Genomic DNA, 144179 nt, shown 5'->3' on the forward strand with positions numbered 1-144179 from the left:
AGTGGCTTAGATTATACTATTTATTTTTCTAAATCAAAGCAACACTTTGTGGACACCTTCTTCCTTTTGTTTAGGAATATCACAAACTACAGACTTGAGTCTTACTATCAGCTTCAGCTGTTATGTCAGATGCACCTCTTCCTAGAGCTGGATGATCTAAAAATGGTAGTTGGTGTTGGACTTCTGCAATGCATAAAGTTACTTCTATACTAAGTTTGAAAACTTCTGTTCCACTCCTACAACTATATAAATATGCTTCATACTTGCGGCCTTAATATCACTCTGTACTGCATTTGAAGAAGTAGGTTTATATCCATGAAAGCTCATGTTGAAATAAAAACCAGTTAGTCTTAAAGATGCTGCATTTTTCTTCTCTCCTCACTTCCTCCTTTATAACCAAACATGTCTCCCTGGTCTAAACCCATCATCCTGATGAGTACATACATGGATTCCACTCTTCCTATATGCAGAAAGCAGAACACTGGGGAGAAATGAAGGGAGGGTTGAGAGTACCATACTCACTGGAAAAAACAACAATGCAAGGAAAGGTGGAGAGAAGCAGAAAGAGAGGAAGACCACATGCTAGATGGATGGATTCTATTAAGGAGGTCATGGGTATGAATTTGCAGGACCTGAGCAGAGCAGTGGAGCATAGGGAGTCTTGGAGAGGTCTCATCTACAGGGTCGCCATGGGTCGAGATCGACTCGAGGGTAGATAACAACAACAAAAATAATAAACAGCAGAAGAAAGTCAGTGGTGATGGCTGAACAACACACTCAGCTCATTCTTCAGCTTGTGTCACTGAGCAGTGGGATTAGGTAAAACAGGATTAGATAACAGCATTACACAGGAGATAATCTGGCCGGTTTGATCTTCACAAGAGTTCAGTGGTGTGTGAGAGGACTCCTGCTGTGCTTCTTTCCCTGCCCAAGATAAACTCTTATTGAGCTCTTGTGACTTCCATCCTATTCAGGCTTAACATTTTGCCTACCAAATACCTCCTCAGTCAGCAGTGATACCTATGCGCTATCGGAATATCCATTTTGACACATTCTCCTTGTATAGGATTGTATCTGTTTAAGGCCACATAGCTGGGAGCTTGGCGCCATACCCCTTTCTGTCATCCCAAGGCCTGGCTGTGATTGGGCAACTTGGTTCATTGAACAACAGTGATTGGTCGATGTCGGATCCAGACCCATGCATTTGGGTCAACCCTACCTGTGAGCTGTACTTAATAAAGTTGTGGCCTTTTCTCTTCCAAATGTGCGTCCTAGTGTTTCCTTCTGCGACATCTCCCCTTCCCCTGCAATTGGCTGTTAGTAGCTGGAAGAGTGAGAGCCATCATGGCATAGTGGTTTGAGTGTTGTACTGTGACTTTGGAGACCAGGGCTCGATTTCCAGTTTGATAATGAAACTCACTGGGTGATCATGTGCAAATCACATGCTCTCATCCTAAGGGGAAGGCAATGGTAAACCTTCTCTGAACAAATCTTGCCAAGAAAACCCCATGATAGTTTTGCCTTCAGGCTGCCATAAGTCAGAAATGACTTGAAGGCACACAGTAACAAAAACAACAAGATGGAAGAGTCCTTTTGACAGCAAACAGAGGTTTACTTTGGTATAATATGTAAAATTCCCCTCAGCCTAGATTTAATCTCTTTCACTTTTCTAAACATGGGTTAACAAAATCTTGTCATGTCCAAATGCTTCATTACTGGAATGTGCTAATCTCTGAGTTCTTCTGGAACTATTAAGTAAACAATGATGTAAATGGAAACTAGAACCCCGTACTATTATCATGACACCATAAACCACCACAGAGTATAACATTGGCTGATTATGCACACAAGAAAATAGTTGCAGCTGCTAGAGATTTTAGCATTCTAATGTTCTTTACATCACAATATTTTTCTTTTTCCTCCATGGGCCTTATTTATTGCAGATAAATCCTTTTGTGTAATAACAACAGCTTTCATAACAAAACCATGAAATGCATCCTGTACTTTTGGTATGAAAAGGTGTCTCCTTTCAGAATACCTCTGTAACTGGGACAATAGTTACTGATATGTTTTCAAGCCTTTCACCATTGTTAGTGAATTAAAATGGGTTGAATCAGGATAACCCATGTTGGCACCCCCAGGCTGCCTGGCACCCCCCTCCCCAACTAGGTCAATGGTCCCTCATGACTAGATTGGGCCACTGTGGAAAAGAAAGGCCAGCCTCCTTGACACAGATGGCTCATGAACCAGGGTACCTGAATAGACTGTCTCTGTCCTGGGCTGTTTTGTTCTACCTAATGTATTCACAAGTCTCAAAGCGAGTTGAACTACCTTCAGGAATCTGCATGCTCAAGGCCCCCAGAGAGAAGGTTGCCTCAGACTGATCCTATAGGGAGATATGCACAGGCATGCTTACTCTTTTGATGCCCGCACCAGGATCTGAAATGGTGGTAAGTAACGGAAGAGTGGAGGTGGAAGGTCCGGCTTCACAGTTACAGGGAAGTAGGATGGCATTTTTGGGCAGTCTCCTGGAGCCCTTTCTAGGGAAAGCTTGGATCCCTTCTGCAGCTCCGAATCACCAGGTCAATAGTCTATCATGAGTAGTCAATTGGACTGCTGAGGAAGAGAGGCCAGCCTTCTTGCTGCCGTCGCAGAGGGGGACTGGGACCCCCCAAAGGGACCATCCACATCTCATGTTCTTCCCAAAGAGGTCCAGGTACCATTTAGTCATGAAGAGTCCTCCAGGAGTTCACCATAGTGTGTCAACAACGTCCTGTCTGGCCTCCTTGATGCTTCCAGATGGGTGGACCTGGCCTTCCCAGGATCATCAGTCTGTAGGAGTCCTGGTCTACTTGCAGAGAAGGACAGCAGTACTCTCCACACCAGAAGTCAGCCCCTTCCCACCAGTGCATCAGATGACACCCCCTCTGAGTTGCCACCCAGCAGAGTCCACATCCCCCTAGTGTCACTCCTGTGCTGAATAGCATCACTGTTGTGCTGTTGCATTTTAGATATACTTGTTTGGGCTGCATATATTACATAGACCTGTTACAGACTGCCAAAATAAAGCTGCTTCTGGTCTCTTTGGAGGTATGCTATTTAAATGATGCATGGGTCCTAAGAGTCCGGAGGTCGTGCCAAAGCCACCCTCCTTCCTAAGCACTGGAGTGCAGCTCTGGTGCAGCTTCCGGATTCTTAGGATGCATGCATCATTTAAACAGCATACTTCCAAAGAGACCCGAAGCAGCTTTATTTTGGCAGTCTGTAACAGGCCATAGGTTAAGACAAATGCTACAGTACTTATGAAATGGTGGTGGCTGTCCTGTTTACTCAAGTGAGAGCTGAGGCTGTCAGTTAGAAAACATTGGCAAGTGTCTGTACTGACATGAACTAGGACATCAGATCTTTTGAGACCAGCAGCTCTTTTGAAGTCACTGAGGCTACTTTCACTGTGTAATGGACAGGTAGCTGCTTCAGCTTGCAGCCACGTTAATTAATAAAGTATTAATTGCTTGAAAACTGTGTGTTACAGCCATGTTGTTTATTAATGTAAAAGGACCCTTCCTTTACGTTTTATCTTTGGGCTCTGCATACAGACCACAGCATTTTTGTCTGTCTGCAGGATTGACTATATTTTACCTATCCCTCCCATTTTTTATCCCATTCTTCCAGTTTGCTTCCAAAAAAACATTTGCTATTTTATTTTTATCATTGCTCCTATTTTTCCCTAGACTTTTTTGTTCCGCCACTTTCAGTTTGGGTTTAGGGTCACATCTCTGTGTCTTCATCATCTTATCCATGGGTCATTACAAAATCCATGACTTTGACCCTGAAACCTTCCCTTGACGTATACATGAGTATATACAGTAATTGAATTAAGTATGGTCAGCTAAATCTGAAAGAATTCAAAAGAAAGTTGCTGACATCTAATACCCGTGAAACTGATTCAAATAGCCAAAAGTAAATCCTCACATTGTTGGAGACTGTGATTTCCTGGGCTCTTATTTCCCTGTCTTGTAGTCTTTCCCAGGATAAGGGCAATTTGGCTCGGAATACCAAATTATGTTGAATCACAAATCAAGCAGTCGTGCTGAACTATGCTTAATATAATGTTAAGTGTGTGATATTAAATATCTGTTAAATATCTTGCATGTCCAAATGAAAATCTAGTACACAAATATTTCATCTCCTTCTTTTTGCTGGCAGCGAGAGGTGTTTGGCAGTAACCGGAAGGAATGTGAGAACCTAAATCTGAATTTATGGGACTATAAAATCTGGAATTTAGTGTTATTAGAAGAATTAATAAGTCAGCTCAAACTCACAAATGGTCAAAGAGGCAGTGACACTTCTGCAGGTATTTGGTTGTCTTTTATCAGTGTTATGAATCATACAAAGGATGAGCAGGTTGCTCCACTGTCATCTCACAGGGACCTCTGGACAAGTCTGAGCGGATTAAATTCAAAGGTCTCTTGTGATTAACTTTATTCAGATTAAGATCTTCTGCTGATGTAAATTGTTTTCAGACGATGACACAGAGCCATGTTTATTGTTTGTAACTATTTTGCCACGATGCTCTGAATACTTAAAAAACAACATCAACAAATCCACCTAAGTTCCAACTCTATGATTCTATGATTAGTTTGTTGAGTAAGAGAACCTAACATGCATGTCATTGTTGGTTAGAATTGCCTGCCTGTGGAACAGAGCAAAGCCTGGGGCCTGCTTGTATGTTTTTATCAGTAGCATAGTGGAACAAAGAAGGCTTTTAATAGGATAGAGGAGAACAATTTCTAATGTATACACATTAAATGCTGATGAATAGTTGATACTGGAATCCAAAAAGTGTCTGGGGATCAAGATTTTCTTGCTTCTGTGGTTCTGTGTGTATGGACATGTAGAAGTGTCATGATGGAAGATTTTGCCATCAGATATGGCTGGGTGCCATTTTGATTTTGAAGGTGCCATGGTGTTAAAGATCATCCTGTATAGAGTGGGTGGCAGACAAACAAGCAAGCAATCAGATTGATAATCACGTATTTCCAGGCTATGTAAAGTTTAATGAAAATATATATTTATACTAGGATTAAGGGTAGCAACCCTCCCTGGCTACACTTTGGGAAATATAAGCCAAGAGAAGGAACGTATAAGAAAACATACAGCATTCCTTTCTTTTTTCAAACCCAGGAGGAAAGAAGGGCAGATCATTTCAAAAAGGCCAAGCAAAAAGTTTTATACACCACCTCTGGTTCTTTCTTCCATTGAATTCCATTGTAGAAAGAAAGCAAGAAGAAGAAAAAAAGATTATTCCTAGCCACTCAGTTCAGGACATTCTTTGCTCTCTGGCTCTCTGCCCAGATTTCTTGATGCAGCTCCTCCCATTGTATCCACACAGTTCAGGGAACTGGGACTTTCAGTTTCTTTGGCTGTGAATTTCTACTTTTCCTTCACTGGGGAAAAAAAAAGATTGCTCCAGGCTCTTTCTTGTTTATATCCCTTTGGAGATCATACAGCCCTCTTGACAATACTGTTTCCGCCACTAAATTGTGAAAGGTAAGCCTCGGTTTCCCTTTTATCCATTTAAACAATGTTGCTTTTGGAAAAGTGGTGTCTGTTCTCACCAGTAATTGGACAGATCTGCAGTTTTCGCCTAACTCTTGCTGCGTGAGTCTGTTGGCGCAAAGGCAACAGAAGAGTTACAGCCCTTTAACAAGTTTTGTTTGGCATACGCTTTCACAGGCCAAAGCTCACTTTGGCAGAGGCTTCTCCTATGATCCTGTTGAGGTTGGGGGCCAGCCCACAAAACGAATGATGCTTCAGGTTGAGGTCGGAGTCTGACATGAAATCTGGAACAAAATTCAAGCACAGGGGAAACTGGCATCTCTACTTAGCTTGAGCAGAAAATCTCTCAGCTACAGTTGAATCCCTGAAATCTTGATTATTTCTCGATGGATTGCTAGGGCTATGGATGTGAGCAGAGGCCTCTCGAAGATGGAGAAAAGAGGGACAGGACATTCTGAGCTGGCTCTGATGAGATGGTGGTAGTTTCTGTATGTGTGCATCTTTAAGAAGTTTGCTTCCTGGTTTTCTCGAATCTCTCTGGCTCTCATTCCTCTAGTGCAGACCGGCACAACTTGGCACTAGGTAGGGGCCAAAATTAAAGTAGGCTAAACTTCTTCGGGCCGCAGATAGGTTTTAATTAAATATTAATTAATTCATAATATTAATTAATATTAATTATAACTAATTAATATTAATTCCATCCTCCTTCTCCTCTGCCCAGCCCTTTCCTTAGGAGAAAGCCAAGTGGCAGAAGAGCCATGCCTGTCCTTCTCCTCCTCCGCCTGGACTTCTCCTTGGAAGAAGGCCAAGTGACGGAGAAAGCCAAGCAGTGGAGGAGCCTTGCAGGGCAAGTGTTTGCCTGTCTTTCTCCTCCTCCTGCGCATATCCATCTCTTCACGAGGAGGCCAAGCAGCAAAGCAGCCTTGCAGGGTGAGGATTTGCCCTTTCTTCTCCTCCTCCACGTGGCCCTCTCCTGAGGAGGAGACTGAGCAGTGGAGCAGCACTGACATCATTCTACATCTGTACAGACCACCCAAAATCCTTTGGGGGGTCCTTATGTTGTGCAGACCTGCTCTAGTGCTTCTAGAGAGAATACTTTCTGAACTATCATTTAGAATGGCAATGGACTTTCCACACATGGGCTCCATTAGGTTGTTTGTTTTGTTGATTTATTTATTTCATTTTGCTCACCTTGCTAGTGGTCTGAGAGATCGTTTTGCTAGTGATCTTAGATATAATTTTGTGGGTGAGGAAAAGAACGATTCCTTCTTTAGTTTAAACGTAACCACTCCCCCCTTTAAAAACAAGTACAAACAAATGACACCATAATACTAGCAGAAAAGCTCGCAGACCTGGCACAACTACTGAGGAAGATCAAGGAAGAAAGTGCAAAAGCAGGCTTGCGGTTGAATATAAAGAAAACAAAAATAATAACCACAGAGCATCTGCACAAATTCAACCTATATAATGAAAAATTAGAAATAGTAAAAGAGTTCACATACCTGGGATCTACACTGGTGGATAGAAATGGGGACTGCAGCCAGGTTAGAATCATACAAGCCATTGTATTCCCCATTACCATGTATGGATGTGAGTGCTGGACAGTGAAAAAATATAATGGAAGAAGATCAATTCATTTGAAATGTGCTGCTGGAGAAGAGTGCTGAGGATCCTGTGGACAGCGAAAAAGACAAATAAATGGGTCCTGGAGCAGAACAAGGCAGAAATCTCCCTGGAAGCCAAGATGACCAGACTGAGACTGTCGTACTTCACATGATGAGAAAGCACAACTCACTGGAAAAAACAATAATGCTAGGAAAGGTGGCGAAAGAGAGGAAGGCTGGATGCTAGATGGATGGACTCTAGTAAGGAAGTCACAGGTATGTACAAGAACTAAGCAGAGTAGTAGAGGACTGGAGATGTCTCATCCACAGGATTGTCATGGGTTGAGATCGACCCGAGGGCAGTTAACAACAGCAGCAACAACAAACAGACATGGGCAGCATAAGTTATTATGCATAAGCATAATAAAAGTATGCCTTTGTTGCACTGTAAAATTCAGTTTGACAAAAGGCATACTTTTATGACTGTCTCCCTTGAAAAGGAGAATGGAAGATGGCATGCTGAGAGGCATGTCAAACTGTGTGTGTAGAGGCACTCATAGAGGCAGTGCTGGACATTCCTAAAACAACAAAGCAAACAAAAAATAAAGGGAGCTTTCACATTCCACAATTATAAGACTACCGGTACTTTAATTGCAGCAGCAACATCCTATGGAATCTTGGAGATTGTAGTTTGGGAAGGCAGTAGAGCTTTCTGGCTGCAAATTCTAAGTAATCCCACCCCATAAACTACAAATTCCAGGATGCTAAGATGACATGGTGGGTGGAATCATAGAACTATAATTGTGTAATGTGAAAGGGTCATTGTTAAGAAATGGGTGGACAAGTAGAGGTAAAACTGATCACAGGATGTTAACCATGTCATGTACAACTGCCATGAAATCACAGGAACCAGTCCAGGGCCATTGTACAAGAAACACCTTACATAGAACCCTCCTACAACTTCATCAGTCAGCCTCACTGCATTCAGGCCTCCAGCTCCTCCCTAGTACCCTCTGAATTCCATCATTTAGCAACTACAGTCAGCCCTTTTTATCCACAAATTCAAGCATCCTTGGTTTGAAAATATTTTAAAAATATATAAATTCCAAAAAGCAAACACAGATTTTGCCATTTTATATAAGGGACATCATTTTATTGTGCCATTGTATTTATTGAGGTTTGAGCGTTGACAGATTTTGGTATCCATGGGGGATCCTGGAACCAAACCCGAGTGGATACCAAGGGCCCACTGTATAGCTTCTCTGTCTTCACCAGTGTCTTTCTCAGTTTCCTGGTTCTGTGTATATGAAGCATGCTAACTCCTGGTTCAGGTTCAATTGGGTTAATCTAACCAAATTTTCATTGTTTATGTCATATATTTGGAAATCTCACATATTTAGTAATAAAAGTCTATACAGTTGGACCTCCATTTTTGTGGGGGATCCATTCTAGACCTGCCCACAAGAAATTTCAGTAGGTGTTTCTTTCCAGGATGTTCATGGGATAAACTCCTGATCTCCTTCATATGATAAACTCCTATGAATGTTTACCTACATGTTCCTTAGTTGGCTTGGTGGTGGTGCAGGCCATGTATTTATTCTGGTGAATAGTACAAACCAGTCAAAGCACTGGATGGTATTCAGCTGTATCTGTAAAATATTTCTCTCTTATTCCAGCTGGCGTGGTGCAGCGCTTAAGTGTTGGACTATGTGATTCTGGAGACCAGGGTTGACTGTGTGTCCTTCGGCAAGTCAATTTTCTCAGCCTCAGCAGAAGGCAAAGACAAATTCCCTCTGAACATCTCTTGCTAAGAAATCTCTGATAGCTTTTCCTTAGGATCACCATAAATCAGAAATGACTTGAAGACACACAACATTAATATAATTAATAGTCTTGCAGGTAGCACTCATCTTCCTTCATTTTGCATTTCCCCCAAAGATGGCCACCCGAGAGAATTACCTTCGGCGAGACTGGCAGATGGTCCATGGTGTTCCGATGGTCTGCGCATTCTCCTTTGATTGGGACAGGATTGAGAATTTCCAGAGTAGGCCTGATGATATTGTGATATCCACATTTCCAAAATCTGGTGAGTTCTCAGTGTCAGGAACCAGTCAGTTTCCCTTTTAACGATGCCCCAAACCTGCTGTCTGAAGTGGTCATCTCACTTTATCTAACAGTGGGATCACCCCTGGTTAGGGATTACACTTCAGTTCTGCATTACAGGCCAAGACATGCACATTTGATTCAAATTCTTTATTCTTTTATACAGTCTATGGTTTGGAACTAGATATCAGTCACAGTTAAAATAAGTCATGTCGACTTTGATGGCTATACTCTTGCACTAAATTCTGTATTTCGCAGGAAAGCCGACATTTTGCAAGAGAAAAAAGGTCTTGAGAAAAGGCATATCAACAGCATTCATTTTGGCCATTCAAGTGCATTATAAAGAGCAAAACCAGAACTGCGCATCCAGAGCTTTCTGCAAGTACCTTTACTTGTGGGCTTAATGTCTCCTGGTTTTCTTAATTCCTTCCTGTTAACAGTTGCAAACTGCAGGTCTTTCCTCAGGAAGGATGGGAGCTGCAGAAACACCCACCAAGCAGTATTTTATTTTGATTTTAGCATTTCTGCTGTGCTGAAACCATTATAAGCAAGTTGGGTTTGTTAATCGTTTTATAACTTTTAAAAAAATTACAAACCAAAATGTTGTCTCAAAACAGGGAACAGAGAAGTGAAGGCCTGGGGGGGAGGTATTAAGGAAAACATTACCTCCCTCCCATTTTCTCAAACTCTGTTTTTTTAAAGAAAAATATATTTTAAAAAATGATTTTCTTTCATAATGATTAATAAAGTATTTAAGACAAGGTTTTCACATATTTACTATGACCATGCCATTTCTAAAAACAAGGTAACAGGATCAGGTAAGATTAGTTAAGATAACTAATATTTCTACAGAGCATCTCTTACTTGGACCTGCATGAGGCTAGAAGAGAGCCATTGTGGTTCAGTGGCTTGAGCGTTGGACTATCACTCTGGAGATCAGGGTTTGAATCCCTGCTCAGCCATGGAAACCCACTGGGAGACCTTGGGCAAGTCACATTCTCTCAGCTTCAGAGGAAGTCAAAAGCAAATTCTCTCTGAACAAATCTTGCCAAGAAAACCCTGAGATAGGTTCACCTTAGGGATGCCATAAGTCAGAAACGAAGGCAAACAACAACAAAGTAGCTAGAGATGCCAATGCAAAACACCCACTTCCTTCTCTCCTCTCACACCAGGCATGAGAAGAGAAAAAAGCCATTTCCACCCTTTATTTCTCTTTCTGGACTCTTTCTGGAAATCCGTCTCCCAAATCCATCTTGAAATGAGTTGTTTTTAATGACCAAATTCTGAGAAGAGGCAGGGATGTAGCCAGATTTTTGGGAAGGGGGGTCCAGACTAAGTGCCACCATTATAATGGGGTTTGGGTGCGGCAGTGCAGCAGCACACACCATTCATTTTATCTAACGGAAGAGGAGGGTCCGGACCCCAAACCCCCCCCCCCCTTGGCTACCTCCCTGGAAGAGGGATAAAAAAACTGCCCCAAGTGTGTGGATTATAGGATTGCTTGCCCACCTTCATATTTTCTGTTTGAAAAAACAACCCTCCCTTCTTTCTCTGTCTCCTTTTCTTGTTTTGGAAGAGGTACAGAGTTTCCAGCACACTCAGGTCAACTAAAGTGGATATTATTTGCTCTGAACTCCTGTTTTCTTTGCTCTTCTAAGCCACATAGCTGTATTTCTCGACAGGCCATGCCATCACTATTTGAGTTTCTAAATCCAGAAAAGAATGCAAGGAGAGCTGTGTTGACCATAAGACAAATTTCAAAGTCTGTCCTGTGGTCATACTGTTATTAGGCCAGCCAAAAAGGCACCTAAATCCCATTCTGCTGCTTTCCTTTGTTCATTCCTTATATGTTTTTTGGTACAATTTTTCAATTGCCTTTGTTATTAGGCCATTTTCTGACCAACGTCTAATCTGCATGGCAAAAATAATTAGTTTGACACTGCTTTAACTGTTACGGCTCCATCCTATGGAATCCTGAGATTTGCTGTTCAGTGTGGCACCAGAGCTCTCTGATAGAGAAGGAGAAATATCTCAAAATAAATAAACAAATACATACATACATACATACATAAAATATCAAAGTCCCGTAGCATTGAGCCCTGGCAGTTAAAGTGATGTCAAACTGCCCTAAGATACTGTCAGGGTACTTTCAGCCTCTTAGTAACCTTATCTCACATAATTTTCCTTGGGCCCTTTCACATTACACCATTATAGTGCTGTGCATCTCCTTTAACTACCGTGACAACATCCTATGAAATCTTGGGTCTGCAGTTTAGCTAGAGATATTTAGAATTCTCAGCCAGAGAGTTCTAGTGCCTCCCCAAACTACAAAGGCCAGGATTGCATAGGACAGTGATGGCGAACCTATGGCACACGTGCCAGAGGTGGCACTCAGAGCCCTCTCTGTGGGCACATGTGCCGTCGCCCCAGCACAGAGTTTGCCAGAGTTTGTTACTAGAAAGCCAGAGGGACACAGCACTTTGTAATAAATAAGTGGGTTTTGGGTTGTAGTTTGGCACTCGGCCTCCAAAAGGTTCACCATCACTGGCATAGGATGTAGCCATGACAATTAAAGTGGAATCAGAGTGCTATAATTGTGTCAAGTGTCTAGAAAAGTTACTTTTTGAACTATAACTCCAGGGATTCTGGGGCTGTAGTCCAAAAAGGAGCAGTTCTATGTTCTGCACCATCTTGCATTCTGGATCTCCCTGTTGCTCACTTTAAAACTATGCTCTCACCTCTTCCAAAAGCACTGCATTTGTTTCATCCCCTCCTTTCCCTAAACACTCTTGTAATTCCACAAAACCTGTTCCTTCACCATTCAAACCACCTCAGAGTTCCAGAGGTCACCACTCTAAAACAGCTCATCTGGATCCAGTTGAACATCTGGGATGTCTGGAAGGTTGTTGTTGTTGTTGTTGTTTTTAACCAACAAAGTTTGCTCTTTTCTTTGCAGGCACAACTTGGATGAGTGAAATAGTGGACATGATTTTGCATGATGGTGACCCTGACAAATGCAAACGAGATGCCATTTTCAATAAAGTGCCTATGCTAGAATTTGCCGCCCCAGGGAATATGCCAGCAGGTACAACTTAGATCTGTTATTGGTAAAACATGCATTTCAGAGATCAAGGGTGAGCTGATAATTATTAACATGGCCAGGCAGAGGAACAAGAGGCAGCATCGGGCTGATTTGATCCCTGGCAGAGTATCAAAGTTCTCTTTTTCTTACCTCCTCTTTCCTGTCTTAAGGGCCGAGGACATGAAAGCAAGGTCTCCCCCATCAACAAGTTTCTCCACTAAAGTCAGAAATTACAGGCATTCTTTCTAGAGCCTTCTGGTACCTAAAGCATGGGGGGGGGGGGAAGTAGAATCTTTAGTCCGGAGTCAAATATCCCATCCTGAAAAGATGTCATCCTACCCCAAGCCACTCAAGACACTATTTACATCAGATTGAGTTTATTCATCTGGCATATGGTCTTCCTCTCTTTCTAATACCCTTGACCTTTCCTAGCATTTCTGCCTTTTTTAATGAATTGTGCCTTCTCATGATGTGGCCAAAGTATGACAGCCTCAATTTGATAATCTTGACTTTCAAGGAAATTTCAGGCTTGATCTGATCAAGGACGCATTTGTTTTGTCTTTTTGGCTGTCCACAGTATCCTCAGCACTCTTCTCAAGCACTAAATCTCAAATGAGTTGATTTTCTTCTTATTAGAGTTTCACTTATGGTCACCATAAATTGAAAACAACTTGAAGACATACAACAGCAGAAGGCAACTGCCAGCTGGATAGTGTGTGAATATTTGAGATGGACAGACAGATAGAGAGGCTTATGAACAGGAACATCTGAGCTGCTCTGGCCTTATGGTAGAAGGTTGCTTTTCCTTGGGCGATGTTTCACAGACCCTGCAGTTCTGTTCTCTGGCCAGAGCGGAATAACAGAGCTGGATAGTGATAGCACACAGGAATGAGAATCACACCTTATCCTCCCCCAGTTCAAAACCAACTGTTCATGTGCTTACAATTATTTTTCCATGTTGGCTATATGCCTTATCTAGTAACCACCCTTTTGGCTCACCAGGTACAGAACAACTAGCTCAGATGCCATCTCCTCGAGTGGTGAAGACTCATCTCCCAGTCCAACTTCTTCCCAAGTCCTTCTGGGAAAATGGCTGTAAGGTAAACACTTTGGAAAGCATTAAAAAATGGTCAGCAAATAGTTTTGCTGCAGAGCCACTTTGACAAGGAAAGGGGGAGATTTGACGGATCTCAACTCCTCTAGCCATTCTGTTTTCAAAACCCATTATAACCCATTTGGGTAATCACATCCTTCTTTTCCTTCTGGAGTTGGCAAGTGAGGGACTAAGAGGAGCTACTCAGACTGTGTTGTAGTGGTTATTAATTGTTGACCCTTACAGTACACTAATATATAAAAGCCTCAGGATGTCTGGCTCTGACTAGCATGACTCATTGCCATGTTCTTGTTTTACCACAATGTTGTCCTGGAAGGAGCTATTTATGCTTTTTTGTCTGGTGATATCAATAACAAAACATTTAATTGGATGCAGGAGTACCTTTCTGGGCAGTGGGTGGGTGGAGGAAAGAAATCAACAGACTCCTCCATGAGTCCTCCCTAAGGACTTTTAATGACTGATGGAAAACAGGGACGTTGAAGCATCTGGCTATGTCTTTATAGCCAGAATCAGGACCTCCTAGGTGTCTTCCAGAGGTTCTAGAAGGTGATGCCATCATTCTGCATCTGGCTATAAGTGTAGACCAGATGCTCTTCTGATGCAACTCACTCTCCACCAGCCATTAAAGGCTTTGGAAGGGTGCTCCTGGAGGAAGAAGCTGATTTAGAGTGGGGAAGGTGGAGATGTATCATTGTTCTACAACACAGAACTTTGTGATATGTCTCCCAATGTAGGATCTTGGCCAACAGCATAGTATTCTCATGTACTGCTTGATTTGACAGTAAAAAGACATTTCCAAGAGAGATTTCCACAGACAAGGTCTCAAAATCTTCTTAATTTCTCTTAATTGCAATCCCACTTCAGCAGTTGGCTCTCAGTCCTTATCTTCTGTCTTTTAAAGATGATTTTGACTTTGGTTGTCATGCTGGCTTGAACATGGGAAAGAAGCCACCTTATAATGCCAGGCAAGAAATGACATTGCCATCTAATGTCATATTTGCAATAGCAATATAAAAGTTGTAAATAAAGTGTTAAAGATAAGGAACAGGTGAAGCTATCTGTTCTAACTTTTATCACACAGGCTGTGGAAGGACAATAGAACAGAAAAGAGTCAGTCAAGATCTTGTAAACTATAATAGCAGGGAATTTTATCAAATTGCTTTCATAGGTTTAGTGTGGCATTTAGGGATTTTCAGGGGTTCCAAAATCAGGAAGGGTTTATTGATTGTTAGCAAAATCATGAGTGCATCCTACTGTCAAAATATGAGCTAAATTTTTGCGTGTGTAGGTTAATCTAGAAAAACTAGCAGTACAATTTGGATAATCTTTTTTTCCATTCCTTCCACTGAAGATGATATACTTGGCTCGCAATGCAAAAGATGTTGCTGTATCTTTTTACCACTTTGACCTGATGAACAAGCTGCACCCAGAACCTGGCAGCTGGGATGATTATCTGAAGAAATTCATGGCAGGAAGAAGTAAGTTTGGCCATCTATTTGCTACTGCGGGCAATCTGAGGTTTCTGTTCTTTCAGGAAACATAAAGTGATGAGATTACAAGACCGTAGATGATTATTGTGGAGAAAGAGACAGCTTCCCAATTAAAATTGCAGGTAGTTTTCCCCCCTTTTATTCAGTAAATAAAGACGGTTTCTCTTTGCAGACTTAATAGGAAGCTATGTGTCTGGTTGATATCTGTTGAATCTCCCTTTTCCGGAATCCTGAAATCCGAAATGTTCCAAAAACAAAACATTTTTCATTTGTGGTTGAGCTAGTGACATCTTTGCTTTCTGATGGTTCAATATATTCAAACTTTGTTTCATGCACATAATTATTACAAATACTGTATACAGTTACCTTCAAGCTCTGTGTATAAGGTGTATATGAATTGAACATGAATATTTATCACATTTAAAGAGGTTGAAGGTAGACATACTGTTTTGGAGCAGTGAGGCTGAAGTGGAAATGGTCCACTGAGTTTAAATCCAAATGAATCTTTTCTTTCTCAGGTTAAGCTCTGAAGGAGAAAAAGTCTCCTAATTTCAGGCAAAGCTAGCTGTGCACAGGACTGGATGGCTAGCATTTATGATGTCACTGATGGCTAAATGACTTATTATATGGGGTGAAAAGGAAGTCCTGTCCCCGGGAAAAGAGCAGATTTGTAGGGGTAATCCAGGCTGGGACCAAATAGGGAGTTAAAGTCCTCTATACCTCATACAAAGGTCCTGATCTGGATCAGGCTGGCTGTTTGTGAGAGAAAAGTCTTGCATTAATGGCAAATCACATAGTTTATGCAACGTATTGTTTCATCCTAAGAAATGTTAGTTCCCACTTCCAGAAGCAGTTCTGCACTTAAAAATAATTACATTTTAATTCAGATGTTCTGTTTAGAAAATCTGCAGCACACAAAAAATATACAAAGAAGGGCAAGCCTGATGTCTCCATCACTAGATAAGGTTTTAAAAAAATCATTCTTTATTATATCAGAGATATATATTTGTTTGAAATATATAATTTGATGAAGACGAAGGATGCTCTGATTTTATATTACACCTGTCATGTAAATATTAATTATCTAGGTCCAGCCTGTGTGGATTACACATATTAATTCAGATGTAATTCAGAACTATTTAGATGTGATTTAGGGCCTGAACAGACAGACACAAATAAAGGTGCTTTGGGTCACTTTGGAGGTGTGCTGTTTAAATGATGCATGCATCCTAAGAGGCCGGAAGCCGCGACAAAGCCATGCTCCAGTCCTAAGGACTGGAGCACAGTTTTGGCGCAGCTTCTTGCCTCTTAAGATGCATTTAAACAGCATACCTCCAAAGTGACCCAAAGCAGCTTTATTTTGGCTTGTCTGTTTGGGCCCTTAGACCCACAGTTTTCATACAGCAACAAATAGTTATCCAAGAATTTGGTACTTTGTGAATAACCATTTCAACCTTTAGCAGCTCAAATTTTCACCCTGATTTCTGCAATGCTCTCCTCATCCACACTGCAGAAATAATCCGGTTCTACACCACTATAAATGCCTTGACTCTGTGCTATTTATTTATTTATTTAGGTATTTATATCCCGCCCTTCAGCCCTAATGGCTCTCAGGGCGGCTTACAATTATTTTTAATCAGACAGTTCCCTGCCCTCGGGCTTACAATCTAAAAGACACGAAACAAAAGGAGAAGGTAATGGTGGAGGGAAATCAATCAACTACCATTCCTAGAATTCCATAGCACAGAGTCAGGGCAGATAAAGTAGTGTCGAACCAGATTATTTCTGCAGTGCAGATGCAGCTGCTTTTAAAGGCTGAATTGGTCATGCACACTCTGACAGTATGCACAGAAATTAGCTCAGACTGATTTATGAATAAGCAGCTATTGCTGCTGTGCCAAATATTGATCTGGGGTGACTAGCTGATAGCAGTGCAGACTGCAGGTAATTCAGGCTCATAGAAAGCTAATGAAACAAATGTGAACTTTACAGCTATTTTTACCCAAAAATTTTCTACCATCCTTTCACTTCTGAGTATCTGTTTATCCCTCTCAAAATCTAGCCGCTTTTGGGTCCTGGTACAGTCATGTGAAAAGCTGGTGGAATAAGAGGAATGAGCACCCTTTGCTATATCTGTTTTATGAAGACATAAAAGAGGTAAGTGGCACCCTTGCAGGCATTTTGTGAATGAAACAACCAAGGAAAGAAATTTGACATGTGATAGGTGGATATGTGGTCTTTACATGGACTGTATCATGTGATGTTTTCTTGGATGAGACCAAAGGCTCATCTAGTCCAGCTCTTTAGAGGAAATGCCATTGACTCATGGAGTGTCTGAAGACTGTAGGAATACTGACACAATTTCCATATCGTGTTCCATAGGATCCAAAGCGTGAGATTAAGAAAGTCATACATTTCTTGGGAAAGGACCTGACAGAACAAGCTGTGGATCAGATTGTATACAACACCTCCTTTGACAAGATGAAGGACAATCCTGCTACAAATTATAAGATGGTTCCAACTGAAGTGATGGATCACAGAATCTCCCCATTCATGCGTAAAGGTAAAGATTTACATGAATCTCTGATAATTATTCCCCAGAATTGACTTAGACTCTTAAGAGATTTTTATCGATCCATTTCCTGTATTGCTATGTACTGTATATGTATTATCCTACTTGTGAGTATGTATTTTCCCTGGATAATGATTAACCTTCCATTTTGAAGCCAAGCCCTCTCTCCTGTCCATCTGCCTTGGTCCAGGCCTCGGAGGTAGAGAGGAACTGCTGGACCTCTTACCCTTTCCCGCCACCACTCCCTTCTCCTTCTGTGTCATGTCTTTTTAGATTGTAAGCCTGAGGGCAGGGAACTGTCTAACTAAAAAGATTGCATGTACAGCGCTGTGTAAATTTACAGCGCTTCATAAATAAAGGTTAATAATAATAATAATAATAATAATAATGAATCTTTATTAATTTATCACCTGCAAAAAATATCTGAATAGTAGTAAAACCTCCATACGGATGCATTTTTCAGAGTGTTAGAAAGGCTACTAGTCCTTTTCGTTCCCTCTTTCCTTTATAGATCACATCAAAATAATCAAAATGTAATGCCTCTAGTCTGATTAAAACTGGCTTTTGCCAATTACATTTTGTATTTGACTACTATCCAAATTGATATTCTTCTGTCTTCTAGGAACTGCTGGTGATTGGAAAAATTACTTTACTGTGGCTCAGAATGAGGCATTTGATGAAGATTATAAGATGCAAATGTCAGATACAACACTGCAATTCAGAACAGAAGTCTGAAGCTCCCTGTTGCTACGATAGAGTTGCCACTGTTCTCCAGTTTTAATACAGAGCCCATCATTTAGTAAAGACATTGGACTCTTGAGAGTCTCTGCTTTTAATTAGAGAGGGGAAAAAGTTCCTCATATGAATGATTGTGGAATACATGTATAAGACTGTAAAGCTCTCCCTTCCTCAGTACAAATGGTACAGTTATGTAGTACTAATTAAGATGATAAAACTGTATGTAATTTCGGGAATATTGTATGTACATAAAGTACAGATTTTGAAGTGAAGTATGCTGAGTTCCGATACCAGCTGCACAAAAACATACTGTCCACATCAAAACTTTTTAAGAAGACAGAAGCAATACGATCATCTGTTGTGTAAAAGGTTGTGCTGTTATTCTTCTTAAACACACCCAACTTTTCTGATTTTAAAAAAGACAATAAGGTCAAGGAAAACGCAAGGAGGCATAATGTTGGGGTGACAGAATCCACAGAGGTGCGTGAACCCAACACATAGCAACTGGTTGCTAAATGAAAATTACAGCATCACAGAATCATAAAGTTGGAAGAGACCACACATACCACCCTTTCCTAGAACACTTTCCTTTAAATAAATAGATTTTGACCAGTTTGGCAATACTTGAATTTCTGCCACCAGTTTGTCTACAACCCCCAAAATGTTCGGATGTGAGTTATAATCCCACTAATCTACCTTGAAATAATAACCTTTTTGGGTTGAAACTGGGACAGCTAGGACTGTTTTGTATAAATCATCGATTAGCAACAGATGAAAAAAATCTATTAACGCGGGAGGGCTTTTCTCTAATATATACATTTGCGGCTTTGACTTTTGTGGATTTGATTGTTCAAGGATTTTATTAATATGTTCCTGCTAGGAATATCTATGCCCTCCAGTGCAACTCTATGGCCAACTTTAATCAAAAGTTGCATTGAAGGACCTAGAGATTCCTAGAGAGAACACTCTGCTAGGCCTTGGTAGCTCCTCCAGCGCAATTCTATGGTCAATGTCTGGCGGATGTTGACCACAGAGTTATACCGGAGGACTTAGAGATTCCTAGAGAGGTGTTCTCTCAGGTTTTTGGTATTTGTGGTTATCCCACATTCACAGGGGTCCTGTGCCCCTAACCTCAGTGATGAAGTATAATGTCCCCAATACAGGAGGCCCTTGTTATCCGCTGGGGTTTGGTTCCAGGTTAACAAAATCTGTGGAGGCTGAAGCTCCAAAACACACTGCAGAAATCATCCAGTTTGAGACCGCTTTAACTGCCCTGGCTCAGTGATAGGGAATCCAGGGAATTGTAGTTTAGTGTGGCACCAGAGCTCTCTGGCAGAGAATGCTAAATGTCTCACAAAACTATAGTTCCCAGGATTTTCTAGCATTGAGCCAAGGCAGTTCACGCGGTCTCAAAGTGGATTAGTTCTGCAGTGTGTTTTGGACCCAAGTCCCATTAAATATGGCAGAGCAAAATGGCGTCCCTTACATCAAATGGGAAAAAAATCAAGCTTTGCTATTGGGAATTTAGACTTTTTTGGGGGGACTATTTTTAAGCCATGGCTGCTTGAATCCATGGATAAGGACTGTATAATATATAGCCCTGATAAAATAATACTGCTTGGCTTCAGTGTGACAGTGGTTCCCAAACTCCAGATGGTTTGGACTTCAGCTCCCAGAATCCCTGACTGTTGACCAAGCTGGCTGAGGGGGGGGGGGCTTCTGGGAGTTGCAGTCCAAAGACAAAAGACAAAAAGGGACCCCTTCCAAATGATTCTGGCAGCAAGCATGACAGAGGTTGCATCCACACTGTGGAAGTAATCCGGTTTCAGACTGCTTTAACTGCCTTGCCTCAATGCTACGGAATTCTGGGAATTGTAGTTTGTTGTGCACAACAAACTGCAATTCCCAGAATTCCATAGCATTGAAGCAAGGCAGTTAAAGCAGTCTGAAACTGGATTATTTCTCCAGTGTGGATGCAGTGCTTGCAGAGAGGTGAGGGAGAAGACTCCAAAGGAGCAACAAGGCGATGCCTCCCTCTTGCACCTCTCTCCCTGCCTCCGAGGCATGTACAGAATGCTGGCTGGGTGACGTCAAAAAGCCTCTCGGTGACGTCACGCCCCCTGAGGAGGCTGCCAGGATGCTGGAGGGAGGGGCTCAGTGTCAGGCTCAAGGGGAAGCCAGCAGCCAGCGCCCCCCGGCTGCTCCCTTATTACCAGCTACATGCGGGGCTTAACCGGGTTTGGAAACCATGGGGAAGAATAAAGGTGAGCCCAAGGGGCTGGCAGAGTGGCCTGGGGCTTGGCAGCCTCCAAGGGACCCCCCTTTTCCCTCCTTTGAGGGCTCTGGAGAGCCTCCACAGCCAGAGGCAGTCTAGCTGAATTGCAAAGAAGCCACTAGAGAAGTAGGGGAAAGTTTGGGCACAGGACCAAGGAGAGCCTTTGGTTCCAGGCTAAAGCCATGAAGCTTTACCCCGCCTTTCTCCCAAGTTGGGACCCAAGGCGGTTTACAACACACACACACACACACACACACACTTCTTGAAAATAATGCCCAAAGGATGGAGGAAACAGCCATTCTTCACTACTTTTGGTTCCCAAATTGTATGCATATATTAACACACACACACACACACACACAATATATATATATAGAGAGAGAGAGAGAGAGAGGGAGTAAAACAGCATTTTAAAAATCCAATCAAAACAAAAAGCTTTCAGGGGGACCTGGGGACTATATAGTTTCTTTAGGGGCATAGTGGGTTTGAATGCAGGGCTAGGACTCTGGAATTGTTGCTGCTGCTGTTGTTGTGTGCCTTCAGGTCATTTCCAGTTTATGGTGACCCTATCATGGGTTTTTTTGGCATATTTTCTTTTCTATGTTTTTTTTTTTTTTTTTTTTGCCCTTGCCATCCTCTGGGGCTGAGAGAGTGTGACTCGCCTAAGGTTCTTCAGTGGCCAAGCCAGGATTCGAACCAGAGCCACGGTGCAGCACTCAAACCATTCTGCCACTCTGGCTTTGGAGACCAGGGTTCGATTCCTGGTTTGGCCACAAAGCCCAATGTGGGACCGTGGGCAAGTCACACTCTCTCAGCTTCAGGGGAAGGCCATGGCAAACCTCCTCTGAGCAAATCTTTGCCAGGAAAACCCCATGATAGCCCATAGTGTTGGACTATGACTCTGGAGGCATGGATGGTGCCATTTTGGTGTCATAAAGAAGACTCATAAAACTGAGATTATTATTGGCATGTATAATGTTACTAGGATAATAGTAATATTCGTTTCAGCACGGGAGCCATCATGGTGTAGTGATTTGAATGCTGGACTAGGACTCTGGGAGTTCAGGGTTCAAATTCCCACTCAGCCATGGAAGCCTGGTGGGCAACTTTGGCCAAGTCCCAGTCTCTCTGCCTAAGAAGAGGGAAATGGCAAACCCCTTCGGAACAGATCTTGCCAAGAAAACCCCGTGAGAAGTTCACATCATGGTTGCCATAAGTCAGAAATGACTTGGAGGCATATGACAACAAGTAGGCACTTTAAACTGAACCTGTTGCAGTGTTTCATTGTGAAGTGCTCCTCTTCACCCATAGACTGTTCCAGGATATTCCATTGTGTTTCACCATCCATTCCAGTGTTAGTTTTTTGTTGAATTTCAGCATCAGAATAATGAAAGCCCAGCCATGGCAAAGGATAGAAAGGATCCAGAGTCCAACAGACGCAATTGGACTTCAGCTCCCATCCGTCTTAGACAGAAGAGCCAATGCTGAGGGATGATGGGAGCTGCAGTCCAACAGCACTGGGAGGACAATGTATTCCCTATACCTGTGGTAGGTGCAAAAATAATGCTTCTAATGAGAGATGTCTCTCTATGTAGGAAGTAACAGATAAGTGACATACAGATGGGAATTCCTCCTGAACAGAAGGTTTAAGTAGAATATGTCCTGGAAAAGGAGGCCTTGTTGAGATGCATGTTTCTTTGAGGCCTCAAGTTGTACACTCCAGTTGCACACTCTAATCCTGACATTCCAGTATATGTGTGCACAAACAAATACACAGGCCCTGTTCAAGGATTTGGTATTCATTTGTGCTCCACACATGAAGAAAGGAGTACGGTACATTAACACCACCAACCTTACCTCACACAAAAGCAACATGACTGAAGGGAGGACACTGTTTTACCTTTGGATGGTCTTTGTATGCGCCAGAAAGCATACAAAACAATAACCAGCTTGTGTGCAGAGCCTACACAGATACAGGCTGTCCTCTTCAGACACGTCACTTTCATATGAGGAGCATGAGAATGGAGGTTGTTGGCACTAGTGCACTCTCCTCCTTGCACATGAATATACATGCTTACCAAATTCTTCAGTAAGGGTACAAGCCCCATCATAAAATGAGATATGAAATGTAGGAAACAAAAGACAATCCTTTATGTAGATAGTCGCAAGCACAGGCATGTTTATCTTGCGTGGAGGAAGCCCATAAACCTTGAGCAGAAATGTTATTGTCTGTCAGAACACCATACAGTAAAATGAAGTTTAAATAAAATACTGACTCATCAGCACTGCTATTACATCCTTAACACCACCTGCACAGAAATGTTCAGAACCAAAGGCTAGCATACAGCTCATGGCCCAGATTTTCACTAGGGAAGGTAGCATGGAATGTGTGTGTGGGGCAAGATAAGGGCATTGCCCTCCCAGATAGGAATGCTTCCCCGCTTCCAAGCTTTTCCATTTCATTGTTGTGGTTACTTTCCCTCGAGTTGACCAACTCATGGCAGTCCTATGGATGAGACATCTCCAAGACTCCTTATCATCCTCTGTTCTGCTTAGTCCCTGCAAACCCATGCCTCTGGCTTCCCTGATTGAGTCCATCCATCTTGCTTGCAGTCTTTGCCTCCTACTCTCTAGCTTTCCTAACATTATTATTTTTTCTAGTGATCCATGCCTTCTCATTATGTGGTTAAAGTATGACGGCCTGAATTTGATCATCTTGGCTTCCAAGAGAATTCTGGTTTGATCTGTTCAAGGACCCAATTGTTTGTCTTTTTGGCTGCCCATGGTATCCTAAGTGCTCTTCTTCAGTACCAGATCTCGAATGCATTGATTTTTTCCCCTGTCTGCTTCCTTTATTGTCCAGCTGTCATATCCAGACATGACAATGGGAAATACAATGGCCAGGACGATTCTAACTTTAATAGTCAGTTGTATCTCTTTACTCCTCAGGATCATTTCTAATTCCTTCATAGCTGCCCTTCCTATTCCCAGTCTTCTTCTTAGTTCTTGACTGCAGTTACCACACTGGTCAATATTTGATCCTAGGTATGGGAATTCTCTGAGTATTTTGATTTCCTAATTGTCTATATTGAATTTATGTATTTCTTTGGTGGTCATTATTTTTGTTTTATGTTCAGCATTAATCCTGCTTTAAACTTTCATCATTGACCTTCCTCCGTAACTGTTCCTGTCTTCTGCCTGTATTATTGTGTCATCCACATACCTTAGGTTATTGATGTTCCTTCCTCCTGTCTTCATTCCTCCTTTTTCTCAGTCTAACTCTGCTTTTCTTATGATGTTTTCAGCATACAAGTTGAACAAATAGGGTGACGGGGCGCAGCCTTGCCTGACCCCTTTCTCTTTTGAGAACCATTCTGTTTCTCTGAATTCAATTATGACAGTGGCCTCTTCTCCTTGGTATAGATATCTCACCAGGACTATCAGATGTAGTGGCACCACCAATTCCTTGAGTGCGTTCCATAGCTTTTCATGATCTATACAGTCAATTGCTTTGCTATAGCCTATAAAACACATGTTGATTTTTTCCCCTGGAATTCAGTTGTGCACGCTATTAGCCACCTTATGTTTGCTTTGTGGCCTCTAGTGCCTCTTCCTTTTCTTAACCCCGTTTGGACTTCTGGAATGTTTTCTAGCATTCCAAAGAGTAAGGCTGCCTCCGCACTATAGAAATAATAAGGTTTGATACCACTTTAACTGCCATGGCTCAATGCTATGGAATTCTGGGAATTGTAGTTGGTTGTGGCATCATCTGTGGTGCCACAACCAACTACAATTCCCAGAATTCCATATGATTGAGCAGTTGCATCACTAGGGGTATTTGGGGTGTGTGGACCTCACCAGATGACACTAATTTTGGAGGGGGGGGGAACATCACTGTTCACATACCTACCGTTTGGCAGAAATGGGCCGTGGCATTCACCTGCTTCCCTTTAAAATGCTTTAAGAGATGGTGGGAGTGTGGCAAAGCTCAGTGGTCTTATGTTTTGATTTGTAATTTAGTAAGAGAAACAGCATAGTGTAGTGGTTTGAGTGCTGGACTATGATTCTGGAAACCAGGGTTTGATTCCCTTCTCAGTCATGAAACCCACTGTGTGACCTTGAGGAAATCACACTCTCTCAACTTCAGGGGAAGGCAATAGCAAACCTCCTCTTAACAAAATATTGCCAAGAAAATCTAATGATAGGTTTGCCTTATCACTATAAATCAGAAATATCTTGAAGACACACAATAGCAACAACAACAGTAACAACAACAACAACAACAAGGGACTAAAACTTTTTACCTCTAGTTGCCCTTCCCTAACTGCAAACCCCAGGATTCTGTAGGATGGAACTGTCACAGTTAAAAGTGGAATCATTGGAGATTTTCAGATGGGGGGAACATGCCGTGAGTAAAAGGCAAACTCCTGGCATAATCATACAATCATACTGAAGATATTCAGACAACATTGCACTCATCCAGGACTCAGTAAATATCCAGAAATGCTCCAGCAACAAACCACTCCTAGGACTTTCCTAGATAAGTCCTGGATGAGCACGACCACATGATTATGACGGGAGTATGCCTTTTATTCCCGGCTTTTCCCCTTCGTCTGAAAATCTCCATAGTTAAAGTGGAATTGTCTAGAGTGAAAAGGTAGTGTGAATGAAAAATACTTCCAATCTATTCAGGCTGCAGGTACATTTCTTGCTATGCTTCCTGTTCCTATGTTGAGACCACTACATTGTTCTTCAGCTGATAGTTCCTTCTCACCCACAACTGGATGGCAGCCAGATCAAAGCTGGAAGGCACCCAGGACAGCATTTGTACTGACTCTTCCCTTTAAAAGATTGCTAGGAAGAGAAAGATAATAAAATTAAAAATGGACCCCATGTGATAGGCTTGGGTTAACTAAAGGTCCTAGCTCTGCAAAGGCTGAAGAGAGTCAATGATCTATATTAGTCTGGACTAACTTAAGTTCCATTGATTACAGTGTGGGGATATGCTAAGTTTGACAAAGTCTGGGTCCAACCTTACGTCAATTGCATCTTCATTGGTAGGGCATCCCCTGTCCTGTGCTCTACATACATTTTGCATTATTGTTTCCTACTGTTAATTCATAAAGTTCAGGAACTTTGCACAGCTATCTGGTTGATACAGTGAAAACCTGCCAATGAGTAGGGAAGGGATAGGTTTATAGACCCTAGCTTGAGTCATGGTCTGATTGTGAAGATGCATCCTTTCCATTTGTTTTATAGGAAGCTGGAGAAAATTTTTCTGCTGTGCTGGCCCACCAGAAACTCAGTCTTCAACATGGTAAGCTGCCCCCTCTTTCCTAGTGAATTAAATGGAGCTTTATGCACCTTTTAGAACAGTGGTGAACAAACTGCAGATGTTGTTGGACCACGACTCCCATCAGCTCTAGGCATTGGACAGGAAGGCTTGGAGGTGCTTTTGAGCAACACCTGCATTAGATGATTGTTCCAAACCTGAAAATGTTTCAGTATTACAGATGAGGAATTATGTGAGTGCAGCACACAGTTTTCCAGCAAACTATTCGGCAAGTTGTTAATTCTCAACTGAGAAACAATAAACATCTAAAGATTTAAGCTCAGAATAACTATATGCTTATCCACCACAGATGTGGTAGTAAGGGAGCTTGTGAATCGCAGAGAAGTTTCTTGAATTATTTTTTAAGTCGCACAAATTTTGCAAGAACTATTTATTTAGAGCTAGCTCTTTTGAACTAAAAAAAATCCATGCTTAAAGGAGGATATTCTGCGTTCTTTATGGCAGCTATTGATTTGCTATTGTGGCAACTAATTGTGCAATCTGAAAATGCAGATCTGGCACTGCTGTACTAATTGGTGTGTGAGAAAGTATTAAACAATAGAATTAACAGTTGTTAACTTTCAGACTGTATTCCATACTGTAAATGAGTTCACAGATTTGTTTGATGCCACTTTTATTGTCATGACATTCCTCAAAGAATCCAAGGAACTGAGTTTTGGAGAGCAGGCTAACAATTATCTTTAGTCTCAGGAGCTTATCACATGGAACCTTACCGTGGGCAAAAGGTTCCTGGAGCGTTCCTGAAGTGTGAGGGTGTGATAGTGTGTCATGCGTCCAAAACGTCATTGAGGCATCCCGCTTCTCCCTGTCAACAAAGCGTTTTTGGAGCAGCCATTTCTTGCAGAACGGAAGATCCCATCATAAAAAAAATGGCTGCTCCGCAAATGCTTCATTGACGGGAGAGAAACGGCACACCTCAATGACGTTTTAGAAGTGCGACGTGCTATCACACCTTCACACTTTAGGAACACTCCAGGAACCTTTTGCCAATGTTTTACTGATTATAAGTGCCTCCGTGTGAAATGGCTATTAACCCAGATTAAATCTATTGTGTAGGTAAGTTCCCCTCTCTGCCATTGTTAACATGGAATATCGTAGAGATCTGAATAGTGCTAAGTTTAAACAAATGCATTAAGTTGAATTGTGGCTGAGTAGAGCTAAGAAAAATTACTTTTTAATAGTCCAGAAAGTAACTTTTCCAAGCTCCGACCTAATCATAGTTCCCATTTACCGTTAAAAACCCCCTCTAATTCATAAACTTCTAATACAATACATACCTATATGCTGGGCTTGGAATGGATCATCCCAGTCCACAGTACAAAGTCTTTCCAGGGACATTGGCACTGCCCTGTGTCCCCCTCTATATTTTCTGTGTGCCTCTTCAAGAAAACACGGGAAGAACACGGAGATGCACTGTTCCTTTTTAGTCTGATTCTTCCCATGGTGGGAAGATACCTGGGTATAGGGTGGCTGACTCAACTGTGCTCTAGTCTGCGGCTGAGAACCTTTAGGGCTGAAGGGTGGGGTATAAATACCATAAATAAATAAATAAATAAATAAATAAATAAAGGAGAGCGTTCTGCATCTAGAACACATTGACTGTAGTCTTGTAGGGTGGTGTTCTCTAAAGATTTATTTTTCATAGAAACAGCGGATGACATGGACAAACCTTTCCTTCGACCCTTTCATAGTATATAGTTATAGTACTACGATTCTATTTTAACTGCTATGGTTCCAGCCTATGGAATCCTGGGATTTGTAGTTTGGTGAGGCCCACATGTGGGACACTTGGCATGCAGAGTATACAGGAGTCTGTCTTTTAGTAGGATAAGAGGTTTTTCAGTGGTTATTCTCTGCCTAGTGAGATCTGTCAGTTCTGCTCAAGCTGGAGGTTTTAGGTAACTAACTGAAACCTCTTTTCCAACTAGGTTTCTTAAGTACTTTTTTAAAAAAATGTCTCCTTCAGAATATTCTATATAGAAATATATTTTATTGATAGGTTTTTATAGTGACTTGATATTTTAATTGATTGTTGGATGCTTCTGTCTAGGTAGAGGCAAGATAATTAAATCTCCCCTACCATTACAGAGTGGTCCCAATCCAGACTGGAGCTACATGTGCCTGTTGTTGTGAGGCTTCATGTTGTTTCTAACTTATGGTGACACTAAGGTGAACCTATTGCGGGGTTTTCTTGGCATGATTTGTCCAGAGGATTTTTTGTCTTTGCCCTAATCTGAGATTGAGAGAGTTTGACTTGCCCAGGGTCACCCGGTGAGTTTCCATGGCCCAGCGGGGATTTAAATCCTGGTCTCCAAAGTTGTAGTCCAATGCTCAAACCACTAAACCGTGTTGGCTCTGGTAAAAAAGGGAAAGAGTGAACTGCATTATGTGATTTAACATATCATGCAGCTTAGCCCTGATGGTCACTCCGATCTTGATGATACATAAAGAAATGGTTCCTGAATCCAGAACTTCATTCTGGCTGGCAGAGGGCTTCCTATTTTGTTATTTGTTGGATTTATAAATCTGGATTTATAAAATCAAATTAATATTGGATTAAATTGTTAAAACCTCAAAATGAAGTGAAATGCTTTAAATCTTACATGTAAATGGAAGTCTTGGTGACTCTCCTTGGTTACCTGTCAAGCTTTGACAATGTCTTCATTTATTTCAGCCTTAATATCAGTGAGTCTCATCCCTTCAAGCCTTTCTCAGAGCCAGACCCAGAAGAGGACCAGGTAAGTCATTGTCTGAAGGGGCAAGCCTTGAGTGAAAATGCCGTTGAAAGAGGGTAGATAGTGAACTTCCTCAGACACCTGATGGTAGCTGGAGAACTGAGATGTTACTGCTTGTAAGGTGTTCACTTACTTCACTTTCAGGAGTGTAGCTCTAGGGGATGGGCAAATGAAGGCATTGCCTTCCCAAATAAGAATTGTGTCCCCTCCAAATGAAATTTTCCCTCATCCCCAAATTTCTAGTATTGCAGGAACTTAAAACGTCAGCTGAGCATTTAGAAATACAGCTAAATAAGGGGCAGGCAAAGTACCAAATGCATATGAACACAGTAAAAATAAAGGTTCTAAGTATGAATGATTTTCAGTGTTTGGAGTGCTGAAAATGTGGGGACTTTTAGAATTTTAACTGTATCCTCTTTTATTGTTGTAATCTGCTTGGATTCCAAGTGATTAAGCAGAATATAAATAATAATAATAATAATAATAATAATAATTATTATTGACTGAAGGGTTATTTTATGGGGGTGGGTGGGACACAGAATTCTTATTTGGGAGGGCAATTCTCTTCTTTCTCCCCCATCCCCTACATCCCTACTTACTTTCACCTCTGGGAAAGAGATTTTGTGAGCTTTTGCCTTGTTTTGGAATGCTGCAAACCTGCAGAGGGATAAAAGAAATGGGTGTGTAGAGGGTGGGAAGAAATATCTCAGCACTGTTGTACCTCCCCAGTCTTTAATCCCACCTGTCCTGTATTAATGAATACTTATGTAACCCAGTGGCTTTGAAACTGAGTTCCAGTGAATACCTAGACTGCCAAAATAAAGCTGCTTCGGGTCTCTTTGGAGGTATGCTATTTAAATGATGCATGGGTCCTAACAGTCTGGAGGTCGCGCCAAAGCCACACTCCATTCCTAAGCACTGGAGCGTGGCTTTGGTGCAGCTTCCGGATTCTTCTGACGCATGTATCATTTAAACAGCATACCTCCAAAGAGACCCGAAGCAGCTTTATTTTGGCAGTCTGTAACAGGCCTTGGGTTCCACAGAAACCCATTAGGAGCTCTGCAGTTAGTAGATCAGTTGTCATGATAGACAAGCTGCCCTCAAAGAATGTCATTGCTCCAGTTGATCTGACACTGAAATGGACAGTTGCAAAGGAGGATTTGGTATATTCCCATGTATACATGCTGCATGTGTGGGGCAGTGATAAGGCTGTACACTTCATGAACTGACTGTGCATTTCAGAATGTGCGCCAAATCCACAGCAACATCCTGGAATGATTGGCTGTCAAGTTAAGGAAGGAAAGAAGGAAGGTAGAAATTAAAGAATTATTCCTCACACTTGGTGAATGTCACATGTGTTTTGTGCTCTGTCAGCCTACCCACCCCCACAGTTTTTGCCTTAATGCTCAGTTTTAAGAACTTGACTAACACAAGTGTAGATCCTCAACAATGTTTTTGGGCTACAGTTCTCAGTATCCTCAACCATCAATGGGGGTGGTCTCCCAGTGGATTCAGTGTGTTGTATTTGAAAAATATAACTTTTCTGAACTCTCAATATACTTTATGCCATTTGGAAGTATAGTATGTTCTGTTTCCAAACTTCCCACAATAGGACTCCACTCTGTAATATTTGGTTACAGTTCCTTTCCGGGGTGTACGTTAGAATCACTTTTATACATTCTGTACAATTGTTGGATAATTTGGTTACTCCTTATGTGCTCAGCAACAGGATTAAGTATAGTTGGCCCTTCATATCTAGATTCTTTATCCATGGATTTAACTATCCATGGTTTGAAAGTATTCCAAAAAGATATAAATTCCCAAAAGCAAACCTGGATTTTGCTATTTTATATAAGGGATACCATTTCACCATGCCATTGTATTTAATGGGACTTGAGCATCCACAGACTTTGGTATCCATGGGGGACGGGTGGGCGGATGAGTCCTGGAACTAAAACCCAGCAGATACTAAGGGTACACTGTACTATCATCACAACTACATGTTTCATCTCTTTGCGACCCTTCCACCAGGGTCACAGGCATTAGTTGGATAGGATGTTTTTCCCCTATCACATTCCAGTGGCTTTGGAGTCTTTTCCCATCCTCTTTCTCTCTTTTAAAGCTGTGACTCTGTACACACTAATCTTGTCTGAAGTTACATCTTCTGTTAAGGGGGAGAATGGCTCTGAAATCATGTGCCTGTGTAAATACATTTTGAGATGTTATGCAAGGAGATATCCGGTACTTCCTTGTGAAGCATTTCTCCCCAGGTTGTGTAATAGCAGCTGGATGGCACTAGGCTGCTGCTTAGCCCCTCCTTGGTCCAAGTAGCCACTGATTGGCTAGATGGGGGCATCAGGAGAGCCCCATTGTGTTGTCACCCTCTTTCCTACACTTTTGTATTCCTTCCTTCCAGGCCTCCTTTATGTTAAATAGGATTTTGGCCAGAGAGAGGAAGAGAAAAGGAGAGCCTCTTCTACCTAGCAGCAAGAATGATGGCAGTGCTTCCCTTCTTTTCAAGGAAATAGATGTAATTCTGTCTAGCCGCCATAAGTAAAGCTTATGAACTGACAGTCCTTCTGAAAGAGGAATAAAACAGTCCAGTATCCTTGCCATCTAACAAATCAAGTCTAAATGGTATCTGCTCAACATTCTTGATGTGATTTCATTTATCCCCAGTTGTTCACAACATCTCTTGGAGAAAAACAATGCAAGAGAATATTCTGGATGTTATGGCAACAAGTAAAACTTATGCTTGCATGTGATTTACTTAACACAGGTTGAGTATCCCTTATCTGAAATGCTTGGGACCAGACGTGTTTGGGATTTTGGATTTTTTTTTTCAATTTTGGAATATCTGCATATACACAATGAGATACCATGGAGATGGGACCCAAGTCTAAACATGAAATTCATTGTTTTTTGTATACACCTTATAGACAAAGGCTGAAGGTAATTTTATAGATAATACTTTAAATAATTTTTGTATGAAACAAAGTTTGTGTATACTGAACCACTGGAAAGCAAAGGTGTCACTATCTCAGCCACCTATGTGAACAATTTTGGATTTTGGAATATATTGGATTTTGGAATTCTGGATAAGGGATACTCAGCCTGTACATTCATTCTTCATTTTTTCAGTTGAAAAAGCTCTTGGTTAAAAAGACAATTAAAACAATGCCAGCTAAAATTTAGGCTGAAAAGCAACAGCAACAATAGTAGTAGAGGTCTTGAACTGTTGTGCAAAGATTTGCATTGATTGGTGCCACAACAGAAAATGACTTGCTAAACTCAAGAGGATACTTCTTAATCTGGAACAGAGATCTAGGTTTTCTGAGGTGATCCAAGGTTCAAATATATTCAGTTTCAAATTCATTGACTGAGAAATTCAGGGAACTGATACTTCCATAGCTTTTCGGTGTTATGAACATGTACACTTTTATATGCACTTGTATGCTTGTGTTTAGAACCCTGAGACTAATACCAGACAGCTATATTGTTCTTCAAAGCAACAAACTTCTGAATGGCATGTTGAGGTCCATAACGGTGTGTTTTTACATGTCTTGCTGTAGCAACTTTAAGGTTAGTAGATTTATTGCAGCCGAAGCTTAACCAAAACATTTTTTATCTGACACAGTGCATTCTAAAATGGGGCAGTTTATGCCACCATGAATCCATTTGTCTTTAAGGTGGTCCAAGACCCTCTCATGTTGTTTTTAGCTGTGTCAAACAGACAAGGTGCTGTGGGACAGTTATTCTTCCAGGCCGTGGTCAGATTATGTTAGCATTCTGTCACTTCAATTGACAAAACCTGCACTAAAGGATGCAAGGAATTGTAGTTTGGTGAGAAGCTGAGTGTTCCCTGGGCAGAGGGAATGTTATCTAACCAGGCTTAGTTTTATATTGTATATCTACCAAAGACTACAGCATTGCTTAACTAGTATTTATTTATTTATTTAATTTATATTCCACTTTTCTCCTGGTATGGGAGCCAACACAGCCAACAAAAATTTAAAAACAAAATGCAAAAAATCTTGTTGTTCTTGTTCACTGCTAGGAATTGAATTTGACTTATGGCACTCTGTGAATGAAAGACCTCCAAGTCACCCTGTGATCAACATCCCTGCTCAATTCGCAAACTGTGGCTTCCTTGGTTGAATCTATCCACTTTTCCCTACTGCCTTCTACTTTGCCTAGCATCATTGTCTTTTCTAGTGAGTCATATCTTCCATTGATATGTCCAAGTACAGCAGTCTCAGCTTAGTCATCTTGGTTTCTAGGGAGAGTTCAGGTTTGGTTTGCTGTAGGATCCATATGTTTGTCTTTTTGGCAGCCTGATATCTATAGAACTCTCCTCCAGCACTGCACTTCAAATTGAGTGGATTCTCTTCTTATCAGCTTTCTTCACTGTCCATGTTTCACCAACATACATAGAAATTGGTAATAGGATGGTATGGATAATGCTGACTTTAGTATTCAGTGATATGTCTTCACAATTCAATATCTTGTCTAGTTCCATTATGGCTGCCCTTCCAAGTCCTAGTTCCTTCTGATTTTTTGATTGAGTTCTGCATTCTGATTAATTACTGAGCCAAGGTATGGAAAATCTTGTCTTAATTCATCCAAAACACACTGCAAAAATAATCCAATTTGAGACCACTTTAACTGCTCTGGCTCAGTGCTAGGGAATCCTGGGAATTGTAGTTTATTGTGGAACCAGAGCTCTCTGACAGAGAAGGTTAAATGTCTGACAAAACTACAGTTCCCAAAATTCCCTAGCATTGAGCCAGGGCAGTTAAAGTAGTCTCAAATTGGATTATTTTGCAGTGGGTTTTGGACCATTGTCTACTTTAAAGTTATGCAAATCATCTATGAGAATTATTTTTGTTTTCATAATGTTCAACTGTAACCTTGCCTTTGCACTTTCTTCCTTGACTTTCTTCAATAGTTGTTCCAAGTACAGTGAGCCTGTGCCATACGCGGGCTCATTATAGGTGGCTTCCAGTTTATGTGGAAGCCACTAGGATGCTGCGTGGCATGCACGAGCCCCATTATATCTAATGAGACTCAAGCATACATGCTTTTTGTCATCCGGAACGGACCCTCCGCGTAAGGCAAGGGCAGACTGTATTTGCTATTTTCTGCTATCCGCATATTTAAAATTGTAGATATTCCTTCTTTCAATTTCCCCACTTCCTTCCTCCAAATCTAATCCATTTTTACTTATGATACAATCAGCATACAAGTTTAACAGCTAGGGTGATAAAATGCAGCCTTGCCTGACCGCATTGCCAATTGGAAAACATTCTGTTTCACCATATTCTGTCCTAATGGTGGCCTTTTGTTCTGAGCAAAGGTTACACATTGGGACAAGTAAATGTTGTGGCTCACCAATTTCTTTAAGAACAATTCATTTTTTTTTCATGATCTACTCAATCAAAGACATAGCTATAATTTATAAATACAGGCTAATTTTCTTCTGAAATTGTTTGGTGCACTGTAGTATCCAATATAGGTTTGCAATATGATTCTTAGTGCCTCCACGTTTTCTGAACCCATCTTACACATTTGGCATTTCTTGCTCCATATCTCTCTGGCTTTGCTTCGCGAACGAAGATTCAGGAAGGACTCATCCCGCGCTTTGTACAAGCGCGTTGGTGACTAAAAAGGCCAATTTGGGATAAACAGGTCCGGTTGCAGAAAGCACAGCAGAAAGTCTCCTTGGGTGATGTTTCCAGGTTGCGGTTCTTTCTGCGTTGTCGTTTCTCTTTGAGGCTCGTTCGGCGTGAGCTTTCGAAGAAGGCTGCAGTGTCATGGATAGTGCGTCTCCATGCCTCCCGATGCGAGGCCAGGGAGGACCATTGTTGGTGATCTATCTGGCCAAGCCTGAGATGTTGTTTCAGGGAGTCCTTGTATCTCTTCTTTGGGGCGCCCCTCTTACGCTGACCCGTGGCGAGTTCACCGTAGAATACTATTTTGGGGAGGCAATGGTCCTTCATCCTAGAAACATGTCCTGCCCAGCGCAGCTGCGTCCTCAATAGCATGGCCTCAATGCTGGTGATCCCTGCTTGCTCGAGGACAGCATATAGGAAAAAAGTAAATACCAAAGTTTAAACATTATTTAGAAATTAATTCTACTAAATCACAAAATTAAAACAGTTGAAAACATATTTAAAATTCAGTTAAAAAGTTAAAAACGTAACACATTGATTGCTGAATTAATAATCTAGTGCAACACAAATAGAATATTTATTAAGATTTATATTCCTCTCCTTCCAACCTATCCTTATGGCTTAATGTATTGTATCTACTTGAGAATGTCATGGCTGCCTATAAGAAAGAGGGCTTCCTTCCAACAGGTGAAGGCAACTCTTGCTTTGAACATAAGATGGAAGTGATCATATTTTCTCCCCCACACAGGAAGAAGAAGACCTTTATATTGAAAGTGAGGTACAGACTTCTAAAATGGAAATACCAGAAGGAAATAGATGGCGGTGGTCACGGTTGCACAGAGAAGTTGAGTTGCAAACCTCTGGAAGTGGGTTACCAACTCCTGAGATAGAGTCATCATCTGAAGCTGATGTTCAGGTTCAGACCTCTTTTTCGAGCATACCAAGGGAAATGGAGGCTCAGGCACAAACATCCTTTCTTTCTTTGCGGTGTCCAACTCCATTTGAAACAGATGCCCACATTCAAACCTCATTTACTGAATTACCAAGAGTACTAGTGGCTGAATCCCAGGTGCAAACATCCCTGCCTTCATTACCTGGTGAAAGGGAGGCCCAGGTGCAAACTTCACTGCCTTCATTACCCGGAGAAAGGGAGGCCCAGGTGCAAACTTCACTGCCTTCATTACCCGGAGAAAGGGAGGCCCAGGTGCAAACTTCACTGCCTTCATTACCTGGAGAAAGGGAGGCCCAGGTGCAAACTTCACTGCCTTCATTACCCGGAGAAAGGGAGGCCCAGGTGCAAACTTCACTGCCTTCATTACCCGGAGAAAGGGAGGCCCAGGTGCAAACATCACTGCCTTCATTACCTGGAGAAAGGGAGGTCCTGGTGCAAACATCCCTGCCTTCTTTGCCTGGAGAAAGAGTGGCTCAAGTGCAAACATCATTGCTTTCACTACCTAGTGAAAAGGAAGTTCAAGTGCAGACATCATTGCCTTCACTACCTGGTGATAGGGAAGTGCAGGTGCAGACATCGTTATCATCGTTACCTGGAGAAAGGGAAGTCCAGGTGCAGACATCACTGCCTTTGTTATCTGGAGAAAGGGAAGTCCAGGTGCAGACATCACTGCCTTTGTTACCTGGAGAAAGAGAGGCCTGGGTGCAAACCTCTCTGCTTTCATTGCCTGAGAACAAAGAAGCCCAGGCCCAGGCCCAGGCCCAGGCCCAGACTTCATTTAGTTCATTTCCAGGATGGAAGTCTTTGAGTAGTTCCCCCCAATCACAACCTTCCTGTCTTGAACTATTAGAGAAGATTGCTTCTTTGCCAATGTTAATTGAGACCCAGATGCAAACCTCAGCTGTTGACTTACCATTTTGTTCAGGAACAGACATGCAAGTGCAGACTTCGTTTTCTGACTATATGTCAGAAAGAGAGGAGACATCCTCCATTGGAACTGAGGCCCAAAATAAGCAGTCACCTTCTGAGTCATCATTAAACATATTATACCCTTTATATGTTGATACTGGGGTGCAAACTTTGCCTGTGGAGATACCACCTGGGAACGACTGGCGTGCTGCACGACTACAAGCTGAGGCCCAGGTACAGACCTCATTAACTTCAGTGACAGAGGAACCTGACACTGTCTTCCAGGGAGAGCTGCCAAAGCTTGAGTTAGAAAAAGAAGAAGCAGTGACAAGTGGACTGGGAGCCCATTTTGCCCTAGAAGAGACGTCTTTCCCACCTGAACTGATTGAAGCGGCTATACAAACATCTGACACTTTGCTTCGGGAATGGGATAAGTGGCACTTACTCCAATCACCACAAATTACTGCACAGGTCCAAACATCAACCCTTGAACTGCTAAAGAAGCTTTCTTTACTATCCCAGATTGAGTCCACTGAACCAAATTCCCATACTGAATTACTAAAGAAAGCTTCTTCTCTTTCAGTGACTGAACCTCTACTTCAGCCTTCAAGTGAATTAATGAGGAAAGCTTCTTCTTGGTCAGAGTGTGGGGCCAAGGGCCAGGCCTCAAATGACGAGCTACTGAAGAAACGTCCTTCTTCAGCACAGATAGTCACCACTTCGGCGCATGACTCTGCAGGAATGCTCTCTGCAGGAATGCCCACAACAAAAAGAACAATTCAGGTACAAACATCTGACCTAGAACTAATGAAGAAGCTTTCTTCTGTGTCACATATGGAAGCTCAGGAGAAGATTTCAGATACTGATTTCCGAAAGTATTCAAGATTGTCATTGGCTGAAGCTGGGGATGAAAATCAGGGTGCACTGAAAGAAAAAAAAGGGTCCCCTGTTACACCACAAGAAGTGGAAGATCAGATACGCAAACGGTATCATGAACTTCCAGAGGTTCAGACATCAGACCCTCAGGCTACAATCCAAGGAGAGTCTTTTTGGCCCTCAACAGTGGACAGTGGGGTACAAACTTCATATGTTCAAATACCATTTGGAAATAAGTGGCGGGCTTCACGCTTGCAAGCTGAAGCCGAGGTTCAGACTGTGGATCTTGAATCTTGTTCCCAATTGCAAAGTAATAAAGAGGCACAAGTGTCCTTGCTTGAAATATGGCAAGCAAGAGACTTGGCAGATACTCAGATGCAGACTTCCAACTTTGATATCACTGAAACTGATGCATTTGAAACAACAGAGTCCCCTCCACCATTAGTTGTGGATAATGAGGCACAGACTTCATTGTTTGATGTTTGGAAGACAAAAGAACCAACCAGTGTCCAAATACAGACTTCTCCAGTTGAGATGCCACCAAAAAGAATTCAGTCTCTACCAAAAGAACAAAACAACACTTTGGTGCAGACCTCCTTTTTTGACATATGGAAGGGAAAAGAACTAGACAATCTGGAAAAGCATACATCTGACAACCAGTTTTTGGAGCCAAAAATTGAGTCTTCTCCTCCATTACACACTGACTTGGAATTGCAAACATCTTTGACGGATGCACGGAGGAAAAAAGAACTAAGGGATACTCAAGCACAGACTTCTTTCCAGTTTCTGGAGCCAAAAATGGAATCTTCTCCTCCATTACACACTGACTTGGGATTGCAGACATCTTTGACGGATGCACGGAGGAAAAAAGAACTAAGGGATACTCAAGCACAGACTTCTTTCCAGTTTCTGGAGCCAAAAATGGAATCTTCTCCTCCATTACACACTGACTTGGGATTGCAGACATCTTTGACGGATGCACGGAGGAAAAAAGAACTAAGGGATACTCAAGCACAGACTTCTTTCCAGTTTCTGGAGCCAAAAATGGAATCTTCTCCTCCATTACACACTGACTTGGGATTGCAGACATCTTTGACGGATGTATGGAGGAAAAAAGAACTAAGGGATACTCAAGCACAGACTCCTTTCCAGTTTCTGGAGCCAAAAATAGAGTCTTCTCCTCCATTACAAACTAATTTGGAATTGCAGACATCGTTCACGGATATATGGAGGAAAAAAGAACTAAGAGATACTCAAGTACAGACTTCTTTAGAATTTCTGGAGCCAAAAATTGAGTCTTCTCCTCCATTACGAACTAATTTGGAATTGCAGACATCTTTGACAGATGTATGGAGGAAAAAAGAACTAAGAGATACTCAAGTACAGACTTCTTTTCAGTTTCTGGAACCAAAAATGGAGTCTTCTCCTCCATTACAAACTAATTTGGAATTGCAGACATCGTTCACGGATATATGGAGGAGAAAAGAAACAGTGGCTACTCAAGTACAGACTTCCTTGCCTGATTTACGAGCAGCAAAGGAAGAACCTCCTCTTGTGTCACAAATGGATGCTCAGGTGCAAACCTCTGAAACTGACATGCCTGTTGAGGATTCATGGCGATCATCACACCTGCAAGCTGATTTTCAACATCAGGCTTCATTGGATCTAGAAGAGAAGACAAACTTAGAGGCTCCTCCTCTGTTGCAAATGGACACACAAGCACAAACCTCCCTTCTTGACCTATGGAAAGCAAAAAAACTAAATCATGCTGAGATTCAAACTTCCTGGATAGATTTGCCAGCATCCACAGTACTTCCGCTCCAACCGCAATATGAAAACCTGGTTCATTCACCCATGCCTGAGAAGGTAGAGTCTCTTCCTGCATTCCAAATCGACTCCCATGTGCAAACTTCCTCTCTTGACATGTGGAAACCCAAAGAACTAACTGATGCTGAGATACAAACATCCCTGCACTATTTGCCACAAACCAGTGAAGTGCTTACAGTCCCAACTCAGGCTGAAATCCCAGTGCAACCACTCACCCTTGGTTTAGCAGATACAGCAGCTGAATTTTCCCTCCAAGATCAAAGTCACACAGAGCAGCAAATCTTGTCTGATGTGTCAAAGCCAATGTCTGTTCAAGGAGGAAGCTCTGAAACTGAATTACCAAAGTCTCCTTCACTATCACAAATCAAGGTCCAGAGCTCTCAGCTTGATATACAGGAAGCCAAAGAACAACCTGATGCCCAGATGCAATCTTCCCATACCACCCTACCAAGTGCCGTATTTGAGTCTCCTGTCTCATCATTCACAGCTGTGTCTCCTGTCACCTCAGGCATGGCCATATCAACTTTGACCTCAGCCATGTCACCTGTCCCCTCAGGCATGGCTGTGTCCCCTGTCCTCTCAAGCAAGGCTGTGTCACCCGTCCCTTCAGGCATGGCCATATCCTCTGTCTCCTCATGTATGGCCATGTCCCCTGTGCCCTCAGCCATGGCCGTGTCTCCTGTCCTCTCAGTCAAGGCTGTGTCCCCTGTCCTCTCAGGCATGGCTGTGTCATCTGCCTCACATATAACTACATCCCCCATTCCTTCATGTACAGCTGTATCTCCTGTTCCTTCCCGCACAGTTGCATCTCCCATCCCTTCACATGTGGCTGCTTCTCCAGTCCCGTCAGTCACAGCTATATCTCCCATTCCATCATATGCAGCATCAGGTACTGCCAGTCCAAAGCGACCACCCACACCTGCATCTCCATATTTAAAAGTGGACCCTGCCCATCTGGATGAGACTAATGCTCCAATACAAAAATCACTGCTTGAATTGTGGACCACAAGAGAGGAAACAGAGGTTCAAATGCAAACTGCGAAGCTTGGCCTTTCCTTTGAAGAAGAGTTCTGTTTATTCACAAAGCTAGAAGAGACCCACATGAAACTTACAGATGTTAAGATACCTGAAGGAAAGAAGTTGGATAAAGTTTCAAAGGTGAAATCAAAAACTCCTGCATTTACTGAAGCACAGGTTCAAACCTCATTTGTTGACATACCCCGGGGAAAGAAATGGCGTTCATCTCGCTTATGTACAGAGGCCCAGGTACAAACCTCGCATCATGATATTCATGTGAAAGATAGGACTCCAACTGTGCATGATCATGCAGTGACCAGAAGGTAAGGAGACTGTTGTGCTGTGAAACAATGTTGTTGAAAATGTTCCATTCTCATTTTGCATCAGAACTTCAAATCTAAAATAAATGAGTTTAAGTCCATCTAGAAATAGTTGCTGGATGGCACCATTTGAGACCATAGGTGGGGAGTATGAATATTTGACAGCTCCCTGTTTAAAATGCTCTCCACACTTGAATCTCAGGGAAAATATTTTAAATTAGCCTTCTCCCTAGCATGCTAAGCTTCAGTGTGCAGATATTTTCCTACTGTCTTCAAAAACTGCACAGTTTTAAAACCTATTCACAATTTACAATTTATTCTCCATAAAATTCACAGGTGGTTATTTTGTTCAGAAAACAATATTGTTATTTTCTGTACAACAAACAAACAAGCTTCATTTATATACCACTTCATACCGCCTAAGCAGTGTCTAAGCGGTTTACAACTGTAACCTAATTGCTGTTTCCTGTTCAGAAAATGCTGTTTTCTGTGCAAAACAATGTTATGCATATTTTGTGCAGAATAAGCCCTCAATTACAGCATCTTCTGTGTAGAAAACAACTTTTTGTGTGCAAGAAACAGTATTATCTGCTCAGAAAATAATATTTCTGTGCAGAATTTGAACAAATGAGTCTGGAACTGCAAAGATTCTGGACAGTCCAGGATTCCTCTCTTCAGGATTCCTCAGTGCTAAAACCCCTCTTTTTATGTGTGTTTGGGTATTTTTAAAGTATTCTTTCCATTCCTACTCTATGCTTTGAGGCTCAGCTGCAGGACAAAACCTTTATTTAGTCTGCCTCTCTGCTCCAAACTAAACCTCAGAGAGCAATAAAGCATTTCATTGCTTTATGGGCCTCTTTGAAGTGAAAACAGGGTCAGGGAGAACACCTACCCTTCCAGTCTGTCATCAGAGGATAAGAGATCTCCCCAGTAAATCACTGAGCATCTCTGAGGCTCAGAAAAGAGGCAGAACACTTGGTGCTTTTGTTAGCCTTTCTGAGCCTCAAGTGTGAGATTTGGGAGCACCCCTGCTAACTAACCATTCTCTAGGCTTTGGAGAAAACCAGGTGGTCAGAATTTGAAAATTCTAGGAAGATCATTCCAACATTGGTCCAAACCATGCTGCTGCAATAACCCAATCTGAGACTGGTTTAACTTGACCTCGCTCAGTGCTTGGGAATTATATTTTATTGTGGCACCAGAGCATTCTGACAGAAAAGGCTAAATGTCTCACAAAACTACACTTCCCAGTATTCCCTAGCATTGAGTCTCCTTGCCCACATAAAAAAACCCTGCCTCTTGCGAATTTGATTAGTTATTTTATGTTGACTTGAGAGATAGCAAAACTAATCTGAAAAAAATGGGAGAATTGTATGGAGGATGCTGGGATGTAATGGGTTGACAATGGCAGCCTGGCTTCTTTGTAAAAATAGAGTGAATAAATGAATCCATTCTAGTTAGGAAGCATTCCATGTGATGTTACAGGTAGCATTCTGTGGACCTGACCTAATAGATTCAACCTAATAGATTCAATCCAATTTATTCAGAGAGTTCATAGTAGTATGAAAGGGACACCCCTGTTCACTTGTCCGGTTTTTGCCTTTAAGAAACAACTTTGATGGGTTCATATGTTGTTCCACAATAAAAAACCTTGTTTGACTGGAAGCAAAAGATGGAAGAAAGTAATGCATATGTGAGCCATAGGAAGCAATGCTCTTCCATTTTCATGTATCTGCATCCTAAAATTGTAGTCTGCATCCTAAAATATGGAGGGATCAAAATCTTTCCTAACTTCTTATTTGATATTACAGGGTGCCAAAGGGACCAAGGAGAACAGCTCCGATGTCTGTGCACTTGCATGTAAAGATGTCTCCAAAGCGGCGAACTAGCAATGAAAGAAAATAGTGAATACTTGGATTTAAAGAAATAAAAGATTACAAAATACCATAAACATATTCAATGACTACTGTACAGTGGTGTTACCAGCTCCAGTGTCACCTTATGCAGAAGAGTGGCACAGCTGGGGGGAATAGCCAAAAAGGTGCATTCACCTCTTCCTTTCCCCTTGCAGTGGTGACCCCTTGCAGTGGGTTTTTCCCACAGGAAGCAGGGTTGGGCACCCTCTCCCCTCCCCACCAACAGGAGGGAAGAGGGCCAGATTGAAGGCTAACTCTCTTTTACGATGTCACCTAGTGTGGACCATACCACTACCCCCCCCCCCCCCCCATATTGATGCCACTGCTTCTATAGTTAATGTGCAGACATGGAAAGTTTTGGAGGTATGTAAAAGGTGATGGATCAGTTAAATGAAGTTGTGTTTAGAAAGTGGGATAAGAACCAATGACACACTCACAATAGTGAAACAAGGTCGATTCGAATAGGTTATAAGTACCAATGTTATCTGTAATTGTTTGCCTTAGAGCAGTGGTCCCTAAACTGTACCCTTTAAGAAATCTTGGACTTCAGCTCCTAGGAGCCTCAGCCGTGTTCTGGGAGCTGAAGTCCAAAATCTCTTAAGGAGTACAGTCTGGGGACCACTGCCTTAGAGGTAAGAAGGACATAACAATGTTTCCTTGGTGTGGCAGCATAATAGCTCAGGTTTTATTTACTGCAAACAGGCTTCTACAACCCAGTTCCAAAAGTCTGTGCTCTTTCAACCTTCCTCTACTATTTTCCCAGTGCCAAATCTGCTGAAAAACTTTTCGCTAGATAAGGAAAACAGGAGGGCTGTAGAGGGTAAAAAGCCTTTGTAAAAAAGAGCTTCAGTGCCAGAGGCTTAGTTAACTGAGGTATGCCTGTAGTTCCATCTGGTGTGGATTCAAGCCAAGCCACTCTGTTGGTTTTTGTCTCCATTCGTGCGTCCAGCTTCCCACCTTACATTCCTCAACCAGGCAGGACTTTTCCAAGTCAAGATACCAAGAGAAATGGCAATGAGGCTGCGTTCCTCTAAGAGCCCTTTACAGTTTGGAATCTGTACAGTGTCTCAGATTACAATCCTATATACACATATTTTGGAATAAACCTTGTTCTCCTTGTCCTGAATTCTCAGGATATGCCCTGTGTCCCAGGTTAAAGGGAGAAGCGTTGTCCGAGGACTGCTCTGCTGGTCATGTGGCCAGAATGACTACACCGAACGCTGTTACCTTTCCACTGAGAAGTACCTACTTGCATTTGCATTATTTTGAACTGCTAGTTTGGTAGAAGCTGGGACTAGCGACAGGAGCTCACCCCATTACGCAGCACCTGGACCTCGAACTGCCAACCTTCCGATCTTCTGATCATCAGAATTGGCGTCTTAACCACTAAGCCACTGCATTTCTTAGGGTCACCATAAGTAAAAAAAATGACTTGGGGGCACAGAGCAATCACCACCTCAAAGAGCACAACCTAGGATTCAAGACACAATATAAAATGGTGCATTTCATGGTGTAGCAGTTTGAGTGTTGAACTAGGACTATGGGAGACCAGGATTCAAATAATCACTCTAAGACTTAGAAGAAAGCAATAGCAAACCTCCTCTAATAGATCTTACCAAGAAAACCCGATGATAGAATTGCCGTAAATTGGAGTCAGTTTGAACGCACATAATGACAACTCATTCATGTTACTGTAGCTAAAAATGAAAGGTGTTTGCTTAGTGAAACAAAAGAAGAAAGTTTTAATCTCATGAGGTCTTCAGATGTACAATTCTAGGAGTCATATTATTTCCTCAGAATGTAGAATGTGGCAAAAGAAGTTAGCAACTGCCACATCGTTTTTGTAACAAGAAAGGGTGTCACAAGTTTGATGTACTATTTTAATTACAGTTTATTAGAGATAGAAATCCAAACCACATGCTTAAGTACTCCTCTCTCTCTCTCTCTCTCTGATAATCTAAAATGTAGCCTGGCTACATTTGGAATTCATTTGGAACAAGGAATAGCCATTAAACCAATTGATCCATAAAGCAAATGCCTCAGTTCTGGGGATTTTGACATTGACTACAGAAACTGCTTTTTCAAATTTTAACTACTTGGTCCCATTGCTGGGCAGCAATGTTCTTTTATCCAGTACAGCTTAGAATCATAGCTTATTTGAAATCAAACTGTACAGTACTGGTCTCACCCACTCTAAAAAAAGTAATATTGGTGGCTAAATCACTCGGCATAATGTGATCAAATATTCCACAGAACATGCCCCAGTGAATATCCTGTTTCCTTCATTCTCACATTTCTCTCTTTCCATTTAAGGCCTCTCTATTCAGAGCAAATCTTATTAAAGCTTCTTTTCCCCTTTACCTTGTGTAGAAGGACTGCTACATCTGGAAAAGACAAGGTGGGTCACAAAGGGAACAGTGTAGAGCTAGATTCTGTTGTCTGTTCTTTGTAAAAGAATTAACTGATCATCAAACAGTTTTAATCTATACTGTAAATTACCTTTGAAGCATTTCCAGTTTTAATGAAGATGTATGTTTGGCAGTTTTTATAATTTTGCATGTTGAAAGATTGCTAACTCGTAGGATAATTTCATGCTGGCCGATAGATGCAGTGGCATGGTGAATCTGCTCTGGATTGTAAAGGAGTTTTCCATGTTTGGGGGGAAAGGGTCAATACCTTGCATAAGTTCTTTAAAGTTTGGACTAAAACCCAAAGTGGATATACCACCCCCTTGACATGGAAGCCATAAGCTCCCCCTGGTAAAATAATTCTGGGTACATATTCCATCTTGCATTTTGTACAGGCACACTTGTTTTCTTCACAAAGGCATATACTTACCTGGATTCATAATAATAATTAATGTACTAATGTGCATTTACATTGTCCCTCAGAACCATAAGAATTAGAAACATGCTTATGTTTTATATTATATACATCACCTTTATGATTCAGGATCAAACTATATGTTAAGGGGAATGCATATCTCTGAGTTAATTTTGTTTTTCTTCCCATAATGGGATCTCCTTTGAGGGGCATATCTCCACAAGCAGGCTTGCAAATTAAACTCATGCTCACCTCCCAGTGATCAATCACATAACAAAGCATGCTAAGTAATGTAATAGAATAATAATTAGAACAAAGCAAAGCATGCTAAATAGAAAATATGAAAATGAAGAAGTGCATGTGTTACGACAAAAGACATCTTCACCACCTGAGGGAGCATCCTTTTTGAATATGTGTTGAACATACAGTCTAATCTGACTTGAAGAGGTGCTTCCTCTAGTGGTTAAAGACAGCTGTTTTGCATAGCACATTATTTCCTCCAACTATATATTTTGCATTTTGCATACTTTGGCCCCATACAGACTGCCAAAATAAAGCTGCTTCGGGTCACTTTGGAGGTATGCTGTTTAAATGATGCATGCATCCTAAGAGTCTGGAATCTGTGCCAAAGCTGCGCTCCAGTCCTTAGGACTGGGTTGTGGCTTTGGCACGGCTTCCGGCCTCTTAGGACTCATGCAGCATTTAAACAGCATACTTCCAGAGTGACCCAAAGCAGCTTTATTTTGGCCTGTCTGTATGGGACCTTTGTTTTGTGATTGATCAATGGAAGATAATCAGGAGTAATTTGGAAGTCTGATTTCTGTATCTATGGGGAAATTTTATTGGAGGGAAATGTGTCAATCACTGGAAACACACACGCGCGCGCACACACTTTAACATCTAAACTGAGCCTAAGGCTGTCTTGTATTCTTAAGACAAAAACGTGGTTCTAATATAGCAAGCAGTGCTACCCCAGCATTTGTAAGTATTCAGTGTGAGAAAGGCAAAAAGAAAGACCCCCCAGGCCCCCATCTGATTCGAATTATTTCCACTTCAAGATCTTATATTGGATTAAATCTGCAGACTTCATGTCTCACCTGTTTTGATTCCATTGGACAGGGAATGCTTCCCTTCCTTCATATCTACTTTAAGTACAGATTTTTCAGTACATAGGATGAGACAGCTCTGGGGCATTTAGAATTTCCTTAGAGCTACATTCTTATCCTACTAAGACTCAAAATAGAAATGGTTCCCCTTTTAGCAAGAAAGGGTATTTAGAGTTTATCTAAAAGGGTTTGTCATCTAAATTTTGTCCTACAAAGGAAATAATTATAGTTTAAATGTTATTTCTCATGGTTCCAGCTCCTGGCTTGCAGTATCCCCATCCCCATGTTGCTTTAACAATGCATATCTTGTTATTATGAGATGTTGCAGACAGTTAGTGGGTAACCAGTGGTGGGGGGGGGAACTTTGGGGCCATACAGACAGGCCAAAATAAAGCTGCTTTGGGTCACTTTGGAGGTATGCTATTTAAATGATGCATGCATCCTAAGAGGTCAGAAGCTGTGCCAAAGTTACACTGCATTCCTTAGGACTGGAAGAGCTCAGAGCCTTGGGGCCTGAGGCGTCTTCCCTGGTTCTTAGGATAATGGGGAGAAATCTCAGTGCAAGGGCACCATCTTGAAAAATATGTGTGTAGATATATTTTCTTCATTTGTTGCACAGTATTTCTTATTTTAATAGCATATCCTTTGCAACTGTACCTGAAGGACTCATGCTTAATGACATTACCAGGGGCTGCCCCTTATAACATCAGCAGCCACCCCCATCCTAGTGACATAACAAAGAATTTCCCTAGGTCTCTGGTTTTGGCCTTGAAATCTCAGATCATAGAATGGTCTTGACCTGGCATCTGTAGCCATTAGGGGACTAATGGGGTAGGGGTGCGTGCCATGTTATGATTTTGCATGTTGTGTGGTGTGGTGATGCTGGAGTTGTGTTCAAAACATGCCATCATTGTGACTTCACTGGCTTCTTCCATGTGCATTCAGCATTGGGGCATCATCTATTGCACAATTACCTCCCTGTTGGGCTTTGGTGGTGTTTCTGTGGATGCTGGGGATATGTCTCAGTAAGCAACACCATATTAGTCTAACTTGATAACCACTAATGGCCTTGATAGCACATATATAGGTCAGTTAAAATATATGTGAGTGATCTGGTATCACATGGGACAGTCACCATCAAGACAGCTACTTGTAATGTGTACGTTTGAAGTTAGCTTGCCAGGAATAATTTTTTAAGCCTCTTCTCTTGTGGATAGGATCATGTTCCATGTGTAATCTATGGTGGCATAGCCCAGGAGGAGCTATACCATATGGTATTTCTGCCTGAATATATAAACTGATATTCAAAGAATGGGTTGAGTGGGCAGTGAAATTTGTATTGATTTTGGTGGTGTAAAGCATGAAAATATCTTTTGCTTGAAATATTGATGTAATAAAGAAAAGCTCAGTCTTCTGTCTTTTCATTCCAGAAATCAGCCTTGTCTCATTCAAGAGTGTTTATCTACGAGATTTTGGAAATATAACCCAGCCCCCTTGATAAAAAGTTTTCTGTTCAGGAGAGTGCAGGACAGGAGATTTCCCCACAGAAATGAAATAGAGAACATCTCTGTTGAGAGACTGCCTGTTGCAGAAAAGCAAGGCCTGACTGCTTCCATCTCAGCAAGAGCAGTTGTAATAATGCTTTCCATTCATCTTCTGACACTTCAGGTTGCCATGGTAGGAAATGTTTTCTGTGGAAATGTGCTGATTTGGCCAGCAGAAGCCAGCCACTGGCTAAATGTTAAGGTTATCATTCAGGAACTGATACACAGAGACCACCATGTGACCATCCTAGTTTCAGCAGCATCACTTTTCATTAAACCTGGAGATGTGTCCACGGCCAAATTTGAGATATACCCTGTGCCCTTTGGGAAAGACGACATTGATTCAGTTATCAATGATTTCATCATGCTGTGGCTGAAAAATAAGCCCACCACTTTCACCTTCCACAGGTTTTACCAAGAGCTGGGAAAGTTGGTGAGGAAAATACATGTGCTCAATAGGCAGATGTGCGAAGGAGTGCTGGCTAATCAGGAACTCATGCTCCGTCTGAAAAAGAACAAATACGATGTGCTCCTTTCTGACCCTGTGATGATCTGTGGTGACCTGATTGCTTTAGAACTGGGCATCCCCTTTATGTACACCTTGCGCTTCACTCCAGCCTCAACTGTAGAGAGACACTGTGGGAAAATCCCTGCCCCTCCTTCATATGTTCCAGCTGCTTTGTCTGAGCTGACAGACAGACTGTTGTTTGGAGAAAGGGTGAAAAATGTCATCTCCTACCATGTACAAGATTATGTTTTTCAAAAATACTGGGGAGAATGGGATTCTTATTACAGCCAGGTTTTGGGTAAGTCTGTGTTGTTTCATCTTCCCAGGTATCCACTGGTGGGCCAATATCTGCATAGGAAAGGTCTGCACCATGTCCTTCCCCTTTAGGTCCCCATTAGTTGCCAGAGAGCATGCTCTGAATGTAGAAGGTCCCCGTTTCATCTGATGGCAACTACAGTTAATGGGACCTCCAGGTAGTAGAACTCCATGGACCTCAGCTTTGGGCTTTGTAGAGCTACTGAAAGATGAAAAAGAAGGTACTGAGCTAGTTTGCCTCACTCACAATAAGACATAAAAAACCAACTCATGGATGATGTCAGAAATGAGCCTTAAGAAATTGGGAAAAGCAGTTCATTATTTGGATTGCCAGAAAACCAGTGTAGTGTCACATATACAGTACAAACAACCCTCTAAAGCAGGAGTGAGCAATTGCACTAGGGGAGCTTCCTTTAGGCATCTTGGAGAAACCAGAAGTCTATGACATCTCTTTTGATTGTGGCTGAAAATCACCATGGAGGGTGGGTTGAAATTTTGGGCCATGGTGGGAGGGGGGAAATGTACCTGGATCATTGTGTTTTCGTGGCACTTTAGATGTTCGGAGGTGGATTTTTGTGTTTTGACTAAGCCCTTTTGGGCATGGGAGGGCAGGCGATTTGGGGTCAGGGGTGACATGGCAATACTGGGGACCAGAAAATAGAGCGAGGCTAGGTGTAGCTCATGGTTGCACTTGCCATGTCCCTACTTTAGAGCATGATATTGTCTCATTTAGTTTCCTTCTACAAAGCTTGCATGACAGTTCTTGGAATGTCAAGTCCCTTTTCCTAGTGTACTTGGGTGAAGTGAATACAAAAGATTGCATCTTTTTTAAAAAAACAACAAGGTTATTGACAGTTGGTTTCTTTTTTTTAACTAAAAGGCAGGAAAGCTTTGCTGCTGCTTCAGGTGGGTGCTGAGCATCTTAACTTAGGCCTGCTGTAGTCCTGGGTTTAGAAAAAATGCTCTATGGTGATGTGTCATAATTCTCAGAGGTGTGCATGTGTATGTGGATACATTTGTCTGTCCCAGGAATATGACACTGTTGCTTTCATGTAGGATGCATGAAAATTCATTTCAGTATTTTTAAAATAAATTTCCCCCCCCAATCCACATTTTTTGAACTAAAAAGAAATTGTAAAATGTCACTTGTGGAAGAAACTATCCAAATACATTGAATATTTAACTCTTAAAAGCTTGTGTTGTAATCTATTCAACTATGTTACATTTCACCCCCCTCTCTGACTGAGACATTGTTCCTCTCTATTGGTGGTTCAGAGGGGGGCAGCCGCACCCCATGGTCCCGATCTGGCTTTTTTCTGGCTCAAAAGGTAGCAGCAAAATGCTGCTCTTTTTGTGCTGGAGAAATGCTGCCTTTTCTGCCACTGCTGTGGCTTTTCAGTGCTCCTGCAGCATGTGGTGTTTAAACGGTGCACTGCTGGAATGCTGAAAAGCTGCCTCTGTGAGGGCAGTGGAGTGGCATAACACCAGCTTTGGGGCGGCATCAGGGCATGCATTGTGTGTATGCCATGTCACCAGGAAGCCAGAATATTGTGCCGGTCTGTACTAGGCCTTACTTGGTCTTATCACCAAGTTGCTGTTGATTGACTGTGAATAATCATTTTGTGGGTCCTGTAAAGATATAGCTGTGTTAATCTGTAGAATCAGAATGTAGAGAGATCTTGTAGCACTTTTGAGACTAACTGAAAGAAAGAAGTTGGCAGCATGACTCCTTTACAGAAGTTTGCCTACTCTTCATCTATGATTTTTATGGATACTTCCAGTTTATTGAGAAGATAAACAGCTTTGATTCCATATCTGAGAAGCTTTGTTGTTCTTGTCATGTGCCTTCAAGTTGACTCCATTTTATGTTGACACTACCATAGGGGTTTCTTGGCAAGATTTATTCAGATAAGATTTGGCATTGCCTTCCTCTAAGGCTGAGAGACTATGACCTGCCTAAGGTCACCCAATGGATTTCTATGACGGAGCATGTTTTCAAAGCTTGGTCACCCAGGATCCTCGTTTAACATTCAAATTACTAACCAGCTGAACCCAAAGGGTGCTCACCAGTGGCTCCTCTTCACCCTGAAGTGACCAGTGAGATGCCATAGGGTTCTGGACAGGATTTTGATGTATACATGACAAAATATTGTATATTTTAATCCCTCTTTCTTATATTTTTACTTATTCTTCTTTTCTTCTTTTACCATCTCCTTCTGTATCCAGTTTGAGTTTGTTAATATATCTGGCATCTATTGCTGTGAACTTCTTAATTTTCAATTTGAACTGAGATATAGGTGACCATTGTACTGCACAAGCGGACATGTTTAATGTTGGATTCTTTTTGGTAATGCATGACTGATTGTCCATATTAATTGTTTAAATATATCCAAACAGAGATGTGGAAAATAAAATAAAATAAAATAAAATTTTATTGTACAACAAATAAGTGAAGCATTTAGCAATATTCTGGCTCCATTCAGAATAAAAATCTATATATTTATTAAATAAATAATAATTTTATCCACTCCTAATATGGAACCCAATATGTGTTAAAACCAAATACAGTTATACACAATGGATAATACAAAAACGCAATATAATACAAAAATAAATTACAAAGTTAACCAAACAATAATAAAACAAACACCACAGTTCCCCATGTAATGCATAAAACTTGACAAAAAATTACTACCAGTTTTAGATTCTTTCTCCTGTAGGGCCACATCATTCTAAAGATTGTAAATCTCTAGCTTTACTTGGGGTGTTGTTGTTATTGTTGTTGTGTGCTTTCAAGTCATTTCCGTCTTATGGCGACCCTAAGGCAACCCTGGATGTTATCACATGGGACGAATGTCTCTCAATTTTGAAAGAAAAGAAAGTAGAGCCAATTTGAAAATGAACTCTATTACGCTGATGGTTATCAAACGCACAGAAGAACACAGTGCCCATCCCAAAGCCAAAGTAGTGCGAATGCAAAAGTAATTATCATATGAGTACATATCCTTCGTAGTCTAGAATTCAAATTAGTATCCCTACACATGCGCAGTGAGGGCAGAATCGGATAGTGACCTTTTTACACTTCCAGCAGGGCTTGCCTCCGGTTCCCGTGGTTTTGCCTTGTTTCACATTATTTGTTCATTCATTACTCTTTATTTCACATTATTTAGTCAATTCGTCAATTCAAAACCAGTCCAAAGCAACCTTGTACTTGGTTTGAGACTACGACTCTAGTGGGCAGGGATTGAATCCCACTGGGTGACCTGGAGCAAGTCACACTCTCTTAGACGCCTCAGAAAATGGCAGTGGCAAACCCCATCTGAACAAACCTGCCAAGAAAACCCTGTGACAGGGTCGTGAGAGAGAAAGAGAGAGCCAATCCCTTCCCTCCAGTTTGAGAGGATGAGTTTTGCAAAGGGAAAGAGACAGAACAGGCTGAGAGGAGGAGGGAGGGAGTCAGTGTGTGTGTGTGTGTGTGTCTGTGGGGAGGGAGGGCTGCTTCATCCCCAAAATAGCTCCAGAAGTACTCTGAAAGGGGAGAAAAGCCCCCCACACCCAGAGGGAGGAAGGGAAGGAAAAATTGCAGCCAGGAAAGGAGCTTGGGAATTGTAGTCTGATGCGAAGGCAATCCAAGGGCAACCGAGACATGCCTTCCATACCTGCCAAATTCAAACTGAATGCTAATTTGGAATGGAACAGGATTTGTAAATTCTGTATTTTCCCAAATTTACACATCTCCCGGATGACCCTGGATTGGGTTTGAATTGACCTTGCATTGACTTCAATTACGTGTGATAACCTCTCATGCAATAACATGAATCCGCATGATTGCATCCGGGATCACACTGCACTGACCTTCCTATTACACCCAATTTCCTCCGTGTTATAACGACCCCTATGAAAGGTTTTTTTTTGTGGGTTTCTCAGGCTGTGTGTGGTGGCGTTCTGGAAGAGTTTATATCTGATATTTCACCTACAACTGTGGCTGGCATCTCCTATGGGTATATATACCCACACACATCCATACCACCACCCTCTGAAGATGCCAGTCACAGTTGAAGGCGAAACATCAGAAATAAGTTCTTCCAGAATGTGGCTACACAGCCTGAGAAACCCACAAAAAACTATGGATGCCAGCTGTGAAAGCCTTCGACATCACTATCATGGGGTTTTGGAGACTAATAACTAAAACTTTCTTCATAGCTGCATTACAGATTCCCACTTGATTCACTATCCAGGTACAAAAGGGTTCTGTGCACCTGTTACTGCTTGAAAGCAACCTCTGCTCCTCAGTTAGCCAGGGGCTAACACCCACATGGAACTGTGCAAATGTGGCGTGTATTCCCAAAGTGACATCTGGATGGTAAACAATATCATTTGCTTCATGTAAGAATGTTCTGGGCACTGTGGAGCTATCTGTTAACTGTGGTTTTTTTTAACTTGTTGATAGTAGTTCAAGATACAGCAAATAGAGTAGTACTTTGAACACACACAGAAATTGTTTCTCAGCCTATGTGATCTATACCAGGAATTTGCTCTAGCACAAAGTCCATCACCTTTTTGATAATATCTGTGCCAAGGTGTGACAAAGGTTTAATCATTCTGAATTGTTTTGAAAGGCAAGGGTGCCCTGAAAGAGCCCAGCCTTTCCTTTTCCCACATCATTAGTCAAGCAGAAAGAAGCAAGACAACAATGTCTGCGAAATGGGTGCTGAGTGCACCCTTGATAATGGTGTTTTTCTTGGGCTCAGCTTCTAGTGGGAATGTCCTTGTCTGGCCAGCTGACTACAGCCACTGGATGAATGTAAAATCTATAATGCATGAGCTCACAGCCAAGGGCCATCAAGTGACGGTGCTAATGCCGTCATACTTCCAGGCAGCTAACTCAAATGCATCTTTCCCCTTTCAAATAGAAGTGATCCCAGTTCCATTCTCAAAGGAGGACATGGATACTTTGCTGCAGGACTTTTTCCACCTATGGGTTTATGAGAAGCATGAAATATCTTTCTGGGAATTTTCTACCAAGTTCTATGACTTTATGATGGAGATGTTTGACATACAAAAACCTTTCTGTGATGGGATTTTGTTGAATGAGAAAGTGCTACAAAAGTTGGAGTCTGCTGCTTTTGAGGTCATTCTTTCAGACCCAATCATACCTTGTGGGGAACTGCTAGCTGAGAAGCTTCATGTTCCAGTTATATATACTTTACGGTTCTCTTTTGGAAACACAATGGAGCGTCTTTGTGGTGGTCTCCCAGCTCCTCCATCCTATGTGCCTGCCAGCCTTGGAGGGCTAACAGACAGGATGTCTTTCATGGAGAGGATGGCAAACATACTTGTTTATCTTTCACAAGATATCTTCTTCCACCATTTTCTCTTCAAAGACTGGAATAAATATTACAGTGATATTCTAGGTAAGAACTTGTTCCCAGTTCCATTCCCAGTATTTTTAATGCCCACATTCTGGTCTGTGCATGTCTGTTTTTGTTATCTTGAATGACTGCAGTGTTTGTTTGGTAATATGGCAGCTATCAAGGGTTGGACATGTATGAGAACCAATCGTGATAGTGAGAAATTGTTCCATGGTCTCTAAATTATGCATTTTTCTCATGATGTCCTTACACTCTGCTTGTCCCCAATTCTGGGTTTTTTTTAAAATCTTCAATCTTTTCCTTTAACTATTTTTTTAGGTTAACTATTTACTTCCTTATTGACAGGGATGATAAAAGCCCGTAGAACTATTTTTTGCAGAAGGTTCAAGAGAATTAAGACTAGCAAGGCATAAACTTAAAGAGATGGGTGAGCATAGGAGGAAGGGAGAATACCTATACAGAAGAGAGAGATGCAGAGGTAAGAAAGGATTTGGGAAGAGAAGGTTGTAAAAGTGCCACTTGTTTTATAAACACACATACTCATATGGAGAGTGATGATTATGTTAACGTGAAGGCTGGAGAGCTGAGAAAAGAAAATATTGTTCTCTCCGCCCTCCCACCACACACATAGAGACACACAGACACACAAACACACACGTGTTTCTTTCATCCTCTTTAGGCCTGGACATGCAGCATACTGGGCAAGCTAAATGTCTCCTTTGAAATAGAGGAGAATTCTCCCATTGTGCTTCTTGTTAAACAGTAAGATGGCACAAAGTGGAAGTGCTCTCTATACACACTGAATTATTGTTGTGTGCCTTCAAGTCTTTTCTGATTGATGGTGATCCTAAGGTTTTCTGGGGCTGAGAATGTGTGACTCACCCAAGGTCACCCAGTGGGTTTCTATGGCCGAGCAGGGAATAGATCCCTGATTTCCAGAGTTGCAGCCCAACGCTCAAACCGCTACACCATGCTGGCTCTCATATAGAATAAATTGAATAAATATGTGGATATATATATATGTGTGTGTGTGTGTGTGTGTGTGTGTGTATGTATATGTATATGTATATATATATAAAATGAACGAATGAGTGAAATATTTATTTATATCCCGCCTCTTCCGTTTTGGGGATCGAGGCGGGTAACAACATTATACAGTACATAAAGATCAAACATTAAAACCCACAAAAACCCTGTCTAATCCTCCCACCCAAATTTAAAATTACATAGTAGGACACAGTTAACATATAAAACAACACATCACAATTATTGCACAATCCATGATGAAAGGGGTGTTGGAAAAGGTTCAATTGGTTCTGGGCAATTTTCAGTCTGGGTAGGCCTGCCGGAAGAGAAGGGTTTTAGTTGCCTTTTTGAAAGCCTCCATGTGGATATAATAAATATGTGGATAGACATATTGATTAAATATGTTAAAATGGATGAAAACGTGCAAAGAATAGAAACAGAAAAGACAGAATTTGAAGATTTGTTTTTATGCAAAATGATCACAATTTTTAAAATCTACAAATAGATACTAAAATTGAGATGGAAGAAGAAATAATAAAAGAAGGTATGATCGTCTAGGTGCAGAATATAGGCCAGACTATAGCATTAGAAAAATGTGTGTGTGTGTGTGTGGGGGGGGGAGAACTGGAATAAAAAATTAAAAAACATACTATGTAATGGTTTGAAAGAAAATGACTATATAATGTTTCTTTAAAGATGGTATCTAACACCAGAGAGTTTAACAAAAATATACAAACGTGGCAAGGACGAATGTTGGAAATGTGGAGGGGGAAGGTACATTTTTTCACATGTGGTGGCACTGTGAAATGGCAATATTTGTTTGTTGGTTTGTTTGCTTATTTCTGGATTCAAGTTCATAAGATGATGGAGGAAATTCTAAAAATTAAGATCCCAATGTGACCAGAATTTTGCTGTTGTTGTTGAATATGACAAGGGGAAAATGAAAAACAACATGAGAAAAGTATAATTTACATGGTCACAGCCACATTAATACTATCTGTCCAGAAGTGGAAAGAAAAGATAAAACATTGATGATTGGCTAGTGAAACTCATCAGTCTCACAGAAATTGATAGATTAATGAAACTAATCAAAGAAAAATAGACAATTAACTGTCAGAAGGATTGGTAGAAAGTAAATTCCCTAGTATTGTGCCAGGGCAATTGGAGCAGTCTCAAACTGGATTGTTTCTGTTATATCTCTATTTACAGTGCTTTATAAATAAAGGTTAATAATAATAATAATAATAATAATAATAATAATAATTTTAAAATATTTTAAAATATTTATTTTAATGTTGGTAGTATTTACTTATTTTTTTTAACGTTTGTAATCAACATTTTAGCTCTGTCTTTTTTTAATATATTGTAACCCGCCTTGAATCCCATTGTGGGAGAAAGGTGGAAAATAAACCCTGGAAATAAAACAAATAAATAAATAATAAAAGAATTTTGGAAAAAGAAATAGGGTGGAACATCTGTTTTAAATTTTGAGGAATATTAATAGACAAGATATAACATATTTATACATAAATAATTGACTAGCATTTATATTATGAACACAAAAGAGAAAAATTGAGAAGGAAAAATAGCAGGTTAACCTGGTAAATATATGGAATAGTACAGATATATTTGATATTAAGGTATATATGAACTGATGGAAAGAAAGATTAAATTTTGTATTTAGATAACAAAAAGTAGTGAATAGAACAGATAAAGAAGTAGAAAGAACATGGAGAGTGAAGGGATACTGAAATGTAGTCAGAAAATTTAAAATCAATTTCTAGATGGGAGATTGGAAAGATTTTTTTTGGTCTTGCTTTTTTATTCTTCTTTTGTTTCGTAAGAATAAAGGGATGACTTATAAGCAACAACGATATGTGGTTTTTTAAATAATTTTACTAAAAACAACAAAAACGTATCTCTACTATGTAAGATGTGGCCATGGCTACTAGAAATATTCCTAATCTCCAGGAGGCAAAGCAGCAGCAGACATTTAAAAAATCCCCAGACATTAAAAAAATTCATCTGAGCAAGCATTTTAGTTTTTAAAAAAGAGGCCATGTCTGAGAAAAGGAGGATTTATAGAAAGTGTCTAACTAATTTGAAGACTGGTAAACAGTTCCTTTGATGGAAGGAATGGATTGACTATGGGGTTTGTATTTTGAATCAATTGATTGGTCTTGACATGGATTTTTGCTGTTTTCAATATTGCACCTACTTACTAGTTTCCCACAGGTGTATTGTGGCAATATTTACAGTTACAATATCTTTTAGTGTCTGTATGCAGACCGTCAGCTCTGAGTGTGTCATCCATCACAGCTGTGTTGGAAATGTTTGCTGGAATCCTATATGACTTGTTACCTTCCATACCATTACATATACCTAGCTACATAGCAGAGGCGCTAAGAAATCTTTTTACTGACTTGCAAATATGCATAATAGAACACCAGCAAGGACTGGTGCAATGCACATTGGGACTAGTACACATTGGTCCTATTGTGCATTGATCCTGGTGTGCATCAAGCACCAATGCACATCTAGCTCTTTGCTGTCTCTGCTACAGTGTAATATAACCACAGCCCCCTAGTTGATATGAATATTATGCAACTGCGCAATTCTAATTCCCATATACATAAGACCACTTACAAAGATGTACATCCCCAACAGGATTCAAGGCCATAATTTTATCCTCAGAGAAACTGAAACCAACAAGTCAAGCTTATAAATGTCTGTTGGAAAACACTAAATGTGTTGTTAGTGAAGTTAGAGTTGAGTGAACCACTCAACTTAGATGGTTCTGTGCAAATTTACCAACGCAAAAATGGCTATAGCTTCAATATCTACAACTTCTTTAAACCTAAAACTGCATTTGGTCAAGCAAAGATTAATATTTCATGTGTACGGGACACTATCATGTGTTTTTAGAAGAAAGCATCTCCTTCAAATATCAGATGTCTAAGTGGGGTTCAGAAAAGGAAGAGGCACTAGGGATAATAAAGATTTCAAAAGAAAACGAGCCTGTGCATCATACATTATAGCAAAGTCGTTGATTGTATAGAGCATGAAAAACTATGGCTCGTTCTTAAAGAAATGGGTGAACCACAATGTTTGATTGTCCAAGTATGTAAACTATGGGTCATTGTTAAAGAAATGGGTGAACCACAATGTTTGATTGTCCAAGTATGTAAACTTTGCTCAGGATAAGAGGATGCCATCAAGACAGAATATGGAGAAACAGAATATTTTCCAATTGGCAAGGGGTACAGCAAGGCTTAATTTTATCACCCTGTGTGTTTAACCTGTACGCTAAGTGTATCATGACCCAGCTCCACTACTGTATGTGTCTGCCAGTGTAAAGGGGATAACAAACAGGGGCTGTCATCTTATTAGGGACATTTGCATCCCTTATGCATGCGGATGGCCTTTTTTGGGTGCTTTGGGAGTTGGTATACCTTTCTAAAATCTGAACTACTTCTCCTAGTTCATATCTCAGATCTCTCTTAAATTCTGCCTTTAAGTCATCTCTAGATTTTTCAATTGCCAAATTTGTTTCTTGATGCATTTTTCTAATTTCTTCCATCATTGTTTCGTCAAGTTCTGGTGCTTTGGAGGGTATATCCAATGACGTTCTTCTAGATGAGTTGGTTGGTGGGTTTGGTGTTGTTTTTGCTCCAGTTTTCCTTGTGCCCACTACCATCTTTAGATATGTTTCGGGCAGAGTGGAGTAAGATCAAGGGAAAACAACAAAAGACAAGTAGACAAAGTAAGCTTCTGAAATTCTATAGGAAATTATTTTTGTACACAATAGTACGTTCAGTTTCTAGAAATATGAAATAATTCCACTGTAAACAGTGGTTGCATTGTAAACATAATGTAAAGACATATTTTGTCAGTCTGATGGGCAAAATTTACTTATTAGTTTTAAAGTGACATTCGGTAGGTTTGTTTTGGGTGTTTTGTGTGTGTGTGTGTTAAGTTGTTTCTTTTCAAAGAGTTCTTTAAAAATATCATAAATTGATTGAAAAGTGACCTTCAGGATCCCCCTTCAGTGACAAATGTGTCGCCATATACATCCCCATGTGGCTCACCATCAATTGTAGGAGGGCAGTTAGAGAGTGTACCTATTATCCGTTATTGGATAGAAGCAATCTCTACCTTTTGATCAATCAGGAACTGGCAGCTACAATGTATATATGTGAGCCACATTTCAAAACAGTTATATTCCAGATAATGCCATCTGCTTCATATGAGAATGTTATTGGTCTTGTGGAATTGTAGGTTAGCTGAAAGAAATGTTTGTTTCAGGCAGAGTAGTTCAATATACAGCAGATAAAAGGATAAAGGCAGTATTGAACACAGAGGATGTTTCTTGAATTCTCACAGGTGGAATAATAATTATGTGTTTTGGCCTTTTGACAGAATCAGGCTGTGTAATCCATGATAGGATTTTGTCCTAGTACACAGTCCTTTATTTTTTGATAGTGTCCATGCCAATGAACGACAAAGGTAAACTTGATACGTTTTACATGCAAGCGTGCCCTGTTCAAAGCCCATTCTGTCCATTTGCAGCTCCATGAACCAAGCAGAGAAAAGCAGGAGCACAATGTCTGTGAAATGGGTGCTGATTGTGCCCTTGATCATGGTGATCCTCTTGGGCTCAGCTTCCAGTGGGAATGTTCTTATCTGGCCAGCTGACTATAGCCATTGGATGAATATGAAATTTATCATACATGAGCTTGCAGCCAGGGGCCACCAAGTGACAGTGCTACTGCCTTCCTTCTTCCAGGAAGTTAATTCAAGTGTATCTTCCCCTTTTCACCTGGAAGTGATTTCTGTTCCATTCTCAAAGGAGGATATGGATATTCTGATACAGGACTTCATCTATACATGGTCTTATGAGAAGCATGAACGTTCTTTCTGGGAATTTTCCCTCAAGTTGTATGATTTTATGATGGAATTAATATACAGATACAAATCTTTCTGTGACAAGGTTTTGTTGAATGAAAAGCTGCTGGAGAAGTTGGATTCAGCTGCTTTGGATGTCCTTATTTCTGATCCTGGCATGCCTTGTGGGGAACTGCTAGCTGAGAAGCTTCATGTTCCATTTCTATATTCTTTCCGATTCTCTTTTGGAAACACAGTGGAGCGTCTTTGTGGTGGTCTCCCAGCTCCTCCATCCTATGTTCCTGCCAGCCTGGGAGGGCTCACAGACAAGATGTCTTTCATGGAGAAGATGGCAAACATGTTTGTTTACCTCTCACAAGACATGTTGTTCCATCATTTTATCTTGAAAGATTGGAATAAATATTATAGTGATGTTCTAGGTAAGAACCTGTTCCCAGTTCCATTTCCAGTATTTTTAATATAAACATTCATAAGGCCTGATTGGTGCATATTTGCTTTTGTTATATCTAATGACTGGCAGATGGAAGCCTGAGATGTTTGGTAATATGGCAGTTATCAAGGGAGAAGCATGTATGAGAACAAATCATGATAGTGAGAAATTGTTTCATGGTCTCTAAATTATGCATTTCTCTTACAGTTTCCTTGGACTAGCTCTAACCTTGCTTCTGATATCCTCCTCCTCCTCCTCCCCTTTTTTTGTAATGGTTTCTCCAGCTTAGTCATTTCATTTCTCAGTGGTAGATCTTTCTTTTCAGGAGGTTCAAGACCATTCAGTATATAGGTTAAAGCAGTACATGAACTTTAAAGAAGTAGCTGAGTTGAATGTTTTCTTATTGTGTGGGAAACTGAACATAGAATATATTGCAGCCTTTTGTATACATCTCCCCAAAAGACAATGGAGTTTATCACATCCAGAAATTCTGTTGGGATAGACGCAGGATTGAAAAGTCAAAACCGGGTGTTATCACACGCAGCTGTGGCCAGGCGCGTCCAACCCATATGCAGCCCGGATCCCAGCCATACTTATCCTGTAGCTTTTCATAAATAGCAAGCTCCCATTTTTGAAGAGCCACTGGATAAGCATGGCTGTGGTCTGGGCTGCATATGGGTTGCATTTGTCTAGTTGTGGCTGCATGTGATAATGCCCGGTTTTGACTTTTTAATCCTGCATCTATCCCAGTGAGGTTTCCAGGTGCAATAATCTCCAGTGTTGCTGCATTTTCCTTCAGCATTGCATAAGAATGCCCATAGACATCACTGCATCACAGATAGTGAAATTAAGTATGATATTGGCAAAAATATTTTTGTTGACATGATCCACATTGCAAGGGTGTTTATTAGCTGTCCAATTTAATGTTAAGAAAAGGATGCAGTCAAAGGCATTGCAACATGGAAGATTGTCCTAGGCCTGTGGTGGCAAACCTATGGCATGCGTGCCAGAGAAGGCACGCAAAACCATTTTTTTTGGCACACAGAGGGTGGAAAAGGAAAGGAACAGGAGGATATAGGCAAGGCAGCTGAAGGCCCAGGAGCTGCTTTATCCTTTCTGGATGTCCTGTTGCCCCCAAAGTCCCACCTTTTGCACCGGGTAACACCCGGTGCCAGAAGGCCTTTTACTTTAAGCACTTGGTCTCTATAAGGTTCGCCATGACTGCCCTAGGCAATCTCTCTGGTGGGATCTGATATAAGAGCAGAGGTAGAGAAAAAGAAACCCAGACCACTGACCATGGAGAAGAAAGGAAGGGGAGGAAACACCCAGGCTGTAGCATACTGAGGCTGGATTTCAAACCACTTGCAGTCTGTCACCTAGTTATTTATGTTATTTATTGTTTGCCATTGGCATATTTCCTATATCCCAATACAATAATTCTGGATATTTTGATCCTTGTGTATTCAGCAAGTTTCCCTCTTACATAATTCTATGTGGCTAGGTCATTGGGTTCAATATGCTTTGGAAGCTTATCACACAAAGCAGTTGTAGTCCTGCCTGTAGCTGGGACTTACACAATGTTGTTTTTCCCTGACTGGTTTCCTGGTGGAAGGCCCTTGGGAAATAATCCATTAATGACTCTTTCCTGCTAGTGTTCTACTACTGTTTCTGGTGCACAAATCTCATTCCAGTTCATAGCAATTTTGGGTGTGTGTGTGTCAGATGGTATTATGAGGGTTTGGTGTAGGCATTATTTGAATGATTTGAGGGGAAGGCATTGGGAATATGTGCATCAATGTGCTTCGGAGAAGGGGAGAGAGAGCCATGTTTCATGGTGGATGGTGGGGTTTACCATTGATGGTATTCTTTTCCTCCTTTGGCTTGGCAATCTTTCCTGGTTGCCCCTATCTTTGTAAAAAATGGATCATAATAGTGTTATGCTAAACACACACATTTAAGGGAGCTTGTGCTGTAATTCTCCAACATTATTGCAGTGAAGTTTTCTTCCTTTCTCCCCGTTTGGCTCTGTGCTGTGTCTACCACAAATTATGCAGTTGAGTTTCCCGCATTTGGGGAAATCGCAGGGGTTAGCACACCTGGAGTGCAATGGATGAGCCTCACCCTGGGAAAACCACCTTCACCTACAATTGCCTCCTGCACATATACTATTGCAATGTAGTGATATGCTAGCTGGAGAAACTGCACAATACAGCAATGGTGATATAGCACAATTAAAAAAACAAAACTGGAAGATGAGGGCAGATAGAAAAGAGCTGAAAGGTAGAGAGGAATACCTGTGGTTTCTGGTGAGAATACTGACAGGAAGAAATGGTGCTGAATTGCTAGTGGTGGGAACAGATGTGCAGCAGGGTATGGCAACAGGGCACATTCAGGTACCAATCATAGGAAAGGAAGCAGGATCAAGCAGGAAGGCAAAAGTGTGAAACAATGTTATTGAGCTGGATTGCATTATACAATGATGTGGAACATTTTAGAGACCGAGTGCCCAAACTGCAACCCAAAACCCACTTACTTATCACAAAGTGCTGGGTCCTTCTGGCTTTGTAGTAACGAACTCTGGCAGACTCTGTGCTGGGGTGATGGTGCATGTACTCACAGAGAGAGCTCTGAGTGTCATAGATTCACCACCAATGCATTATATGCCCAAAAGGAAGCATTATCTTTCTGCTATCTTTCTACAGAGAAAGTTGGGAGAATGGGCTGGCACCTTAAACTACAAGCAGATACTATTGCCAAGGTTAAAAGATTCCTTACCAGTGTGTATATTCAAAATCTGTATGTGTTCATACATGAACTCTGAGAAGATAGCTAGTAATAGAGCATTTGCTGCATTAAGATGGAGTGTGGGCTTGCTTTGCTTCCAGGTTTCATGGTATCTGATTCCCTCCCCCTTCACTAATATCGTTGTACCTGAATTTCATGTGTACTTTTCCTCTTCACCTTTTATGGGCTATTCCCATATTGATATATGTGGGAAAGGGGCTCATTTCACTTTACAAGGGTTATTTCTGGGTTTTGTGGTATGTGAATGTCCCACTTTTTTCTAATTATATTTTGATCCTTCACTAGATGTGATTTGACATGTGGCTCAGAAGAAACCATATCAGACACTTTCACTTCTCATCCTATTCTAGCTACAGGTTTACAACCAGGTCACGGATCTAGTGGAGGGTGGTACATTGGCCTACAAGGGGCAGTCCCTGGATGAGAATGTGTATGTTGAGACTGTGTATGTTGTCTGAGGCCTTTCTGGAGTAGAAGGAATGACTGTTATATTCAGACAGTGGCATACTCACCGTCTTCAGTTCATGTATCTAGTTCCTGGTTTCCATTTCCTTATTGAATGGTGCAGAAACAGTTTGGGCAAAGAACGTCTTTCTGCTCCCCTAACCAACTTTTGGCCATCTGATATCATCTATCTTCTGAGAAGAAGCTCTATTCCTTCCCAAGTGACAAGGGTGTTTTTGTGTCTAGTATAGAATGCAAGTTTGATTTTGTTTTACTTGTTTGTGTTAATCGTATGGATTGCTTTAATAAATAATTTAACTGGCAAATAGAACCATTTGCTTGACTTTTTTCGTATGTGAGGATTTGTGGTGGCTCTTTAGGAGATGTTAGCTGAAGTTACTTCTTGAATTAGCCATGGATTTTCTTGCTACTAAGGGAAATAAAGCAGTACTTTAAGCACTGCACTTTCTCAACCAGGTGGAGAAATAATTATGTGTCTTGATAATAAGACTGTGTAATCCATGACAGAATTTTGCTCTAACTCAGAGTCCTTCATTATATTGATGCAATTCATTCCAAGAAATAGCAAAGCTGGAAATTTTTAACCAGCCTAAAATGCTTTGAAAGGCAAGCATACCCTGTAAGAGTCCAGCCTTTGCCTTTGTGCCATCATTAATCAAATAGAAACAGTAAGGGCATAATGTGGGTGAAAAGGGTGCTGGTGCTTCCCTGCATAATAGTATTTTTTCTGGGTATAGCTTCCAATGGAAATGTCCTCATCTGGCCAGCTGACAACAGCCATTGTATCAGTTTGAAATTTATCATGGATCTACTCATAGCCAGGGGCCATCAAGTGACAGTGCAACTGCCTTGCTTTTCTCAGGCAATTAATTGGCACCTTCCCTCTTTCAACTGGAAGTAATTTCTGTTCCATTCTCAAAGGAGGACGTGGATGCTTTGATTCAGATATTTGTCCATTTGTAGTCTTATGAGATGACAGAATTTGCTTTCTAGGAATTTGACATCAAGCTGTATGGCATTATGATGGAAGTGGGGTACAAGACCAGCATTATCAGAAACTGGTGAAAAAGCTGAAGTTAGTTCGTTTTGACATCCTCATTTCAGGCCCGCTTGTACCTTGTGAAGAACTGGTAGCTCAGAAGCCCCATATTCCATGTATATATCCCTCCTGGTTTTCTTTTGGAAACACATTGGAACATCTTTGTGGTGATCTCCCAGTCTGCCTGCAAGTCTAGGAGAGCTAACACACAGGATGTCCTTTATGGAGAGGATGGCAAACATGCTCTTTTGCCTCTTACAAAACATCTTGTTTCACCAAGTTGTTTGCAAAGCCTTGAATCGGTACTAGAGTGCCATTCTAAGGGCTTTATCACATGTGGCTTTTAAGCCATGATTCCCAAGGTGACACCAGTTTCATGACAACACTTTCCTCCAGGAGCTGCCCCGTCCCCCAGCCACCTTTTTCATTCAGAGGGGAAACCCATGAATGAGTTCCAATAGTGTGATGCTCCAGGTATGGAAAGCCATTCCCTGGGCAGTCACATTAATGGCAGGCACATGGTGCCACTGTCCCCTCCTCCCTTCCTCTCTCCTTCCCTCCCTTGTGATTTAAAAAAATCCTCTTCCCCCCCCCCCTCACATTTGCAAAGCTCTGCAGCCTTATAATTTTAAAATGTTAAATTGTGTGAGAAAAATTAAAAATAAAAAACAACCTAAATTTTGGTCTAAATGTTGTCCTACATTTTGTCCCGGTTTATAGTAGAGAATTATGGCAACCCTATGAGAGTGTGGTTTCATTTTCTCTCTCTCTCTTGAGGAGTCCTTGAGGATTTACATCAGGGAAACTCCATATACATCTGGTGGCTGGGAAGACACGGGATTTCCAAGAGTGCACAAGAGAACTATTGTACACTTGTTCCTCATTTTTCAGCATATTCTTTTAAATTATATTAAAATATATACAGTTGTCCCTCCTCGTTCATGAATTTAACATTTATGGATTTAATTATTTGCAAGTTTTTCCATAAGAGGTGGGAAGAAAGGATGAAAACAAACTAGAGGGAGAGGCTTTTTTCTCCACATGTGTCCTAGCCATGGAAGAAAGAGGGAGGGAGGACATATAGTTAGGCAGAAAAAGAGACAAGTGGGAGGAGGAGGAAGAGGAAGAGGAAGGGAAGGCTAGCAGGTATGGAGAAAGAGGCAACAATGAAGAGGCAAAGGAACAAACAGGGACAACAAGCGAACCACCCAGGAGATGCTGAAGAGATGATGTGAGTGGGATGAGGTTCACTGGGAGGAAAAAGGAGAGGTCCAGGTTTTAATTTTTTTTAAATTATTATTTTTATTTTTAAATTAATTTTTTAAAAAAATTCTTTAAAAACATTACATTTCATCAAATTTTTCACTTTCAGCACATTAAACAATGTATATGTAAATTCTGTGCATATGATATTGTAATTTAAAGGTGTAATTTTAATGTGAGGCCGCTCTGATAGCCTTTAGAGCTGAAAGGCAGGGTATAAATACCATAAATAAAATAAAAATTAAAAAAAAATTAAATTTAATTCTGCAGTTGTTTATGTCACAAATATTACCATTAGATTCAGTGATATATGGGAATTATGATTTATGAGTAACAATAGTACTGAGGATTCTGTATGGTGTGGTATGGGACACCATGAGTTGCTGAACCAGGTGACACCAGTACACTGTCTCATAGTATTCTCCATCACCATTGTATAGATGTGAGAACTGGATGGTAAATATATATATATATCCAGATAACAAATAAAGTGCTGAGGACAGCCAAAAAGACAAACAAATGGGTCAAACTAGAATGCTGGAAGCCAAAATGATGAAACTGAGGCTGTCATACTTTGGCATGACTCACTTGAGAAAGCATGACTCACTTGAAAAGACAATAATGCTAGGAAAGATTGAGGGCAGTAGGAAAAGAAGAAGACCATAGAGCAGGTGGTTATAATCAAGGATAGAATCAATCAGAAAGATCACAAACATGAATCTACATGTGTGAGAATATGTTATGACTTTTCTAGGGATATTAGCTGCACTTCAACCAGAAATTTCCTATTTCCAAAGCAAATAAAGCTGTACTTTAAGCAGAGGATGTTTCTTTGTGCCAACTAGGCGGAGTATATTATGATGTTGTAATCTGACAGGAATGCAGATTAGTGATCCATGACAGGATTTTGCTTTTACACACGGGAAATTTCTTTTTTTTACACTCTGACCAGGAAGACAAAGGTGAACCAATGTGAAATCTTTATAAGTCAAAATTGCCCTGTAGCTTTTCCCTTTGCTGCATCATTAATCAAACAGAAGAAACAGATACATAATGTCTGTGAAATGGGTGCCGGTGCTTCCCATTTTAATGGTGTGCCTCTTGAGATCAGCTTCTAGTGGGAACGTCCTTATCTGGCCAGCTGACAACAGCCACTGGATCAACATGAAATTTATTCTGCAGGAACTCACAGACAAAGGCCATCAAGTGACAGTGTTAGTGCCTTCCTTTTTCCAGGCAATTAACACAAGTGAGTCTTCTCCCTTTCAGCTGGAAGTGATCTCTGTTCCATTCTCAAAGGAAGAAATGGATAATCTGCTTCAGGACTTCCTCTATATGTGGTCTTTGGAGATGTATGAACTTTCTTCCTGGGAATTTGTCACCAAGGTATATGACTTTTCAAAGGAGGTGGTACACAGGAACAAAGTTCTCTGTGATATGGTTGTCTTGAACCAGAAACTGATGGAGAGGTTGGAGTCAATTGGCTTTGACATCTTGATTTCAGACCCACTCTTGCCTTGTGGCGAGCTAGTGGCAGAGAAGCTTCATGTTCCATTTGTATATTCCTTCCGATTCTCTATTGGAAATACAGTGGAGCGTCTTTGCGGTGGTATCCCTGCTCCACCATCATTTGTACCTGCCAGTCTAGGAGGGCTAACAGACAGGATGTCCTTCATGCAGAGAACAGGAAACATGCTCTTTTACCTTTTCCAAGATATTTTGTTTCATCAAGTTTTATGGAAAGACTGGAGTAAATACTATAGTGATGTTCTAGGTAAGAACCTGTTCCCAGTTCCATTTCCAGTATTTTTAATGTCAACTATCATAAGGCCTGAACTGTTCATATCTGTTTTTGTTATATCTAATGACTGGCCGATGAAAACCTGAGATGAAAGCTGCTCTGTTTTGCAACATTGCAGTTTTCAAGGGAGAACAAATTATGACTGTGAGAAATTGTTTCATGGTCTCTAAATTATGCATTTCTCTCACAATTTACTTGGACTCCGCCTAGCTCTAAACTTGCTTCTGATATCCTACTGCTCCCCCCCCTTTTTTTTTAAACAATGATTTCTCCATTTTACCCATTTCATTTCTCAATGACAGGTCTTTATATTCAGAAAGTCCAAGACCATTCAGTATATATGTTAAGCTGTACATGAACTTTAAAGAAGTGGCTGAGTTGAATGTTTTCTTATTGTGTGAATGGTGTGGGAAACTGAGCATAGAATATAGGGTTTTTTTGGTGAATTTTTCGGGCTATGTGGCCATGTTCTAGAAGAGTTTATTCCTAACGTTTCGCCAGCATCTGTGGCTGGCATCTTCAGAGAATGCTTGCCTGAAAAGGAGTTTGGTATATATATATATATATTGTGTGACCCTGAGTGACTTGCATGTGTCTTGTTCTGTTGCTAATGGCAGGCCTCAAGGTGGGAGGGTATGCAAAAGAGGATTAGTGTCTGCTTGATTAGTGCTGATGGGAAACCCCTGACCCTAGGAGATTTCTCATTTGCATTTGTTGAGTCTTCATCTTGCTATTTTTCAGGACTGGTAGCCAAACCTTGTTTACTTTAAAGGTTTCCTCTTTCCTGATGAAATTGTCCAGGTGTTTGTCAGTTGTAATTTTGGAATGCCTTGTGTAAGGGAAGATGTGTGTCAGTATCCCAACATTAGAGAAGGGTAGGGGAAGGCATTGGGAATATATGCATCAATGTCCTTGGGAGGAGGGGAGAGGGAGCCACGTTTCATGGTGGGTGGTGGATTTACCATTGATTGTGGTCTTTTCTTCCTTTGGCTTGGCAATCGTTCCTGGTCACAACCTGTATGTGTTCATACATGAGCACCGAGAACATAAATAGTAATAGAGCATTTGCTGCATTAAGATGGAGTGGGATTGCTTTGCTTCCAGGTTTCAAGGTGCCTGATTCCCTTCTCCTTCACTAATATTGTTGTACCTGGATCTCAAGTGTATTTTTCCTCTTCAGCTTTTATGGGCTAGTCTCATATTGATATATTCCCATATTGATGTATGTGGGAAATGGGGCTCATTTCACTTTACAAGGTTTATTGATTTTATTGACTATTTTTGGGGGAGCATTTTATTGGGAATTGTTGTTTTAACGCTATTTTAGGGTGAGAGGGAGATAGGGAATTAGGATTTGATATGTCTTGTTATGTTTTTACTTGTGGCTTGTTGTGTTATATTTTCATTGTTCTTTTGTTTGTTGTTACCTGCCTCGATCCAATACAGGGAGAGGCGTGATACAAATTCTTCTTCTTCTTCTTCTTCTTCTTCTTCTTCTTCTTCTTATTATTATTATTATTATTATTATTTCTGGGTTTTGCAGTATGTGAATGTCCCACTTTTTAAAAATTATATTTTGATCCTTCACTACATGTGATTTGTCATGTGGCTCAGGAGAAACCATATCAGACAGTTCACTTCTCATCCTATTCTAGCTATAGGTTTACAACCAGGTCACGGATCTAGTGGAGGGTGGCACATTGGCCTACAAGGGGCAGTCCCTAGATATGTTGTCTGGGGCCTTTCTGGAGTAGAAGGAATGACTGTTATATTCGGATAGATACAGTCACCCCTCCAAGTCTGTGGACTTAAGATCCATGGAATTGGAAATCGGCAGAGGAGTGGCCACCATTAATGTGAATGGGGCGTGCGCCCCACATGCACATGCCCCATTCAACCCAATGGGACTTGAATATGCATGCATTATGGAACTTGTGGGAGGGGGGTCTGGAACAGTTCTCTATGAGTTCCAAGTGCCAACTGTACATTTCCACTATCTTCAGTTCATGAATCTAGTTCCTGGTTTCCATTTGTTTATTCAGTGGTGCAGAGACAGGTGGGCAAAGAACTTTTTTCTGCTCCCCTAACTCCTGGTTTTTACAGATAGTAGATTCTATGCGGTTCTTTTAAGAAGAATCGATTCTGAAGTTTGTTCAACCAGTGAGAACGAGAGATCAGAATCGCATCATTCTGGAGGGAAGGGACAAATGGTAGAGGGGTGTTTACCATCCCTTCTCAGTTTTTGGCAGATCCATCATCCCCCCCCCCCAAGGCAGCCCTGCCTTTGTACTTGTGGTGCATGGATTTAAAAAAAATTGATAGAAGTTTTGATTAATTGCTTTTGTAATGACTACCATTATATTACCATTATATTCAGTGATATATGAGAATTATGATTTATGAATAACATTAGTGCAAAACATTACTGAGGATTCTATATGATGTGGTATGGGACGCCATGAGTTACTGCATCAGTTGACACCAGTCTACTGAGCCATAGTATTCCCCATCACCATGTATGGCTGGAGGTTACCTTACGGGGCTCTGGGAACGCAAATGGCATGGAACAAAAGGTGGGGGGAACGGAATGGAACTGAAAAGGATGCATTTTACTATATGCAGGAATGGCGCTGATGTCGCCGGAAGTCCCCTTTCCATTCCATTCTGTTCCCCATCTGTCCCAGAGGAGGCAATTTTCAAGAACTGTTTGTTGTTTTCTCATTCTATTTCCTTCCTGCCCCCTTTTGTTCCGTGCCATTTGCGTTCTCAGAGCCCCATGCGATAAGCTCTGATGTGAGAGCTGGATAGTAAAAAAAAAAGAAGCAGATAAGAAATAAATCAATTCATTTGAGATGCGGTGCTGGTGAAAAGCACTGAGGAAACCATAGAAAGCCAAAAAGACAAACAAATGGGTCAAACCAGAACTCTCCCTGAAAGCCAAAATGATGAAACTGAGCTGTCATACTTTTGCCACATTATGAGAAAGCATGACTCACTTGAAAAGACAATAATGCTAGGAAAGATTGAGGCCAGTAGGAAAAGAAGAAGACCATAGAGCAGGTGGTTAGAATCAAGGATAGAATCAATCAGAAAGATCACAAACATGAATCTACATGTGTGAGAATATGTTATGACTTTTCTAGGGATACTAGTTGCACTTCAACCAGAAATTTCCTATTTCCAAAGCAAATAAAGCTGTACTTTAAGCAGAGGATGTTTCTTTGTGCCAACTAGGCGGAGTATATTATGATGTTGTAATCTGACAGGAATGCAAATTAGTGATCCATGACAGGATTTTGCTTTTACACACGGGAAATTTCTTTTTTTTACACTCTGACCAGGAAGACAAAGGTGAACCAATGTGAAACCTTTATAAGTCAAAATTGCCCTGTAGCTTTTCCCTTTGCTGCACCATTGATCAAACAGAAAAAACAGGTGCACAATGTCTGTGAAATGGGTGCCGGTGCTTCCCATTTTAATGGTGTGCCTCTTGAGATCAGCTTCTAGTGGGAACGTCCTTATCTGGCCAGCTGACAACAGCCACTGGATCAACATGAAATTTATTCTGCAGGAACTCACAGACAAAGGCCATCAAGTGACAGTGTTAGTGCCTTCCTTCTTCCAGGCAATTAACACAAGTGAGTCTTCTCCCTTTCAGCTGGAAGTGATCTCTGTTCCATTCTCAAAGGAAGAAATGGATAATCTGCTTCAGGATTTCCTTTATATGTGGTCTTTTGAGATGTATGAACTTTCTTCCTGGGAATTTGTCACCAAGGTGTATGACTTTTCAAAGGAGATGGCACACAGGAATAAAGTTCTCTGTGATATGGTTGTCTTGAACCAGAAACTGATGGAGAGGTTGGAGTCAATTGGTTTTGACATCTTGATTTCAGACCCACTCTTCCCTTGTGGCGAGCTAGTGGCAGAGAAGCTTCATGTTCCATTTGTATATTCCTTTCGATTCTCTATTGGAAATACAGTGGAGCGTCTTTGCGGTGGTATCCCTGCTCCACCATCATTTGTACCTGCCAGCCTAGGAGGGCTAACAGACAGAATGTCCTTCATGCAGAGAACAGGAAACATGCTCTTTTACCTTTTCCAAGATATTTTGTTTCATCAAGTTTTCTGGAAAGACTGGAGTAAATACTATAGTGATGTTCTAGGTAAGAATTTGCTCCTAGTTTTTGTTGTTGCTCTTGTGTTCCTTCAATTTGTTTCTGACTTATGGCAACCCTAAAATGAAACAATCACAGGATTTTCCTGGCAAGACTTGTTTGGGGAGGGGGGAGAGTTTGCCTTTGCCTTCCTTGCACAATGTCACCTAGTCAGTGGCGTTCCATACTGCGGTGTCACCTGGTGTGAGGAGCGGGACTTGGGGCGGGGCTTAGGGACGGAACCAAAAAGGCATGCTCCCAACTCCCTGTCCTACATGGCTTTACTCATAAGTAATGCCTCATGTGGCAGGGAGGGAGAAGGCTCGGCTCCCTTCTGTCCCTGCCACATGAGGGTTTACTTGAAGTAAAGCCTCATGCAGTAGGGATGGGGGGGGGGAGCTGGGCCTTCTCCCTCCCTGCCATGTGAGGCTTTACTTGTGTGGTGTCACCCGGTGCTGTCCACACTCCCCTAGTGATGCTACCGCACCTAGTGTCTTTCCATGGCTGAGTGGGGATTCATACCCTGGTCACCAGAGTTGTAGTCCAACACTCAAGCCACTACACCACACTGCTTCACCTCTTAGTTCTAGTTACTGTGTGTGTATGTTTTTTTTTTTTTACACCGTTCAACATATATGCAGGACATATTGTAAGAAAAGCAGGCTTGGATACAGAAGAAGGAGGGGTGAAAATACAGTGTGCCCGCATTTTACACTGAAAGCCGTGCCATAAAAGCCCCTTGAGCACCCCGAAAGAAGTAATGGGGCACGCGCTGTGGTTACTTCCAATGGGGCTCCAGGATATGTTGATTTCCCCTTACACGGAGGGATCTGGAACAGATCCCCACATAAGGGGAGGGCCCACGGTAGGAGGAAGGAATATCAACCATCTGGGATACTCAGATGACACCATAATACTAGCAGAAAACCTCAAAGACCAGGAACAATTACTAAGAAAGATCAAGGAAGAAAGTGCAAAGGCAGACCTATTGTCGAACATAAAGAAAACAAAAATAATGACCACAGAGAACCTACAGAAATTTGAATTGGGCAACGAAGAAATAGAAATAGTAAAATGCAAGGCTATACAACTGAGCACAAAAGTTAGAACCGTACAAGCCATTGTATTCCCTATTGCCATGTATGGAGCTGAGAGCTGGACAGTTGAGAAGGAGGATAGGAGGAAAATCAGCTCATTTGAGACGTGGTGTTGGAGAAGAGGGCTAAGGATTCCATGGACAGCCAAAAAGACAAACACATGGGTCCGGGAGCAGACCAAGACAAATTTCTCTAGAAGCCAAGATGACAGAGGTCAGGTTGTCGTACTTTGGACACATCATGAGAAGGCATGAATCACTGGAAAAAACAGTAATGTTAGGAAAGGTAGAGGGAGGTATAAAGAGAGGAAGGCCGCATGCAAGATGGATGGACTCTATTAAAGAGATCATGAGTATGAGTTTGCAGGAGTTGAGCAGAACAGTGGAGGACAGAGTGTTTTGGAGGTGTCCCATCAGCAGGGTCGCTATGGGACGAGATTGACTCAAGGGTAGTTAACAACAAAAGTAGTAATCCGTATGCATAGCATATGGGGCCATTTTTGGAAGCCAGTCCTAATAATTCATTAATATGAGGAGGCTGTTCTGTGGCTTGTTATAAAGGCAACCAAAGCTGAACTTTGAATAGAGGAAAATTTCTTAACCTTCAGCAGGTGAGGAAGGAATTTGATCCCTTGGTTTGTATAGAGTTAGGCTTGTGATCCATGTCAGGATTTTGTTCTAGCACTGAGACATTCAGTGCTAGAACGAAAGACGAATGATTTTGAAATATTTCATATGCAAGATTTCTCAGTGAGACTCCAGCCTCTCCCTTTGCAATGTCATTGTTCAAGCAGGAAAAAGAATTGGCACAACGTCTGTGAAATGTGTGCTGGTGCTTCCCATGTTAATAGTATTCCTCTTGTATTCCATTGAGAACACTCTCATCTGGCCAGCTGACATCAGCCATTATATCAATTTGAATTTTGTCATTCATGAGCTCACAACCAGGGCCACCAAATAATGATGCTGCTCCCTTCATTCTACCAGAGAACTAATTCAAGAGCACTCTCACCCTTAAAATGAAAATGATCCCTGTTCCATTCTCCAAGTCGAAAATGGATACTTTGATTCAGCACATCCTCTCTATCTGTGGTATTATGAGAAATGGAAATTTTCCATCACATTGTATGACTATACAGCAGAGCACATGGATAGAATTATCTGTTCTGATGTGATTTTGTCAAACAAGAATCCGCTGGAGAAATTGGAGCCAGTAGCTTTTCATGTCCTTATTTCAGATCCACTTATGCTTTGTGGGGAATTGTGAATCTCTATTAGAAATATAGTGGAATATCTTTGTGGCAGTATCCCATCTCCTTCATGCCAGTCTGGGAGAGCTAATGGATAGGATGCCCTTCATGGAGAGGACGGCAAACATAAGACATCTCCCATACAAGACATCTCATTCCATCATGTTACCTTCAAAATTCGAATAAATTTCATACTGATAGTCTAAGTAAGTGTACTTATTTCTGGGCACGGTCATTTCTTAATAAGGCCTTTCCTCGTGTGTGTGTGTGTGTGTGTATGATGGCTGTCAGATGAATGTGCAAGCTCATCTCACTGACACCTGATATGAAGATACCCTCTATGGCATTAGGTCTCTAAGATGACATTCATAAGTATGTAAGGGCAGCAACCTAATACTACCTTATCATTCAGAAGTTGTTTCATGGCTTCTAAAATGCATTTTTGAAACAAGTTCGTTATACATTGCCTAGTTCCACCCCTGCCCCAATGAACTGTTGGCTTTCTGCTTCTTTTTTTGACTCTTGGAAATGGGGGACTAATTTCAAAAATGTGATGTACATTATGGGTACAGAAAGAGCAGAACGAGCAATTTGACTTTTTTTCTGCTATCCTGAAATATACAAATCACCTTTAGTCTATCTCACATGTTTCTTTCTCTACTCTGACATCTGCTGAGGGAGCTGGGCTTATGATATTTTCTTCTTCAACCTTTGGATTATATGCCTCTGTGTCTTTTGTACTGCTGCCTCCTTCCCTTCCATGGCATGGCTATGTCTGCAAACAGGATCTTAGCCTTCATCTCCCTGCCTATGATGCTAGGAGCAGTGCAACTGCTAGCATAGTCCACCAACAAGGTTCTGGCCTATGTCTGCACATGAACACTACTCTCCATCTGCATTGTTTTATTGATTATTGAAGAGACTTGATTATGTAGCTCATGAAAAATGATAGATCACTCTAAAGGAAATGGGTGTGCCTTCACATTTGATTGCTTTGGTGCATAATCTATACTCAAGACAAGAGGACACAGTAAGGACAAAATATAGAGAAACAGAATGTTTTCCTATAGGCAAGGAGCACAGACAAGGCTGCATTTTTACCACCATCTCTATTTGATTTATACAGTATACAGATAATATGGAAAGCTGCATTTGGCTCAGGGCTTGTCTACATGATTTAAATAGTCCTCATTTCTCATTCTGTTTCAGTCGAATGTGATCCTTCCACACAAGTGCTCATTCACACAGTATTCTGTGTACTTTAATGTGCTACTGCATGCACAATGGTCTCACATGCACAACTGTGCTTATGCTGCTGAAATCTGGATAAAACTGTTGCACAATACATACGAAAGTCACTCTGCATGTATTGTGCAACTTACACTAAGAGAATGCCAGCTGGTGTGAATTATTTTTCAGTTCTGGAAACTGGGTTTTAGAGTGCTTATGTATCCTCAAAGGAGAAATATGTTAAATTGAATTCCACTTCTTTTTATCCACAGGGAGACCCACAACATTGTGTGAAACAATGGGCAAAGCAGAAATATGGCTGATCCGAACCTACTGGGACTTTGAATTTCCACGACCATTCTTACCAAATTTTGAATTCGTAGGAGGGCTGCATTGTCAGCCAGCAAAACCTTTGCCTAAGGTAATTCCCTCTTGTGTCACCCACCTGATAATGATAAATTTAACTGTTTCTTGTTCATTGCACCTTGAAGAAAGTGGGCTAGTCTGATTGGCTTTGCAGGTATCCAAAGACACAGAGCCTTACTATATAGAAAAGAAAAACAAAACAGAGCAGGAGAGTATCAGCTTTGTCTATGCCTCTCTGCATGCCCTCGGAGCACTTCCATTCTCCTTCCAAAGGGAGACAGTTGTAAAAGCCTTTCATCAAACAGATTTTTTCCAGCATGACAAAAGACATACTTTCACAATCATCTCCCACAGAAAGAGAATGAGAGTTAGCCAGGATGTCATATGGAGAGGCAAAAAGAAAGCCAGTAGTCTCCTGCTCTGATTCATCTTTCGTTTCTAATGCTGTTAGGCTCATTGTTTTGTTAAGAAATGCAAGATGCATACTTGAGGGAAAATAGATGCTTTTACAATCAAACATCTGTCACCACTTGAGAGAGCACTGCTTCTAAATATGGGCTCAGCATCTCATCTTTTTTGACTCTAAACTTATAGACCTATCCACTATCTCCCCTATAATCAATCATGATTTTAAGAGCAACTAAGAAAAAAAAACCCTGTTAAAATATTTTTCTCAGTTTCATAGTCTGCCAAGTGTCATTGACTGGAATTTAGGACCATTAATGGTTTGGATTCTATCAAAAAATCTAGGAACCAGTGAAGTATTATCAGATAATACCTAACATTCTATTAGTGACATACACAGTCATAGCCAAAAGTTTTAATGGGCATATAGAACTTTTTTGGTTGTGGCAGAAGAGCAGTTCACTACCTCCATCATGCAACAACCCAAGCCTTGCAGGACTTACCTTCGCACTGCATTTCATTTCTCCCCTTAGTAATTTAGTAACTGTTGGAGAGTGATGAGCATTGGAGACTTTCTGGCTATGTCCCTATGGCCAGATGTACAACGACAAAGGCATCCTCTGAGATGCCTTGGAGGTTCAATAGGATGTTACTGTTGTTATCCACCTGGCTATAGGGACATAATCATAAGCTTCTCTGATGCCCACTGTTTTCCACAAGCCCTAAACTGATACCAGAGGTAAGTCAGTCTTGTGAAAAAGGATAGAGGAGATGTGTCATAGTCCGGCCTAATCAAAATCTTACAAAACATGTAAGACCTTGGCTAACGTGGCATGTTCCGTGTAGGGGCACTTTAATTGTCACAAAATGTTGATGCTTATGTTATTGTTTTTCCTATCACTATTATTTTTATTGGTTTTGTTTTTTTAACAGGAAATGGAAGAATTTGTCCAGAGTTCAGGGGAACACGGTATTGTGGTATTTTCTCTTGGTTCAATGCTTAAAAACCTAACAGATGAAAAGAGTAACATGGTTGCACAGGCACTCAGCCAACTTCCACAGAAGGTCAGTGTGCTGGATGTATTTTTTTTAAAAAAAGTTATTTGTACACTAAAGAATTTATCACACAAGGATCTTCTCCCACTAAAGAAGTGTTGCTTGTAAATGAACTATACAGTCACTATGATAGAAAACCTCTTCTGAACAAATCTTGCCAAGAAAACCCTATGAGAGGTTTGCCTTAGGGTCGCCATAAGTCAGAAATGACTTGAAGGCACACAACAACGACAACAAAGGTAGATTTTTGCAATTCATATTTAGGATAATGATGATGATGATGATGATGATGATGATGATAATAATAATAATAATAATAATAATAATAATAATTTTAATTCCACTTTTCACAAAGAAATCAAAGCGGATTCCAACAGTATAAATAAAACATCAAACAATTAAAAATTACAATTTAAAACCCCCCAAACCAGACCCCTCCCCTCAATCATAAAAACAGTGATCAACCCCTAAAAAAGATTAAACATCAAAAAATTTAAAACTGTCCAATATGAATACACTAAAATTTTGGGCCAATTAGCACTAGAAATGAGTCTTCCTCTAGAGGAGGGGGGGACGGGGGTGATGGTATCAATCAGTTATGATATCAGTATCAATGAGGGGAGGCAAGTCTAATGCATCTAATGGATCTAAAGATCATTGTGCCATTTCAAAGACTTCAAGCGCTCCCCCTCAAACACATTTTTAAAACTAGGTATTAACAACAGGTGAAGGAGTGCTGAGCTACTGGCAACTGAGGTGCTGAAGGGTGACATGCACAGTCTTTCCTGCCAGCGAGCCACAGTGCAACGAGCCACAGTGCGCTTCTTGTCCCATCATGGCTTGTGAGAGGGATGGAGGGGGCTGCTTGTGCCATCCTTCACCACTCTACTTGTTACCACCTTGGAACTCCTTTGGTTAGTGCAACTGCTTGGCTTCTAAGGTGGCTTTTAGGTGGGTTGAATCAGGAGACGGATTACAGCCATGTCTCCCATTCAGGACCTCAACGTTCTTCACTTATCTGAATGAGTTTGGCATGGTCTTGCTTCAAGAAACCACATTTTTGTTCACAGGTTTGCGTCCTTCTGTGTCTCTGAAGGTATGGGTAGATGGGGCTTTGTTTTTGTTTCTTTTTCTTTTGATGCCTTGACTGTTGTGCTACCTGTGACCTTTTTATGCATGGGTGTGAACGCTGGACAGTAAGAGAATCAACTCATTGTAAATGTGATCCTGTAGTCGAGTTCTCCAAACAACATGGACCACTAAAACAACAACAACAAATAAATAGGCCCAATAGCAAATCAAGGATAAACTCTTCCTAGAAACAAAAATGACTAAACTGAAGCTATCATACTTTGGACATATCATGAGGTGATATGACATGGGACAGCACTAAAGAGGACTGCAGTGTAGGTGGATAGACTGAATAACTGGAACCATGCCTCTGAATCTGCAAGATCTCTACAGGGCTATTAATAACAAGATGTCTTGGATGTCTCTCATTTGTAGGGCTGCCATAAATCACTTAATAAAAACAACATTTGTGACTCTTGCATTTTACTTTTAAAATATATTTTAAAAATATGTTACTCCTACCAATGCCCATAGAGAAGATGCTGTATCAGCTTGGCTTAAATCTGAATCTTATTTGAAATACTCAGCTAAATTCCATCACTCTTTTCCTATTATTGTGGATGATTTTAATGCAGGGGCAGGAATTAATCTGGCAGATTTCTCTACCTAATTTAACTATAAAAAGCTGGCATGGAAAAACTTAAACACAGTTTATGCCATTTCAAAAACAGTTGTATTAATCCTGTAGACATGTTTGCTCCAACTTGTTTTTAAAAATGATCTATGTATTTTGAACAATTCTAATGCTGAGGGTGTTTGGGAAAAATTCACATATGTTTCCTTATGGGGATCAAGGGTGGTTTATTATTATTTTAGTTCTTAAGTATCTGAAAACACCGGATAGTAATGAATTTAAGAAAGCCTTTTGATCATGAACAGCTCCAGCAATATGGCCAGGAACTTAAAATATTAACTTCTTTTTAAAAATAACAATGAATTCTTTCAAAAGAGCTCTTAAAATGAGGAACCAAATTGGTGCCTCCCAGGCATTCATAGAAAGCTGCTGGGAGAGATTTCTCACCATTTGCAAAGAAAAAGAGGGTAATTGCTCTCATAGCCAGTCCACTTTAGATTTGGCATATTTTTCCTGATCCCTGCAATTTACAGAGATTTTTTATGAATCTACCTGTTCAGTTCTATTATTCCCTTCAAACCAGAAAAGTCTAAAATATTCTTAACAAAAAAGAGAGAAAAGGAAAGGGAAAAAAGATCAAAGATTATATTTGCAGTATTTAACAAAGTCATTCAGTAGCCTCTTAATATCCAAACAAATCTGAACAAATCTGAATGGCATCATTTTCATTTAACAGGTGGGTTTAGTGCAGTTACTAACCATGAGCTAAAATCTAATCTTAGCAGTAAATTAGGTTTGGTTAAGTCTAAATTCAACCCCATGTATTTAATGATTAAAAAGAAAGGGTCTAAAACATAAGTGGCCATTGTAACCCACTTTCGTAGCCCCTGGAGCCTCCTCTGTTTTCCCCAAAGCACTTTGAATCCCCCCTTATTAAAAATGCCTTGGTGACATTTTCAGCAAAATTGTCTAAAAATGGCACCCCCCCCCCCCCCAATAAGTGCAAACGTGTAAATCCTCCTTCATACCCTACGACAATTCAAAAAGGACATTGAGAAACTGGAGCGTGTCCAGAGGAGGGCGACTAAAATGGTGAAAGGTCTGGAAACCTTGCCCTATGAGGAACGACTCAGGGAGCTGGGGATGTTTAGCCTGGAGAAGAGAAGATTAAGAGGTGATATGATAGCCCTGTTTTAAATATTTCAAGGGATGTCATATTGAGGAGGGAGCAAGCTTGCTTTCTGCTGCTCCAGAGAACAGGACCCGGAACAATGGATGCAAGCTACAGGAAAAGAGATTCCACCTCAACATTAGGAAGAACTTCCTGACAGTAAGGGCTGTTCGACAGTGGAACAAACTCTCCCGGAGTGTAGTGGAGTCTCCTTCCTTGGAGGTCTTTAAGCAGAGGCTAGATGGCCATCTGTTGGGGATGCTTTGATTTGGATTTCCTGCATGGCAGAATGGGGTTGGACTGGATGGCCCTTGTGGTCTCTTCCAACTCTATGATTCTATGACACCCCTCCAGAGTCCCCCTTTCTTTCAATGCCTTTTCCTCCCTCCATTTCATCTTCAAAATAGGGACTGGAAGCAATGCAGCATGATTTCTGCTTGCCATTTTAAAGGAGAAAGTTTGTGGGAGGAGAGGTATTTTGGCACACTCAGGGATGCAGGAGCATCAAGAGGTGAGAAATTCACTCCTGGCCCCCTCACAATTGGCCACCCCTGGTTTAAGGAGAAAAATATAAAACATATCAGGAAAAGAAATCCTATTCAAGTATGCAAGTGCTATTCGAGAAACTTCAAAATAAATATCATCTTAGAAAGCCAGATGTCTTTGGGTAAGTATGAAATGTAATTTACTTTTCTAACTGTGTTACAAGGGAGATTTCCCTCTTTTTTGTATTTCTTTCTAGGTGATTTGGCGATACAAAGGGAAAAAGCCAGAAACATTAGGTTCCAATACCCGACTTTATGACTGGATACCACAGAATGATCTGCTTGGTGAGAAATCTTATGCTGCAGTGTTGTTTGGTTTTGCAGCTCTGTTCAGACAATCACTAGAGAATCTGTCTCATGTTCTTATCTCCTGGCTGTCATGGGCAGTAAGAATGAATAGCTTCCACCTGTGTCGTTCCATTTTTGTTCACTGTATTCACTTTACCTGCTTTCTGGCCTAGCCTGAATAATTTCTAACATCTCCTGGTGGACTACACCAGCTTAACTACACTGGCATAAGTAGTGGCAGTATGAAAAAACAGGCCACGAACCCAGGAACCATGCAAGAAGTCAGAAGTACAGGCTGTTTGGAGCTGGTGGATTTTGCCCATCTTCCCTTGCCAGCACTGCATGGTCCTGGACAAAGTCTAACCACTAACATACTGCACTGATCAGATCTTTGTCTCAAAGTAATAGTAGAATTGGCAAATGCACAATTTTCTCTTCCTTCCTTCCCTTCCCTTGGTGATTACTAATATGATTGACAGACCAGAGCTATCCCAAGCCCTGAGATTTTAGGGCCAAACCTGAGACCTAGGCACGATCTCTCCTGATGTCACTGGTTGGGCCTGAAGATGCTATAGTGTGATGATACAAAGGGCAGCCTCTGGAGATGCAATCAGCCATTAAACCACAGTTACACAACTTATATAGTGCGTCCTTCCCTTATGTGGGGGATCCATTCTGGACCCCCCAGTGTAAGGCAAATACCATGTATGGTGGAGCCCCATTGAAAACAATAGGGCTCGTGCCCATGCCATTGCCTCCTCCAGTGCACAGCTTTCAGCGTATGCTTAAGGCGCACCCACGTATGACACAGGCGCACTGTACCATTCAAATAATAATTTTTAAAACCCAGTCCAAGTAATGGACTATACATGTACACACACTCTTTGAGGCAGCACTCTTGCCTTTGGATTCCTCCTGCTCATCCTGAGAACAGAAACTAGGCTCTGAGATTTGGCAGTTACCAATGTACACATGCACGGATACATATTGATTAAATCGGTGAATTAAGAAATCTCAATTATATCACACAATTACAGCCAGATTACCTTGCACTGTGCTTTCACAAAAGGTCCAATACATACAAAGTGGCATAGGTGCCCATGTTCTAAGTCTCTGCACATTTATCCTGCACATATTAGCTGACTCCTGCTCAATCCTTCCTTGAACTTCTCTTCTGCAATAGTGCTAGTTGATTCCTATACTGTAGATCTCTTTAGAATCCACAACTGTATGTCTGAGAGCAGGGAACCGTCTAATTCAAAATAATAATAATAATAATAATAATAATAATAATAATAATAATAACTGTAAGCCGTTCTGAGAGCCTTTAGAGCTGAAGGGCAGGGTATAAATACCGTAAATAAATAAATAAATAATTTGCAGCTCCAATCCAGAGAAGATTTATCGAATGTTAGTCTGAATGAAATTAAAGGGTTCACACTGTTCCACTGCTTTCAGTGGGGTTTTAACACAATAACTTTATTTGGACTGAAGCCCTTGTGTACCTTTACATGGACAGATAAGGAAATCTGGAATGGGATGTTAAAATCTACAAGCAGAGACAGTTGGGTAGCATACAGTAACAGCTGCTCTACAGGTTTATACATTAGATTGGTAAAGTATTAGAAGTTTATACAGTGGAACCTCACCATACGCGCGCTCGCCATACGCGGCCTTGAGCATACGCGCTCAAGCCGCGGCGCGCGCATGGGGCAGAAGGGGCGGCACGTCCCATTCAATTGAATGGGCACGTGCGCCCGTTGCGCCCCGTGCGCCGCCGCGCACGAGCCCCATTGTTTACAATGGGGCTCGAACACAGGCGGAAATCGCCATACACGGCGGGATCCAGAATGGATCCCCCGCGTATGGCGAGGTTCCACTGTAAATTATTATTCCAGTCACAGATTCACACCAGCATCTCATCCTTAAAGTCTTTATACATCTCCTTTATTTTTATTTACAGGTGGGTGAGAATTTTGTTTCAATTCTTTTAATCAATTTATTGAAATTCAAATATAGGAAAAAAACAAAATTGACAGATTTGACAATTAAATTTTAAAAAATTAAATTTAAAATGTACATAGTTCTTCCTATTAGCTCTATAACAACCAGCATCATTTGTTCTTCTATGCTTCCCAGGACTATTCTTTCCTATGGTTTTGTTCTGGATATTAAAATCACTACCACCCAGATAACCAAAATAATTCTTAGGATTTTATCAATGTGGAACCCATTTTTCCCCTGCAATGTTTACCACCAAAAAGGAGGAAACAGTAGAAACCTCTGGATGTCCCATAGAAAAAGCAAAATATATTCAAATAAGGTTATTGATAAAGGAAGAGCTATTTTCAAAGGACAGTTTAGAACCCTAAATATGTATCTGATAATGTGTACTTTCAATTATTTGTGATCTGGAAATTACAAAATATCTTTATTCTCTCCTACTGCCGATTTGTGGTGATCCAAGATCATACTCCCATTTCAAGGAAACATTTGACTGTTTAGAATAAATGACAGCCTTCTGGAATTGAACTGAGCTGGCATATACTAGTAAACAGTTCCAATAACAAGTTGTTATCATTCCTTTCATATATTACTCAGCACGTTCTTCTATTTCCTTTCCAGGACATCCCAAGACAAAAGCCTTTATAACACACGGTGGAACAAATGGGGTCTATGAAGCCATTTACCATGGGATTCCCATGGTAGGGATCCCCATGTTTGCTGACCAGCCTGATAACATTGCTCACATGAGAGCAAAGGGAATGGCTATAGAGTTGAATATCCACACAATGAAAGCACAAGACTTGTTGGACGCTGTGAATACTGTCATTCACAATGTGACGTAAGTCTATTGGAAATCCTTCTCTGAAAGCAGATCATTATTTATATGCTGTGTCTAAGACTAAAAACTCTGCCAATGAATTTTGCAGGAAAATACGGATTTTTAAACACATAGTAGTGAGGTTCTGTGACCAAGCTAATTCCCATTTGCGTTTCTTTCTTTGCTATTACGAATATCTTCTCCGATTACCATCCCAGTATCTATTTCTACTACATTTAACATTTCCCCACTCCTCATAACTACAGTTGAATCTAGCATCTTTCCATTTTGCATCTGGGACTGAATGTTGTGAACTGTTACTGAACCAAAAATAATTTCAAAACTGTGGCATTTCTTTATTATCCAATTTAAAAAAAAATGAAACTAGCATTCTCATTTTGATTTTCACAGCAAAGAACTGAATGCAAAATTAATCTAGAGCAGGGAGGGTGAATATATGGCTTTCTAGATGTTGCTGAACTGCAGCTCCCATCAACACTCACTGTGAGTGGTGGCTAGGCTGGCAAGATGTCATTGGAATTGGAGTCCACCAACATTTGGAGGGGCTGTGCTTAGAAGAAAAATATAGCACTATTGTCATTTATTTATGAAAATGTGGAGGAATCGTTCCTAGTATCAACGTGAAACCACAGAATTTTTTTCTTTAACAAAGAGCCTAACTGGACGATAATAGAAGGCTGAAACGCAGCTGGAGAGAAGTAGCTTTCTCCTTGCATCTTTGTCTGCTGTAGAACGCCTGTTTTCCTCAAGGGAGAGGGCTGTAGAAGCATGTCTTTTGTTGGGCTGGAAAATTCCATTTGGCAAAATGCACGCTTTTATGACCATCTGCCTCAGGAAGTGCTATGATAGCATGTAGCGAGGCAAGGAGAAAGCCACTTCTCTCCGGCACTTTATTAAAACAGTAAATTGCTTTCAATTAAACAGCTATTACACAAGAACTAAGGCACTGTGGAAGTTAATGAGAACTCGAAGACTTTCATGGTCGGCATTCATAGTTTTTTTGGGCTATGTGATCACGTTCTAGAAGAGTTTATTCCTGATGTTTCGCCAGCATCTGTGGTTGGCATCTGATGCCAGCCACAGATGCTGGCGAAACGTCAGGAATAAACTTTTCTAGAAGATGGCCACATAGTCTAAGAAACTCACAAAAAACTATTAATGAGAACTGTTTATTCATCTTTAATCCTTTGTATATGAGGTTGCTGTTTACCAAGCACTGCAGTAGACACAATTTCTGGTTCTATTGCACTTTATTCTTATTTCTTTCTCCACTCTCACCTCTGCAGATATAAGGAAAATGCAGTACGAGTATCGCAGATTCATCATGACCAACCCATGAAGCCTCTAGATCGAGCTGTCTTTTGGATTGAGTTTGTCATGCGCCACAAAGGTGCCAAGCACTTGAGAGTTGCTGCCCATGACTTGACCTGGTACCAGTATCATAGCATTGATGTCATTGTCTTCCTGATCAGCTGTGTAGCACTTTTCATATTCATTGCTATAAAAAGCTGCTTATTTTGCTGTCAGAAATGTGGCATCACGAAGAAAACAAAAACGGAATAGTTTTTGGGACACTGCCATCATGTGCCTTAAATTATCCAGCAAGTTCAGACTGGGTATATTTAACCATTTACCATGATGTTCAGTTTGATTGAATGCGTAAGGAAACCTAGCTTTCTCAGGCTTCATTCAAGGTGGCATAGATTTACAAGTATTAATAAAGATACCTATAAAAAACTTTGTTGTTGTTGGGTGCTTTCAAGTAGTTTCCGACTTATGGTGACTGTAAGGTGAACCTATCATGGGATTTTCTGGAGCTAGGAGTGTGTTACTCACCCAAAATGATCCAGTTTTCCATGGCTGAGTAGGAAATCAAACTTTGATCTTTCAGAGTCATAGTCCCATGAGCAAACTACTACACCATGCTGGATTTCAAAACTTTAGGTTTTGCCCCTCCTTTGAAGCCAGCCTCATTGCTCACCTCTTCTTCCTCCTCTTCTCCTGTTGCTGCAGCTCTTCCTCCTTTTTCATCCTCCTCCTCCCCCTCCTCTTCACCCAGTCTCTGCTCTTCCTCCCCCTTTTCCTTCCTCCTTCTCTCTCCTTCTCTTCCTCACCTCGACCACCACTGCTATTGCCCCCCTCCCCATGAGCTTACCATCCGCAGAGGGTCAAATCCATGGATGGCAAGTGCGTGGGTATGGAGGGTGGACTGCACATCTGATGAAGTCAAAGTATATATAGCAGTTGCAGAAATTCTTGCTAGAGTAGGAATTTGGGCATGTTTGTTAAATGTCTGTGTTCAAGTGGTTAAGACAGTGCTTTTGAAATGGAAAGAACAGATTCCTCCTACTGGTTGTTTTTATAAATAATGTACAACAGAAATAAAGCAGCACATACATGTTGGAGTCTACTTGAAGTCAATGGAATATGCAAAATTAAATGCATACATTCCACTTGGAGGATTGTCCTCTATGTCTATTTTGGATAGATCTTTCTTTCCGGGATTGACAGAGTGACCAGGAAAGGCAAGGGCTGCCAAGTGTTCAGTTCTACAGCACTGAAATGATTCTTTCAGGAGACAGGTTATCTGAGGGTGGGAGTGGAACCAATAAGCTTCATAAATAAGCACACAAATGTTGCATTCCAGAGCACTCTCTCCTTGGTAGTAAGTCCTATTGAGAAAACACACATGATTCAAGCACAAAAATTTGTATTATGGTTTCCTGGTATCCCAAATGTAAGCCTGTGCATGCCTTGAGTTTAAAGGAGTAGAAAAAGTGGTACTAGCTGCAGAATTTAGTTTCCTCTAATCAGTTGTTATTTTTTGTAAAAAATAACAGGTTTCTATCCTTTATGGCTCTGAACGATATGCATTGAAAAACCTACAGAAGCCAGAGGTGGTTGTGTAAGATTTCAGGCTTGCCTTGCTTCCTTCCTCTGAAAATCAAAGCTAAACCAAAGGATACTTCATAGAGAATTCACTTTCTTGGCATATGATTTTGAAATGGCTAAACTGCATTTTTATAGTGCATCCAGTACAATCCCACATGTATCACTTGGCTCTAGAATAATCTATGAAGGTTCACAGCCAACATGTTTTACTTGGTAATCTGGAACCACTATTTTCAGACACCAACAAAAATGGCAACTTCTACCATCTCATCACTTTTTTGCTGTGAATAAAACACATTTTGGTAAGCCCAGAGATAGAGATTACAGGCTGGAAAAATCAGCTTTAAATAAGATGACCTCAGGTAGGACCTCAAAGAATATGGAATTAATGACTATTTTCCATCTCTGCAAATAAAAACTGACATAGAGCTATCTGTTCTCTGTCTTTAGGTGAAACACAGTAGCTCCTGTGTTAGCTTGGAAAAAAGCATTAAGTAACAAGACAACCATCATGTCAGCAAAGCTGGAAATTAAATGTAATGTAGTTTGTAAAGTCAAGTGAAATCAATTAGGTAATGTGACATTATCAAATGATTGTGATGTGGCAACCCATCAAACCTACCTAGGAGTAAGGTCCATTAACAGTAGCTGGGCTTACCTCTGAGTAAATCTGTATGCATTGGTAATCATATTTATAATTGACTGTTACTACCTCATTCCCTATCCTCCTATCTCTGCAACATCAACTTTCCCACGTTAATGGTTTTCAAAAGCTTTGCATGTTGGCTTGTCTGCTAACTGGTTGTCTGCTACAAATTTCAGAGTATACTTAACAGGAATTTGCAGTGCAATTTCAATTAAATGTGGTACAGCATCAAGGCTATGAGGTACAGTATCATGATTCCTTCATGTGGTGTGAGGGAGAAACCTAAAACAGACACAACAACTTCTTGTCTCTCCAACATTTTGTTAAGTAAGCCACTGAGCCAGAAGTGACATTTTCAGATCAGTGCTTTGTTACTGTTGTTGCAGAAGCTGTTAATGCAGGAAAATCCATGGATAATGACTCTTACCAATTTATTATAAAAAAGCAATGGTAGCAATGTAGAATACAGCAGCATTTTGTGTTCTATGCGTCGGACTGTCTAAACAACGTGGATGTTTCAAGGAAATAAGGGACTGGGAGAAGCAATTAAACAATAGCATTAACCAAAATGCCACCAGAACAAAGGAACATTCTTTTTGAAGGTTAAAAATTAGGTATCAATATCTTTATATTGCTTTCATTATTGAACACGCTTGACTTTTACAGAAGTTAAAAAAAAACAAACAGCCAGAAAAACCAAGACATGGCTGCTCCAAAGCTGCCATACAACCCAAACCATCACACTCAGTATTTGCATACTTGATAGCAGCATTCCCCTCCCCCCCCGACATAAATCATGTAAAAACTACATATAAGAAAACAGAGCAAAAATCTTATCACAGTTATCAATATTGAAAAAAATGTGATTAAATTACTGTTAACATAAACACATGGGGAAGATAATTTATCTACATATTTTAAACTGTTTCCCAAGACTACTCAAATTAAAGTAATCAAGCTTTGCACATGTTTTTGGCTGATGGGTTTTTTTCCAGTTCACAGCTTACTGCATGCTTGGAACAAAGAGGGTCAATTATAAATCCTTCTACACAATAAAGTAGGCCGATGGAGGAAAAAAGTTTACTACCTGTAAACACACAAATATACAAGCCTCTGCTTCTTTAAGTGACTGTCGTTCCATAATGCATTATCTTCTGTATCTTCCTCTTTCCCCCCTGTCTCTGTCCCGATCACATATTCTCTCTCTCTCCCTGTCCCTCCCCCGATCTCGGTCTCTGTCTCTTCTTGTATCTCGGGGTCGATCCCGTTCACGTTCTCGCTCACGTTCCCGCTCTCGCTCTCGGGGCCTGCTTCTTCGGCCGCTCACAACTGCTTGTGTCCGACGTAGAAAGTCATCTACTCTCATGTCATAGTCATGCTATGGAAGTCAAAGCAATTTTAAGTAGCACTTAGTTAAAGATCCACAAATCCTACTATGCCAACTTGTGCCTACAACAATTTTTGGATCCTAAAAAATTTAGAAGGATATTTTGTTAGAGGGGCTCCAAATTGGGGTAAGAAGAAGATCCACTTTGATAGTGGGGACAAGGGACCTTTTGGAATCGATTTCCAACACAGAGCGAAGGCAAATCGGGAATTGGTTTAAACTGCAAGTGGGAATAAGCCCTTGGTTTTGCTTTTTAAAACCAAATTAAATTATTAGCACAGATACCAAATCCCTTTGCTCCACTACTGATGAGTAGTTAGTATAGGTTGAATCTCCCTTATCTCGACTTCTGAAATGCTCCAAAACCCAAAACATTTTTCATGGGTGGCTGGCTGAGAAATTGACACCTTTGCTTCCTGATGATTCAAGGTAGACAAACTTTTTTCATGCACAAAATTATTTAAAATATTGGATAACATTACCTTCAGGTTATGTGTATAACATATATATGAACTATAAATGAATGCTGTGTTTTGCTTGGGAGCTCAGAGCAGATCCCTAAAGCTCAGTAAGCTTGGAAGCATACATGAAGATGGAAAAGGGACTGTTGGATGGCACAAGTGCAGTACTGTTCTTGTGCCATCCAACAGTCCCTTTTCCATCTTCATGTATGCACTGTCAAAATATATACAGTGGGCCCTTGTTATCCACTGCGGTTTGTTTCCAGGAGCCTGAGGATAACAAAATCCGTGGATGCTAAAGTCCCATTAAATACAATGGCATTGCAAAATGGTGTCCCTTATATAAAATAGCAAAAACAAGGTTTGATATTTGGAATGTATACTTTTTTTTGAATATTTTCAAGCTGTGGATGCTTGAATCCATGGATAAAAAAATCTGTGGATAAGGAGGGCCGACTGTACAGGTATTTTGGTTTTTCCATCCCAGACTTCTCAGCAATTTCCATGTTAAATAGAGTTTTGAAATTCCAATCCTATCTAAAACAAAATCTGAAAGGTAATAAATATTCAAATCTAATATATTAAGTGTTTCAACTGCACCTGACCAGTCACTTATCAATACTTATTACTAATAAAAAGCCACTCAAGACACACTTACCACTCGCTTATCTCGATATCGTGCATCATGTGGTATGGGATGGTGCCCTGAGTAAGGAGGGTGAGCTTGTGGTGGAGGAGCGTGGTGCTGGTAATAAGGGTGATGGGGAGGCTGTTCCATACCTGGGTAGGGAGGCTGAAAAGAAACACCAGTCTGTTATTCCAATAATTTTCCACCTTAAGGTCATCAGTGCAGAAAACAAATTCAGTATCCAACTGTTATTGCAATTAATGAAGTGCTTCAAAGCTAACACTTCATTGAAATGAGGAAATGTTCTTTCAAGTTCAAAGTGATTAAAACTTTATCAAATCCACACACAGACTCCACATTTTTCACAAATGAATGCAGAACGAGGCTGTGGTGATTTACAATATTTTGTTACTCAGAGTGCATCCATATAGACAGGTCCTAGCGTAACAAAAAGTTATTGTGCCGTTTTTTCTGCCCCCACCCACCCCATGAATTTTCTATAGTAAGGGGAAAAAATGGAGGTGGTGGGAAATACAGGAAAGTTACAAGCAGAAGAAATTATTGTCAAGATGCCCTTTATTCTGTTAAGGCAAAAGTATAAGAGCCTCTACCCACTATTCATATAGGTACACATACACTTCACACACACACACACAAAATCTCTTCATGTTCAAGAAAAAACATACCTTTGGAAGAATTAAACTGGTAGTGAGGACATTCACTTGGCAATCGGTGCCTAAGCTCTACAAAGTAAAATAAAAGGCTGCCAGAATGCTAGGCAGAATGTTTCTTAATGGGGTCAGGATTGTTGTAATATATAGACAATCTTCTCTGCAATGATCCAGCCCATAAAAATATGATTGCATTTGATCTGAAGTGATTACTTTGAAAGTCAAAATGGAGGGAAATTGGAAGTGTAAGGGGAGCCTATTCAGTTGGAGCCAAACCATTTTCTCTTTTACAGTAAAATATTTGAGAATTATTCTTAAAACATTATTACATCCCTGTCATTCTGTTGCAAATCTCATGTATCCAAGACTTGAAGGTTACACTGTTGACAAGAGGAGTACATAGCATTCAAGTGGATTACCAGATAAGCAACTCATTTAGGAAGTATCAAATTGTATTTGGATGTTAAAATACTTTCAAATACTGCAGAATACAGAACACCTTGAATTCACTGGTAATCCTCTAACCATACTTTGTCTCAAGATGACAACAAGGCTTCTGTAGAACTCAGCCTTAAGACTCTGTTGCAGTTCACCTATTTTCAGATTCGTCTTTCTACCTAACTAAATCTCAGGTGTGCGGCAGTACAACTTCAAAGATGTGAGCATGTTAAAAATTCTTGTTTGAAATCCATATACAATTCCCTTTTCTTATCTATGAATCTGGTTGTAGAAGTTCCAAATCATGGACCTTTTACAACACTGATTTAGGTCCAGAACATACTGCAGAAACAATCCAGTTTGAGACCGGTTTAACTGCCCTGGCTCAATGCTAGGGAATTTTGGGATTTGTAGTTTTGTGAGACATTTAACCCTCTCTGTCAAGAGAGCTGTGGTGTCACAATAAGCTACAACTCCCAGAATTCCCTAGCATTAAGATAGGACAGTTAAAGAAGTCTCAGACTGGATTATTTCTGCAGTGTGCTTTGGACCTTAGAGACAGAAACCTGAATTATGTCAGTATTTCCAAGAACATATTATAACTGGAATGAAACTGGATACTATTTTATAGCATATATGACAAATATGTGTCCAATTAAATTTATCATGATTTATTCTGTGTTTTCTCCTAAAATAATTTCTCCAGTTTCTGAATGACACTGGGATTAACTATAATTTTAGATGTGCCCAGAGACATTTTTACATTTGATCTGGAATGGAAGATTCCAATTCCATAATCACAAAATGTTATTAAAGAGGTTTACAGTTCCCAAGAAACAAGAAACAAGAACCCCCCCCTGCACAAATGGAATTCTTAATCAATTCTAAGGATCCAGAATATTATATGCCCCGAAAACAACATATGTGTATGTGTGTGTGTGTGGTTGTTTTTTTTAATGTCAAGGTATTTAAAAACTGCAATCCTATATTTACCTAAAGCTTCTTTGAAATCAGTGGAACTGACTTCTGAATACACATAGAACTGCACTGTCAATAATATAAATATACTGAACAATACACCTCTATCCTCTAGGTTCTATACTACAGGAAGAGCATTATATTGTACTGGCTCACAGTTGGCCCTCTGTATCCACAGGGGATCTGTTTTGGAGCCCCACCAGGGATATCAAAATCCCAAGAGGCTAAAGTTCCATTGTCCACAATGGAGGTGTGTGGACGCGGCCACACCACCATTAGGGACAACAGGAATCAATGGTGGCATGGCCGCATGCACACGTTGCCACTGGGGCAATAGGGGCTGTCCCTACTAGCAGCATGACCACATCCTGCACCACCACTGGGGACGTGGGCTTGCCGTTTGCGGATGCTAGACTTCGCAGATGGCAAGTCCATGTATACTGAGGGCTGACTGTATTTATACTCTGCTTTTCCCCCAAGTTGGGACTCAGGTTGGATGGTGCCCTCTAGATGTCTGATTTCAACTCAAAAAAAGCTCCAGCAATCCTGAACAATGGCAAAGATGACAGAGGCTGTTATCTGATGGGTACCATGTTGTCTATGTTGCTCTACTCAGAACATGTCACATTTTAAAATCAATAGTAAATTTGGATATACAATGCACCTATGTCATATGCGAGCTTGCCATATGCAGACACAAGGTCACGTGGATGGCAAGTCTTGGGCCTCTTAATGGCACACACGCCATCATTAAAATAAATAGGAGTAGAGGTCTCATGGTACTTCCCTTATGCAGGGGTGTGTGTGTGTGTCTGTGTGTCTGTGTATAGAATGGATCCCTCGCGTAAAACAAGGGTGCACCCAATTTCGATTTTCTCTCAAATTTGTCCCCCTCCTCTGTATAAATTTCCAAATATTTCATATTTCTAATATTCTGTATTATTTTTCTACTCTTCGGTCATAAACTTCCAGATATTTTAAATTTCTATCACACCATATCTGAGACCCAATTGCTAGGTTGAGGTAAAACGCTAAAAAGGAAACTGAACAGCAGAGTTTTATATTTAAGGCCAAGATGCTATGTCACACTTTGCAATTTATCTGCTTCGGGAATATTTTACCATAAAACTAGAGATCAGCTTATAAAATAGCCATGAAGTGATTCACCCAGATAAAAACACATCATGGCCATAATCCTGCACTGAAACATGTAGTTATGAGACATAGGTGTATTAGGCTCTCCTCTATCATCCCCTCTTTTCTTAACCACAGCCCTCCAAACCTGGCCATTCTCTGGGAAGTGGAGAATAGGGTGAACAACAGACAAGCTCCAGCTATTTTCTTATAAACAGTGACAGCCATCTGCAGAGACTTCTGGGGGTCCTCTGGAAGTCACTGCGGATGATGTCACGCTCTGTATCTGGATGCTTGTCTACTGCTCTCCATTGGCCAGGAAACAGATAGGTTCAGTGTATGTGCATGTGCTGCAGATGAGAATATATGGGTCTTGGTTGTTGCATGGTAAGTACAGACTTCTGACCAATAAAATGAGTTGTGATGGTGTAAATTCTACTTATGCCAGCCCAACTTCTCTCCACATGTCACTGGGTGGAAATACAAGCCAACTTGTGTTGTAGGAATGCTGTGTAACCAATGCTGTGCATACCTCCCTCCTCCTCAGATTAATTTCAGGCTTGGTGCATACTTGCAAATATAGCAAGGACGGCCAATACATAATATACATCTTACGCTACAGATAGACATATGGAAAGACTCTAAAACAAAAATCTTTAACACTTAGAACCACAAATTATTGTAAAAATATGGTATTATTATTATTATAACAATGTGGTATCTTACACTGCTATTTGTTTGGGATTTGAGCATTATTAATCTGCTGGCAATAATATAATGAAATTGTTCTAAATTTTAAAACAAACCAGGAATATTAGATGGCAGAGTTCAGTTGCAATTTGGAATATCCTTGTCAGGAGAACCATTATTTTTCTTTAAAAAAAGAAATCACTGGAGAACTGGGAGTAGAGGTGACTAAATTAGTTTTTTAAAAGAAGCGATTACCCCATTTAAGTCCTGGATACCTACTTTGTAGCTACTGCTATTTTTTTTGCTTCTGCACCTAAATTGGAGGCAATCCCATGCCATAATTTTTCTAATGTGGCTTCTAGTCTGTTACCTTCTTTGCATCTTAATCTCCCAGTGCTCTCCCCAGGTGAAAGCCAGTTTCAATTTAACATTCTGCTTGAGACTGCTTCTCAAATTCTCATCTTGACTTCAAATACGCCAAGATACTTTCTAAATACAGCATACAGACTCTTTGCTGTCTGGATCTAGCTTAAATACTCAAGGATGTTCATAAAAAACACAGTGGGAAATGTAACACCGCTGCTGTAGCAGAAAGGTGGTCAGTGTGCCTTAGGGTTTTAAGTGGCCTCACAAGGCTCCCCCCCTCCTTGGTGAATTGCACATTTCTGTTAGCTCCTTCACTTCCACACATTTTAAAAAATTCCTTAGAAAAAGAAAAGGCTGCCACTTCTGGAAGCTTCCAGGAGCAGTAGCTTCTGACTTTGACAGGTTTTTCCCCTAAGGTTCTTGGTGATAGCAGCAGCAACCTCCCTCCCTTTTCCTGGAAAAAAGCCTAAAATAAGAATAAGTGCTGTCATTTATGATATTCTGCATTTTTAAAAATTGCTGTTGCTTTTGGCACAGCCTGCAGCTGGAGCAGGGTGATAAAAATTTGCTTCTCAAAACTCCCCCACCTGAAATCCTATTGATTTTTATTAGGAAAGCACTGCCTGATGAGCCTTATTTGTATTGGTTCTTTAAACTCAGCCCTTTTATATCCATCGACTTATAATGCAGAAAAGTGACAAAACTAGGAAGCATTTTTAAAAAATGATGAAAAAAACTGCCAGCTACAACATGTCTACAACAATAGTGTGATTGCACTTAAGGCAAAATAAATAAATAAAAAGACATAAAACAAAAATACAAACCATTCCTTGCCAGGGTGGTGGTGGTCCCATGTTGTGGAATTCTCTCACATAATCATTGTAGGACTAAAAAAGAGAAATGTACAGCAATTAAGAAAATAGGTAAGTTTGAAAGCATGTGTTGGTGTAAAAGAAGAAGAAGAAGAAGAAGAAGAAGAAGGGCACAGGCTTACCCCATTTAAAAAGACATCTCTCCGGACTCCTGAAAATCGTCTGTTGAGAAAAAGAGTTGTTAAATTAAGAACCAATATTAAGCAATCATTGCATAAAATGAGTAATATTAGAACACCTCTTACCTGTCTGCATCTTGGTATCTGGGATCCTTTAAATACCCTGTTTAAAACCAAGCAGCATTATATAATATTCACAACTTAATAGAAACATAAACAATAATTAGCTTCTTAGGCATGCTATGGTCTCAGTAAAGACCCATAAAGAATTTTCATTTGGCAAAAAACAACAGCGATTTTAATAATTTGTGAACTTTTTACAAAAATGTACTTTAAATTACCCTAATAAAGCAGATTTCAGTAATGATGTTGGAACTGCTATAAAATACAGACTGGGTCACCATCCAAAGTAACTATGTAATACTATGGCATATGCAATTAAACCAAGGGTCTGTATACGATTCAACTGTATACGATTCGGTGCATTCTGTTAGCCGCCCTGATCACCCGGAAGGGCGGGGTATAAATAAAATTTTTATTATTATTTATTAACCGCCCACAGACCACCACATCCCATATTATTCAATGGTAGCACATAAATGCGGACACATATATTGCTAGTCACTGAATATTATGGGGCATGACTGTCCACATTTTCCCCCATCTGTGGAGTCCCCCAGAACCAAACCCTCACAGATGTTAAGGGTCTATTGTATAATCAAGTTTAAACTGAACATCTGAACTGAGTAATTTTATGTCAGATTTAGCAACAATGCAAACTCAGTAAGGACTTTGTGAATACACTGCAATACCATAAGAAGACATACATATATAGTCAGATAAAATACGCAGGGCAAATTATAATGCCTTAGAAGCTGTACTGGGCACCTTGATCCCTTAGATGTCCCATTAAATGTATCTCACATATAATATCCTTGGTCATTTTTGTGGTTGCCCTCTACAAATGAATGTAACATTTTTTCAAGAAAGCAAACATTCCAGAGGCATGCTTATTTTGTAGAAGGTACACATTCCCAGTGTGCCATGATTTAAGATCAAACTAGAAAAAAGGGGATGAAACCTCAGGCTTTCAGTTGTGAAGAACCTCACTACTAATTTTTGGTGAACCACAGCAGGTTTCTGGTGGTGGTGAGGGATTAACCTCAGACCCATTCAGGTTTTCCACCCTTGCATTAAATTCTAACATTAAAAATTAGTTCTATAATCAGAGTCCTGCAGATCCCCTACCTACCCTTATATCTTTTTCTTACCTTTCACACTCCTACATGAACTCAAGATTCTGCTATCACAAAAATGTGGGTGTATGTGTGTTTGTATGTGTGTGTGTGTGTATATATATATAGATATAAATAAGATATTAACCTGGTCTTTGGTGAAATTCAGGGGGATAATCAATTCTTGGTTTCTTTCTGCTGTTATGAATATCATAATCTTCTGGTCGACGCCTACATAAATTAGACAATAATTAAACAATTGTTTGGAACAACCTTCACAAAGAAAACAGAAGGAACAGGGACTGCTCCATAGTGACTTTCTCGGACAGGTGTATTTGAGACTCTGTATGAGCTTCACAAAGATCTGCCCCAATCCCTTCTGGTTTCAACATATACAGCGGATATTCTTAACTGGCATTTTATGGTTGTGAAGAACCTTGCATTCTTAACATGGAGCCTGCTCCAACCATACTTCTTGCAGTCCAAGCTTATGCATATCTGTTTGCAAACTGCACTGACCTCTTCAAGACTTATTCACAAGTGTGAACAGAAACTGAACCCAACACAAATTTAAACCTACTTGTAATCCACAAAACTACTACACTGAAATTCATCCTACAAGAATAAAGCCAAACAACTGCGTAAACAGCATCTTTCAAAACAGTTCTGAACCTATGAGAAAATGTCTTACCTGGATTGTAAAAACTGTCTCACAAGTAGTCCTGTCCCTTTCTACACACTGGATTAATAACCAAAGAGGGGTGAAATCCATACAAAATAACATCTTTCTCTTTTTCCATACAAAATAACGTAAGTTTGGACCTTAAAATTCAATATTCATGTCACTAGCTGAAACTCTGATGTTTGTCTTTCAAAATGGTGATTCTAGGTTGTCCTGTAAAGATGGGTTTGTTTTTTGCTCACTATCAGCAACTTAATTATCCCCTCTAAATACACATCATCATAGATGCCAGTTTTGACAAAAGGAAAATAATACAGCGTAAAGGTGATTATTCCACCCACCTCCCCCATTATCATTAAAATCTACCATATTACCATTTTTAAAAAGCAGGTATCACATTTGTGAACAAATAAAGCAACCGTATGAACAGCAAAAGTAGATTTAGAAAATAAAAGCTGGTGTAAAGAATAAACATACCGCTTTCTTGTAGTTTGAGTGTGCACTTACGACCGGTATAATATATGATAGTAACAGTTCATATAGTAGTCCAACTACTGACTTTAAGCTGAAAGCCACATACATAAATGGAGGCCCTGGCAGGCTTGAGAAGGTGTGATGGTGTTATAATGTATAGTTTGCAGTCCATTGCAAAACCTTCACTTGTAAATACTTTATTGCACTGGAAACCTCTTAGGCTTAACTTCAAAAGCCATCTTGGTGCTCAGTCCTTTTATGCCCAAAGAAAGGGGGGTGCTGCCAGGATTCCTCCTACCTACAGGTTACAGTGTCCTTTAAGAGCAAGGATAGGGGACTCGTTGTATATCTGTACCTACCACAGGATGTTTCCACAACAGGAAACTTTAACCAAAAGGTTTCAGCCCAAACCACAGTCTGTAGTAGAAAAGCTTTAGATTTATCAAAGCAAAGTGGCTACACAGGGGCCAGGGAAACGTGATGGACAGAAGGGCTTATATCAGTCCTTTGCAAAAACTTCTCCAATTCTGTAACCAGGTTTACCCCTCTTTTCTGGGGAATGTTGGTGAGTTCATACAGCAGTGATCAATAACCATGGCGATCCTCTAAAACCACTTTTTAAGTCCACAGGTGCTGCCAGCATCTGGAATGGTTGTGTACACAGACACAGCAACAGCCATTCTTTCTGGATTGTTGCCGGGTCTCCGAGGACTACTTCCTCCCCCTTTGGAGAGAACCTATGGCTTCCAGAAGCTCAGCAAGATGTAAGAGAATATTTGGTAATGGGCTTAACCACAGCACGGTGATATAATTTGAAACAGTCCCAAACAAGCTCTTCTTGAACAGCAAAATAATATAAATATTTTATCCTCAAAATGAGGCGGTCATCTTCTGCAAAATTACAAGTGATCCTGATAAAAGTCCCATATTTGACAAGGCTTATCCAGAGATATACCTGAAAGAAAAGGCTTTTACAAGATATTAACACATTTTGGAACACACAGACTTGCTCTTCTCCACCTAGCCTGCTCATGATGAATCCGCTTACCTATATTAACAGATCTGTGTGATCTGTGCCAAAATCTAGTCTAAACTAGACTTACAAGAAATTATTTTCTGCATAAGCAAATGGTCCCCATTTTCCTCTTGAAAGTGACAAACAGGGGGAGAGGGGACAGTGTGAAATCCTCAATGAAGCCACAAACCCGTCCATGCAGCTTGATGTGAGGATTTTCTCTTTTCTTGATTGCAGGGAAAGCTTTTTTTTGTGATGAATCACATTCCTCCATCATGTTATTCTCACACATGTGCCTATTATCAGTCCAAAGAACGTTTCTAACCTTCCCACATCTCGGAGTGGCTCTCGACGGGATGGTCGTCCTCTTGACCGAGGCTGAGAATGCATTCTTCTCTTGTGTCGCATTTTATGAATGAGTTGATACAAGTCAATACTTTCATCAGGAGGGAATAGGAGACAAAGCTGGGTTCCACATTCAACCTCAATTTCCTGGAACAGTTAAACACCAATTTCATATGATCAAATAAGAACACTTGAAATTTAGCTGCCAATCAGATGGACACAAGTAAGTACATGATTAAATATTTTTACATCAAGGCATTAAATTATTGGAAATTAAGCAAAACATAATACTTCAGCTCATTAGAAGGAAGAGCAACTTCTAGATACACGTGATTTGTTTTAAAAGGAAAGAGTATAGTAACACCTACCTTCAAGAACATGTGAAGCCTGGAATATGCAGATCAAAAGCTCACTGGTACACATAAATAGTAGATTAGGAAGATGTACGTTTTACTTATCTGGGGACATTTGAAGACTATGATGGAACAAGGAAGGTGTAACTTTATCTTACTAACTATTGTACAGCTACATCTACAGCCTTCCAAACAACATTATGGCTATTTGTCAAAGAACACAAAACTCATACTGTAAACATCTGTGCATGATGAAATTAAGTCATGGGCTCATGTGAGCTGTTTTCTTCTTTCTTACACCTTGCAGTTTGTAAAACAACAGAGTAGCTCTTATGTAGTTCTACTACATAATTCTACTTGGCTGTTATTTGTTAACTACTCTTGTTCTTTTATCCTTCCCTTCTTCTGCTACTTCACTGCATGTGGGAAAGAAGTCTCTATTTTTCACACAAAGTGACATCTGTACACTGCAGTGACTAGAGAGCTAATATACTGGAATAGTGATTCCTCTAGTTTCATGACAACTTCTTGGCAGGAAGCAACATATTTTTAAAGGACTGACAACACTTTCATCAATGCTTTAACAGAAGATACTCTTTTATCAAAAAGATTTCTCTCAAGGTGGACAGACAGCTGTGCCTACCTTTCAGAACAAAGTTATTCAGAACTTTTTAATGGCTGGACTTAATATACTTAAGCAGAATTAAAGACAACTGACAAACCTGTCCATCACGTCCAATCTTTACTGGCTTATGTTCATTCCAAGGATTGGTCAGGTGAGCAGTCTTTGTGAATGGCAATTCACGCCTAAATGTATAAGTGACATGTAACATATTTTAAAGTCACACAATAATGTTTTTCTTGGTATTATAATTACATGAGTTTACAAAATAGTTATGGTACATTTTCTGACTTAGTGATAATCTTACCGTTCTTCAAACACAGCTTATAGGACAGATCCAAAGGGAACTGTAATGCTCATCTTAGTGGAAGTACAGTGGCTTTTTGGGGATAATAATTGTCTGAAAATAGGGCAGTATGGCCTACACAGGTATGCAGGGCAAAAACTGCCTCCTCTTCTGCCCCAACAGCCCACTCTTGAATTACAAACAACAAAATTTTATCCTGCTCAGATTAGGATCCAAGCCAGAGAGGAACTCTAAAAACACTTCTTCATCTCTCCTCTCTAAGCCATTCAAATTTATCGATGCTACACTATATTCCTGGTTCCTACTTTCCACAGACATAGCTTTCAGAATTCCAGTCCACCCTCCGGATCCACAGACTTGCCATGTGCAAACTTGAGCATCCGTGCATGGCAAGCCTGCTTGGGGGGGGGGGGGGAGAGGCAGCAGTGGCAAAGGAGGAAGAGGGAGGAGGAGAAAGGACAAGGAGGATGAGTAGCAGTAACGGAAGGGGGTAAGAGGAGAGGGAGGAAGAGGAGGAAGAACAAATGGCAGTCGGGAAGAGGAGTAGGAGAAAGAAAAGCAGGAAACACTGCGGCAACGGCAAAACAAGACGGGGGGAAGAGAAGAGGAGGAGGCAGGGAAGAGAAGAAAGAAAAGGTAGCCCCCTTTACCACCTGCCATGGTGAGAGCAGCGAGGCTGGCTTTGGGGGGAATGGGGTGGTGAAGTTCCATTGTCCCCAATGGTGGTGCGACCATGTGGCTGCGCTACCATTGACTACTATGTGAACTGGAACTGATCCCTCGCAGATACCAAGGGCCCACTATACTCCATTTAATACAGAGTAATTAGTCATGAATACATATAATATATATGTGTTAAGCAAAAACCTTCATTTTTAGTTTAATATATCTGAAAGCTATAGGTACCTTAGAGACCAAACTCGATGTTATATTAATTACATGGAAGATGGCCATACTTGATCTTTTTTTTTTTTTTTTTTAAATAAAGCTATGGGGAGGTGCAAATTTCACTAGGATTGTAGTACATGAAGAAATGTTTTATTCCTTCCTAAGAGCCATTATCTTAAGGAACACCTTCCACAACCTTCTATGTTAATTCACATTAGAAAAAAACTCTTATGAGCCTTCAGGTTCATATGCTTAGAAACTACCTGATGTTCAACTGCCTCAGAAATGTTATCAAGTTATCAACATGTTTCAAGGACATACTCTGAGTCTTAGATTTTTAAACTCCTAAAACCAGATTTTTCAGAATGCCATTTGAAAGATTCTCCACACATTTTACCTGCATATCCAATCTATCTTAAACACGCCCCCAAGCATTTTTGCACTCATTCCTGCAGGGAGCACCCAATGTATAGGAGATCCTCCGTGATGGGATTCAGACGCCAGTCTCGCAAATCCTAGAAGAATCAGAATATTCTATTAAGACAAGATCAACAATTAATTTTGGAGCAACTTTCAATGCAAATACTTCAGTCTGTGTTAGATGGGGTTACATTCCCCCTTAAAACACAGCTTTGCAGTTTGTGTATACTCCTAAAAATGGAAGCCTAGGTCTCTGTGATGACCAGGAAGTTTTAAAGCTTGCACACCAACCGTGCCTGTTCCTTTGAAATGCCTAATCTGATAATGGTGGTATATGTCTTAGATACATCCTATTTGCGCTACTGTAATACACTCTACTTGGGGTTGTCTTTGAAGTGTGTTTGGAAACTTCAGCTGGTCCAAGGAGCTGCAGCCAGAGTGTTAACCAGGGCAGGTTACAGTGACCATACTACTCCCTTGTTACAACATCCCCAGTGGCTTCCAGTTTGTTTTCAGGCACAATTCAAAGTGCTGGTCACGATCTATGAAGCCCTATATGGCTCTGGCCCAAGCTATCTGGTAGAGTGTATCTTCCTGTAAGTCTGTCCAGGCCCTGAGATCATGAGGAGATGACTTTCTCTCAATTCCACCACCTTCACAAACATGGTTGATGGGAATGTGAAAGAGAGCCCCTGGGTTCTGGAACTCCCTTCCTAGGGAGGCCAGAATGTCTCTCCCCTCCTGCCGCTGTCCTTCTGTTGGCAGGCAAACCCCTTTTTATACGATAGGCTTTTAATAAAGAGTTTTAAAAGAACATGCTTTGGTTAAAGTATTATTTTAAACTGAACTGTTTTTAATAGCTTTTAAATCGTTTAAATTACATTCCATTCTTTTAACTGGAGATTTAATTAATATTAAGACTAGTTTAATTCTATTTCAATGTTCACTTTTTGTATGTTTTTAACTGTATTTTTCTTTTAAACTGTAAGCTGTCCTGAGTCCCAATTTTGGGGAAAAGGCAGGATACAAATAAATGTAAGAATATCAACAACACTTCTCTTAGTTACCTTGGAATTTTCCACTCTCTCTCACAGAAAATATCAAGATAACACTCCTTGCCGATCTAAAGGCTGCATTGAGTTTTTTCTCATTGACTGGGAGAGTTGACCAGACACCCTAGAGACAGGAACACAAGCAGTTACATAACCAGATTTTGCACATAGCTCAGTGACAAGCACATTCATTGCACATAAATGATCCCAGATTTAATCTCAGTAATCTTTAGTTAAAGGGATCAAACAGAAAGCTGAGAAATGAACTGAGGTGTCAATGAAAACACGTAATATGATAGATGGACTGGTATCTAGGGGGTGAAACATATGGGCCAAATATAGCGATTTCAAACTGCTCCAAAGGCAGGCCATTTAGATAACACACGCCTCCAAAGCAGGCAGAAACTGGATTGAAGCCACTCCCGGACTAAAAACCAGAGCAAAAAGATTTCAGAATATGTTGACTTAGCCTGGAAAATGTGCACCTTCGATCCTTCATATAAATGCCCCGACGCCAGAGTGGTTCTAAAGGAGCAATCTATCCTAGCCCTAACCCTAAAGTTGCATATAAACACAACAGTGCAGGTGGGCATTTAAAAAGGATGGAGCCGCTGTACCCAAGCATTTAGGGCAGCAATGCAAAAAAGTGAAAGTGTGACACCTCTAATGAATGGAATTACAACATACACAAATCAAACAGTCAAAGAGGGGGCATGGAGTGAAGGAGGCATGTATGGGGGTCCCTATGACCGTGCTTTGCCAATGCTTTACTGGGAACACCAAGGCTCTGATGCCCTGTACTGATGGAGGATCGCAGGTGCGATTGCGCAGCCAATCAAAGGAGCGGCCATCCAATGGGATAGCATCTAAGCAGCAGTCAGTTGTCAGCAGTGTGTTTGTGTGATGAAGCACATAGATGGTGGGGAGATGGCTTGATGCTGCCCCATGCACATTTGGGCCACCTTGGGAGCTGCTGGTGTGAACAGCAAGGGTTTGAACCACTTTCGGAAAAACCAGGTTCGAACTGCTTCTTGCTGCTAGTCTGTTCTGCCCTTCAGACATATTTCTACTTCAGGAAATCCAAGGTAAACCTGGTATGGTAGGCATACTGAACTCATTATTCATTGGACTGTTTTCCCTCACTCACTGATACATTTATTAAGCTCAAAACACTTTGGTAAGTCTGACCACTTTAAATTAAAAGTGGATATTTCTCTTTCCAGAAAGTACACAATAAATATAAATAATATCCTAAATAAGACACAAGCTGAGACCTTAGCTAATTTTGTCTCTTTGCAACAGGCCTTATGCTAGAGAAACAGTTAAAGGCTTAACAATGAAAAACAGCAAGTCTAAACCCTACATACAAGATATTACTTGCACAATGAAAGTACCTTGTATATGAAATCTGGCTTACCTTAGCTTTGGCCAGTGAGACATTCTCATGGTTGTTGCTTTTGATAAGAAAAAATCTTGCCTCTTGGAGAATGTAATCGAGTTTGCTAGTTTGGTCTGGAAGGAAAGCAACAAAAACCAGGAAGAGTAATTGTACTGGCATTCTCTCACTCATAGGTAGTAACACAAAATCTCTAATTTGCTGTGTTTTGTGAAACAAACTTCAACTACTACTGTGGCACAGCTATTTTTCACCTCAGTGTGACTTGCACAATCTTCCCTTTTAAAACTGGAAGCTTCGGGCCAGTCTTAGGAAACATGCCCTTTAATCAGGAATAGACTATTTTTTTCTCACCAGAAATAAATTCTGGACTACAAGTCCTAAAAGCCCCAGCTAGCACATCCAGTGGTGAGGGGTTATAGGATCTGTGGTCCAAAATAACTTGACTACCCCACAGTAGTTCAATACCAGCTAATTCAAACTTAAATTTATGTCACAGCATGCAATGCCATGCTTTTAAAAGTGAAAGAAGCTGTTTCAGGTAAGTGCCAATGCAATATTAGTAATGTTCCGACATATTTCTCAATTAGTTTACTGCAGCAAAGTATAGAAAAACCATTTCTATATGAATTTCTTTTTTAAAATATCACTGCATTACTTCTTTGCTTGCCAACTCTGCAACACAATGTTTATTTTTTGCCATTATGAAGTACATGCAAATTAGTAATTCCAGATAGGGATACACCACTTTGTCACCAGAATTAATTTCCATGTAATCGGAACATTACCGCATTTAATATAAATGAATGAAAACCAACAAAATAGCTTGCAATGGGAGCATGCATTAAAAAATCGAATTTAAATTATACCTTTTTGGACAGCACGAACGGAAGATGATAATTTCTCATGCTTCTTTTCTGAACCTGTATTTAGCCAAAGTACATTTGTTCAGATTGAGCCTTAATAGAGATACGATACAAGTTCTACAGTCTTTTAACATACTATTTTTATTCATGACAAATTATTCCTCCTGATGCGCACCCACACACACAAGAAGAATGCTGCTCAAAGTGCACGGGGGTTTGTTTTGGATTTTTAGGTAGTTTCATTTTTGTTCATTTGTTTTGTTGGACCAGTTTTCTCCTCAGAAAACTAGCCAATGAATCATCATCTTCCAAGTTTAAAAAGTGAAAATTCCATTTACGGAACAAAATAGCATTAACGGAACAAGAAAGCCTACTTGTTCAAATTATTCACACAGAACATGCCAAAATAACAACTTGTTCAGTTACATGTCCAATAGGTTTCTATGACCCACTATTTATTTTGTATAATGCAATTCCAGGGTTTTAGTACAGATCATGGCAGTAAGAGAAGCAATAACAGAATACCTGCATATGACTCTGATGCAGAGCTTCCACTTCTATCAAAAACAATGGGAGAGATGCCTCTAGCTCTTTTCCTTGCCTTCTTTTTCTCATCTAAGAGCACCAAAACAAGCAACAAATTCACACCAAAAACATCCATCAGAAATGCTTGCAAGGCCAGTATAATCTACAGAAACTAAATACATATTTCAACCTTACAGTTTAAAATTGCTTCTTCATTAATCATTCATTATTTATCTAGAAACTAATTATTTTGCCAACGAACCATGAAATTAGTTTTTAGAGATCAAAGGAATTTCAGAATTATTTGACTCAGGGAATTTTCAAGAAAAGTTTGTGATGTCTCCATCTTTCTTTCTGGTGTTCAAAGACAAACATTTTAAAGCCTCAGCAGCTGTCACCAGGCGTCCTGGTGGGGCAGTAGTTAAATGCCTGTATTGCAGCCACTCACTCACAAACCACAAGGTTGTGAGTTCAATATCAGCCAGGGGCTCTAAGGGCGTCTCAACCTGCATACTTCCAAAGGTTGCTAAAATGAGTACCCAGCTTGTTGGGGGCAATTAGCTTACATTTTGTAAACCTTTTAGTACATCAGTAAGCAGTATAGAAATGTACTTTCTATTGCTATTACTCTCTTTATTCTAACACAATAACTTAGCAATTATTAAGTATTCTTAAATACAACAAATATCTACTTTAAGGTGCAATATATACATATTGGGTAAGCATGCTTGTCTCCACTGCATGATATGAATCATATCCCACTCTGGTAATAAAAGCATACGGGGGGTCAATGACTCTCAGGAAGGTGTTGTATTTAAACCAGAAGCATGCCATATTATGCAAATATTACTGAACTCAACTGAGATCCAGCTACAGGTATAAGAAGTGGCAGTCACTCTACACTGCTAATACTGTCCCATTACAAAGCTTCTGAATGAATGAGAAATTCATGAGGATTTGGAAAACTAGGAAGATGTGAAAGCAGCAAGCAAGGTAATGGCAAAGTACATTGTCTAAAATGGAAACACCAGTACAGTGGTACCCCGGGATACGAATGCGCCGCCTTACGAAATTTCCGGGTTACGAAAAAAATCCATTCAATTAAATAGTTCCGGGTTACGAAGAAAATTTTTGGTGCTTTTCGGCGCGATTTCGCACGAAATCGCGGCTTTCGCTATTAGCGCCTATGGGCTTTTCGGCTAGCGAAAGTTTCCGGGTTACGAAAGCGGCAGCGGAACGAATTAATTTCGTAACCCGGGGTACCACTGTATATAAAATCGTATACAAGGGGAATTTGGCTACAAGTTTCAAATCCAATTTAGGAGGGAAATGGCCCAATTCTCTCCTTCATTACAATGTTTTGCTAGAATACATTAACAAAACTGGCTCTAGTTACTGTTGGAAACTGTTACCTTATATTTTGGGCCCGAACAGACAGGCCAAAATAAAGCTGCTTTGGGTCATTTGGAGGTATGGTGTTTAAGTGCTGCATGCGTCCTAAGAGGCCAGAAGTCACGCCTAAGCCACGCTTCAGTCCTAAGGACCGGAGTGCAGCTTCTGGCCTCTTAAAATATATTTGTCATTTAAAGAGCATACTCCAAAGTGATCCAAAGCAGCTATATTTTGGCCTGTCTGTTCAGGCCCTTAGTTATGTCTCAGTCTAGTTCAACAACTGTTATTGAAGTTTTCACCTCAGATAATATCTCTTAGCAGATAATATTTGATATTGTGACCAATACTGGCATAAAAAAGTATCCAAAATGGAACATGTAAGTAGAAATCTGTGATGCAAAACTGTTTGAACGATCTCCCTCCATATTGTAAGAACCAAGTGTAATATTCTTCTTAGGTCCCTTACTTTAAACAGACTTTGAGTGAGAAACCTAGTACTACCCGGCAAGACACTAATGAAAACTTTGGGACTGTGTTGTTCATAGTGCTTGGGCACTTCTGCCACTGTCAGTTACATCGAAGCCCATATTCTGTATTCATATTTAAATGAAGTAATTTAATACTAAAAATATAGAATACTATAAGACAGGTTTCCCTACCTGATATATCTGAGCCTGAACCAGATCTGACTGATCCATCAGTAAAGGATGCAGATTCAGAGTCAGAATCACTAGCTTCACTTCGTGTATCATAATCATTTCCTTCTTTCTGATCTCTTTCATCTTGATCATAATCCTCTTCATCATCGTCTCCATCTTCTTCTACTTCATCTTCTTCTCCATCATCATCTTCCTCTTCTTCCTCCTCCTCCTCCATTCCCTCCTCTTCTTCCTCCTCTTCATTTTCAGTGTTTCCTGGATCAGAGGAGCCACTACTACCTGTTTCACGATCTGAACCATACTCCTCAGAATTCACCTCTTCTTTTGAAGAATGGCTGGACCTGCTTGTCCGTCTGTCCACCTCATGCCTTAGTCTCTGTTTGAACAACATCAACAGTCATCAATGTCTGACATTTCTAGACACATTTCTTAGAACCTGCATGAAAGAATGGCTGTCATTCTCTTGATGTAGTTTGAATACTTCTACTTTTACTGACCTATGCAGTGAAGTATTTATAAAGCAATTCCTCACTTTATCAGTACCATTAGGGCAATGCACAGAACACTACAACAGTTTACAACACACAACCAAAGTAAAGCACAGAATATGATTGGAATATGTGAGCATCATCACCAAAACTATTAACTGTTGAATGTCCAGCTAAAACTGACCAAGGCCAATCTAACATCTCTGGAGTAGAAATCCCACAATCAGAATACAGCCACTGAAGAAGTCCCAATCGATTTTCAGACTATTTCTGCTGGCAGTTTAACACATGACAAGATCTCAAGGTAAGATTATAAACCACAGACAGATTCGACAGTCATTACGTACCCCTGCAGCATCTGGTGTGGAAGATTTAGCTCTTCTGTCAGCATCCCTTTTCCTCACACATGCCTTTTCAGACTGCCCTTTGTAAGGATCTCTTGAGCTGCTGCTTGTCATACGTGTTTTTCTGTCAGTTTCTGTGCGCTTGTTCCTATCTGACCTTTGATATTCTTCATTCTTGTATTCCAAAACTGGCTTTCCTTTTGTGCTTACTATCCTTTTGTTATTGCTAACAGTTGAACTTGGAGGTTTTGGCAGCATCTGCCTCGAGGAATGCAAAGAAGCCTTTTGTTTTTTACTGTCAGCAGTCTCCATCCTCTCACTTTTCCTTTTGGATCCTTAAATTTAACAGAAAAAGGAAAACACGTTTTGAAGCGTTTTGTAGTAACTGAACAGAGGGAGAAACAGACATAAAAAGTTGGCTTCCAGGTGACATGGTGTACAGACGATGTGTGCCCCCAAGATGCTCAGAAGCCGGCTTCAGGCCTGGCAGCCACCTGCACATGAGTCAGCTTCTAGGCACTCCAACATTTACACGCTGAATGCTGCTGGAGCACCTTAACTCTGGCTTCCTGCTGCAGCGGGGTGGAAAGGCCAGCTTTTTACTGGCGCAAAAAGGAACGGTAGTTTGCCGACCCTTTTTTGGCCAGCAAAAAGACAGATTGGGGCCTCGGCATGCAACTGCTGCAGCCCCAATCTGGCTTTGTCAGGGGCAGCCTGTTTTGAGTTAACAAAACATTGCTAAACCAATATTCAGACAACAAGCTGAGACACTTTCATATTAAGCACAAAGACAAAGCGCACGAAGCTACTTTTTAAAATCTCAACATACAATTAATTCACAGGTTTTAACTAAACAATCTGGTTTTACATGAAAAATCCCAGCATTACAACTTAACGTTCACAAAACTGAGCACTAATGGTCAAAAGGACTAGACAAAGATATCAAAGAATGACCCAGTTTGGTCATTTCATGGGAATTCTGGCTTCTTGTTCATGAGTAATATAGTGCTGAAGACTGCTTGGCTGTTTCCACTACAATCAGGAATAGACTATTGTTAAAATCATTAAACTCAAGCCCAGAAGTATGGGCTTTCCAATAAGACAAATGAATTAATGTAGAACAAATCATGTTACTTCTCTGCCTTGTTTGAGGAGAGACAAGAGGGAGCACCATGTCCTGCTGGGATTACATATCACAAGGAACAAATCACAAACAGAAGGTCTATGGTTTATTTAGCCTAGGAGTGGGCAAATGTGACAGGGTCCAGTTTACACTCTTCATCCAACTCATAGTGAGTTGCACTGATTTTGACTTAAGCTTTATTTTTCTTATTTCAGATTTTCAATTAGCTTTATGTTCAGCTAATTTTCAGTCATTTTACCCAGAGGAAATTGCTGTGAGACCAGTAAGGCAAAATTATCGAATTCTGATGAATTATCACAATGGTAGGGCGATTTCCCTTTCACAAAAACAACTAGAGATCTAACATATTGGAGCTTTCCTGGGGCTGCAAAAAGGGATGGGGACATATGAAACCTACACTCTCCTCAAGTCTGGTTTCACCACTTCTGCTTCCATTGAGAAGCATCAACCAATGCACACTTGTATGGTGTGTAGTGCACAGCAAACCAACATTCTTAATAATTATTTGGAACTATACACTGTTGCTACATCCAAGCATAACAAATAAGCTAGAAGTCCAGTAAATGTTTTCATCTTAAAATATGTTTTTTTACTTTAAAAAAAAATAATGTTGAGGAAAACAAATGCAATGTAACAAATCAGGAATTCATATTATTATTTTTAATCAAGGTGGATTACAGTTCTTCAACAATATCTAATGTAGATATTGACTGTGGAGGCCCTTTCCTATTGCCTGTTTTGTTGTCACAGCATATGACGCAGTATCACTGGTAAAAAAATGTATCTTTTTCAGAGCTGAGTTGTATAGTTAATGTTTCAGTCAATGTGATGTTCCCACATTGTCTTAGTGTGGCAGCTGTTCAATAAATTACAGCCTTCCAAAGACTGCAGATGACATGCTTGAGAAGGTAAAAGGACCTCAGCTTGTTACATTTGATTTCCAAAAACAGCAGTTACATTTGAACAAACTACACTACTTGGCACATCATTTTCTGAAAGGAATCTCAATTGTGTAACAGAAGATTCTGAATATGAAGGCTCAAATTTAAAGTGCAACACAGCAAGTTCTTTCCCTATACCAAGGCAGCAAAATAATTTATTTTGTAGAGCTCAAATAGCCTTTGAAAAATGGGGGGTGGCAAGAAGAGGGTATTTAAAAAAGCTGCTGTTATGAAATGGTAAACCGAGAAAACGCTCAGTAAGTACATGCACGTCCTTGAGTGTCCTGAAAAAATCTTACTGCCAGAACATGAATGCTAACAAGAGCATGTTGCTAGGATGTCACTGTAAGCACCACACTAGACACAATGCCATTCACAAAACTGCTAGTTACGTGAACAGTGCTATGTCTAGTTTGGCCTTATGTTCTGGTTCCCCAGGATTTTTGAGGAACACCCAAAAACTCAAGTAGCATACCCTTTTTCTCACTTTTATCTTGCTCACTATCAGGGTTGTAGAGCTCATCGTCATGGTCAGGTGCATCAGTCAATATATCATCCAGAACATTCAGTTCACCATCTGCAAACAAAACACATGGTTAACAAATGACAATCTGAAATGCTACAGTATTAGCTTTCATAGCAGGCATTGAGTATAACATCAGTTTAAACAGTGCTATATTCCAACATTCTGTGTATCTTCTTTCAGTATCTATGGTAATCTAATCAGCCAAGTTCTTCTAGAATAAGAGTGAAAAATGAAAATATCAGGGTCTTGCTGAAATACTGTGGATGATTCTGTCTTGGTGAGGCAAAGTCAACCTTCTTTGCAGAAAGTAATAATGTTCAGATTTGGAACTACTCTTTGTAAAGACCCAACAACTCCAGAGGTTCTGGACTGCAACAACTCCAGAGGTTCTGGACTACAACTCCCATAATCCCTGATCACTGACCCTTTGGCTGGGGTTTATGAGAATAGCGGCCCAAACATGTAGAGGACACTTGGTTGATAACACAGGGACTGTGAAAACAATTCTTTTGCACAAGATAATCAAACACCACTTAAAATATCAAATCTTGAAATTTGTAATGGATCTGGTTCGAACAAAGATGTACAACTATGACCTGGATTAAATGTACATATTCAACTACTAGTCATCAAGTATAGAGGAAGCAAGTGATGGACACACGTGTCAAATACAATGTATGGCATTTTAGAAAATTATTCAATTATCTGGTAATCATGACAGAAACTGTGGATTATGGACAACGCCCCAAGACAAACTGATGAAACAAGATGAATTGTAGGTACCTCCATCTACTGAAAATGGGGAGAGTGCTGTCTTTGGGCTACATGCAATTGTCAGTCCCTTTTTGTGGAAAGCCCTGCGCCAACACCTGCTGCCAAATGTTGGGGGCATAACCTCCCAAACCAAGCAATTTGCTACTGAAATTTGATCGCAAACCAGGATGAGGTGAAAGCGATCAAAGAGTCTCCCCTGCTCCCCAGATACCAAGAGAAGAAGGTAGTAATGAAGCTTGCTTCAGCTGACCCTGAAAAAGGTAGCTGATTCTTGGCACGGCCTACTAAGAGAATAGCCAAAATTCCCAGAGGGAGGAAAACACTGTTGCCTTTAGACTTTCCCAGATCCTTGCGGTGGAGGGCGGGGTGGTTGTCTGGTACATCTTTTCTGAGGAAGGGCTCTTCTGAATCGCACATTTCCACCACTCTTGCCTTTTTCTTTCTGGCTTCTTAGAATCATAGAATCACAGAGTTGGAAGAGACCACAATGGCCATCCAGCCCAACCCCATTCCGCCATGTAGGAAATCATAATCAAAGCATCCTCGACAGATGGCCATCCAGCCTCTGTTTAAAGACCTCTACCACTGCCTGAAGGAGTGCGTTCCACTGTCAAACAGCTCTCATTATCAGGAAGTTCCTCCTAATGTTGAGGTGAAATCTCTTTTCCTGTAGTTAGAATCCACTGCTTTACATCCTAGTCTGTGAAGCAGCAGAAAACAAGCCTGCTCCATCCTCAATGTGAGCTCAAATATTTAAGCAGGGCTATCATATCATTTCTTAACCTTCTCTTTTCCTTCTTGTTGTCTTCCACCTCATTGCTCAAATGGAGAAAAAATGAAGCTGGGTGAGGAGAGTGGCAGGGGGATGCAGCCCAGTAAAATCCCACAGCCATGTAAAAATATGAACCAGGAACCCCAAATAAAATATATAACAGAATTTAATGGCCATTATCTCTAAAGATTTTTAAAAATATAACCGTGTTAGTCTGTAGAATCAGTATGTAGAGGGATCTTGTAGCTCCTTGGAGACTACCTGAAAGAAAGAAGTTGGCAGCATGAGCTTTTGTAGACTTACGTCTACTTCCTCAAATGCATTTGGTAGAGTGGAAGCCAGGGACAGAGATATATAGGCCATTGGTATGTCAGAATATCAATTCAAATTCAAAATCCTTTGTGCATGGGAATGAAGTGACAAGCCCAGTTTTAATTAGGGTCATTTGTGAACAAAGGAATTGGGAACTAGTTTGTTCATTAACAGCCAACCATAAAAGTGGGCTTTCCACTTCATTCGCATACACAAAGGAGTTTGAATTTGAACTGCATTTCTCTTACCTGGGATCAAATAACATTCAGAATGGAGACTGCAGTTAAGAGATAGGCAGAAGACTAGGAATGGAAAGGGCAGTCATGAAAGAGCTAGAGAAGATCCTGAAGATATACAACTGAGTACTAAAGTTAGAATCATCCAAACCATGGTATTCCCAATCACCATGTGTGGATGTGAGAGCTGGACAGTGAAAAAAGCAGTTAAAAAGAAAATATACTAATTTGAGATATGGTGCTGGAGAAGAGTGCTGAAGATACCATGGATGGCCAAAAAGATGAGGATGTTTTGATGGGGTATTCTTGCATAGAAGGCGATTGGACTTGATGGCTATTCAGGTCTCTTCCAGCTCTGTGAAATGGGTCCTTGAACAGGTCAAGTCAGAAATACCCCAGAAGCCAAGATGACGAAATTGAAGTTGTCGTACTTTGGCCACATCATGAGAAGGCATGACTCATTAGAAAAGACAATAATGTTTGGAAAGGTTTAGGGTAGAAGAAAGAGAGGAAGACCGCACACCAGATGGATGGACTCAATTAGGCAGGTCATGGGCATGAGTCTGCAGAGCTGGAGCAAAGCAGTGGAGGACAGGGAGTCTTGGGAGGTGTCCATCCACAGGGTTGCCATGAGTCAAGGCTGACTCGAGGGTAGCAAACAACAACAACTGAAATGATGACCATAAAATTCAAGGTTTCTATAGTTAGATTTTAGACAACTCTATTTAGAAAACATTCATCTGAATGTAAGCAGCTGCCTCTGGCTGCTACAGTCACAATCGTACCAAGACTGTGGTGACTGCATGGCTCGTTTTCAAAGGGGGCTCCTGCTGCTGATTTGGTCCAAAGGACTGGATCATAGCACTGGAGCGGCTTCTGGCTGCTTTGGGGGCAAGTGTCATCTGAATGCAACACTACCCAAAAGCTGCTTCTATTGGCCCATGCATTTCAGGCAATAGATGCAAGACCAGGAAACATGGACACCTGAAGTGTAGCAGGCATATCAAAGAGGACACTAAGAAGGTATATCTTGGGGTTATTTGCTTTCTTTAAAAAGATGTTGATTTATATATGTTTGTGAAGTACAGTACCGTATTTTGTCACTAAGTGATAGATTGCTCTAAACAGCATATAACTTGGCAGCTGATACAGCCTGAAATGGGAGAGGGGCTTATTATGAGAGACAGTTATAAGAAGACTACCCCTCTTTTTAGCCGTGGGTACTGTAAATAATTCACACTGTCAATCAACTTGGCTAGAGACTGAAGTCTACAAAAGCTCAGGCTGCCATTTTTTTCTTTCAGTTAGTCTCAAAAGTGCTATAAGATCTCTCTACATATTGTCACAAAACCTTCTTTTCTGTTCTTCTGCCTATGGCTTCAGCTGTACCATCTAGAAGCAGGTGTGCAAACTCAACTAATGCCAACTATAAAAGACAGTGGTTGGGTTTTCTACCCAATGAGCTTCAACACACTACAAAAAATCAAGACTAAGAGCAGGAGTGGGTTGCATGCAACCCCGAAGGCCATTTTTTGAGCCCCCCAAAGACATGGTGATCAGATGTCATAACTGCAAAGGAGGACTAGGCACTGCAGAAAAATGTAGGACATTACAAAATAAGAGCTAAAAACACTAACACAGCACAAAAATAAATTCATATGGTTGATTCACAGTTATATTACATACACTGTACAGTTAGCCCTCCATATCAGCGGTCTAGCCATCCATGGATTGGAGCATTCATGGATGGCCCTGCCCCATTATGGTCAATGGTGGCGCATGCACGCAGCTGCACCGACACAGCCATGCTTACATCAGCGTCCAGTGATGGTAATTGGACTTGAGGTCCCACGTCTTTTGGTATCTATGAGGTGCGGTCTGGAACCGAACCCTTGCTAATATGGAGGGTCAACTGTATTCAACTTCAGAGGAATTTAGTTTGCTCTTTGAGCCTTCCAACCTCAAACACCTTCATTAAGCCATAGTCTGCATCAATTAAGCTATGAAAACACAGGCTCCAATTTTCAAGTTTGTTTCAAATTCAACAGGAAACTGCTACATGAATTAAACCACGTGTAAGATTAACCTTCACTGTTAATGTTTCTCTTAGCACACACAATGCAGAACTACTGCAGTCGCCACTCTGCAGTTCTTTGTTCCTGTAAAATGCAAAAAGGTTTCTCACAGAATCTCTCCCTCCTTTAATTCCTAAAGTTACTCCACCTAGAAAGGAGTATTGAACATCAAAACAAATGAATGATTATGTCAAGGATGAAGCTCTGCGATAACGGGACCCAGCCACACTTGTAAATGAGCCTGTTTCAACACATGGTTCATCTTAATCCGTTTTATGTGTTTCTGAAACAGCTTCATTCTACTCAGAAGTCGAATCTGCAGATCATCCTTCTTACATGGCCCACCTCCTATTTATAATTCTTATCCATCATGTTTTGCACTGCACTTAAAAAACTACCGATTTGTGTAATTGTGAAGAGCTTAAAGTGAGCAGAAATGAACAAAAGGCCTTAAGCCAAATAGAGGCGCATCTCATCCAATGACCTGGAAAAAGCATAGATCAGCTGGTTTTTATATGAGGGTCAAAAACACATCTGGTCAGCATCAACTACATCACAGGAGGGAAAACTGGCACGGTCTCCCTGCCTGGGAAAGACAAAGTAATACATAACCAGGTGTAGCTCCGTAACCAAATGTGAAAAGCTACAAATTGAAATACAAATATGATATAAATATTTATTTTAAGCCCAGAATTCAGAAGGGGCCTTAGGCAAATCACTACTTTCTTGGCCTCGGTTTTTCACTTCTGTATGCATAACAGCAATGGCTGCCGCAAAGGGCGGTTATTAGTCTCCCCTATACAGTGGGCCCTCGGTATCCGCTGGGGTTTGGTTCCAGGAGCCTTCGTGGACAACAAAAGCCATGGATGCTCAGGTCCCATTCAATCCAATGGCACAACAAAAACGGCGTCTCTTATATCAAATGCAAAATCAAGGTTTGCTATTTGGAATTTATGCTTCTTCTGAATATTTTCACCCTGAACCTGTGGATAAAAAAAGGAGGGCCGGCTGTACAATGTTTGTAAGGTATGAGGCAATGACAGCGAGCCCTTCGTATCCGCTGGGGTTTGGATCCAGGATACCAAAACCTGTGGACGCTCAAGTCCCATTAAATATAACGGATAGTAAAATAACGTTCCTTATGGCAAAATCAAGGTCGGCATTGTGGAATTTATATATATTTACGATATTATTTTCAAGCCATGGATATAAAGAGAAATCCATGGATACGGAGGATTGACTATAATCACAAACCAAAGGACTGCCAGCACTTTTCAGTCTTTTGTTGTCGGGCGTCTCCAAGACATTTTTGACTTCAGGAACCTATCATAGAGTTTGCTTGTTTCCTCAGAGGGGGTTTGCCACTGCCATCCTCTGAGGCTGAGAGAGGCCTGTTACAGGCTGCCAAAATAAAGCTGCTTCGGGTCTCTTTGGAGGTATGCTGTTTAAATGATGCATGGGTCCTAAGAGTCCGGAGGTCGCGCCAAAGCCACACTCCATTCCTAAGCACTGGAGTACAGCTTTGGTGCAGCTTCCGGATTCTTAGGGTGCATGCGTCATTTAAACAGCATACCTAGTCTAAAGAGACCCGAAGCAGCTTTATTTTGGGAGTCTGTAACAGGCCAGAGTGTGTTTTAGGGTTTCTTTTTTATGCTCATGTGGGGATTTAAACCCTGGTCTCCATAGGGCCTGAACAAACAGGCCAAAATAAAGCTGCTTCGGATCACTTTGGAGGTATGCTGTTTAAATGACACACACATTTTAAGAGGCCAGAAGCTGCACCGAAGCTGTGCTCCAATCCTTAGGACTGGAGCATGGCTTTGGCGCAACTTCTGGCCTCTTAGCATTAAAAAGCGTACTTCCGAAGTGACCCGAAACAGCTTTATTTTGGCCTGTCTGTTCAGGCCCCATAGTCATAGCCCAGCATTCAAACCACTACACCAAGATGGCCCTCACCGACCGACCTTTCCCAGGGAAAGCAGAGCTCCCACGACCAAAACTTTAAAATCCCTGATTTATGCCTCTAATTCAACCGAACTTCTTTTGGGATCATCTTGGCTTGAGCTGCCAGAAAAGCTGGTTTTAGGTGTCACGATGCTTCAGAAAATGGATTCGGATTTGGGCATGAGATGGAGGTCAGGTCCAAATCATGCTGTAGAAATAATCCAGTTTGAGAAGGAGATGGGGAGTTTATCCTGTGAACATCGTGGGAAAAAATCACGTAATGTCACACAACAATGTCACACAACGATGTCACATGACGTCGCACAAAACCCACCCTTAAGCGGCTGCAAAGAAGCATTAATGCACATTATTATTATTAACCTTTATTTACAAAGCGCTGTAAATTTACACATCTTATTTCTTTTACTTCCGGGATTTCAGCCACGATGCGTTTCCGACGCCGCTTTGTCGGTGCGGTAACCGCTTTGCGCCGGAGTCCGAATCCGTTTCCTGAAGCGTCCCGACGCCTACGTCCAGGTTTCCTGGCGGCTCGAGCGGAGAGGGTCCCAAAAACAGTTCGGTTGAATTACTCACTTCGTTCTTGGGATTCAGGAGAAGAGACTCCAGCTCAATATGAGGAGGAGCCTCCTGAGAGAGTAAGGGCTGCTTAAGAGTGGCACAAACTCCTTCCTCGGAGTGTAGCGCAGTCTCCCTCCTTGGAGGTCTTTAAACAGAGGCTGGGTGGCCATCTGTCATTGGGGGTGCTTTGATTGGGAGTTCCTGCATGGCAGAATGTCAGGGGTGCTTTGATTGGGAGTTCCTGCATGGCAGAATGTCAGGGGTGCTTTGATTGATTGGGAGTTCCTGCATGGCAGAAGGTCAGGGGTGCTTTGATTGGGAGTTCCTGCATGGCAGAAGGTCAGGGGTGCTTTGATTGATTGGGAGTTCCTGCATGGCAGAAGGTCAGGGGTGCTTTGATTGGGAGTTCCTGCATGGCAGAAGGTCAGGGGTGCTTTGATTGATTGGGAGTTCCTGCATGGCAGAAGGTCAGGGGTGCTTTGATTGGGAGTTCCTGCATGGCAGAATGTCAGGGGTGCTTTGATTGGGAGTTCCTGCATGGCAGAAGGTCAGGGGTGCTTTGATTGGGAGTTCCTGCATGGCAGAATGGAGTTGGACTGGAATGGCACTCTATGGTTCTATCATTCCATGCTTTAAATGCGCTTTAATCTCTCTTTTGATGCCCAAATCAGCTCTGGAGTGATACATTCCCAAGACCCCTTTAACTGCAGTGCCAGGGAAACATGGGGACTGTAGTTGATTGTGGCACCAGAGCACTACAGTTCCCAGGATTCCCTAGCACTGAGCCAGGGCAGTTAAAGCGGCCTCAAAGTGTGTGTGTGTGTGTGTGTTTGGACCTCAGTTAAAACAGGTGCTGCTGCATCCACACTGGAGGGATAAAGCGCTCTCGAATCGCATTATCCCTCCAGCGTTGATGCTTCAGAATCAGAAGGGGATACCATTTACCTTTCTCCTCCCGGCTCTCCGCCGCCATCGCTCCCGCTCCTCCTCCTCCTCCTCTTCCCCGACTTTGCCTGCGGCAGTCGAAAGACCGAAAGAGGCGAAGCAACGGCAAAAGAAAAGGGCCGACGGAGGAAGCCGACTCAGCCGCTCCCAAAATGGAGGCTCCTCTAGGCCCCGCCCCCTTCCTCTTCCTCTCCCCCTCCTTCAAGCCCCGCCCCCTTCCCGCTTGAACTTCCTACGCGACAATTCGCTTCTTTCCCACAATGCACCGCGCGGCCCTCACGCAAACTGACGTCTGCGGAACGTTGGCGAGTGACCTCCGCGCGAGAGTCGAAGTGTAGAGATAAAAATGAAATAAAATACAAGAGAGCCCCGTCTCGATGTCTGGAGAAGGCACTTCCGGGACTGTTTTTTAAAAAAAATCTGCCTCAGGGGCGGAATGTTAGAATACAGTATAATCATGACTAAGTAATCATAGACTATAATGTGTCCCCTTAGTGTCTTTCTGACTGCTTCCTAGTTTTGTGGAGGGTTGGAGTAAAGAGTTTTTGGAGAGGCTCTTTCTCTTTTTAGTAGTGAGCCGTAAAAAGAAGGGATTTGCAGTGGTTTTGGCTCTTCCCAGGCGTTTGGACTTCAACTCCCAGAAGCCTCAGCCATTGTTGACAATGGTGAGGGATTCTGGGAGTTGAAGTCCAAAAAACCTAACAGAGCAGAGTTTTGGCAATCACTGGGTTCCATCATCATCATCATCATCATCATCATCATCATCATCATCATCATCATCATCATCATCATCATCATCATCATCATCATCATCTATTTATATTCCGCCTTTCCCCAGGGGAATCAAGGCGGATTACAACAACAGACCATTGCCACAATTCCATGTCACAAAGGTTTAAAAAACAAACACACACACACACACACCATGCTTTTCAGGAAGAACAAAAGAGTTCAATAACAGGAAGGCAAATAGCCTCCAAATCGTTAACAAAACAGCATTGTAGCTGTTTGGCACCCCTTTAACTGCCCTGGCTCGAGGCTATGGAATTCAGAGGTGCCACAACAAACTACACTTCCCAGAATTCCACAGCATCTAGCCATGTAGCAGTTAAAGGTCCCAAACACACTGCAGCAATAACACAGTTTGAGACCTCTTTAACTGCCCTGGCTCAGTGCCAGGGAATACTGGGAATTGTAGTTTACTGTGACACCAGAGCTCTTTCTTGACAGAGAAGGCTAAATGTCTCACAAATTCCCAGAATTCCCTAACACTGAGCTAGGGCAGTTAAAGCAGCCTCAAACTGGGTTATGTCTGCAGTGTGTTTTGGACCAAAGTGGTGCCAATCCGGATTATTGCTGCAGTGCGGATGTCGGCTTCCTCAGGCGCAAAATGGAGCACATTTTGGAATTCCTTCCGGACAGAAAGATGAAATGTAGGACATGTCCTGGAAAAGGAGGATGCCTGGTCACCCTGCTGGGGAACCTCCAGCACACAAGTCCTTATCTACTTCAAATTGTTGGCTTGGATGACACTGCACTACATTCTTATAGCGTTGCTATTCCACTTTAATTGCTATGGCTGCCTCCTGTGGCATTCTGGGATTTGCAGTTTAAGGAGAAGCATTTGGAATTATCAGCCAGAGAGCTCTTAGGCCTCACTGAACTACAAAACCCAGAATGCAGCAGGAGGCAGCCAGAGCAGTAAAGTGCAATAGCAGCACTATGAGAAGGTAGTGCGCAGTAATGTGGCCAGACTCCATTGCACAAGAGAATCACATCATTGCCTTTCTCCTCTCTTTGTTCTGCAGTATGTTTTAAATCTATTTCGGCTGCAGTGGACCTTTGGTATCTGCTGGGTTTGGTTCCAGGATGCACTGTGGATACCAAAATCAGTGGATGCTCAAGTCCCATTAAAAGCAATGGCATACCAAAATGGTATCCCTTATATAAAATGGCAAAATCAAGGCTGGCTTTTTGGAATTTATATATTCTTTGAATATTTTCAAATCGTGGATGTTTAAATCTGTGTATAAAGCATCTGTGGATAAGGAGGGCTAACAGTGTTGCGGATGATGGATATTGACAGAATAGAGTCAAGACAAAAGGGCCCAGATAATGTTGAAACTCAGTTTTATTATGTCGGCAAACCTCAGTGGAATTCAAGTTCCAAACAGAACTGAGGCTTTGAGCCAAAGAAAATGGTTACCTTTTTAGGAAGACAGACAGAAAACTCATCCTCATCACCTCATTGGGCATTTTAAGAGCTAAGCATGTTAAATTTCTAGCAACAGGAGCAAAGATACAGGAATATACTTAAATCTACTTTAAAACACATTTGTCTGCATCCCATTGCCCCCTTATCAGCTAGGCTGGCATTCAGAGGCCCTTCTGCCAGTGAAGTTGCATCCCTATCAGTCTTTACTAGGGCCCTCTATTCTCTTCAGACGCTTGGATGTAACCAAGGTCTTGTGCATATCAACTTCACCTTGGATATCTCCTCCTTTGCCTCCCCTTCTGCATTCCAGTCTCCCCAAAGAGGCCTCATCTTGGAACTCTCTCTAATGCCTTACTTCTACAACTCTCTTTTCTAAAGGGAATTACACATAGATATATTGAATATTGGGGCATATCCACCTCAACAGTACTTCCATTTTTTTGATGGGTTTGGGGGGCTATGAGGCTGTGTTATAGAAGAGTTTTTTCCTGACATTTCTCCAGCAGCTGTGTCTGGCATCGAATGGTGGCATGGAAGAGAGTGGGGTATATGTGTGTGTGTGTGATACCCCACTCTCTTCCATGCCACCATTCTCTGAAGATGCCAGCCACAGATGCTGGTGAAACATTAGGAATAAACTCTTCTAGCCTTCGTCTTCACAAATTTATTATTTGTTGGGTAACCGGTAGCCATGAGCTACTCCCAATATTTCATTTTAATGTTTTCCATCTGATTGCATCTAGATTAATATGCAGAAAGGACAGCTCACACATCTATGGAAAGGTCTACCTTTCAGCAAGCATGGCTAGCATGTGAAAAAGCTTTCCCCATTGGGGCCTTTGGTGACCCTGCTTCCTCTTTGGCCTAGGTACCTAGACCCTATATATTGCTAAAAAGAAGACATTTGCTTTGATGAGGAAAGGATTGTGCACAGCATTTTTACCTGCCATCCTGAAAGGGGCACAATCTTCATTTTAACTTCATAGCTCCCCCCCCCCCCCCCCATTCATGTAAAAGACAAATGGAAAATGTTGTTTTATGAGCATGCATAAAATAGGCATGCATATATATATATATAAATACGTGTATTATGTGAAACCCCTCAGTGTTGTTTATAATCTGTCCTCTACTAAAGGTGTATAATTCACTTCATAATGAAAACCGGAAGGGTAGTTTAGTAGAGAGCTAGTATGTTAGTAGTCAGAGCGGAGCATTGGACTGTGGCTCTAGAGAACAGGATTCGAATCCCTGCTCCGCCATGGAAATCCACTGGCTGACCTAGGGCAAGTCACACTCAGCCTCAGAGAAAGACAAAGGGAAGTTCCCTCTGAACAAATCTTGCCAAGAAAACAATAGGTAGCCTTAGGGTCACCATAAGTCAGAACCAACTTGAAGACACACAATAACAAGTTTAGCCAAGTGCCAGGAACTTGTTTGACTTTTGCAAAAAACCCAAACCAAACCAAACAAAAACCAGCCAACCAGCCAACCAACCAAACAAAAAAACAAACCATCCAGCTCACCGTTTTTATTTCCATGTTTTCTTCTGCTTCTGAAGAAAGCCATTATACAATTCACTTTCTTTTCACCTCAGTATTCTGTGACTCTCAGCTGATCCTGTTCAATTGTACTGCTTTTACAAGCTCTCCTTGGGGACGTGGCTATGGGACTGTCATGATGGGAGCCTGTGCTTCAGTGTTTACCATGTTTGCTTGGGAAGGCTGTGCGCATGCCTGTGGTGCAATCCCATTGTGACAAGGGCTGGAGCAAGGCTTTGCACATTTCTTTCCTTGTCTGTAAGTGCAATTTTCTTCCTTTTTGTTTTAAAATGCAAGACAGTGTAATGGCATTAGTACAAGACAACATAAGCAGAAAGACACTGAATGAAGTAAAAAAGAAATAAAAGCCTCAATGGATAACAGATGAAACTCTACAAGCAAACAGGGACAGCAAAGAACAAAAAATGAAAGATGACAGAAATAGGAGCAGGACCCTGGATACAAATATACAGTGACTTGTGCACAGAGATAAGGAGAACTACTATAATAATCAATGCAATGAAATAGAAGCGAGCAACAAAAAAGGAAGAACAAGAGACCCCTTCAGCAAGATCTGAGAAATCACAAGAAAATTTAGTCAAGATTGAGGATGCTTATAACCAGTAAGGGAACATATTACATGACAAATAAGAAATAAAAAGGCAATGAAAACAATACATGGATTAGCATGCTCCAAGCTACAGAGACAGAATCTCTTCTAGTTCTAACTAAAATGTGTCAACAAATTTGGAAAACAAAACAATGCCTCCACACTGGAAATGCTCAATATACAATGGAGCCTTGCCTTATGCCATTCTCGCGTAAGCTCAAGCCCATTCAATATAATGGGGCTTGTGCTCGCGGCGGTGCGGTGCGTGGCGGTGTGATGCGTGCGCATGGCACGCATGCATGCCATTCATTTAATGGTAACATGACTTCAGCGTAAACAGGAAGTCGCATATGGTGTGCCCGCGTATGGAACGGGCGCACTGTATATTCCAATTTCCAAGAAAGGAGACACCAGGAACTGCAGTAATCACAGAACCATTGCATTAATTTATCATGCAAGCAAAGTGATGCTTAAAATTTTATAAGAAAGACTCTTATTATACACAGAGCAAGAATTGCCAGATGTCCAAAGTGAGTTCAGAAGAGGAAGAGGCACTAAGGATCCTATAGCAAATATATGATGGATGATTAAATGTACTAAGGAATTTCAATAGAAGATCAGCCTGTGCTTTATAGGAGATTAGTGCACCGGCTTTTATTCCTGTGCTAGGCGTGGGATGTAAACACACAGGGACAGATTCTATTTCACAGCGCCATCCCTTTGTAGTACTCATCCTGTACCTGACTCGGGCTTCTCCCAGACTTTTTAAAGAACAGATTTTCCCATTCTTTAAAATGTCAGGGAGAAGCCTGGATCAGCTATGGGATGAGTACTGTCCAGGGATGGGGCTTTGCAATAGAATCCATTTTTGTGCATTTACATCCTGTGCCTAGCATGGGAATAAAAGCCAGTGCGCTAATATCCATAGACTGCAGCAAAGCATTTGATTGTATAGATCAGCCTGGCTAAAACTTCTTTCAGTTTGGCTGGTGGTGAGGTATGATGGGAATAGTAGTTCATCAGAACCTGGAGGGCCATAGATTTCCCAACCCCTACATTATGAAAAACTATGGATCGCTCATAGAGAAATGGGTGTACCACAACATTAGATGCATAATTTGTACTCAGAACAAGAGGCTGCTGTTTGGGCAGTATACAGAAAAACAGAATGATTTCCAATTGGCAAAGAGGTCAGAGACACTGTCTGTTTGATCTGTATGTCAAGAACATCATATGAAAAGCAGGATTGCAATCAGGGAGGTTGAATACTGGAAGAAGGAAAAAACACTCTAAGATATGTGAATTATGCCACAATACTAGCAGAAAATATCAGAGATATGGAGAGACTATTGAAGAAAGCCAAGGCAGCATAAAGGCAGGTTTATGGCTGAACATCAGGAAAACAAAAATAATCACAGAAGATGTACGTAAAAACACAGAAGATGTACGTACACAGAAGATGTACGTAAAACAAATGATGAAGGGAAATAGTTCAATTATCCATACTTGGGTTCAAACATCAATCAGAGCATAGACTTCAGTCAAGAAAAAGACTAGGACCTGGAAGGGCAGCTATAAAGGAACTAGTCAATATCTTGAAGTGTAAAGATAGAGCACTAAATATTAAAGTTAGGATTGTCCATGATATCATATTTCCCATTTCTTTGTATGATTATGAAAGCTGGACAGTGAAGAAAGCTGAGAGGGGAAAAAATCAACTCATTTCAAGTGGTGCTAATGAAGAGTTCTGAGAATACCATGGACAGTTAAAAAAAAAAACCCAATGGATGGATCCTAGAACAGATGAGGCCTGAACTCTCCCTAGAATTAAAGATGACTAAACTGAGGTTGTCATATTATGGCCATATTGTGAGAAGAAAGGACTCACTAGAAAATACTATAATGTTTAGAAAAGTTGAGGGCAATAGGAAAAGAGCAAGACCACATTCCAGATGGATAGATTCAATCAGAAGAACCATGGCCATGAATCTGCAAGAGCTGAACAGAGCGACTGAAAGTAGGGTAATTTGAAGTCTTTCATTCATAAGTTCATCATAGGTTGAAGTCGACTTAAAGGAAGTTAACAACAACATCATCAACAACAATGTAATTCTATTATGACTTCCCACCCTAGTAAGCATGGCAAAGGGCTGGAGTTTTTGGAGGGGAACGAGGACAGGTATCATACTTCAGCCACATCATGAGAAAGCATGACTCATTAGAAAAGACAATAATAAGGAAAAGTAGAGGGTAGTAGAAAGAGAGGAGGACTGTATACCAGATGGCCAGGTGTGGATGAAACATCTTGGAGATGCTTCATCCACAGGGTCATCATGAGTCAGAGCCAGCTCAAGGGCAATTAACAGCAACAACAACAAGAGGATAGCAAGAGAGGTTGTTGTTTTTCGTAATGTTTTACTGTGCATTTCTTTGCCCCCTCCCAACCCCTCATTCCAAACTCCAAATCCATGTATATTGCACAGGATAGGAAGTAATGTAGGCAGGATACATGTATGGCTGTGATGCCCCCTCCTGAATAACGATGCTCTGGCTACCAATTCTAATGACATTTTATGCATGCTCAGATCAATAGGCATGAGTGATGACTTCATGACCTGAGTTGGTATGCATACTAGAGATGTTGCCAAAGCTTTTGTATCTATTAACTGATGTTATTTTCATTTTGCAGGCAACCCACGAAGGCAGAGGCAGCAAAAATGGAGGCAGGGGATGTTGAAGAAGGCAGCTTACAGTGGGAGAAGCAGGGCTGGGGCTTTTGGAGGGAAGATGGCCTTGGTTAAATGCATCGGAGGGGGTTGAGCCTTTGTACCTAGCTAAGTGATAGAATACACACTTTGGTGGCAGAGGGAGGTTGGTTGAGTGGGGCAAGGAGTTGAGCTTTGGCACTCAGCATACACATTTAGGAGGGTGAAGAGAGCTGTGGCTTGGAGAAAAGTGGGAGAAGTGCAGCGAAGGTACAGAAGGAAGCCTTGGCAGGAGGAACTCCTATCCAGATTTCTGTATAACGGTGAAAGGCCTGGGCTACAATCCATATGGAAAGTATAAAAACGCAAAGTGCAAATGAAGCCATTATGTACATTTACAAAAGATCTCTACTGAATAGTAAGAATAACATACCACAAATTGGCAAGTGGAGAAGCCAGCCAGAAAATATGCATGTGTTTGAGTGAGTGAGTGTGTGAGAGAGAAAGAGGGAGAGGGAGCGCGAAGAGAAGAAAACCTCTTTAACCTGCAATATCAGGTTAATTATCACTCTATGTAACTGACTACGATGATTTGTTCTTATACAATTACAGTGCATCCATACTGTCCAGAAAAGCCACACATTGAAGAATCTGACACTAGATGGTGCTGTTATCACAGATCCAACACAAAGATATGGCTATGTTAGTTTGGAAAATCAGTATGCAAAGGGATGTTGTGCCATTTTTGAGACTAAGGAGTTTATCAAATGGGAGAAATTTCTCATAAATTCAAATGAAAAGAAAGTGGGGCCAGAATGCATTCACCTAAAGTTGCTAGTTTAGCACAATTATGTGAGAGTGCATTGCGTTTGAACTGGCTTCCCATTGCCCGAAAATAGCATGCCATTGCCCGGATTTGCATGTGGCAGTCTATCACGCAATAACGTGAAACCACATGATTACGTTTGGACTGACTTCCCATTGCCTGGATTTGCGTGTAGTGTGTTGTCACACAATAACATTAAATCCCATGATTGCATTCAGATTGCCATTGGATTATACTTCCAATTTCCCTTGTCTGATAAACTCCTAACTGAAAGAATGAAACCTGTGGCAGCATGAACTTTCATAGGCTTGAGCCTACAAAAGCTCATGCTACCAGCTTCTTTCTTTCAGTTAGATCCAATGCAGTGATATTTTGAATATAAGTAAACAGAAAGGCACTAGATCCCTTTTAGGATTGCCATATGCCAGTCCCACATATCTGGACATCTATTCTGCATATTATGCAAATTATTATAATTATGCATGTTATTAATTTGTATTCTGGTTATGCAAATTCAACACATTAATCATTGTACTTTTTCTACCATTGTTTTTCAACCTCACTATCAGTACCCAGCTAAAAGCTCCTTTTCCCTTCTCCTTCCCACAAGCCCATGTGAAGAGAGGGATGCTTCCAAGCAGCCACAGAGAGTAAAGGGGGCTCCCTTTACTCTCTCGAGGCTGTTTGGAAGTGAAGTTCCACTGTGCTGCCCAGGCTCAAGCTGCAAATACATTCACCACACACGACTATCTCTGCTTGCCTCTTTTCCTTTCCTTCTGGGCCTGTCAACAGAAGTGGGGAGGAAATGGAAGAATAAAGTGACAATGCTACACTTGCAGCATTGACAATCAGAGCTGGCAGGGCATGATGAGGCTCTGCCAGTCTCCTTGGTTTCCTGCATCATTGCCACTTCCACATTTTAACCTACCCATCAGTCTGCAAAGAAGGAACAATCCAGGATTTAAAGCTTCAACTGGCCCAGTTTGCTGGGAATTTTTTAATCCCTTCAATCTGGGATTTTCCTGGTTTTCTGGGACAGATGGAAACCCTAATTCCATATAATCTTGGAAGCTATTAATTGGATAGGTGCTGTAGGCTATGTTTCGGAGGAAAAAACTGACAAAACCACCAATGAATATTCTTTGCCTTTAAAAAAAACTATGAAATTCATGGGTTACCGTTAAGTCAACAGGTGACTTGAAAGGCACATACACACAAACAGCAAGAGACAGTTTGTTTATTAACAAAGTAGTAGACTGAAGTCTATGAAAGCTCATGCTGCCAACTTCTTTCTTTCAGTTAGTCTCAAAGGAGCTACAAAATCTCTCTACATGCTGATTTCACAGACGCTATATCTTTGAATGCTTGGTCTTAAAATGGTCTTGGAAGACCCAAAAACTTAGTGAAAATGTGTTCCTTAGAGGGCATTTGGGGGCAAAATGGGGAGGTGCAGTGGAGGAGCGGCCCTCCATAATCTTCTGAGACGCTACCCCCTACCCTTCTGCAGTTTTCTGCATTGGCTTCAGTGCTTCACTTGTCTTTGCAGAACCAAGCTGCGTAAATCAGTGCAGGATGTATTTTGGGGGAAAGGGTGTCTCCTCTTTTTGTGTAGCTTAGCCTTGCCCTCTGAGCATGCATGCACCTGCCCATGGAAGAGGACAAGGAACATCCAGAGGTCAAAATACGGGTTGTCAGTCTGATGGAGACTTTATTAATCTTCTTACATACAAATATCAAAGAGTAGTCATAAAAGTATATTAGTAGGCAGGTGATAGTTAGCCATAGGCTGTCATAATAATTTGTAGTAGTTTATTGTTCCTCGGGTGGGTCTTGCTTGTCTTGTGCAATTCTACTGTCTTGCCCTAAAGCTTTCCCCTTGCTTATCCTCCCTCTGCATTTGCTAATAATCGGTTAAAAGTTACCAACCAGGTATATGTGAGGAAGATTAAGGCTGCTACTGCACTGCAAAAATAATGTGGTTTGACACCACTTTAACTGTCATGGCTCCATTATATGGAATCCTGGGATTTGTAGTTTGTTGCGGCTCTCTAACAGAGAAGGCGAAATCTGTTCCAAAACTACAAATCCCAGATTCCATAACATTAAATCATGTCAGTTAAAATGGTGTCAAACTGAGGGTAGATGGTGCCTAAGAGGGGAATAGACAAAGAGATAGAGGTCACAATCTTTTCTGTGTGAGGCCATGGAAGTAAGCAGGAACTACAGAAGAGCATTATACTGTTCTCATCTAGCATTCACTCATTCATTTTGACAAGATTTGTGCAGGGCATCTTTTGTGTTGATCACACTTAATGGACCAAACATGTCTGTCTCCACTCAAGTGTTGTGCAAGATTTCCTACCACTTGACAGAAGGACCTGTGATGCTCCCATCTTTCATTAGTTTCTGTCATTGCCACAACAACACCATTAGTGGCACTGCCACGTCCCTCAATTCTTTATTCTAAGATATTCATACAGTGAGGCATTCTGAGTCAAGTGGCTTTGGAAAATATCTGTGCTATTATAGCACATGCTGGGTACAATAGTGCCACCCTTTGTATAGTGAGGAGCATGTCAAAGCTGCCCACTTGCATGACAAAACCAGATAAACAAGTGACTGTTAACAACTTTTATTAAATGTCCCAGCGAAGTGAAAGCATGTGGGGTCCTCTTCCGTAAGGATCAAGTCATGTTCCAACCAGAGACAGGAAATCAGACTGAAGTAAGGACTGGGGCTGTGCACAGGATCTGTGATTCAGTTCAAAGCCTGGTTTGCAGATTCAGATCCAAGCTCATTCAATCCAGATTGATTGGTACCCAGTCCACTCTGATGTGAATCCCAAATCCAAATTAAGGTTAGGGAATCTTGATCATCAGTTTTCCCCCATTGACTTATATTAGGAAACCAAAAAAGACTGAATAACTTTTTATTTCTTCACACATCTCCATCAAATTTTGAGATGATTATTCAAAAAGAGGTGAAATGGTCCATTCTGTGTTGGCTGAAGCAGTTATGTGCCTTCAAGTTCTTTCTTACATTGTGACTCTGAGGTGAACCTATTACAGGAGTTTCTTGGCAGGATTTGTTCAGAGGAGAGTTGCCATTGCCTTCTTCTGAGGCTGAGAGAGTGTGACTTGCCCAAGGTCACCCAGTGGATTTCCATGGCTGAGCAGGCAAGCATTTGAATCTTGGTCTCCAGAGTCACAGGCATAGGCAATAGTCCAATGCTCAAACTATTACATCATGCTGGCTCCCTCGGGAATTACTAGGCACTTTTTTTTTGCTTATAAAGCAAAAACAGTTTTATAAAGCTACTGATTGCTCAGTCATGGCAATTCATGCTGCCTGACCCAATCTCTCTAGAGCAGCGGCTCTCAACCTGTGGGTCGCAACCCCTTTGGGGATCGAATGACCCTTTCACAGGGGTTGCCAAAGACCATCAGAAAACATATATTTCTGATGGTCTTAGGAATCAAGACACCGCTTGGGGGGGGGGGGGGTCACCACAACATGAAGAACTGTATTAAAGGGTTGCAGCATTAGGAAGGTTGAGAACCACTGCTCTAGAGCATCAACGAGCTAAATTTAATTAAGATTAAATATGAAAAAGATATGTAGAAGAATAACTTTCTGCACAAAATGCTGTTTCCTATGCCAAAAATTATGTTTTCTATGCAAATCAACCCCATGCAAATGTTGTGAAGAATAAGTCCCAATTTGTGAATCGAATCCAAAGATTGCATTTTTGAAGGATTTCTTGCAGCAAGAAAAAAAGTGCTAAAATTAGTCATTGCTGAAAAATTACATCCCTAGCATAGAAAAGAAATCCAGTACTTGCCCGGTGTCAGGGGCTCGTTCTGTGAGCTCTACATGAGAATGGAGGGTGTGGATGATAATCCTGATTGCAAATGTATTGTTTAAATTGAAGTAAAAATTTGACAAACCAGAATTACATAAAGCCAGTGTAGTGTACTGTTGACAGCATTGGACTAGAACTGGGGAGATCCCAATTCAAATTCCTACTTGGTCATGAAGATGACTGACACAGGATTAGTACCATCCCAGGACCAAAACCTGAGATCTATGGATGTCACAGGAGGCAGATGACTACCCTTTCATTGTGTCATAAAATATAACAGATCAGTTATCAATCACTGTTTATCAGATTATATCATTCAAAAGTTTAAAAAGCCCCAAGTCTAGCAAAGTAAACAACACATGTGCATGCACAAGCACACACACTTTCCAGGCAATGTCCTCACTGTCAGCTTTCTCCCTTCCCCACTCCCAATCTACAACAGAAAAGATGGCCCAATTCCTGAGATCTAGGAACCTTTTGGCTGAGTGACCTTGGCCTAGTCACTCTCAGCTTAATTTATTTCAAGGAACTGCTGTGAGGATAAGGAGGGGAGAGGAATGCATGCTGATTTAAGCCCATTGGAAGAATGATAGGCTAGAAATGTAATAAATTTAAAGTTTTACTGCCAGCAGCAATATTAGTGTGTCACAACAGAAACAAGAAAACTGTGTTGCATTACAGATTATAAAATGTATTGCGGCGTGCACTGTCATAGATGAACACTCAGTTGAGCAAAGACAAAAGATTGCAGCACATTTCCATAGGAATTTTTAGCATGCTGGCAGGGGGGCAGGGAGGGATTCTGGCCATTATATAGGATTCTGTGTTTAGAGTACACTCATCCTTCCATATTTGCGGATTTGATATTTGCGGATTTGATATTTGCAGATTTGATAATACACGGATTTGATTAATATGCTCTCTCGGAATATCTAGGTCCTCCAGTGCAACCCTATGCTCAGCTTTAACTAAAAGTTGCAGTGAAAGCCATAGAAATTCCTACAGAGAATACTGTACTCTACAGTGGTACCTCGGGTTACGAAATTAATTCGTTCCGCCGCCGCTTTCGTAACCCGGAAACTTTCGCTAGCCGAAAAGCCCATAGGCGCTAATAGCGAAAGCCGCGATTTCGTGTGAAATCGCGCCGAAAAGCACCAAAAATTTTCTTCGTAACCCGGAATAACCTTCGTAACCCGGAAACATTTAATTACATGGATTTTTTTCGTAACCCAGAAATTTCGTAAGGCGGCGCATTCGTATCCCGGGGTACCACTGTACTAGGCCTTTGTAGCTCCTCCAGTGCAGTTCTATGGTCAGTATCTGTCGGATGTTGACGATAGAGTTGCACTGGAGGACCTAGAGGTTCCTAGAGAGGTGTCCTCTCAGGTTAAAAACATGGTGTTTTTTGTTATTTGCGGTTTTTCCATATTCATGGGGGTCTTGTGCCCCTAACCCTAGTGAATATGGAGGGACAAGTGTATAATGTATTTGCCAGCATGCTCATGGCAATTGCAACTCACATATTCAGCCCTACCTATGAAATATCCTTATTGCATCAATACTAGAAAATGTAAATTGTGAAGAGGCTCTAAACGTGTGCAGATACATCCATAATGAAAAGCTGTCAAGCTGCTGTGGAACTGAACTCCATTTTGGTCAGATACGTTCTTCCCTATCGGACAGAGTTCAAGAGAAACCAGTTCTGTAGATGCTGGCTTTGAATCCAAACTGTGCTTTGGATTATGTAGGTTTCATGATTTCACAAAACCATGCTTCTGCACCACAAGAAAAAAGCTTTCTTGGTTTTAAAAGGGCCAAGCAAATGTTGAATAGAATAACCCTGCAGTCTGTGGGAACAACCAGTACCAATACACTTAATGATTGAGTTGATTCCAGAGCGGTACAGTTGCTGGGAAATAACACCAGGGGGTGGTAATCTGTTTCATGAGCTCATTCAAAGCTTCTAGATGTTACTGATCCACCAACAGCTCATTCATTATTGCAGTATGTGTCCCCTGGTCTGCTTTGGCACAGAGCTTCTTGGTTTTTATGTTAACAGATAAAATTGATTCTTAAAGTGTGTGCTTGCTTGGAAATTTAAAACAAATAGAATTCTTGTTTTGGGACAGTATCAACATATCCAAAAAGTGGGATTAACAGCATAAAAACATCTTTGACCAGTACTTATTAGCTTACTTGCTAATTAGCTTACTTGCTGTTCACCGCGATGATCTTTGGAATAGCGGTATATAAATAAAACAAATTATTATTATTATTATTATTATTATTATTATTATCAGATGACGTTGTGTCTGTCCTGCTGCCTCCCTGTTAGTGTAGTGTGCCTTTGCAGTGATGAGCAAAATGCATCAATGAGTTCTCAATTTTGCTTTTATAGCACAGGTATTGTGGTGCAAAAACCCTCTTTATTTTAATTCCAGCAATTCCAGCAGCCTGATCCTCTTTCTCTCTTTCCAGCTCCCACTTGCTATTCCACAGCAGGCTACTTTCATGCCTGTCGCAGTTTTTAAAAATTGTTGCTGTTTTTATGACATCTCCATCTATGGTGTCACCTGGTGCAAGGGAGGCTGCCCCGGGAGCGGACAAAGGGGAAAACTTGGCCCTCTTTTATATTGTGGCAGTACCAGTCACCTCATCAGGAGACTGTCACTGTCACAGTGAAGGCAGGAAGGGACTGCTTGGCCCTTCTTACCTCGCAGCAGGGGTAAAATAAAAGTAAAAGCAACAGGAAGTCTATGCTGCGAAAGAGAGCAATTTCTTTTCTTCTCTTTTCTTCGCCTTTCTTTTTAGGAAAAAAAAAAGCTTTTAGTGTTCAGGCTACTCCTCCCTATTTCACTCTGTCATCTGAAAACAATGAAACAACTTTATTATTTCTCCCATTTCTGCTTCTAGCAGATGAGTAATAAACCACAAAGGGTAACACCTAATGCATCTAATCAACAAGACAAGTTAACAAAACGCAAAATGACAAAAAGAGTTACAATAAGGGTGTTCCCGGGAGTTCTGTACCAACACCAATGCAATCTATGGCTATTAGTTAATTAAAGAAGAAAAAAAGAACATCAAATGCTGTTGAAGTGATTTATGATGGTAGAGTTTCTGGTGGCATATTTTAGGTCTTTGTTCCATTAACAAAAACAAGTACAAGTTGACTCACTTAATTTACCTGTAATTCTTTCCATTTCTTTTATCATGTTGAATCACACCTCATAACATTTTTAAAATCCCCAAAACACAAAAATCAAGAGGATTCTATCTAAACATTAGGAAGAACTTCCTGATGGTACAAACTATTTCATAGTGGAATAGACTACACTGCATTTACACTGTAGAAATAATGCAATTTGACTCTATTTCAAGTGCAGTAACTCCATCCTATTGATTCTATAGTGGAGTCTCCTTCTTTGGAGGTCTTTAAGCAGAGGATGGATGGCCTTTTGTCGGGGATGCTTTGATTTGGATTTCCTGCATGGCAGGGGGTTGGACTGGATGGCCCTTGTGGTCTGTTCCAACTCTACAATTCTATGATTCTATGATTCTATGAATCCTAGGATTTATAGTTTTACAAGGTTTTTTTGGCCTTCTCTGCCAAAGAGTGCTGGTGCCTCCCAAAACAACAAATCCCATGGCAGTTAAAGTCGTGTCCAACTGCATTGTTCCTACAGTATAGATCCGTGGTGGTGAACTCTATCATGTGCACGCTCTCTGCCATGTGAAGGCATTTTGCAGGGCATGTGAAGAGACAGAAGGGCAGGAGAAGAGGAAGAACAGGCATGCTCCTGTTCCTCCTGTTCCTCCGCTCTACTGTGCCTTTAGCTGCCTCTCCAGCTAAATTATTGTCTAGTCTTGTTGAGACAATAAGAGTTTGGCCTTGGAAATTAGTGATATGGGATTATTACCTTATTGCTGCAGACATTTGATTTGTTTTAATATAATTAGTGCTCCCTTCTCCTGGGAAGTGGGTGAGAGGAAAGAAAACAATGGCCACCAAGGAGGCTCCTCAAGATGCCTTCTGAGTCCCGATGAGCCACAGGCCGGTGGGGTGAGTGGGAATGGTCGTTGCACCCTGTGTGCCCAGTCATAACTTGGGCTGTGTTTGCATGTGTTGGGTAAAAAAAGCAAAGGTTTATTTCTCCATGGAGGTTGCTGCTCAAGCAAACCAGTGTATTGGAAGATCTAGGAGATTATCGCACTGGCTGGACATGTGCTGAGACTGTGTCTTATTGCACAGCTCCATGCCCAGACTGGATGCATCTTGTACCAGATTGAGACTTCTCCCATACTTAGCTAAAAATAGGATTTTTCTGTTCTTACCGAAGTAATGGGAGACATCCCAATCTGGTACGGGATGTCTCCGATCTGGCCACGGAGCTGTGTGATAATACATGGTCCCAGCCCAGCCTCAGCCCATGCCCAGATCGTGGATATTATCAGACTTAATTCGCCACCAATTTTGCTGGGCGATTGCAACCCGGCTGCATTCTGGTTCCCAGGCACACTTTGGAGGCCATTTTTGTAAGACAGCAAGCTCCTGTTTTGGAAAAATGGCCTCCGAAGTGTGCCTGGGACCTGAGATGCCACCAGGTTGCAATCGCCTGGCAGAATCAGTGGTGAATAAAGTATGATAATACCAGGTAGCAACCTGCACAACCCATAGGTGTTTATCACACTATACTCTTATAGTGCTACTATTCCACTTTAACTGCTCTGCCTGAGAATTCTAAATACCCCTCCTTAAAACTGCAAATCCCAGAATGCAACAGGAGGCAGCTAGAGCAGTTAAAGTGGAATAGTAGCACTATAAGAGTATAGTGTGATAAACACCATATTCCATTGGGGAGCAGTCAGGTTTTTAGTAAGTGCGATCATCTCCAAATTCAACTCACAGTCTACTACGATAATTTTCATCGTGTAGACCAGACCCAAGTCTGAACTTTCTGTTTGAAGCCATGTCTCCACATGTAGGAAGCATTTGCAAAGATGGACAGATTCCCTCCTTCCACACTGGGTAATTAAAGTGGTACAGTTTGATTTATTTACACACACATATATAGAATGAGCAGAAGATGAGGATTCACAACATTCACATATCAACAGATGTCTGCTTTGCTTTAGCTTTTTGAGGGAGGGGGTGTTACAGTCTACAAATGTTTCCAGAGCTCCAGCTTATGACATAAACTGCAGTTCCAAACGTCTTCATTCTAAAGCACATTCTTTATGACTGGAAGTAAGAGGCATCCCATTCAGGTATTTGTTAAACAGTAGACAAAGCAAGCCCATACCTGTACCAGCACCTTTGAATATGCTGCAGTCCAACTTTTCTTTACCATATTCTTACTATAATTGCAGAATCACAAGATTGAAAAGGACCTTCTGTGGATCAATCAGAACAATTCTAGCTCATATTGCATTTTTTTTAAAAATTGCCTCAGCAATTTTTAAATGTATGCTATGTATGCACTGCCCCATTCCCACGCAGTTGATGGACTGCAACTCTTATTGCTGGCTGTGCTGGCCAGTATTGATAAGAGCTGTAATCCAATAACTGTGTTGTCCAGCATTGCTTTAAACTGTGAGAGTCAAGCAATATGTGTGAAAGAGAAGCAGCAGCTACAAGAGGCCCAGTTGGCATCAACACTGGTACCATTGTAGTGCTGAGCAAAAACAGGGCACTTTACGAAAGCTTTTGCTGCATGCTTGATTTCATCCAAATTTGCACACGATTTATTCTACTCAATATGGATCTCAATTATCCATTATTTTAACTATAATAGCAGATGTTATTGCCTACCTGCTTCACACATTAATCTATGAAATTATTAAATTATCAATCATTAAATACTGTAATTAATTTGGATGATACCAGTGAATGATGTGCTCTGTGTGTTTCTTGCTGTATTGATTTTATATTCTTATTTTAAAAAAATTTAAGTTTGCACATGGGTGGTTATAAATTAATTTAACTGTTTTAAAACTGTTTTGCTTTACAGAATTGGGGGCATACTTACCAAATTTTCAAATGACACCAAATTAGGAGGAGTAGCTAATACCCCAAAGGACAGGATCAAGATTCAAAATGACCTTGATAGACTGGAAAGCTAGGCCAAGGCTAACAAAACGAATTTCAACACAGAGAAATGTAAGGTACTGCATTTAGGGCGGAAAAATGAAATGCACAGATATAGGATGGGGGACACCTGGCTGAATGAAACTACGTGTGAAAGTGATCTGGGAGTCCAAGTAGACCACAAATTGAACATAAGTCAACAGTGCGATGCGGCAGCTAGCAAGGCCAATGCGATTTTAGGCTACATCAATAGAAGTATAGTGTCTAGATCAAGGGAAGTAATAGTTCCATTTTATTCTGCTCTGGTCAGGCCCCACCTGGAATACTGTGTCCAGTTCTGGGCACCATAATTTAAAAAGGATGTTGAAAAACTGGAGCGTGTCCAAAGGAGGGCGTCTAAAATGGTGGTCTAGAAACCATGCCCTTATGAGGAACGACTTAGGGAACTGGGGATGTTTAGCCTGGAGAAGAGAAGGTTAAGAGGTGATATGATAGCCCTGTTTAAATATTTGAGGGGATGTCATGTTGAGGAGGGAGCAAGCTTGTGTTCTGCTGCTCCAGAGAACAGGACCTGGAGCAATAGATGCAAGCTGTAGGAAAAGAGATTCCCCCTCAACATTAGGAGGAACTTCCTGACAGTAAGGGCTATTCAACAGTGGAACAAAATCCCTCATAGTGTAGTGGTGTCTCCTTCCTTAGAGGTCTTTAAACAGAAGCTGGATGGACATCTGTCGGGGATGCTTTGACTGATTTTTCCTGCATGACAGGGGGTTGGATTGGATGGCCCTTGCAGTCTCTTCCAACTCTATGATTCTATGTTAAATGATTTAATATGTTTATAGCTTTTGAATTATTATTGCTATTTTAAATTGTTTTTAATGTGCCCAGATCTGCTCTGGGATCCTCAGATGTAGGGCAAGGTATACATCTTTTAATTAATTCATAAATAAATATTCCTGGGAGAGATGTGTCTTCCTGATCTTATTTACTTACTTATTTACTGATCCTCTAGCTCACCCTCTTCCCAGAGCTACTCCATTCATGATATACAAATCAAATAATGCTCCTCATATGTATTTCAAATGCTCTCAACTGTTCTGTCATCCATAGAGCTCTCTTCATTTATATATATATATATATATTTATGTTAATGGATTGGGGTGGAAAATAAAAGGCAAATTGCAGGGCTTGTGGTGAAAAATGGGCTTGGACATAAGCAATACATTGACAAATAAGCAGATCCCATCATCTGGAAAAAGAAAGACTGCAATCTTTATTGATTACAGCTGTTACAGAGTTGGATTGGTGTGGGGTATTACTTCAGGGATCAGAGAGCCCTACCAACCCAAGTGCTAAGGAGTAACCAGTGAGTGACAGCCATGGAATCCACAAAGGTGCACAGCCACTTGGTAGTTCCCTAACCTCTGTGGATGCAATAGATTCTTGAGGCCCCTGAGTTGGGCCTGATATCTATTTGATTATGCCCCCAAGGTCCTATATGGGGACCCCTTTATCCAGGACTGCAGAGGCTCTGGGCCCTGTTTCTTGTCAAAACGGGATTGTCCCATGCCACACCTCCTGAAAGTTATGACAAAATTAACATCAAACAAAAAAAAAAACCTCTCAGTAAATAATTTCCCAAGAAACATGCAAAAAAACAGGAGGGAGGGAGGGAAGGCGGTCAAAGCCCAAATGCTGGGTAAGCTTTTTATTTCCATGCAATGGACCATAGAGAAGCCTGATGTTCTGGCACTGGGCACTGCAAAAGCAGGTGTCCCATGCTGTGCTGACTGGTCATTGTTTCCAGGGCACTCAAAAACCACACAGGCTCATGGGAAGAAGATCAGATGCCATGGAGGGAACATGGTCCCGCTTTATGCCCTGTTGAGTTGCCCAACCCACAAACAACTGTTGAGTAAAATTTGACAACCAGTTTAATACACTTGTTTTTACAAGATGCAGTAATACAAAAGCAAGCATGTTCATTTTCATATACAAAAATGTGCTGCTTCTCTTTTTCTATATGTTTCCTTTACCATCATCACTCACCAACCACAGGTGTATACATAAATAGCTCCATAATTTTTTAGGACAGCAAATCCTTCCCACAAGGCCACAGATTCCACAGAGATAAGACCGTCTGGCATTATGAAAATACTGCTCCTATGGAGCAGGTGAAACTACTGGATTTCATTGCATATTTTTCCAGCACCCATATATTCAGTCTCATTCCCCATAGACTCATAACCTAAGTATTATGAAACATAATAGGAAGCCGGAAGACATTTTGTACCACAAAGCACCATAAATCACTGCAGTCATTTAAGTTCACTAATCTGGCGGCTTAAAATGTCTGAGAGTGGCAGGATAAATTTGAGCAAGTCACTAGGTCTTTCAGAGTTCATTGGATTAGCTGCTGTTATGATGACACCACAGAATGGTAATAGGCATTGTTAAAGGCATTCTTCATTCCAATGCTTTGCAAGCCAGGACAGCTCCACACCTTCTGTATTTCTCACTGGATGCTGACAGAAGAGCATCACATGAGGCAAACACATACAGTTAGCCGCCAATAGACATACAGGATGGAACTTGTTAAGAGCATTCCCCTAAACTGAGAATGGCATGCTTGCTGAATTGCACAATGGTTCCTTTTTCCTTGTAGAAGACAAAAATGACATGATCAGTTAAGTGGGGGAAGAACACAAATACCATGTTTGTATTGTTTATGAACAACAATTTCCCTGTAATTCCTGGTCTGGGCCTAGAGTTGCACCCGTCTCACCAAATGCGAGGCATCTTGATTTATTTCCTCATATAAAATTTGCAGTTAAGGCAGCCTCTTGGTCAGATTAATCTGACAATAAATACATTGTGCAATCACAATGAATATTCAGTATACCAATTGAACACACAATGACGTTTTAAGTTCTGTTCATTTGACTACAACCTTGCTCTTCCTCCAGTGACCTCAGAGTAACTTACTTTGTTTTTCCTCATTGTAGCCTCACAACAATTTGTGGCATTAGGTTGCGAAACAGTGCTGAAAGTATAATCATAACATAGAAAAACGTGCTCCTCAAAAAATCCTTTACACAGCATAAAACTGGATATATTTTAGACCAAGATCTTGTTTTACTTACAAAAGGTAACAAGGGTGGGGGGGGGAATCTATGCAGCCATCAGAAGTGCCTACTAACTGGAAACGGACCGATGGACTGTGCAACCTTGTGCTACATTGCCCAGTGATGGAAAATGTTAAATAGATGTACAGTTGTCCCTCCCCTTTTGTGGAACTGGAGTCTGCGGCCTCACTCTTAGCAGGAGGGACAAGTGAGGAGGGACAGAATGGTGGTGAATGCCCACGTGCAACTCTGTGTATGTGCCTTGGGCGCATGTGCCATTATTTCCAATGGGACTCGAATATTTGCGAGTCGCCATTTTCATTTGGGGGTCTGGAAGAATTTGGGTAACGGCCCTATTAGAAAACTGACAAGCAAATAAAATTATATGAAATGTTTGAAATATATGAACAGTTTTGAATAAATCTGGTTCTCCTTAATTTCATTTGTAAATAAAGTATGCAAAGGAATTTTCTAGCATCGCTGAGACTATCAGAAGCTTTTGTAGATTTGAGCCTATTTCCTGAGATGCACAAGGAAGTAAGCTCAAGTTTATTAAAGCTCGTGCTACCAACTTCTTTCTTTCAGTTAGCCTCGGAGGTGCTACAGGATCCCTTTGCATACTGATTTTCCAGACTAACACGGCTATGTCCTTCTAGAGCAATGGTTCCCAACCTTCCTAATGCCGTGACCCTTTAATACAATTCCTCATGTTGTGGTGACCCAAACCCATGAAATTATTTTCGTTGCTACTTCATAACTGTAATTAAATAGGTGTTTTCCAATGGTCTTAGGCGAACCTCGTGAAAGGGTCATTCGACCCCCAAAGGGGTCCCGACCCACAGGTTGGGAACCACTGTTCTAGAGAAAGAACATTCTTTATGTCCACCTAAAATTCTGATAATACATTTTAGCTGACCCCAGGGTCAAAAAGGCATAAGGAGGAAATTATTGCAATACAGTGGACCCTTGTTATACGCTGGGGTTTGGTTCCAAGATCCACCGTGTATAACAAAATCCGTGTATGCTCAAGTCCCATTAAATATAATGGCAGAACAAAATGGTGTCCCTTATAAAAAGTGGAAAATCAAGGTTTGATATTTGAAATTTATACTTTTTTGGAACCTTTTCAAACCGTGTATGCTTGAATCCGTGTATAATAAATCTGTGTATAAGGAGGGCTGACTGTATATGTATTCCCTAAAACCTGTAATTTATTCTATATGGTATGAATGGTCATAGTTCCTTTTGAGTTTACACTTTTTTTGATACAGAACATAGCACTATTTTGACTACAAATTATGCTTTGTTTGTGTTATTAGTTTTCTCCACATTTCCTAATTTTTCTGTGATTTTATGAGTTTTTGTTGTTGTTATCCTGTAGTACCATATTCAGTTACTCTGACTGCTCCCCTTCCCCTCAACCATTCCCTTCTCCTTTTGTGTCGTGTCTTCTTAGATTGTAAGCATGAAGGCAGGGAACCGTCTAATTAAATGATTTTATGTACAGTGCTGTGTAAATTTACAGCGCTATATAAATAAAGCTTAATAATAATAATAATAATAATAATAATAATAATAATAATACAGCCCCTGAGACCACTTAGTGGCCTGTTACAGACAGGCCAAAATAAAGCTGCTTCGAGTCACTTTGGAGGTATGGTATTTCAATGATGCATGTGTCCTAAGAGTCCAAAAGCCGCACCAAAGCCATGCTCCAGTCCTAAGGACTGTAATGCAGCTTTGGTGTGGCTTTTGGACTCTTAGGACTCATGCATCATTGAAATACCATACCTCCAAAGTGACTCGAAGCAGCTTTATTTTGGCCTGTCTGTAACAGGCCAGTATTTCCCTAAACTAACCTCAAGGAAGAGAGAACAGAGCAAGTGTTCAGGCAGATACTCCTGGAGGCCTCCAACAGCAACTTCAAAGCTACCTGCAAGAGCAGAGATTGGCAGGACACAGTTTTAAAAAACAACATTTTCAAAGATTATTCTTGCCCTAAGATTATCTCCTTCACCCTAAGGCCTAGGGTAGAGAGATAATGTCTCGATACTAAGGCTGTATCAACACTGTAGAAATAATCTAGGTTGACACTACTTTAAGTGCCATGGCACAATGCTATGAAATTTGGGAGGGGGGGGGCTGTAGCTTTGTGAGCCATTTTGCCTTCTCTGTCAAAGACCTCTGGTGTCATAACAAATTAAAATGCCCAGGAATCCATAGCATTGAGCCATGGCAGTTAAAGTAGTGTCAAACTGGACTATTTCTGCAGTGCAGATATAACCTAAGGATCCGGCCCTTCAATCTGTGAAGCATGTCTCCCTCCTTCTATCTTGAGCTTTTCTACTCACAATTCCAGACTGTTCACCACCCATCTACATACAAAATGACTCTAAACAGAATTAAAAGTGAAATGTTGGTACTGTGTATTGTTCCCAAAATGCCTTGTTTTGGAAGGAAGGATAAAACCTGCTCCCGAATGTATGGTTTTGTACTTCAGGGGAAGCAGAACAAATTGAAGTGCAAATGCACAAAAGTGCAAATCAGCTCTTGCATGCTTCCCCTTCATTTCAACAGGGCTTGACAAATAAGGTCCCAGTGGATTTTGTCATGTTGTTGTTGTGTGCCTCCAAGTCATTTCTGACTTATGGCAACCCTAAGGTGACTATCATGGGATTTTCTCAACAAGTTTCCTTTGGGGTGGGCGATTTGCCACTGCCATCTTCTAAAACCGGGCAAGCTGCGAAGTCTGGTCTTCAGAGTCATAGTCCAATGCGCAAACCATTATACCACACTGGTTTTCTTCTCTTTCTCATTCCCCCTACTTTCTCAACCATATACCAGATGAGGGTGTATTTTATTCTATTGGTTACGATTTCCCCTTACTTTAAATAGATATTCCATGGTGATCCCATTCTGACACATGATTTGATGAATCAGATTCCACTTTGTAAAGACTTGTTGCCCAATGTTTTAACTGGAAAGCTAGGTGCAACCCTAATTAAAAATCTGTCTGTAATCGCCATCTGAGTCAAAGATTCTCTGTGCCTTTAATAGCTACATGACAAGGGAGAGGTTCAATAGGTGCAGCTTCTGCTGTCAGACTCTGCAGTGATGTGAGAAGCTGCTCCACCTGATATACTGCTATCTATATTGTATTATCCACTGAGGGACTTTGTAGGAGTGACCAATTTATGGCAGTGATTGACTGAACCGCTGTGATATCACAGAAAGGTAGAGCAGACAACAATACAGTTACTCAGATTCTAATACAACAAACAGTTCTGTGGTACCATAATGACTAACAAGTTTGTCATATATTTGTCATAATCTTTCATAGATTGCAGCCCACTTCATCAGATGCATGGAGTGTTTCTTCCATTTATATACATCCACAGATGGGAAGGGATGCCAGCATGGGATAACAGTTTGAGTATTGGACTAGGAGTCTTAGGCCTGTTATAGACTGCCAAAATAAAGCTGCTTCGGGTCTCTTTGGAGGTATGCTGTTTAAATGATGCATGGGTCCTAAGAGTCCGGAGGTCGCGCCAAAGCCACACTCCATTCCTAAGCACTGGAGGGCAACTTTGGTGCAGCTTCCGGATTCTTAGGATGCATGCATCATTTAAATAGCATACCTCCAAAGAGACCCGAAGCAGCTTTATTTTGGCAGTCTGTAACAGGCCTTAGAGACACAGGTTCAAATCTCCATTTGGCCATGGAGAGCCATTCGGTAATGTTGGGCAGGTTACATTCTTTCAGCCTCAAAGGAAGGCAATAGCAACTCTTCTCTGAACAAATCTTGCAAAGAAAGTTCTGTGATAGGGCCATGTTAGTAAGTTGAAAATGACTTGAAGGCACACAACAAACAACAACAGGTGGGAAGGACATGTGGGCAAACTGAAATGGAATGAGAAAATGTGTAAACACTGATGTTATCTTAACAGTGGCTGTTTAGCAAATGGTAGCTGGGAGGAGAACACCTCAGCATAAGCAAATTAACACATGTATCTGGTGAAAAGCTTTGTCCAATCTAAGTGCAAGATTTTAACCTCTAGATGAACTCCTGTGGGTGTGCAATCGGAAAGACCAGAAGGAAAAGAGATGCAAAAATTACAAGCATAGAGAGTTGCCTAAACAGTAGTCATGTAATAAACAAATTCTGGGAGGTAGTGCAAACATACCCACACAGATACTCATCTAACACATGTAGTGAGATGAAAAGATTTTGTTCCTTTCAGGCCACAGTGGATAGAATTGAAAGTAGAGCTGAACTTCAGATTCAGGAGCAGGAGCTGGAAATGGTACAAAAAATGGCTCACAATTCAGCATTAGAAGTTACTCTGAAACATTGTGGGTTAAAAAAAACTAGGGGAAAAAAATAGAAGAATGGTGAAATATTGTTCCAGACTAACGCTTTAAAAACAGTACGCAAAGCAACTTTGTAGCATGCTTGAGTCCAGCTGAAAGAGAAAAGTTGGTAGCATGAGCTTTTGTAGATGTGAGCCTGCTTTCTCAGATGACCCTATGCATCTGAGGAAGTAGGCTTAAGTCTACAAAAGCTCATGCTACCAACTCCTCTCTTTCAGCTAGTCTCAGAGGTGCTACAGGATCCTTTTGCATATTGATTTTCCAGACTAACAGGCCTATGTCTTTGAATTCTACCTTTAAAAATAGTTTTTGAAATAGTAAGAATTACTTGTTAGCATGAAAGTAGCCTGGAGAAAAGTAGTTGCTAGACAAGAGAAACCATCTCCTCCAAAAACCAGTACAATACCTGCTGTTTGTTTTCAGCCTCACACCTGATGGCCCAGTGATTAAGTCAATGGCCATCTATTCATCTGTTTGCCTTCCCTGATTGTGTTCAGATCCGAGTGCCTTGGCTATGGAGTTTATCACATGGGAGTAATTTCTCTTAATTTTGAATGAAAAGAAAGTGGGGCCAGAATGCATTCACGTGAATTTACTAGTTCAGCAAATGTACGTGAAT

At 41.0% G+C, this 144179-nt stretch overlaps 4 protein-coding genes across 12 annotated transcripts; 3 read left to right on the forward strand and 1 right to left on the reverse strand.

Annotated features, from left to right (window-relative positions):
- The first annotated feature begins 5400 nt into the window (after positions 1-5400).
- Positions 5401-18883, forward strand: LOC149309377 (sulfotransferase 1B1-like). 2 transcript variants are annotated; one of them, XM_089532315.1, is made up of 8 exons: positions 5401-5550; positions 8840-9249; positions 12223-12351; positions 13351-13448; positions 14814-14940; positions 17015-17109; positions 17335-17515; positions 18147-18883. In XM_089532315.1, the coding sequence occupies exons 2-8, from the start codon at positions 9102-9104 to the stop codon at positions 18257-18259; spliced, it is 891 nt and encodes a 296-aa protein (XP_089388441.1). In that variant the 5' UTR covers positions 5401-5550; positions 8840-9101; the 3' UTR covers positions 18260-18883. The 2 variants fall into 2 exon arrangements, with proteins under 2 accessions (XP_089388441.1, XP_089388440.1); XM_089532314.1 differs by having other exon boundaries at positions 9102-9249.
- Positions 18884-20479: 1596 nt separating this feature from the next.
- LOC149309378 (uncharacterized) lies at positions 20480-42130 on the forward strand. The gene is made up of 5 exons (XM_089532316.1): positions 20480-20526; positions 25797-25854; positions 28565-28652; positions 35046-40201; positions 42010-42130. Exons 1-5 carry the CDS (start codon positions 20511-20513, stop codon positions 42101-42103), a joined length of 5412 nt encoding a protein of 1803 aa, XP_089388442.1. The 5' UTR covers positions 20480-20510; the 3' UTR covers positions 42104-42130.
- Positions 42131-44315: 2185 nt separating this feature from the next.
- LOC149309379 (UDP-glucuronosyltransferase 2A1-like) lies at positions 44316-85343 on the forward strand. Of its 5 annotated transcripts, none has more exons than XM_089532321.1 (6): positions 44316-44512; positions 75519-75667; positions 76951-77082; positions 80692-80779; positions 83408-83627; positions 84914-85343. In XM_089532321.1, the coding sequence occupies exons 2-6, from the start codon at positions 75545-75547 to the stop codon at positions 85188-85190; spliced, it is 840 nt and encodes a 279-aa protein (XP_089388447.1). In that variant the 5' UTR covers positions 44316-44512; positions 75519-75544; the 3' UTR covers positions 85191-85343. The 5 variants fall into 5 exon arrangements, with proteins under 5 accessions (XP_089388447.1, XP_089388445.1, XP_089388446.1 ...); XM_089532319.1 differs by lacking the exon at positions 44316-44512 and adding an exon at positions 47556-48393; XM_089532320.1 differs by lacking the exon at positions 44316-44512 and adding an exon at positions 55192-55352.
- Positions 85344-87342: 1999 nt separating this feature from the next.
- On the reverse strand, positions 87343-118390 carry YTHDC1 (YTH N6-methyladenosine RNA binding protein C1). 4 transcript variants are annotated; one of them, XM_089532326.1, is made up of 17 exons: positions 118221-118390; positions 110533-110634; positions 107976-108307; positions 107141-107516; positions 105090-105179; positions 104568-104621; positions 103720-103814; positions 102318-102426; positions 101228-101345; positions 99736-99820; positions 98641-98807; positions 96293-96375; positions 95036-95072; positions 94913-94952; positions 94743-94805; positions 89672-89806; positions 87343-87698 (listed from the first exon to the last, which is right to left on the reverse strand). In XM_089532326.1, the coding sequence occupies exons 1-17, from the start codon at positions 118246-118248 to the stop codon at positions 87600-87602; spliced, it is 2013 nt and encodes a 670-aa protein (XP_089388452.1). In that variant the 5' UTR covers positions 118249-118390; the 3' UTR covers positions 87343-87599. The 4 variants fall into 4 exon arrangements, with proteins under 4 accessions (XP_089388452.1, XP_089388449.1, XP_089388448.1 ...); XM_089532323.1 differs by lacking the exon at positions 87343-87698 and adding an exon at positions 87776-88543 and having other exon boundaries at positions 110545-110634; XM_089532322.1 differs by lacking the exon at positions 87343-87698 and adding an exon at positions 87776-88543.
- Positions 118391-144179: the final 25789 nt, after the last annotated feature.

This window comes from Sceloporus occidentalis, unplaced genomic scaffold (genome assembly GCF_023333645.1).
Source record: "Sceloporus occidentalis isolate IW3139 unplaced genomic scaffold, rSceOcc1.0.p SCAF_7, whole genome shotgun sequence".
Lineage (NCBI taxonomy): Eukaryota > Metazoa > Chordata > Lepidosauria > Squamata > Phrynosomatidae > Sceloporus > Sceloporus occidentalis.

Coding starts and splice junctions, on each gene's coding strand:
- LOC149309377 (XM_089532315.1), top strand. CDS start 9,102: ATGGCCACCCGAGAGAATTACCTTCGGCGAGACTGGCAGATGGTCCAT. Junction 9,250..12,222: donor ATCCACATTTCCAAAATCTG/GTGAGTTCTCAG, acceptor TTTTCTTTGCAG/GCACAACTTGGATGAGTGAA. Junction 17,516..18,146: donor CTCCCCATTCATGCGTAAAG/GTAAAGATTTAC, acceptor TCTGTCTTCTAG/GAACTGCTGGTGATTGGAAA.
- LOC149309378 (XM_089532316.1), top strand. Junction 25,855..28,564: donor GAAACTCAGTCTTCAACATG/GTAAGCTGCCCC, acceptor CATTTATTTCAG/CCTTAATATCAGTGAGTCTC. Junction 28,653..35,045: donor GTCATTGTCTGAAGGGGCAA/GCCTTGAGTGAA, acceptor TCCCCCACACAG/GAAGAAGAAGACCTTTATAT.
- LOC149309379 (XM_089532318.1), top strand. CDS start 66,769: ATGTCTGTGAAATGGGTGCCGGTGCTTCCCATTTTAATGGTGTGCCTC. Junction 75,668..76,950: donor CAGCAAAACCTTTGCCTAAG/GTAATTCCCTCT, acceptor TTTTTTTAACAG/GAAATGGAAGAATTTGTCCA. Junction 83,628..84,913: donor ACTGTCATTCACAATGTGAC/GTAAGTCTATTG, acceptor TCACCTCTGCAG/ATATAAGGAAAATGCAGTAC.
- YTHDC1 (XM_089532322.1), bottom strand. CDS start 118,248: ATGGCGGCGGAGAGCCGGGAGGAGAAAG. Junction 103,815..104,567: donor CGTTCGTGCTGTCCAAAAAG/GTATAATTTAAA, acceptor CTTTCCTTCCAG/ACCAAACTAGCAAACTCGAT. Junction 98,808..99,735: donor AGATTGGACGTGATGGACAG/GTTTGTCAGTTG, acceptor TAACTGTTCCAG/GAAATTGAGGTTGAATGTGG.